We start from the raw sequence: 118,107 nt of genomic DNA, 5'->3' as shown, positions 1-118,107 counted from the left end.
ATGATTGATAACTCAATGTGTAAATATTTTTCTACTAGCCAGATTTGAGGTCATCAGATGTGTTACGTGATAATTAATCCGTATTTCATCAGTCACTGTTTTTGTATTCTGCTCTGGATTTCAGCTAATTAATGTGGAAAGGCATGAGAACAAATGCAAGCGGTACACTATTTAGCTTTATGCAAGAACTGTTGGCTTTATTGCATTTAATTTGCCTGACATTGGTATTGCTGTCGAATACATAGAAATCTATTTTGTATACTTTTAAGAAAGACAGCATGAACCTTGCTACGCAAATGCAAATGGTCTTTCGTCTGCAGTTGCATTGTGATTCTGTTTTCTCCCTTGCATCAACAGATACCTGCTGTACCTCCAGCTGAAGAGAGACGTCTACCATGGCCGTTTGCTGTGTCCCTTTGCCGAAGCTGCTTATCTAGGCGCGTGTATTGTGCAGGGTGAGCATATTTTATACATATATATATATATATATATATACATATATATATATATTAGTGTTGTACACATTCACACAGGTGTCACTGAAGCCCAAACTGGGTTAATGCCTCAGTGCACATTGCGCAGCCTTTTATCGACGTCAATGTGGAGTGCTCCTGTTTGATCTTTTGCCGCATATCAGCAGTGCCGTCTCCACATGTGGAATCTGTCTTGATATAATCGCTGTGCAGAGCATTGAGCATTGCACCTTGGATCAGGTCCTGTTAAAATAAGTGAAATACACTGAACCCTGTTTACTGCACAGATACCACTGCATACTGCAAAAAAACAAAGCAAAACAAAAACTGAAAAAGTGCTTTAAGAAGATTTCTACAACAAAGCAGGTATTTCTACAATACATATGTAGATACAGGTATATTCCAAACTAGTCCTAATATACTGAAGTGAAATTACAAATTAAAAACTAACCAAATAGGTAAAAACTTGACAAAAGCACCACAGATTAGTTATAAATCGTCAAACAAATTAACCACCAGCTTCATGACATTGGAGTGCGGTCCATTGTGTCACTATTTTTTATCTATAAAATCCTGATAAATTCTTAGTTAAACTCAGAGCTGAGAGGAATATGTGTGCGGATTAGGAATAGGATTAGCAATACTTGTTGTGCTGGAATTGAACACGTCTGGTCGGTTGCTTCGTGATTGGCTCGCGTGAAAGCACAGAAGCCCAAACAGTCCTCTCACTCCCAACTGTCACAATGTAATGAGGACAGGCCCCTCCAGGGTGAAGACTTCAGAGCTGTGGATTAGTTTTAATTAGGCAATGCTTTGATTTCATCATTACACTGATTTGTAATTAAGACTGGATTTCAAATACAGTTGGGACGTTTATGTTTGATCAGATAGGGGTCAGACAGTAGTCAGTGTACATGCTCTTGTTCTTGTCACAGTCTACCTGGGTTCAGACTGCAGGCATTTCTGATTCCACTTGGATTCCTCCTCATAATTGCGGTTTTCATACCTTAAATATAAAAACCATATAGTACTGTCAGATTGGTTGCACTCCTCAACATAATGTTTACAAGTTGCATCTCGAAGAGTGGACAGTCAAATCCAATCTGTGTCGGACTGAGACACATCCAGTCAAGATCAGATATGAAACTACCTCTGGAACGTGGTCTCAATCTGTCCCGCAAAAGTTTGATTTCGTGTGCTTTGTCGGCTGTTCAGATGACAAGATATCCATCACGTTTCAATCTACATGGGTGGAAAATTGGAATTTAGGCTGTTAGTCCGAACAAGGTTTCTATTTAGGGCTCAACATCTATGACTGATGCCAAAATGTGATATGAGGTGGTAGGCTGGATTTACACTGAATGCTGTGACACAATTCCAATGATTTCCTCTGAGTGGCACAGTTGGAATATGCATCACAGCTACATTAAAACACACACAGCAGTTTAAATAGTCTAGTGACGCGGCGGGGGAAAAGGTTCCTAATGACCATCTTCAGAAAATAGAAAAGAGTACTTTGGGACCCGTCACTATTGTGCTTACAAGAAGTGAAAGTCGAAGAAAATGCGGCGCTTCCATCTCTCGCTCAAATTTCTAAGTGTGGGTGTGGGGCATGTTTGACCATTCATCCAGAACATTCGCATTCTCCCTGATGGGCTTGTTACAAACCAAAAACATCAAGTGTGCCTTTATGGACTTTGCTTTGTGCACCGGGGCACATACAATTGGAAACAAAGGAACTGCCCAAAAGATGACAAATTAAAAACTCAGATAAATCAATCAGTGGTGTTCATGGTTCAGTGCATACTTTGGTTTTAAAAGTTCAGTTCGATTCACATTGAGTACAGTAAGGGAACAATATGCAAAATGTGTTTGCTAAACTCTAAAGAAATATAATGACTGTTCTGATGAAATATCAACAGCTTAAATTGTTCCATTTAGAAATTGGTCATTTGTCTACAAGTTGTAGGTTTGCTGCAGTAACCAATTCCATCACACTGCTTGTGGCATTAAAACCATTCTTGGTTACAATTAGCAGCAGGTGCACCACAGCTGGCTCTGCCCACAATCAATCGCCAACAAAATGGCAAACCAGGAAATAAACATGAACGGAAACCAGCTGGGTAAAGAATCTGAATTGTTGTGCTATAAAAACTTGGCAGTGGCAATTGATATTGATTTGACTCTATAAAAAAGTAATCCAGAGATGCTATTGAAATTAAGCAGAAAGCTTTTTTTTTTTGTGCCAAGCTTGTCTTTTTTTTTTTTGCATTGTTTTTCTTTACTCAGGAGACGTCTGGCTAGAGGGTGGAAAAATTACCCTTACGTAATATGTTCTCTGCTAATAAGAAAGCGTGGTCATCATACATATTTGCTTTCAAATTTGATTTTTAAAATGATTTTTTCAAGTGAAGTCAAACTTTTACGAGCTACGCCAAAGCCCGCGAGCCTTGAGTTTGACATTCACCCCAAGCTTTTTATATTCATTCAGCTGAACTGGGAGATTACGACCCAGAGGAACATCCGTCCGACTACATCAGAGACTTCAGGCTGTTCCCCAAACAGTCGCTAAAACTGGAGAGGAAAATTATGGAGATACACAAGACTGAACTCAGGTGAAAAAAAAGTCTGTGTCACATGTTACCAAACACATGTTTGATCTTTACATGCACTAAACACAAATGCAAGAGCACACTCGAAGGTGCAAAAAAAAAAAAGAACAGCTTAAGTGGCATGGATGAATGGAACTGGAGGGAAAAATCTATTTATAGATAGTGTGTAATTTGATTAAAGGCTTGTAAAAAATGTAGAGGGAATCAGACTTTTGCTTTTGCTGTGTTGGGGATAAATGCCACTGTTGTCTCAGAGTAAGCCAGTCTCCTGGTTGAATCCTGCCTTATGAGCTTTTGTTAAATCAAGTGCAACATAATTTGCTCCTAATGTCTCATTAAAGTTGTGAAACCTTTGCATAACATTTAAGACCTCATAACACCTCGAAAGATTCTATCTGGAAACGTTTTCACAACTGACTGTTATTTTTGCTTTGTTTGTCACTTTTACGGCTTTGTGGATAAAAAGACAACCTCAAACAGAAACTCGATGCTTTGCTACGTCGCGCTACCATAGCAATCACACTCATTCACAAATTCCTCTTTTCAGCACCTCGCAAACTCCATCAGATTGAATGGCGTGCCTGTACACAGCTATTTCACAATCACTCCAAATAAGTCGGATTCAAACACTGGCTTGGCAACTCAAGGACATTCTCAGAGTTGTCCTGAAGCCATAACATGGCTGTGTACTGTAGATGACGCGTCAGACCAATTTGAGATCAGGAGTGCTCTCAGGCGGGGTTTCAACCGGAATGAACATTAGTTTTTCTCACAATCTTGACTAGTTGTTGGACTGCTGTTCAAAAAAAAAAAAAAGCTGCCGCCATACTCCATTTGAAAGTAACTCACCAAGCCGTTCTGTACATCTGTAGCTGTGTCTGGTGTCCTTCAAGCAAGATGTCATTGACCCTGAAGGGCTTCGGTTTTGTCTCATTAGATTGTAGAATCTGAAGAGGCTCTCACCGGTCTTAAAAGTCATTGTTGTGTCATTGTCACCTGTCCCTCGAGCAATCAATGTAGATGGAAGCCAGCTGTGGTACATCTGGTGGTTCCAAACATGTTCCTTTTATGGCTCATGGATAGGGCCTTCAAAGCAGCGGACATGGTTCTGTGTCCTTCCTTGACTCTTTTGAAGGCCAAAGGCAATTTCTTTAACTTCATGCTTGGTTTGTCTTTTGACATGAACAACTAACTGTGTGACCTTACATAAACAAGCGTGTGCCTTTTCCACTTATGTCCAACTGAATTTACCAATATGTGGACTCCACTTCGGCTTTCGAAATATCTAAACGATGGGCCTGGGGAAGGATGTCATTTTGTGCTATTTTGGGCTTCATGGAATAGTCTGTGAATAAAATCATATACGTATATCAGTTGTTATGTATTGAATCTTGACCAAAAAATGCTAATGAGGGTGAGAAAGCAAATAGTGGGAAAGGCTAAGTTAACCATTATACCTCATTCTCCTTGTCTTCCCTGCGCAGACATGCTGAGTTGGGGAGATTGCTCTTATCCCTCCCCTGCAGGACGCGTTTGTGTTTGTTTGTGTTTGTTTATAGCTGAGCTGCAGCCTGCAAGGTTTGTCACACTCTGAGCGTTTAAGCATCAAAGACATATCCCTCATTTGTCAAAAGCGCGGGGGCACACGATGACAAGAATGCCCTCAGTCTGCCCAGTTTGGGTACAGATGACAGTAATCACGGCGCGTTGCTAAGAATGACGCTTTTAAGGTGCCGCATGTTTTTTCCATTAGCCTTTTTTTGCTCTCTGCACAGTAACAAACATTTGCAAATGGGTTGACTTTGAAACTGGCAGGTCAATCACTGGAAGGTGATTACTTTGATGTGACGCCGAAACAACTTGAGCACATTTATATAATTCATGGCGGACATGCTGCAGGCAAAGTTTGTTTTTAGTGTTGTTATCCGTCCAGTTCCAATAATGCATGTCCTCATTTGGGTCGTGGGTGAGGTAGAGCCTATCCAGACTATAGCACACATCTTGGAAACACAAACAACCATTGTCACTCACACCTAAGGACAATTTAATAGTTAATTTGTTTCGAATACACTTTTTTTTTTTGTGAATATGTATTTTTATTAATATCTCTCTTCTCTCACACACAGGGGTCAGTGTGCCGCCCTAGCGGAACTCAACATGCTCCAAAGGGCTCACAACCTTGAAACGTACGGAGTTGACCCTCACCCATGCAAGGTGATTTGTACGACACCGGTCCATCTGGTCATAATGATGCCGCGTGCTGCGTTCCTCGCTTGATGATCATGGGGACTTTTGTGTGTAAACGTGGGTAGGACTTCACTGGCTCCACAGCTTTCCTTGGGTTCACAGCGACGGGTTTTGTGGTCTTCCAAGGAAACAAGAGGATCCATCTTCTCAAATGGTAATGAAAAATATGCTCACATTATGCCTCTTTCACAAACATGGAGGCAAAGAAATTAAACAGCAAATTATACTGGACTCTATATTATTTGCATGTGCCCATTTTCCACTGCTTGCTATTAGCCCCTATTCAGCCAAAAGCCTACTGAGGATTAGAAATTGGTCGAATTGAAAGTCCAGCGTCTTAGATGGTGTCACCTCTGAGTTTTGATCCGTCATGGCTGTCATCTGTTCTTTGTTCAGGGCCGATGTCAGTAAGCTCAAATTTGAAGGGAAAACATTTTACGTCATCGGCATTCAAAAAGAGGTGAGTGCATTGACCTCCGCCCTCTCTTTCTTTAAGTCCAGATGAAGTTGGAAACTTCATCATCATGTTAACACCTCTCATGTTGACACAGCCGCTGTGTAGTGTGACCTTTCTGCTGTCCTTTATTCCTGCTCTTCCCCAACGATAACCTTATACACAAGTGTTTATGCCCCATCACACACAAACTGTCTATTTGTGTGTTACTGTTTCAGATCTCCTTAACAGGCAAGATACACTGTAACAGGATGGTGGGTGTGTTAACCTCCTCACTCCCATCATGTGGCCCAATGTTACACAAACACAAGACGCCTCCAAGAGCAGAATCCACTGGAACCATTCAAAGTGATTAAAATAAATGTGTTGCCCATTCTGATGCAAATTTACAGTTTGATAAGACGATACTTTAATCGGCTGAGTTAGTTTGGTCGACCCCACGGCATCACACCACACGTGGAGAAAAAAGGGCAGCTGAAAAAACGAACGTCAATCGAAAAACTTACGTTTTTACATTGGAAGCTGCTCACTCGGGGAGCGGAACTGCTGTCACGACCACGCTTCCGGGAGGAACTTCAAAATAAAAGTGTACCAAGGCCATTTGTGTCATACATTACTTGTCATGGTACAGTTTATTTTGAAGCGTTGCCTGGCCTTCCTCTAATGTTTGGATGGTTTACTTTAATGAAGCAGTTTGACAGGCAGCACACTCCATGTGTATTTTATTGCGCTTCTGGCCAGATAGATCTCATCGCATCCGTATTAGTTACTGCCCGGTGAATGTGTCCATCCTGCCTGGGCCATTTTACTCTTTGTTTACCAATATCACTGCAAAAGAGGAACTATGAATTTATTACATTGGTGCTGAGCTGGATGGCTGCCGCTTAGCCACCGAGATCTCGCCACATCGCTTTAGCGTTTACAAATAAGCAGTGACCAAACGTTCAGATTGCATTTCAATTTCCCTCGAACAGTTTACACAATTTTACTTTTCATCATTTTGATGATATTTTTTTTCCTTTTTGTTTTTTTTTAATCTTGTGATTTTAGCATATTTCTGTATTTTTTCTCTTTTTGCCTAACATGGACCCCAATATTTTAATAGATTACATTTTTTACCTCATGTGTTATTATTATTTTGTGATAACCATAGAGCTTTTCTCTTGAACCCTTAGATTGCCCATGTGTAGCTAATACTGGTAGTTTGAATTATGCCTCTCCTATTTGTCAGTTGCCGAGATATTTCACTGAACAATATCATACTACCGGTAATAATGATAACGTCACTATGTCAGTCACTATAATTGTAATTGTGAAAATGTTTATACAGTTTTTTTGAATCTCTTCCGGTGTAGTTGCCTTACTGAATTCCATTTGATTTCCAGTTTTCATTCGTGTGATTTTCAATAGCAGTCTTGTGTTTGGGTATACGTTCCATGAACATCTGGGTGCTGCAGTTTTGATGCCTCACTCGCATTCTTGCATAGCGCCTCTTCATTTTGCAGCTGATTGTGTTTGACATTGGAGACTGACTCGCATCACCGATTAGGTGTAAAAAGCTCCATTCCGGCTTTTATGGTTAAGTCAAAAGCTGGGTTTGGTCTCCAATGTGTTGGCTGGCTAGCCAACCGCTAGATCTGTGTTAATCCAATGTGATGACGGCTGCTTAGTTTTATCTTTGTGTTTCTGTCTCTTCTCTCCGTTTGTAAACATAGTCATCACTGGTGAGTACATGAGGAGGCGAGCAGCACCACAAATCACTGTTGTTCTCGAATCTTCCTGATGTGATATGCCTCAGAACACCACCACCACATCTCACACCTCTGCTGCACCATAGGCCTTTCATGTTCCATTTGAGATTTTTTTTGTTTTGTTTTTGTCTGCTTGTTGGGTGTCCTTCTTTGTGTAGACAGTAATCTCCTGCATATTATTGGGTTTTTTTTTCCCCTGTAAAATATACTACCCCTATTTTTTTGCTAAAAACGAACCTATTCCCACTTCTTGAATCGTCCCAAGATGCCACAAGATGCCATCAAAGCCCTGTCTAACTGGGAAAGAACAGGAAATATTGTCAAGGAAGCACGCTGAAGTGATAATCCTCTAAATTGGTATGGCAGGGAAGAGCTAAATTTAACCTGGGTTGGCAGTAAAAGTTACAGATAGTTCGGAGCAGTTTTGTGAAATTGAGATGGGTTTTAAGTTAAGTGAAAGTATTTTAGAAGCCAGCTTTGTGGTAGATTTACAGTTGAAAATTTAAATGGAAGAGATTATAATCATTTTTAAAGAGGCTTTCAAATATTCACAGGGGTTAATCTTAGCGGGGAATTACTGTACATCAGTGTCGCACTTTGTTGTCTCATGTCATTTATTTTTGGTGCTACTGAGAGATTAGCCCATCTCATTGTAAGCTTCATGTCAATATGTTCAGCAAACACGTTGAGCATTAGGCGCACATGATGCTAATCTAACAATGATCAGGTACAGTATGACTTGCATTGAGAAAGTGTGTTGATGTAGTTTGCAAAAAAACATGTCAAGAGCACACTTCCACTATATGGTGTACAATGAAGAAGCAGTAAAAAAGCAATAACTACCAGAAAATCCTGCAGATTTATTTAAAGTACGCATTTAGTTTAGAGGAAGCTGGCCGGTCAGCTAAACTAAGCGATGGCGGGAGAGAGGAAAGCCTTACAGAGGACAACAATCACAACAATCTTCGCAGCAATCCACCAAAAAGGAACATGGCACCCCATCTGGAATTTGCTAAAAGTCACCTGAATGATTCTCAGACAATGAGAAACAAAATTCTCTGGTCTGATTAGACAAAGATATAATTCTTTGGTGTGAAAGCCGGGTTTGGACAAAACCAGGCACCGCTCATCACCAGGCCAATACCATCCCTACTGTGAAGCATGGTGGTGGCAGCATCATGATATGAGGATGTTTTTGAGTAGCAGGAACTGGCAGACTCGTCAGGATAAAATGAAACATTAATGCAGCGATAAACAAAGAAAGTCTGGATGAAAACCTGCTCCCGAGTGCTCATGACCTCAGACTTGGCCAAAGGTTCATTTTTTCAGCAGGACGATGACCACAGCCAAGATCTCCCATCCATCCTGATGGAACTTGGAAATTATTGCAAAGAAGAGTATGCCAAACGATTGTCGTTTTAAGCATGGCATCATATTCAAAAAGATTTGTGGCTGTAATTGCTGCCAAAGGTCGATCAACAAAATATTAATGAAAGGCTGTCAATACTTATACAAATGTGATTTGTTAGTTTTCTGTTTTTAATAAATATGAAGAAAAAAATTAAACCTGTCACAATGGGGTATCGTATTGGGCTGTAATAAGACAAAATGTGGAAAAGGTGAAGGGTTGGAATACTTTCCGGACGTACTGTAGTATAGCTTGCATGCAAATATTATCTCCCCCTTCATCAGTTGAAAAACAGCCCTGGTCACTATTTCAGCTTTAGGTTCGAGAGGAGTGTCACATTTTCGTGTGTGTGTGTTTGTAAGTTTGTATCCTGATGTGTTTATGTTGTTTATGATTTCTCACTGCAATGACCTCATCATTGTTTGACCTCACTGTCATACATTTAATCTGTCCCACTTCGACACACTGCTTTTAATGTATTTCGCCAATCCATTTACACTTTTTATGGTTTTATTTTAGCACCATAGTGCATCGTACAGTTAAAGTAAAACATACCTCCATTAATTAGTTTTTATAAGAGGTGGGACTATGGACAACACGGTTTCCCCAACAAACACATGCACACACACATGGCCAATGCAGCACATGTGTGTAATTCTAAATGACCTAATGTAAAGTGATGTGTGACACAGAAGGGAGATGAGAGTTGAGTGGTTGCAATCCGGCTGACTAAGTCACTTTCGGAAACTCAGTATCCATGTTGTTCCTCTGTGGACCATCTCACCATTTATTATATTATTTTAAATCCTTTTTTTCGAATAAATAAAACATCAAGTTACATTTGCTTCACACTTTTTGAAAAAGGTACAAATCAGTCATTCAACCATTGAACAAATCAATTAATACAAAGATCTTAATATGCATCAGCAATATAGTGGTTTTTGCTCAGGTGATGTGGGTTTGATTCATGATTAGTGCCCCAACGCTTATCCACTGCTGGTACCGTTCGAAAAAAAAAAAAAATAAAAATAAAAAATCTAACCAGTAAGTAAAACATCTTGTTGGCGGAGCATACTTGTCACCGTGTGGCTGCAGCGCTCCCTTTATGATGTCATTCACTGACGCCGGCCACAAAACATCCATCTATATATCATCTAGACCGCTTATCCTCACGAGGGTTGTGAAATGAACGAAGGAGCCAAAAACAGGCACTTGACCGACATTAAAATGCAAAACAGTATCTGGAGATTGCATTCATTGACACACCTTCCTCCTCTAAAATCGGTCCTTGTGGGAAGCCAGTTTTCATAACATTCATAACATTAATTCCGCCGCACAATAAGCAGGGGATGCTTAGAAATGCAATGGAGGAAAATGACACAAATCAACATTGTAGCATGGTTAAAAGCTCCCAAAAGTTGACTTTATGTTATAGGGCCCCTTAAAGGTAAGGCCGCTTTACTTTTATCGCACAGTTCATGCGAAAGATAACTCCATATGCTTCACACAATATTTAAAAGCGTTTTCAAAAAACAGAACCAAAAAAAAAAAACAACCTACATACTCTTTTAGACAGAGTATAAATAAAAGTTAGCTTCCTCTAATTACAAAAAGTGTAGAGTGCAGGAGCAAGATTGTTTAGCATTTTACCACCTAGCACTCTAAACGATATTTTGTTTCTCTTTTCATTTCTGCACTTATCTTGAAAAAGACAGTGAGTTTGCGCTCCCTCATTGTCAATGGCACCAACGTGCAAATGTACGCAGTGACTCATGACGCCATTGGAGTCTGTGTATTTCACCGAGTCATTCACATGTAATCGATCTCTTTCCCCTGGCACCCACGGCACTAAGCAGAATCGATTGATTTTCTCATATTACCAGACGCAGTAGACCCGCACTTACAGCAATATGTCCATCTTCTAGGTCCATTAGGACCTGACTAGCGACTTCTTTGTGCTGAACACGGATACTTAAACGATGATGTTTCCAATTGTGGCTGTCAGCCGTTTTGTTTTTTGGCCAGCTCCCCTCTCTTTTTGCCTTTGCAGCGGACCCTTGCATATTTGCGGTTCAGCACCTGAGAACTCACATATTCTCAGGAATTTCTCTCTCTCAATAATTACATTTTTTCAGTTGGGTTGAGAGTGGAGACTAACTCCCATTTTCTGTGATTTGTTTTTTTTGAAAGGTAAAAAATTGTATTTAAAAAAAATACAACATTATGGGTCCTCAAATTGTAGGGTCCACTGTATTGAGCTCCCGCAATGATTTTCTGCCGTAATTCATCATCTCTCTTCTCCTGCTCTTGTTGCTTTTTGTGTGCAGAAGAAACTGGTGCTGACGTTTCACACCTCAACCCCGGCAGCGTGTAAGCACTTGTGGAAATGTGGGGTGGAGAATCAGGCCTTTTACAAGTGCGTCTCACACACACCTTCTTCTCTCTGTACGGTGGAGCCATCCAGCTTCAACACGTTTGCATGAAAAAACATTGTTCCGGGAGGAAAAAATAATCATTCTGAATTTGATTAATTTTCTTTGACAATGTCCCCTCCTCATAAGAGTCTTACAGAATGTCATACAAAAAAAGGATGTTGAATGGCAGTCAAGCCATGCCGTTTTTTTTTTCAACCTGTGCCTTCAGTAGGGACTCACCTGACATAATTAAAATGATGTTGTTTTACACTTTTGATCAATCAAAGTTGGCTGTATGAAGCTTTGCTGTATGAAACCAATCAAAGTATGATATTGTCAGCTTGCTGGCCTTCTGAGGATGATTTTTTTATGTAACTAGTTATTCTGAAGGCCCTGGACTTACTGGATTGATATTGTGTCAGAGAAATCTCTAAAAGAAGACTAGGACAAGCCTAGCTGCTAAGCAGCAAAAAGAGTAACTCAGTCCAGCCAAGATTGACTTTTCTAAAACATGGATAGGGAAAAAGCTTGGACAAATGAACTCGTGGGTTCTCCAACGCTAATTCAACGCCCAAGCGCCCCTGCCTGGTTTTTATTCATTCAGCAAAGCATTGCACAGTACAAGACATAACAAAAAGAGCCAGTCGGGCGCCACCAACAGCTGGGCCAAGGTCCCAGCTCCCACTTTCCTGCGTCAACAGCTTTATCTAAGGACTGGGGCGAGATGAACTAGGACTGCACGCATGGATAGCAATGCACACTATTCTAGACAAGAAATATAAGCACATAATAATAACAACCTAATATATGATTTCCTTCACATATCGCTACACAATTAAAAAAAGGGGTGAACAAAAAATTCAAGCAAATCTCAACTTTGTTTTTTGTTTTTTTTTTGTCCTCAAACGTTGCAGCTGTGCTTCAATCTATTTTCATGTCTCGCTGGCCCACACAAGCAGCCAAACATCACTTGGTGTTCAATGTTTCACTCTATTCCCATCTGGCTGAATGGCAGACACTGTCCTTGAGTGGGGAGCAGCTGATTGCTTGGAGGCCCAAGCAAAGTGCCGGGAATTGAAAATAAGGAAGCGTGTCTCGTGTCACTCTCCGCTAGTGGAAAGCGGGGTTGCTGAGTGTGTGCTTAGTGCTCTTATTGTATATGGTGTCCAACATGTAACATCACACACATAATAATAGTCACAGGTTTTGAAAATGTATTTTCATTGTAAATATTGAACAGGTTTAACATTTACAACTGTCCATTTTCTGAACAGATAAAGATAATCAAGATCACAATACGCACACTACGTAACAAAGGATCTTCTTTGAGAGACATCCAAGAATTGGCAAAATCTGTTTGTTTGCTTTCATTAATCAGACACTTTCTTTCCTTCCAGCCTTAGATACCAACCTTTAAACCTTCCTTCCCTCCTATCTTCGTTTTACCTTCCTTCTATCATTTGTTTCTTCCTTTCTACCACACTTGAATCTTTTCATGCCATTCTTTTTTCCATCCTTCCTGTCTCTCCGTTGCCCCCCCAGTCTTTATTCCTGGAACTTTATGCTACCCTTACTATTCGTTTGCTATATTTTGCAGGCTATTTTCTCATGCCGTTTGTGTCGACTTATAGGAGTACAAGGTTCGAGAGTTCGCTGTGTTTCCAGGAACTATCCGCAAGCATGATATTGATTTATTAATGAGAGCAGCTCAAATGTCTCGAAGGAAGCGAGGCAGACATCATCTCACTCAGACAAGCGGAACATCTGATTCAATTCAGTTTGAATGCAATCGCTCCGTACAGCATTGCGTTGATTTATACTGAGCAGATGACTAATTACATACAGGTCGCTAATGTTTTTGTTGAGCGCCTGTGCAACCGATGCTAAGTGATAATGAAGGTACTTTTGTGTCTTGTTTCCTTTTTTTTTTTTTTTTTACAGGTGTGCAAAGTCAAGTCAAATAAAGACCATGTCGAGTAGCAACATTTTCTTTAAGGGCAGCAGGTTCAGATACAGGTGATATCCATTTTCTTGGTTGTACTGTACAGTATGTATACAGCTTGAATTTTTGTGGATTTTGCTGTCCTCTATCTACAGGTTCATCTCACTAATTAAGAATACCGTATCGGAGATTTTTTTTTTTTCCTCCAGTGTATTTCTACTGTTGACTTTTTATCCTTGCTTAAAAATTTGAACTCTCGCTATAGTGCTTTAAGGTGCCACAAGATGACATTAAGAGTAGTACTTGTCTAGAAAATAAGTTAAACTAATGTACCTAAACTGTTCAAGCTGTTAGGATGTTACACGTTGTGGAGAAGCTAAGTTTGGGCTGGTTTGTTAGCATGAATTATGAAGAGTATTTACTGAATGTGTATGTTTTTGATTCAAAAATATACAAAATAATTAAAATAATTTAGTTTTTGGTACATTTCTTGTTAAAACTGTTACCCGTTTTTGATAAGTGGGAGGCTCGGGGCTCTCCATTCACTTCAAATCATTTTAATGGCAGTTTGCAATGTCGGGGCATGATGATGTTTTTGTTTTTAATTTGGTCACAGTGGAAGAGTAGCCAAGGAGGTGATAGAAGCCAGCTCTAAAATCCAGAGGGATCCACCAGAAGTGCGCAGGTAAGGTGGGCAACTCGCACAGCTTTCTCTTCTCTTCTCGGCTCAAACCAAACACATCTATAGAGATTTGCAGGAAGATATAACCAGAATTACCTTTTAAAACTAGATTTAAACTAACCCAGAACATACACAAACCCTATCAGTTAATACATTTGTTGTATTCATTTTATTCTGAATTCCAGCACATTTTTAATAAGTCATGAATGTTGATGTTTGTCTCTTTAGGGCACAGTTTGGTCAGAGTCGAAGCTTTAGCTCACTGAGTCATAAGAACCTCATCATGAACATGGAACCACTTGTACCAGCTCTGCCCTCCAACAACGAGTACGACGAGACGGCCGCGTTAAACGGTAGGCAATACCGCATTTCCTGTTGCACGCAAACGTTGGTCCCGCAGGAAGTTCATGCTCTCTCTACCTTCCTATACACGAATCCCTTACATACAACGGTAATTGAGCAGATGATGCTCGCATCCCTCCATCAGTCCGGTCACCTCGGAGACGGCAGTTGGCCCCTGCTAAAAATACTCTTCCCATGATCCTCCCTGAGGGTGCTGCCATGTCTGTCTATGTGGATGTCTGTGTGTGCATGTGGGCTTGTCAACATTTTTAATGTGCAGTGTGTGATGTGAGAGCCCTCTGACCAAGCATGAATTTTAATTACCGTATTTTTCAGATTAAAAGCCGCAACTCTTCTGATGATTTGAGCCCGTGGGTTATAGCCCAACGCGATTTATCTGCAAGTTTGTTTGTTTTTTAAAGCTAACCACCAGGAGACAATCCACCGGCAACAATAATGTGTGTATCTGTTCAAGGTGTCAATGTATGGAACAACAATTAAATAGACCTGAAAAAATCTGAAATAAAGGCTGTGCTGAAAATGAGTTTTGAAATACGGTACAAAAATATAAAAATAATGTATGAATTAAATAAGATCTTGCATAAAATTTTATGACACATAAAATATATATATATGTATATATATATATATATATATATATATATATATATATATATATATATATATATATATATATATATATATATGTGTAGTATGTATATGTGTATATGTGTATATATATATATGTATATATATATATATATATATATATATATATATATATATATATACACACACACACACACACACACACACACACACACAATATGCAATGCGTTTATATGTTCACTAAAATAATCAATCAATGAAACAGAAGGAGACAAAAGAAGATGCTATCAAAAATGTTTGAACTGCTAACCCTAACCCTATGTATTCTGTTAGTGTTTGTTGAAAAAGATCCCTCCATCCATCAAATTTCTATAAATATGTTGATGCTTAACATGCAGGCATTGTCTTGTTGAAAATAGGATGTTGCTGTAAGCAGGCAGTTAATTAACAAAAGTTTTAGATGCAAACCCCACACAGGAAGGCCGGAGCCAGCTGTATTTGAATGTCGGTCTCTTAACTGTGAGGCTTATGTGCTAACCATAACCAGCCTCACCAACACCATTTATCCATATAGACATTCAATTTCCATTTAAATAAATTGAAAAGTCATGAATTCATCCCGGCTTTAAAAAAATGCACGTTAAAATAAATAGGCTTGTTTTTTTTATCAGTAATTTTCTTACACAATGTGGTATTTGTGTTGGATGTGTGCCTTGAAAGGGGTGTGTTCTTGCAATTGTGTTTTGTTTGTGTTTGTGTGTATGATACCTTGTCTCCTTCAAAACATAGCAGAAAATGCTGAAAGAACTCTCATCCTGCCCACACGAGGGAATTACAGTACCTTTATTTTTTACTTTTGCTTTTTGCTGGTAAGTCAGAGTTTGGCTAACAAAAAGTTCCATTTCCAACAAGGCAATAAAGAGGTGTGTAATATTCACTGTCATTGTTAAATCATCCAGGATTTTGACAAAAAATGTCACAGTCATCATGAATATACTGTGTAATTGTTTGAAATTGTAGCAGAAACGTACAACATCTAAGCATGCACGCACGCAAACACACAACATGACCTCGGAGAAGCATCTTGATTGATACGCCTCATCAAACGTCTTCACAAGGTGTTTTCATGTAATGTTTTCCACATGATTTTTCATTTGCATGTCATCATCAATCCCCATCCTTATTCTCTTTTCTTTCTAATGCCGCCATCTATTATCTGATGAACACATAAATCTCAGGTATGATGAGCAGAGAGTAAGACGATAGCTAGCTAGAGTTGATGCCGCATGGATGTGATGGATCTTCAAAGGTAATTAATTCTTGTTGGTTTCCATCACAACGTCACCTTGGAAGCATCAACAAGCGAGTGCAAGGACACTGGGATAAAGTGTCCTCGCCGTCTAGAATCACCGTCTATATTCAGAGCTCTAATCTCCGACATTAGAAAAGAAACAGGAAGCTGACCCGGCCTCAGTGCCGACCTTGCTGTGTTTGCACTGCCTGGCCCAACACATTGTGACACTAGGCTTTCACATGGATGTTCTTATGGGGATTGGACTACACTACTGTCGTGCCCTGTTTTGTCAAGGAAACCACTGGACCTTATGACAGATAGAGTACATACAGTAATAGTCATTTTTTTGTCCTTATTGTTAAAATGTCCACTAATGTAGTACTAGTGCCCCCCGCCCCCCTCCAATTTATGCAAATCATACCTTTGTCCTGGCTTCAGTTTTTATGGTTGTGGTTCAGTATGTTCAAGTATGTTCCCTGCTTCCACACCTTTTGACTTTCAGCACTGGTTTTACGGTGTTAAATAGGCCAGCTCAAACAACCAGGCTCAGGTTGGCATCCACAGTGGGACTTGCGCTTGCAGCTTAAATCCTTAGAGACTGACTGACTGACTTCCGGGCGGTGATACGCCGTAAGGGCCTAGCAAATGTTGGGAAAGACCTTCATGTGGACCGACTTGAAGAGAGGAAAAGGAAAATGATCGCCACCCCATCCGGGGTCAGGCCTGCCTCTGTAATCACAGTTAGATTAGTTGCCCCTCTCCCACCAGGACCCCCTCGGTTATATTTAGAACATGAAGCTTTGCTTGATCTGCCTCTAATGCCCCTGCAGTCTTTGTTAAGATGGTTGACATTCATATGAGGGGCAGCCATGTCTGTGGATCACAGAGAGAGAGAGTCCGTATCTGGCCAGTGTCGCCCACTGTCTCTCAAGTGTGTACATAGAGGCATGCGAGTGTGTTCAGATGCCAGACGCTGTCCATTCAGTCAATGTAGGGCCGTCACGGTGGACAGTTGGGTCTGAACTTTGTCATCAGACTCAATAATGGAGGTTCTTGAGCACAGAAACGGTACAGATGTGGGTCAAGTCAGTTTGGAGTTAGAAGGTCCTGAGCAACCCAACCGTGATAGCTCTCTTCACATGGCCGCAGAGGAGGAAGAGACCAAGGAAATGCAGGAGGGAGCGGCCGGGCCCTTGGAAGTCTTTTATCCAACTGAGGCCTCTGAGGACCTGCCGTCATCATCCTCGGTGGTTGTAGCGCAGGCCTTGAGGTGCCAAGTGAAGATCACCACCCAGCGCAGCCTCCATCTACGCATCGCCAACCACACCGCGCGGGATGTGTTTGTGCGGCTGGTGGGTCACGGGGGACAGGTCGCTGGGATCACTGCTGGAATGCAGAGGAACACCCTGGAGCCAAGTAAGATAAGCCGATCGATGGAGCAACAAAATGTTGTAGACTGTCTATGTCAAGCTGGTCGACATCTTTTATTTAAGGACATTATTAACAGGTATACCAATGTACACACTGTTCATGTCTTTTTTGTTAATTTTGTTCATTAAACAGAAGACATGTGCCAAAAGAATGGATTCACTAAAGAATCAAGGTTCTCATTTGCTACAATTCAATATCAATTTAAAATGTTCCCAGCTCATCCATCCTTCCATCTGTCCAGCCGCTTACCCTCACAAGTGTCGCAGGCTTGCAGGTGCCTATGCCAGCTGACTTTGGGCAGTAGGCGGAGGATACTCTGAACAGGTTGCGAGCCAATTGCAGGACACACAGAGACAAACAAGCATTCACCCACCCAATCACACCTAAGGGAAATTTAGTATGTCCAATACACCTACAGTGCATGTCTTTGGAGTGTGGTAGGAAGCCGGAGTGCCCGGAGAGAACCCACACAGGCTCGGGGAGAACATGCAAACTCCACTCAGGAAGGCCGGAGCCAGGTGGATTTGAATTTGGGTCCTTGAACTGTGAAGCTGATGTGCTAACCACTGCTCCACGAGCCGCCTTCCCCAAATTTTAAATACATTTTATAAATTATAAAGATAAACAAACCAAATCTATCTATCTTTCGGCTTCTGTGTAACTACGTTTAACACATATTGCCAAATAAGGGGCAACATACATATCACATGCTAACGGTGTGTTGCCAAGACCAACTTCAAAACAAACACACCAAATAATTCATGGGTGCCACTGCTATGGCCGTCGTTGGCTTTTATCTTTAAGTTCATCTTCGTAATGGTGGTTGCCACCATGTAGCGTTACTCCTCACTACTCACGTCTCCATCGTCAACACTAAATAAATAAATAAATAAATAAATAAATAAACATCTCTGAGGATGCTAAGGAGCCATTGGTCATCTAGGCAGTCAATGTATGATACAAAACAACTCTCCAGCATTAGCGCTAGTTGCTACATAACTACATGTTGCCTTCAAATGCAGTTGGACATTTCAAACTCAGATAGAAAAGGTCCATCTATTAAACATTAAACATTAATGTGCAAATATATAAACATTGTGGGCTTTCTATCAATCTATAAAAGCTGAAATATATTGAAAAGAATGATAGGGGTGAAATTACTTTGAAATTTTACGTCATCACATTAAATGTCCCCTCAAGTCACTTATTATAGTTCATCGAATAACAGGCTTCCATCTTCCAGTCTGGTAGCTACAGTATGTCATTAAATCAAACTATAGAATAGAGTAGCAGTTGTGCTCCAAAAGTTTTTTTGTTTGTTTGTTACTTTGTTTTTTGTGCAAAAAGGTCATTTCCTTATGATTCAAACTTTAACAGATGATAAGAAAATCATGACACTTTGTCTCCAATTGTCATTCTCTCTTGCAAAGCAGATTGGAGTAGATCATGACGATTCTTTGCTCATCTATAGATTGGAGCAGAAATCATTGTCAAGCAAATTATTTTTAATCGAAAACTGTTTTGGATTGAAAATCGAATCGAAGATTCCCGCCCCTATTATTGAATACATACAACAATGCGATGTTGTACATTATGTTACATTAAAACATTAAAAAAGTCCAAAGAAGCCTGTCCACCCCCAGTACATAAAATAAATAAATAAATAAATAAATAAATAAATAATTTCCATGTAGTGGCTACAGAACTTACAAGTACTTTTTAATTTTTGGCACTCTTTTTTTTGTACCTGCAACTTGTGCTGCTTGTCAATGAATCTTGCATATGGCATCATTTGGAATTATGCTATGCTTATGTCAGAACAATGACAGACTATTGACTATTATGTTAATGTCAACTCTGCTTATCTCAGCAGGGCACTGAATTTATTTTTAAAAAATGATATTGTGTACATTCCCAGCATGTCAAAAGCCACAATAGTAAAACTATATATATATATATATATATATATATATATATATATATATATATATATATATATATATATATATATATATATATATATATATATATATATATATATATATATATATATTTAGGTTTAGGGTTAGGGTTATATGTTTTTTATATTTCAATAAAGGTTTGACTCTCAGATCTTTACCGTCCACAAACTATTTTTAGAGAATGTTAAATGACAGCAGTTGAAACCGGCTTCATGAGCAACTTCAGAAGCATTTCATTCTGCAGCCATGGAAGTGACATTAGTTATTTTGCATGTCATTTATTGTCCACGGTCCATTTATATGGTTGTATTTTACATTCCTCGTATTGAATTGCCTTATATTGTGCTGGCGTACCTAACTACTTACTGCACCGCACTGCACGCTTCCTGTGTAGCTGAAAGTGTCTGGTTTGCTATGACAACCAGTTGGTGGAAAGTGTAAACGCAGTCTATCATTCACACGCTTTCTGTTGGCATGCGCTTCGTACAGTATGTCATGGGTCTGTGAATGAGTGCAATTCAGAATGCGCAAGGTGTGTGTAAGTAGCTAACAATGCTATTTGATGCAATTTGCATGCATGAAAGTGACTCCTGTAGCTATTATTAATAATAGACTACTACAGGCTAAAATTTGAAGAAGACAATATTAGCTTGTCTCTAGAGTCATAACTCAAGTGGTGCCAATGAGTCATTCATGTGAGCGGAGGCCTCAAAACGTGCTGCTGTCTCTGAGTTTGTCAGTCATCAGTGGAGAGGAAAATGGACAAAGTTGCCTTCAAAAGTAATGTCTGTTTATAATTAGACAGCTCGATAACATTGCTAAGTTTCAGTTTACATATATCTTCCTCAACCTGAGAGCCATATATGTCGGCAATACATGAGGTTCACGGATTCCTTTCTGGAATGAAGGTGGATGGATTGTCTTTACAATTGCATTGCAATCACTCACTGGTGTCAATTGCATTCCTAAAATTAAATCTCTAAATCCTCCCAAGGAAACGTTTAGACTTTGCTTGTCTTCTTTCACTTCTTGTAGTCATTACACCTGAGTGTCCTTATTCCAAGCCTCAAGCCTTCCCCCACATCTTTTTAAGTCATGTCAATTATTTTTCCCAGGAGGAATGATAAATTGAAGCGATAATCAAGGCGATCTACTGTTTATTGAATCATAAATGTTGAGGCTAAAAGTTTAGACTTACATAAGACTTAAAACTTATATGACACGTAGAAATGTGTTCATCTGCGGATATAAGCTAACATGCAAACATTCCAGTTAGCAGTGGAAAAGTTATAATCTATTGCTGTTTTTGGGGGCCACAGTCATAGCAGGGACGGCCATACTTCCCTTCCTTCAGCTCGGAAACATTGAAATTGTCCCTCCAGTGAGTCCTAAGACCCAGAGGTCTCCTGGACATAGATGTGACAGAGGTGGGCACTTTGTGAGCCGGAAGTTGGGGGAGGTGACGGAAACTGGCAGGGTGGCGGAATTTGCAGAGGGACCTGCCGTCGTCTGATGGACCGCGGACCGACGATTACAATTTTTAGCGCGAAAAAAATGTCGGACTGACATTAGGAGGACGGGGCACTGACGCCTGACGAATGTCGGACCAGCAACCATCATCCCTATACCTGAAGGTCATGGTTTGGTAGAAAACATAGTAAAAAACAGCTTTATCTGTTGTGCAGAAACACATTTAATGGTATTTGAAATGAAATAACAGCTACAATCTGTTATTTTTAGAACAGTGTGATATCACTTAGTTGCTGCACAGTTGTGTGTATTGTGCATGTTCGTTCCAACTTTTTTTTTTTGTCTCAATTACTTTTAAACCTTGTAACAGGTCATTCAATTAGACCGCGCTTGTTTTAAATCCCACAAAAATGATCAGTAAACATTGCAGCTGATTGACGCTGCGGTTCGTAAATGAACATTAACATTTGAGTGAACTATGAAGCCCATTTGAACTCTGTTGCTTAACTAAAGCAGCAACCTACTAAAGCACATTTATTCAAGTGTGGAGATTTACTTCCACATTCCTTCTATGTACTGTACAGCATTGAAGAAGCTCTTATGTGAATGATGATTCACCCCCCAGACTGTATCATGTGGTCGCTCCACAATGCTGTATGCCACGTGACATATTTGGCTCAGTCGACCTCACTTGTTGCCTTTTGAATGCGCTGTTTCCTTTTTGTTGTTGGCATGTTCAAATAAAGGCACCCCTCTTTATTCTAAGTGAAAATGGGGCATTATTCCTTGTGTGTGCATGTATAAATATATCCAGCTGTCTTGGATACATCAAATTGGGGGGCGGATGTCAGCCCACTAATGTCCTGTGTCGTTTGACTCGGCTTGTCAACACCTTGCTAATCCATAGTTTATCTCTGGTTTCACAGACTCACGCACACATGCTGAAATACACATGCCCGCTTTTAGCTCAGAGGTCAAAATAAGATAGAAAGTACAGTCACCGTGACATTTTAGGGACTGTGTACTCAAGTGTGGACAGAGTGTGTATTTGCAAACTATGGTAACATTTTTGGTGCGATGCGATCAGACGTGGCGCACCCCCATTTTACAAGCGCGTGAGCGCCGTCATGTGGCTCAAATGCAGTATTTTTTAGTGACGTGGAAAAAAAGAAAAGATGCATTCAGATATTTGTTTTAAAATATGTATATTTGACTTATTCGGCACTAAAAGGTGTCACTAATGGTGTGGTGGAAGACTGGTCTGTCTTTCGTACAGGCATGGGCCCTGCCATTCAGTGACTGGCAATACAGGAGTTAGCAGGCTTACTGAATGAATACCCTAATAGCAGAATCATGGCAAACGCCCCCCCCCCCCCCCCCCCAAAAAAAAAAAAAAAATCATGGTGGGAAGCAAATGCGTCAATTTCCCATACTCATGTATTACGCTAAATACATTATGAAAACAGTATTATAAAATAAAACTTTTCTTCCATAATGCATCATCACCATCTTAAATTCCAGAAGTCAGTGTCATGTTGACTTCAACCCTTTTTAGTTCTCGGTTTAGTTCAGGTAGTTTGTTCTTTCATTGACAAAATCCCTAACATATACTGTATCCTCTGGATATTCCTGAGCCATTTAGATTCAAAATTTGGATTAAAAATTGATGGCTCCTTTAAAAAGTGATGATATCGGTCTTGAAAACAGAACATGACAAAAACTACCTGGTGAAAGCATTTGACACTGTTTTACTCTTCGGGAAAGATATTCCTTTTGCTGCTAATATATTTAGAAATGTGTTTTGAAGCATGCTTAATTTACAAAGCTTTCAATTTTACTTGAATGACAACTAACATGCAATCTGTCTACACACTTTTGGCAAATAGTTCAAATGTCCTGGGCAACTGTGATATGATTTTTCAGTGGACAGTCGGTTTTGTGGCCTAATTTGCTTTTCCTCAAACATTATATTGATCAGAATGCCATCTAAAAACTTCTGGTGGCATATTGAGTACACGTTAAGAAAAGTTTTGACTTGACTTCTGCTTAAAAAACAAAAAACCTAACAAACATTTACTTTTTGTAATTGTTACAAAGAAAAGAATAATCTGATTATTTTTAACTTTTTGGCCAATATTTTCATGCAGGTCATTTTTGAAAAAAAAAAAAAATCAAAATACACAACAGACTAATAAAAAACATGCAGGGGCCTGTAAGTGGCTCATGGGCCGCATTTGAGATACGCCTGTTGTATACAGTTGATAAAAATGGGTCACTAGACTAAAAGCAAATAAAAGATGATCATCTATGAAAGTATTCTCATGAATTGAACGTCAAAGCCACACTGTACTGCATTCATGTCACCCCATAGGCTCGGTCGCTGCAAAGGACTCGGCCGCATTGGCTCCAGATGTACCTTCAGCTGTTCCTGCAGACCATCAACAAAACTTGGATGGAGCAAATTGTGCATCAGACGTGCCCCCTCCTCGCCTTGTCATGGAAACTTCAAGTAGACGACCTCAGACGCCCAAAGTGGGAAGTGAAATAAATGAGGACGACCGGGCTGACGGAGAACGGACCATTTCAGAGCTTGCCTACAGGTTAGCCCGACCGTATAAGCGTTTGCGGATTATTTCTTTAGGACCAGCAGGTGGAGCTGATTACAGCTAACTTGGCGTGCTGGATGACTGACTCGGCGAGCGTACCTCCCGTCACCAAATTGTCTAGTGTGCAGGGGCTATGCAAGGAAAAATGCCCTCAGCTCACCATAATGTCCAGCGCAGCGGAACCCGATTTGACTTGCGTAGGCAAAAAAATTGAAGTGTGTCAGTTTTTATGCCAAGCTTGTGCACATGCACCTGACGACCAAAGGCCAGGAGTCACAGACAATATTTTCACCAAAACATCACAAGTGCTTTCAAGTAGCATAAACTCAAGCAATCTTTTACTGCACCACTTTGAAACAGGCCCGTGTGTGTCATTCCGTCAAAGCAGAGCAGAACTGAGTTTTCTTGAACCAGATTTTAGCCGTTTTTTTAACCACTGTAGTTTGAAAGTGTGATCTGTCAGCGGAAATCAAAGTGTTCATCCATTTTGTATAGCCGCTTATCCTACATGTGGTAAATTTCTTTAAAACCACACTCATTCCCGGATGTAATTTGCAGTACTTCTAAACATGTAATTTTATTTCTAAAAAATGGATATGGTGGAAACTGAGCCATGGTTAACCGAATCAATAAGGGGCTGGCTAATTCATAGTTTTGGTCACTTGGATCAATGGCCGAATGGACGGGCGGGCGGAAGGGTACACAGATGTGAAACGGACTGTACGCTCCTCTTTCCTGTAGAAGATGTCTAACGTCAGGCGCACTGAGAGTTTAGGTCTGCATCAAAGCACTTGGTTATGCGACATGGTCTATTCTTGTCCAGGACTGTTCATTTACTCAATGCGTTTCCGTGTGTCCCCGCTTAGCCCTTGCGCCAGCATGCTTCCCACCCCGGTGGACGATAGCCAAGGAGGCGTGGACCTGCTCTTTTCTTCTCCCATTCAGAGTCCCGCCAGGCTTCTAAGGGAGCTCCACGCCGACCCCGAGATCCAGCTCCAGCTGGAAGCAGAAAGGGAGCGCGACCGGGCCTTCGAGCGCACCCGGTCGGCAGCGAGAGGGGGCCACGTCAACGTCCTGAGCCTGTTGTCAAACAACGCCCGGCTAAACGCTTGCGTGCTGAGCGTGGCTCGACTGGTCGCCGCGTTCACCGGCGTCCTGCTGGTCACCGTGCCCACGCTGCTGATGTTGCTGGAGTCCGATCTGGACGTTTCTTTCCTGCATGAGATTCGCCAGACGCCAGAGTTTGAGCAGTTCCACTACGAGTACTACTGCCCTCTTCGCCGCTGGATTGTGTGCAAGTTCAGCATGGCCATGGAGAATCTGTGGTCCGACTGAACGTGGGATGAGAAAGCTCGGGGACTATGTGGCAAATAGAGCGAAGGCATCACTTCAGGGAAAAAAAACAGATGCCCAGAAGAATGTCTTTCTTAAAAGGATTCTCAGGCATGACGGGGAAAAAACAAAAAAAAGCAACAACACTCATTTGTGGTTACGAATTTGTAGGGCTGCACAATTAATTGAATTTCAATCGCGATCGCGATTAATTAAGACAAACCTCAGCGATATTAACATTTATAAAACCGGCTGCCTGTACATGTCAAATAAAGCACTTGGTTAAGACTTCATTAAGTAGCAAGCGAGCAAATCCCGCAGCAGCGGCGAGAAGGGCAGCAGCAAGGCCCGCTTTACAGTATGTTTGATGCGCCCGCTGTCCGAGCGGCTCCACATGTCAAATTATGACATTTTGGCAACAGCGCGGTGTTAGCGTGGCCAGATCTTCCGCAACGCATACCTTCTGGAATTTCTTTACCGCGCCGAAATCATGGCTAACGAGCTATTGCGTATGGAAGTTCGCCGGTACACACACCTGATTCGGCTAAAAAAAGACAACTGGGACCTAAATACCGTGAACAACTCCTGGTGAACACGCACACTGGGGAGAGACCCCCCCCCAAAAAAACAAAAAAACAAAAAAACAAAAAAAGCTTGGAAGACACTGAAATTGGCTTGCCAGTGCGTCGTGTGTTTTCATCTTTCAATTCCACCTTGAAAGCCTTTAGATTGCAATTTTTCCCACATGTTTGCATGACAGAAGCCTCCACTTTTTAATCACCCCAATATATTATTTGTCAGTGTGAAATGGCATTGAGTTTCTTACCCGATTCCTAATAAAGACCGTGCTCGCTGTCAATTGAGACCCATTTTGAAAAATAAAAAGAAATCCACAAAAATTTGAATATATTCGGTTTGAAATGACTGAAAATGACATTTTGACAATTTGCTTGGTTCTTGGTAGGCTTCATTTTTTTCATTGGTTTGCACTCAGCAAGTGCTAGCTGTGTTGCCCTCTGTGCCAAGATTTTGTCATGCCCTGAGTGAATTTATCTTAATTTTTTTCTACTGTATTATATATTTTAGTTTATTATTAATATTTGTAATTATCAAGCCTTGAAGCCTTGTTTATGTACTGCTTGTTTTAAAAAGAGGGGCAATAAATAAGTTTGACCAAACATGATGAATAATCATGATTAATAATTGTGATTTCAACATTGACCAAAATAATCATGATTATTATTTTGGACATAGTTGTGCAGCCCTACAAATTAGGTAAAGCGTGTGCACAAATGACTATTTTGTGGTCACAAATACGGTAAAATGTCCACATAAAATGTTAATATGTAACTATACGTATTATAACTTGGATATCTCTAAAAGAAAATTATCCCATAAGTCTATACTTTCTTGGGCCCACAACATAGTATGTGAAAAAATAATTGTGACCACAGATTAAGTGGAACATGCACAAAATGTTCATTAGTGCTCAAAAATTAGGTGTAAGGTGCACACCAAGTACTGACTTGGGATCATGCATTCAGCAAAACAGAAGTATGAAATACTGATGGGAATGTAATAGTCCTATGAAAATGTTTGTTGTCAGGTAAGCAAACGGAGCACAACTTGATTAGAAACTTCAACTGTACTTGGTTACATTACTTAACGTATTACAGTACTTGGATTCCATAATAAAGTGTTACTTTTTTACTGTATGCATACTGTATGTATACATTTGAAAGTTTCCCTCTTAAACCTACTGCTACCTTGCAGTCTCAATATAAGGTGCGCTCTAGTTGCTTGCCCAAAAGTCCAGGAATTACTTCATATTCAGATCAGGAATTTGTGAATTTGTGGATTCAAATTCTGGTCACACAAATTTAGATTTTGCTACCACAGATTAGCCGTTTGTACTTCTACATAGAAATGAGTCTTTTCCACGTTATACCTCATTTGTGGCCCCAAATCCCCATTTTGTGTGCACGTTCTACATGAGGTAAATTCTTCCCCTACCCCGTCATGTCCGGGTCTCCGTAGTCTTAATTTGTTATTCAATCTTGTACCCAGTCTTAATTACTGTTGCGTCTTGAGTCTTGACCAGAAGAACATCATAAGATGCGATCGCATGTTGAGACGTTTGTGGCCAAGGAAAGAGGACTAAAAGTGCCGGCAAAAGGCAGAGGAGAGGCACAAAAAGGAAAACAAATCAAGATGCTGACAAGCTGATGCAAAGACTTTTGTCTTGACGTTGGTTGTTGTTTTATAAATCTAGTTCAGAGTGCCCCAATTGGTCCCCTAGCATGTCAGTCATTAGAGAGTGGGCGGGATTTACGCCAAAACTTACCACACTCTCGGAAGACAGTAAAGTAAAACAAACAAAAAAGACATATTGGTACACAAGTTGTTTTTAAGCTTTTCTACCTTTCTACGTGATGCGGATATTTCAGGAATTTTTCAGTCAGAGGATCTGCTTTGATCTTATTTTGAAAAAAAAAAAAGTAAAAGTTTACAAAAGAAGAAAATAAAACAAGCAAATTTACCCAAGTTTATGGGAGCTGGAGACGTATTTTTTCACGACTCCTAGAGCACAAATCGACGTCAGAACGCATGATGTCATTTCGGTTACATAAGGGGATATTTTGTTTGTGCTGATACAACATGTCATGTCTTCACGTTACATGTATGGAGTGTTGGGATGCCGGAGAAAAGTGCAGAAGAGCAGAATGGTGTGTTTTTCCTGCCGGAACCGTTGGCAATAGAAGGGAAGAGATGGGCGGGGTTTAGTTTAAATGTGTGTCACGTTGGTGTCGTACGTTTCCTGTGCTGTGTATCGTATTGGGCGTTTATGGCTGTAGCTCTCTTCCGCAACACTGTGTCATAACCTACTGAGCGTCTCGTCATCCAAAGTGTTCGTTCTCAATCTTTCTCCGAGTAAAGTCGAAACCATAAACACGCGTGGCTCATGGTAGCTTTGATTTGGACTATCCAATCAGTTATTGTGATCAACTTCTCAGGAAATGGCATCAGCAGCTCCTGTCCTAATCAGTAACATGTGCTCTTCATGAAAAAGATCGCATCTGCAAGACACGCTTTATACCAAGCTGGAGCATAGTTCCCTCCTCCCTCCCTGTTCTCCGCTTATCTGTCTCGCCATGCTACAAAACATTTTTTTTAAGTGAGTGAGTTAAGCCGCTTTCATTGTCCAAGAAGTAGGCAGGCTGTGTTCACTCCCACAACGGTGCAAACGTCCCTTTCTGAAGGCGTGCTGCAAAATTGTACAAGTCGGGAAATTCCACCCATATGCACGGTTTGACTGCACTTTGCACGAGACTTGCACTGGGAAGGAAACTAGGGCCTATATTGTCATGGAAGAAACATTCTATTTTGTGCTACAAAATAGAAAACCAGCATAAAATAACTGTAGATATAGTTTAAATGAAAGAAATAGATCATGCTGAAAAAAAATAAAAAGTAAAAAAAAACCTTGCTAAACCATAGGAACCAAGAAAACCAAAAATAATGTTGTGGCATTTTGGGAGATGTAAGAAATGGATCATGTTAACAAACCTATTAAACCATATGCACAATTTTGGTTCGTACGGTTTAACAAGTTTTCCTGAATGATCACAACTTTCTTCGTAATTCTACAATGTTTTTATCTCCATTTCCTTTCACATTCAGAGCCACCTTTTCCAAACGATGTCAGTAAAGTATGTATTACTCTGCTTGAGCACAATACTTTAAGCTAGTCAAATAATCACTAGTGTAGGTGAGGTACAGATGACTTAGTGTGAGTGTGCTCAGGTATACACTCTTTCTCCATACATTGTGCAATACAGTACTGTGCAAAAAAGTCTATAATTAGCATTACGTGACAAGAATGCCAATCAGTCGATAGTAAACTTATTAAACTGCGAGTGGACAAGTTTGTGTCTTGTTTGGTTGTAGACTACTTTCTGGTTAACAAATGACAAAGAACAGACAGTCTGTGGAGGAGATGGACACTACGCTTGATGCCTAGATGTGTATTCTTATCCATGTACTCAACAGAAATGTTTTGCCCATGGAAATGCCCAACGAATCGTTCGAAGAAAAACAAATGTAAATGATAAGAAAAATTTTAGGAAGTCAACTTGGATTTTTGGATAAAAATGAACAATAAAATTACAAAAGACAAAATGTAATTCAATGATGCTTGTGGGTAAAATGTAGCAAAATGGAAGTTTCAAAACAAAGGGAAAATCCATTAGATGATAAAACAAAAATCTTGTTTTTAGGGGAAAAGTTATCCATAGGTCATGTTTTGCGAAAATACTATGGTGAAATTAAACTAATTAAACAAAATTCCTGATATCTAAATACAGTAGTTTAAACCTTGAATTCACCAAAAACATGTTACCATAACAATTTGTTTTCCTATGAAACAGAAACCATGAATTAATCAATTATCCATCCTGTATGGAATTCCTCGGGCCACAATCCAGATATTCGTCGTAATGCTAATGTACTTTTGCACAATGCTGTATATAATATGACGTGTATTCATTTTTAGCAAGACTGTAGCTGATCCACTCGAACTGTCATTCTTGTAAAGACATTCAGTTGATTTAAACAAGCACTCCTTTAACAGTCAGTACAAATGTTTCCTGCCTCCTACAAATATGCATAACTACGCGTGTGGGTCCAACCCTGCGTGCTTTATGCATACATAGAAAATATGCAGTGATAAAAGCATTTATTTTTCCTACTGAAGCAAGCAACAGAAGGGCCAAATTACTATGACATCATCATTATTGTCATGATATTTACCACTGACGTTACCATTTTCGAATTTCAAGATAATTCACTAATGGTGTCATCGATGTACAGCTCTTCATTTCTGTGCTAAACTGCGTATCACTTATTAGGAGCCTGAAAACCTGCATGTCCTCCTTTTGTAAATACGATGTTACTCAATGTGGAAAACTGAAAAGAAGATGAAATATGTCGCTTCTCTTTGTCTTGTTTTCTAGGCTTGGCTGTCTTGACCATCTTTAGAATGCAGGAGATTTGATCTGTTTTGACGAGAAAAGCAAAGAAAACAATTAGCATGAACTGAGACCCAAAATTAGCTCATTTAAGAATTATGTTTCAAATTTCACCTTAAACTATACAAAAACCTTCATAAAATTCTTACACTTTTGCCAGACTGAATGCCAAAGTTAACGGGCTAACGATGACGCATGCCAGCTTATTCCCTAAAATGACTTTCCCCACACGCTTGAAACAAACATGAAGAATTAGCCAAGTGAGATTAGCTTTGAGAATAATAGACAATTAAACATGGTGTAGCATTTCGCAAAGGCAAAGCTAACAATGCATGCGGGAAGGCACGATGTTTCTGCTCGTTATCATCAATCGCTTGTCTTTTTTAGATTAAGCTTTGAGAAATGTCTCAAAGAAGCATGGCGTAGCATTAACTTAGCTTGTAGCTTAGCATTTACGCTAACAAGGGGATTATCGCCTTTTTTGTTGCTCTTATTTTGAGTTGTATCAATTTAGAGTAGTAGGGCGACAGAGTTTTGATTTTTGTTGTGTTTTACGTGCAATCGACAAAATATGGCAAGTGAAATTCTTGATGTCATTATCCAAGGACAAGTATTTTAGATGATCATTATTAGGATCAAAATTTACAGCATTACGTTGAAGTACGATTATATATAATTAGGAGTGAAATATATTCTATTTGAACTCAGGTCTTTGTCATTATGGGCGGTGTTATGTTGGAAGGAAGCATTTAGGAATTGTGTGCGCATATACAGTAGCAGATTACTGAAGCGGGAGATTTTATTTTGAAAGGTAAATCCACCACTTCCCCCCCACAGCCCTCCTCTGGGACAACCAAGCCTTATGAACTTTGTGAAGTGAAACATTTGAATGTTTGTATGTCATTCTAAAAAAAAACTATGTTGATTTCTGTATATTGATACTGCCACAATAAAGCTCCCTAATGTAACATAGCCTATACAGTATGCTGTATCTTTATAGCACCAGAAGTTATTTTCAGACAGCACGTTTCTAAAATTGCACTAGCTTTCGTTGGAAAGTCACGAGACTTCAGCACAGCCAGGCTCAAACTCAATAAATCTGGTTGTTCTTTGCCTATGTTTTTTTTTTTTTGTTTGATTTTGCAAATCTTCATGTTGAACTGTGGCTAAATTGTTTAGTGGTCCATTTTTCACAAGCTCAAATGATGTATTTTTGATCAGGAATGCTTGCATTTCCAATTTGTTTAGGAGAAATTAGTAAATAACTAATGACTTCCAAAACGCCCCCTATAAATAGGAAATATGCTAATGCCCTCTCTATTTTCCTATTTGTGGGAGGGAACAGGACCAAATTGGTTCATTCAAAATCATTGTACATACATCGTTAATAATGAAAAAAAAACAGGGTTCAATCAGACACCGGTTCAACTCATTCATTTAAAATATCACAGGGGTTAGCCACTACATGGCATGTGTGAAATCCCACTCGTGAGAATAAATCATGGGTATAACCATTTTGAACTTATAGTGTGTGATGTGCAGACATACGGCAAAATCAACACAATCAAGACCGATTTCATTCATGCATAAGCTTGCATTGTCACAATTATTTAAATAATCCACATACACAATTCGAAAACATGCCATTTGTGTATATATATATATATATATATATATATATATATTTGCCCTGAAATCTGAATCTTAAAAAAAACTAGGAGACAATAAACGTATTTAAAAAATACTAAATAAGTCTGGAGTATCACCTAAAATGACATTTTCATTTGTCCCACATCCTATAAGGAACCAATAGAATCTCAAACAAAACAGTTCAAATGGAATATAATTTCATTTTTTTCAACCCTAACCCAAAACATTGGGAACAGTGGATACAAGGTGTGCCAAGCCAGAATGAATATGATGGCAGCTGAGATTTTGACAGTTGGGATTTTCAATCGATATTGTGAGACGGTAACTGTGTAGTAGAAATTTAAATTAAAAGTCAATTCCACTAGACCATATTGTTTGAAAAAATAATAAAATAAAAATGACACTACCCCGAGCTCCCCACTTTTAATATTGTTTGTTTTTTGTCAATAGCTTGTTCTACATTGGATCTATGTGCATTAAAGTCAATAATTTGAATTTTAGAAACGTTGCCTTCATATTCAATTACTTTGACAGGTGATTTTGACAGGAAATGTCAGGAAATAAGCTATTTGCTTCACCTTGTTTAATAAAGCAATGGAGAAAGGCCCAAATTCAAATTGACATTGCCCCCCAAAAATCCCAATGGAACAAAAATAGTTATGCTTCTGCTAAGTCATCATCATATCACATGGGCGTAGAAGCCTGAGACGGCTCGCTGCTTTTTGTGGTTGCTCTCAGCAACACAGCGCCTTGTGTTTGTCCTGCTAATTAATTTTGCACCCTGTACCACAGATCCATGGCATTGGAGTCACGAGTTTTTCGTCCTGGAGAAAAGGAAAGTTGCTCTAATCGACATGTACTGTATGTAGAAAAAAAATTGAATGGGTTTCGCCATTTCAAAAATCATGCAAAATAAGTATTTTATGACTTATAATAATTACAAGGTGCTGAAATTTTATTTTTGCGCGAATAACAAAACTCAAAAATGGATAGTAACAACAAAAATACACCACACAAGGGCATCTAAAGCCAGGGTGGTCCATTTTTCACCAACAAGCTCAAATTATGTTTTTTAATCAGGACTATATTAGCTTGCATTTTTCATTCTGTCCATTCCTTTGAAGAAATCAATAATGAACAACTTCCAAAATTCCCCCTGGAAATGAACAAAATGGCAGTGCTGTATTTGCTCATTCAAAACCATTGTGCATACATCACTAATAATGGCAAACACTGGGAATCAATCATCCCCAAAATTGATTATGGACCTCTCTGCAACAGCCCAAATGAATCTAACTCATTTAAAATAAAATATCACAACGATTAGCCACTCCACGGCAAATTAAGGAAAACATGTGAACAGGATGTACAATTCTATCTTTTTTTGGCCACCATTTCTTTGACAGGCATTTGCCCCTCTCAAGGCTACGACGGGACAAAACCAAGCGCCTTTATGCACGTAGCCAGTAATATGCTTGGGCCTTGCGAGAGGTCTGTTTAAAACTTTTGTGTAGGTGATTGTTGGATGTTATGTCACAGCCACATGGCATGTTCTCATGGCGTAAGCCTGCTGGCAAACAAGCGCACCGCCCTGTATAAACAACATGTCATCAGATAATCCTCAGACCACACATACTGTAAGAGACCAGCGGGAGTTGGCTCACGACCTTTCTGGGATCATCTTAATCAGAAGAAATAATCAGATGTCAAAAATACTATACGATAAAACAGTATTTTAAGCGTGGCAGGTAAAACTCTTCATTGCTGTGGTTCCTTGGGTCCACGCTGATGTCATTCGTCGCTAGCCAAATTTCATTAGGCTCAACCCTGAGTGACCAATGCCCAATTGGCATCCGGTGCCGTAGGTCCCGTAGGCTGTCACAAACGCAGCATCCCTTTAATAGGTTTAATCATGTACATTGAATCTCAAGCCTGTATTACATTTAAATCCCATCCGCTAGGGCATTGCCCCCACATCACATTTGAGCTGGAATACTTGTTGCTAATCAGAGTTCATAGGACTCTAACATAACCTCCTCATACACCAATAAACACCTCACAAGCAGTTATAGTTATTTGATTGACAAATTAGAAAGGTCATCGCGCTGTATATAGCATGCTACAGTACTTATTTTAACAGTTGGATGTGGTAGTGCACACTGCATCTCACATGAAGTGTTTGCTTGTCCACAATGCAGAGTTTGAAGTTGCAACAATTGTAAAACTTGGTTTGGAATCATGCATGATCAGCAAGTAAACAGCAAGAGGCAGGAGACAGACAGAAACATCATAGCTAAAAATAAGCAATTTCTCCTCTTTTACCACAAGCACATTAGTGGTGACTGTGTGTATTAAAAAAAGGAAGCCAATCGCAACAAAGGATGAAGAGGAGAAACCATGATGAACCGTGTCCCTCACATTAGTTTGTTGCAGCTTTTCTTCAAATTTCTTCTTCACTGAATTTTTTCCATTGGAAGACCTCCACATGTGATGAGTGGGAGGGCTCACATAAAAAGTCAGTGCATCATCAATATTTGCCATATCAGGGTATTTTCAAAGGACACGAATGGAGACTCCACGCACTGCAGAATTCATCTAGGTTTAAAAAAAACGGCATAAAGATGGCAACAGCGTCAGCGAGAGCCTTGTCGGAACGTCGGAGGAGCTCGCTTTTCCAAAGCCGCAGTGAAGAGGATTGCGAAAAAATGAGACGAGGCAACGAGTCTTCCGCTTTAACAGATCTCAGCGGTGACAGCAGAACATTCTCAGATCAAGAAGATGGAGACGTTTGCCTCCAGAAAACCGTCAAAACCAGGTCAAAAAATCTCATATATTAAACATAACATGGTTGATATGCGGCTTGGGTCCATAATGGTCACGCCACATGAATTGTGCTTGGCAACAAATAACCACACGCAAAGATTATGCAGGGCAAAAGCAAATATATTGTTAAAAAAATGTTCCTTTTCAGTTCACAGAATGCATTGCATGGTGCAATTAAGTCATAAGGAAATTAATTATTTTCACATTTTTATGTTACACATCGACACTACATGAAGCATCCTGACTGGATCAAAATAAAACATTTGCTTGTCCCATCGAAAACAATTGATCGCCTATTTGTCTTTCTCGGTGCTTTCAAATGACAATTTCTGTCGACAGCGATTGGCAGTAAAAGTCACACAGGACACGAATAAGAGGACTTACTTAGACTTTGGGGCACAAGAACATGTTGAAAAGTTTTTTTTTTTTTTTTTTTTTTTTTGGGGGGGGGGGGGGGGGGGGGTGAACGTATGATTTGTTTTCCCCCAAAAACTTGGCATTTACTTGGCGTCACAAACAAAAACAAAAAAAAGAGAAAAGAAACTTGACATAATTTATCAAGAGGGAGGGAATGAGCCCAGAGGCTTGTGAACACGCCTCATGCACACACACGCGCAGGTAACAGTGATAGTTGTCGGTGCCTTACCTGAGCAAAAGCGCACACAGTTTTGGGATGCTCTTTGCAAACACGGCGAAGGATTAACGAGGTGTTTGTTTGGTCGTGTGCGTGTTGTTGTTGTATTTTTTTTCTTTGGATTCAGCGTGCCGCGTCCGAAGGTGATGAGCGCGGAGGAACGCGAGCGTCTGCGCGCACTTTTCGACGCCTACGACACGGACCAGTCGGGCAGCATCGAGCGCGACGAGTTCTTCACCATCTGCACGGAGCTGCAAGTCAGCCCCAGCGAGGCCGAGCGCCTTTTCAACCGTCTGGACGTGGATAAGGACGGCACCATCACGCTGCCCGAGTTCATCAGCGGCTTCCACGAGCGACACCGCATGGACGTGGAGCAGGACTCGAGACAGGAGGACGATGACGACGAGCCTTGCGCCGTCGCCTGGGAGGACTTCGCGGCCCGTCTGGGAGACCAGTGCAAGTTCATACCCAAGTCAGTGCCGCTGCCTTTTCCAAACAAATACTCACGCATTGAAGTAAGCCTCCCGTAGACGTTCATCTAATTCGACCGAGGTTAACAACAAAAATTAGATTTCACAATTAAAGCGTTTTTTTTTATGGTAATTATACGATGCAATGGGAAAGTGGGGAGTTGAGTATAGCTAATTTGTTACTGATCTTAATTTTGATACATACAGTATGTTTCCTATTGTGTGATGATTTTTGAATGGCGCTGATCATTTATTTGTCAAAATGTTTTCGTCAAAGTACGTCAGTAGAGATCAAGACATCCGTGGTCGAAATTTGGATTGACGGAGACCTTGAAGGTGTAGGGTGGGGGGACCGCGGCAGGGGCAGCTACAATATGAAGGAACCATATCGTGTCAACACATTTGGAGAAAAAAAGAGTTTCCCCATCCATGGTCTTAAATTTAAGATAATTGAATGATGTTGGGAGTTATGGCAATCATTTGTGGGGAATGTGTTGTGTGACCCTGAAAATCTCATTTGAAAAGAGGTGAAAAGGTTTTTGCTCTGTTTTGTTTTTACCCGTCAACGCTTGAATTAGCGTTTTCAATGATCAGTTTACAACATCAGCAAAACCATGGGAGGATATAGTTTTGACCCTGATCTAACACTGTTTTTGGTTAAACACACACACACACACACACACACACACATTTGTTTAATCATTGAGTTACATTACAAAAACTAATAGTGAACATACTTGACAGTAAAAATTATTTGTACTTTATTTTTTACTTTACTGTTTTTTACTTTAACTTAGAAAGTTCAGTCAATGTGTTTACTCTCCAGTTTTATTACTCCGCTGCTTTCCACAGAAAAATAAGACACGGGTTGGTTTCAATTGATTAAATATGCTTTAAAAAAACAATCAATCTAGGAAGTAAGCAATTACAGTGAGCCCTCATTTTTTGTGGTTAATTGGGACCAGATCCCCCTTACGATAAGACAGTGAAGTAGCGTTCCCCTCACCTCTTTCCTCCCCTCCCTTGGGTCTATCCAACAGGTGTGGGGTTTAATTTTTTTGATTGCGATCGGCACTTCCCCCTTGGTCTGGCAAGCGGGAGTTGGGGCGGGAGTAGATTACAACCCCTGCACTCATGGTCATGACGGGAGTCAATCACGTGTCTTGCAGGAGTGCTCATCTCCCTCCTGCATGCATGTTTGAGCGTCATGCAAGAGGTAAAATACCATAATTCCCAAAATATAAGACAATATTTTTCCAAAAAAATGAAGGTCAAACATGTGGGTGCGCTTTATAAACTTTAATTAAAACAATTGATATAGCTGAGTTAGGCAGCAGCAAGCCTGCGACCCCTGTGGGGATAAGCTGCGCTAGAAAATGGATGGATATATATATATATATATATATATATATATATATATATATATATATATATATATATATATTGCAAAAACATACATTAATAAGTGAAAGGAAGTGAATGGCAATGGAAAAAACAATCTTTAACATATAAAGTTGGAATGGTGGGAATAGGCCAAATGATGAAGAAGATACAAGTGAAAAACTAAAAATTCTGTGGGTATTGAAATTGCAGAAACATGAACTAATAGGTAAAAGGAAGTATATGGCAGTGGAAAGAACAATCTTTAACAAATAAGGTTTGAACAGTTTGAATTGCTCAAAGAATATAGAAGATACAATGTAAAAACAGAAAAAAGTGGAAATTTGTGTGGGTATTCAAATAGCAAAAACGTCAATTAATAGGTGAAAGGGAGTGTATAGCAGAAGAAAGAACAATCTTTAATATATAAAGTTGGAACAATTTGACTAGTCTAAATGTAAAAGTTACAAGGGAAAAACTGTAAATAGTGGAAATTGTGTGGGTATAGTGGGAAGGATCCATGAGGCGATATGAATGAGTTAAATGTTGTGAATCTGAAGTGGGAAAGCCCAAAACGTGAAATGTTAAACCTCCCATTGGGAATGAATGGGGAGGCCCTCCCATTGGAAATGAATTGTGAATTATTAAAAGGGTGAAAGATATGTAATTATGGGAAAATATTGGAAATGATGAATTACTGGAATGATGGGAATAATCCCTAATGTGAGATGAATGAGGTAATATTGAAAACATGAAATGTGAACATGAAAATATGAATAATTTACAAAGATGAGACTTAATTGCTATAGTTTTTACATTGTAGCCAAAAGTGTTGATGTGTCCCATACACAGTAACATAGAAAATACCAGAGTGTTACCCATAAATTGATAGTGCATACTTTGCACAAGTGTTCCCTATATTTGGGGAATTACGGTAATACTTGAGAAGGAAGACAGCACAGGACGATGTCAGCAAAGCAGGGTCATAAGGAAAGAAAAGGAGCACTGCGAAATGCTCTCACCTTCATTGAGTGGCAAGCAGAAAACGTATCCCGTGTTTGTGCGCTTTCCCATTGACCCCTCCTCCCCCACCCACTTCTCCATTTCAAGTACAGTATTTATGTTCTCAAATTACCACTGTGATCTTGTAAGCATATTCAATTGAAATTTGATCAAATATGATTTGAATATATTTGGAGGGAATGCTAAGCTATTTTAGACTGCTACACCTCTAAGGGTATAATTGCAAATCTTTATTGAAATGTTATGCAGTAAAGTGGGCAGGTCTATGTTATGAAACTCCGGGGTTGAAAATGATTAACACTCATGTTTGAAGATGTCATGTTACTGGATGGCGTGTGTGTGTGTGTGTGTGTGTGTGTGTGTGTGTGTGCATGTCTGTGCGCGAGCCCCAGGAGGCCTGACATGGGACAGGGTGCTGCGCTTTTTGGAGACATTGATTGCCACAGCGGTGGCGTGTGTGATGCACAAACACTAAAGACGCTCTCTTTAGTCCTAGTCAGCTGACGGGGGACATTCTGACGGCGTGTTTTGAATGCATCAAAGCCGAGTTTGTTAGAAAATAAATTTAGCGATATAAGGGAGGCTTGAAACGAGTGTGAACATTTCCTCTGGGCGTTCCAGGGAAGGATCGGGTTGACGTATGTTTGTTTGCGTGTGTTTTTGGTCACGGTAGACAAGTGTGTGCCGCCAGCTGTTGACAGACAGCAGCCATGCCTGTGTACTCAGCTCGCCCTGTCAGTCAACACGCAAATGCTTCATCACACACTTTCATCACACTCTGTGGCGCACTACACATTTACTTCAAACGTAGCCATGAATAGGAGTGCATACGCCATATGCGTAGGTTTTGCTGGAAAAACAAACTCATCACTGACCTACTAACTCAGGTAATACAAACAAAGTCACTCACTAATGCTAGGTTCACATCGAATGTGACTACACTGTGGTAGCTTTGCGCAAATAGGAACAGGGCCCTCTGATGGACTGCTAAATGGCTGCTAAATATTGGTTCCTATTCTCCAAGCCTGCTCCTGTTTTAGGTTGTCCCAGCCGCCAAAAGAATATATCTTTAAATATATGGTCCGCGGGCCAGTTCTGGCCACACGCTTTGAGAAACACTGCACTACGTACACTCAACGCTCTGAGTGTCTGTTTTTTATTTATTGCTTTTCATTTATTTGGCTGTGTATCAACTTCGCCTGCATGCGATGTTTTAAGTGCCTTCTCATCATGCTAATGCCAAAAGTTACCTCCATCCCATCATGTTGGAATGGGTGAAGGAGCTAAATTTTTGCCTCAAAGGCATTTCCGGCACATAACCACCATATTGAGCATATACCCCTCACTCATAGAACCCGTTAAACAATCCGGATGGCAGATATTGAGAACTGTACCTTGAATTTTCACCATTCCATTCAGGGCAAGCGTTTGTTTTTTCCCGGTGCAGACATGAGCTAGTGGCGACATTGTACCAGAACATCAGCTTGAACGAGCCCAGGCTCGTTCCTCAGCTAGAGAAAGTTCTTCATGGGTTCATCAAGGAGATCAAACAGCAGAATTCTGAGATGGAGAACCTGGCGCTGGCCATCCGTCGGTAAGTGATGCACACATGCACACACTTGTGCGCTCTGTTTGAAGTAATACAATGCTGTGTAAAAGAGCACAGGATCAAGCGTCCATGCAGCTCAGCGAGATGGAGGAGGAGATGGACCAGCGCATTCACACCACAGAGAGGAAAGCGCGCGAGCAGGTGGGACACATCTTTCGCTACATCAGCACCATTGTGCAATGACATCAAAATCATATTTACTTTTCAGTCACACTGTCATGGAGATGTTCGTTTAACAATACAGTCCAACCGCAAAAGACCTCCAAAGGTTTTACGCTTGTATGGCTTGTACTATGTAAACGTTACTTTATATGTTGTCTGTACAGTTATGAAGGTCTTCTTAATAGTTTGGTCACCTCATTGATGGACAGTGTTTTTTCTTTCCTCAATCGAAACAAACAAAAAGAAATCATATGAAATCAGATTACTTTATTGTAGGAAGATCGCAACTACTCCTTTACTGTAAGCAGTGTGACATCATCATAAGTCGTTTAAATAGGCGAGAGTTAGATAAGCTATTTGTCATTGAAAAATTGTTGTTTTTTCGGGATTGATTGCATTCTTTTAGGTGCTTTAATTCTATTATGAATGAAATTTAACATTTTTTTTCAGACCATAAATTGCATCAGAGTATTAACCACACCAACAAATAACAACAGAAAATGTGTTTTTGTCAAGTGTCAAGGCCCCGGACTATAAGCCGCAGGTTGTAATATTAGATATTTACGCAAAAAGATGGTACAATGTGGTGGGTTTTATTTATTTATTTATTAATATTCAAACTGCCTGCTTACAGCAATATCATTCTTCACACAGACTGAACATGCTTGCAAGTTTTGAAATTAGAACACCAACACACCTTCAACACTGATTGAACACCTGCATGTGAAATAAGAGCAGCATCAAAATATTTTCAACATAACGCCGACACACTCGGATTGTTAAAAAACCGCCCCAACACAAAGGTAACGTGCCTGATAATGGACAATGCCCCCTGGTGGCAAGTAGAATAGCAGTTCAAATTCAAAATCAATTCTTTGCTTGATGCTTCTTCTGTCTCCCTTTGTTTGGGAGATTGCCCCCTGGTGGCTAGAGAAAACTGCAGATAAGATGCAGGGTTGGAAAAAAAGTAGTGGCTTATAGTGCGAAATTTATAGTAATTATGTATGTATTGCGCATGCAATAGATGTATTGCTTTAACGTAATATTTAAATGAGTGCATGCCTAAAATAAAAAAGGTAAAATTAGCCCTCACTCACTCACAAGTTTCTTTTATTGAAAAGCTGTGACTAAAGGTGTTATCGCTGTCAGCGTGTGCACATACAGTCTTATGTAAGCGTAAGGCATGGACTCAGCTGACTCGGGATCTGCTGTTTGCTTTGGGACTTGCCAAATTGGAGGCCACTTATTTTTGACGTGTCTTATCGGTCGTTCCGAAGCAGTAGCGGAAGAACGTGCCACAGGACCGTTCACGCAACCACTGTAAATGCTTTACATCCAGTCATTTGACAAAAGTATGAAAGATTGATGCGTGTGTTCTTGCTGTGTTGGTGAGTATAGGAGAAGAAGCGAGGGGAGGCGGAGCTTGAGGAGTTACGAAGAACTTATGAGACAGAAGTGTGTGAACTCCAGTGTAAGATCCAGAGGATGCAAATGGTAACCGTCCGTCAGGAAATCTTGCTGTCGTAGAATTACAATGAAGTTGTCATTTTATGAGAATAACCGTGAAGCACTGACAATACCTAAAAGTAATACAGAAGTTGGAATATTTTGCGAACAAGGCCAAAATAACCCAAAAAATAATATAAAACGAAGCCTACAGTGCTTCATTGAAACCGACGTTGGAGATGATGTTTTTTTTTTTTTTTTTTTTCATTTGCTATGCGCTACACACGGCACACAGATCGAGGAGAAGTACAAGAACATCACGGTGAAAGATGAGAGTCCGGCCCTGAAGAAGAAGATTAATGAGCTCACCCTGGTAAGACTGCTGCAAGCAACCTTATTATTTTATTGCTTTTTAATGACTGTTGCATTCAATGTTGTGTCTTACACGTTGCATATTTGTAGGAGAATCAGCGGTTCAAACAGGAGCTGCTCAAGTCCCAAACCAAAGTGGCATGTCTGCAGAGTGACATGGACTCACTGAAAAACGAACTCACCGACCAGAGCATCAACTCTGAAAGGTCATTACGCATTGTTTCTTGTTGTTGATTCATTTTAATTCAAGCAGTCAAGCGATGAAACGTCTTTAACCAATTAATTGGAAAATGTTCCCAAATGAATTGAGACTAATTTCATAAATAGATGATATAAGTAACTATTTTCTGTGAAGTTTTAACATATTTACTTGAGTAAAATCTTGGAAATCTATGGGCCGGCCTTTGAAACATCTTCCATCGAAGTATACAATTCATGCCCGATAAAACGCCACTGTCGAGCAAGGTGTTTTGCTCTGAGATGGAACGCCAAAGATGTGCAAGACAGTGTTTGAACTTGGCTTATTTTCCAATAAACCGTCAGCCAACTTTTTCAAGTAAAACTACATAAACATGTATCTTTGTACGTTTTGTGCCGCTGACACCTCTCTGTTTGATTGCATAGTTCACCTGCCACAGAAAGTAAACCATTATCAAATGTAAATTCATTTCCAAAGTTTGACTGGCCTAATTTTATTACCTTGTTTCAAAAAGGTGAAATTTGGATGCTATATTAGTTCACCACACACAAAGTAAACTATGTCAAGCCTTTGTTTGTCTTGATATTGATGACTGTGTCAGAAAGAGGACACAATAAGATACCGTTGCGCGCTAAACTAAAACGTAACCAAATAAAAAGGAACTTAAACATGGTCGTCTGAAAAGTGTATTAAAATGGCAAGGTTGCACTCATCATTGTCCCGTGCGCAACTTTTCCGCACACAATTTAGGAATCTTTTACCTCCACCCTCTAAATCAGCCTGAGCTGTCTAGGGTTAGAGACACCAAAAAACACTCGAAAAAAAAACCACCCCCCGTGATTGTCGTCTTCCTGGGAATGGGGGGGAGTTTTCTTTTTGTCGGTTGGTGAAACAGGATATCCTGGAGCGAGGACAAGCACGCAGAGTGTGGTTGCCTAGCGACACCACAGCACATGCAGGAGAGCGCTTTTCTCAGTCTTGTTTTTCTTATCATAAATGATATAAACAGCTGCTTAGTGGAGCCGCGGATGACCTCAGTATGATTAACATGTCAAATCTTGTGACTCGTGCTCATTTGACACTTCAATAGGTGTACAAAGTCGCAATCAGCACATCCAACGCAGAGCCAATCCCTTTTTGTTCAGAAGAACACTTAAATGACTCAGGAAGCGTGAAGTCAAATCAAATAAATAATAAATTAATAAATGTATGAATAAATTAATCAAATTTAGACCTTTTTATGACTTGAATAAAGTGCAAAAAATTAGCAGACAATTTTTTTTTTCACGTTGAATGTTTAGGAATTAAATAAGGGGAATTATGTAATAACTCATTAATAAATAAGCAACCATGAGTGTTGGCATATTTTTAATGTAGCTGAAGCCATCACATTACACTGATACTGATCAATACGAATATCAATATGACTGATTCTTAGATACATCTGGCCAATTTACACGCTTGCTCTTTTTGTCTTTAACCACCATAAGTTACCATGGTAAAATTCAGAATTTCTGACTATTTTATGTTGTATTTTTAAATATGAATGATGGTCAGGTTCTCAACACTATTACTGTTTTCTTTTAACGTTTTAACTGATATCATCCGCAGGGACGAAGAGTTAATGAAGCAGTTTTCTGAGGAGCGAGACATCCTGGAGACTCAGATTGAGATTCTACAGTAGGTCGAGCACATACGTTACCAACAACACTTGACTTTGATTTCAGAGAAGACATAACATTGTTAAAAATAAAAAAATTCTGTGTGTGAAAAGGGAAGCCAACAGGAAGCTCCATGACAGCAACGATGGCCTGAGATCAGCTTTGGAGAGGACCACCAAGGTAGGGAAGAGGGCTGGGGAAGGTCTCCGATTAAAAGATAAATTGTTATTGAATGTTGGTTTTCCCATTTCCCTGCTCTTTCTAATTGAAATCATGTATTGGAATGTATCTATTGCTGTAAATTTTAATTTTTAAGTATGCATTCATTTCCATGGATAGCAGGAGTTAACTTTACACATGACCTGATCGTTCTGTTTTGAAAATGAAAAGCGTCCCACATTTTACTTGATTTTGTTTAACCGTGCTGTGTATGTGTGAGTTGTAGTCAAGTACCAGCGGGTCCTCAAGCACCACGAAAGACCGATTTAGAAGTAAAAGCATCGCCTACCCATCGCCGTACGCTCTGGACAGGTGCGATTGAATTTCTTGCAATTTGCAAATGCTACTCTTCCGCTCAGAGAATTTGCAAGGATGTAAGTGTATTGATAGGGTTTCCAAGCGAAGCCAGCTTCAGTAGTGCTTTTTTGCCCTTGCAATCTTAATTTGGACAAAGCGTGGCGCCAAAGTCCGATGTCCGTTGGATGAATCGCCATGAAAAACAAAGCGCCTCCTGATCGTATGTTGCTCCTTGAATTTTCTTTGTTCTTGAGGCCATTTCCTTGCAGAGTGTCTGTGTACTTAAACGTTCAAAGCTGACAAACCGGCTCCCAAAAGCACCCTCCAGCCACCCGACATAAAATCATCCTTCCATCGTTCACGTTTCTTTTGCGTTCCCCTATTCCAGGTTGTGCCAACGCCCCGACGACTTCACCATGTACGGCCGGCCACCCAGCAGTGACTCGCTGGCCCTGGCGCTGTGCGACCCGGGCCTGAAACGGCAGAACAGCAGCGAGTGCGAGGAGGACAGCCTCCCCGAGATCTACATGGACAGCGGCCTATCCACGCTGCGGGGCTCGCACGGAGGCTACGACTCGGAGCAGGAGGTCAAAGGCCTTGAAGAGGAGGAGGAGGAAGTAGAGGAGAGGGTGACTGAGAAAAGGGAGGGGTTGGTCACCACGAGCTTGACGGAGGAGACTTCCGATGCTGAGGTGAGGAATAGACTGCGAACTCCAATTATATCCGTCCGTTTTCTCCTGTCTCGTCTTCATGCGACTTTGTGTCATGTAAGGACAAGTGACGCACGGCAGGATTGCGCTTGGTTTCATTTTGTTACCTGATGATGTTAAGCACTTGAATAATCAAAATGCAGCCATAAAATGTACGGCACTTATGTGGAGAACAATATGAGTAGAGCGTTTTAATAATACATTACTGCAGTGCTTGTCAAAGTGCACTTGCACTTTCACTGGTGTATGTGGTCAAATTCTTAAAAATGAACGCATGAAAGCATTGCCACAAATACCATCATACAACCTAACACATAGCACCTCGGACAAAAATGTTCATTTGTATTTAACTGTTAATTACAATGCATTTCAATGGAATCAGTCATTTGGTCGAGTATTTGCCTTTTTTCCTATTTTTGAGCACCATTTTAATGTTCAAACTGCTCAGTCGTATGTATCAATATGGATAATAGGGGTGTCAGAGTAACAGATTAATTGTGATCCATTATTTGCATTCATAGTTAAAGCATAATGTTTTTTAATTGCGTTAATCTCAACCTTATGCTTTCTGCATGCTGATCAGATGCGTTCTTATCTATGGGGTTTCTCGTTTTGGAAAGCAACGGTCAGCACCACCCTGAAGTTGATGTCATTTAATGTTATTTTGTTTAGCATGAGCCGATCGACTCCTTTTGTGGGTGGGAAGGCAATTTCGGGACCAGAAGAAAGATGTGAAGATAGAAGAGCATCTATTCATTTTCTAGAACCGCTTATCCTGACATGGTTCGCAGGCACGCTGCTACCTATCCCAGTACGCTGGGGACACTCTGAACTGGTTGCCAGCCAATTGCAGGGCACGCAAAGGCAAACAACCATCCGGGCACATAATCATACCTAAGGACAATTTAGAACACGGGTGTCAAACTCAAGGCCCGGGGGCCAGATCCGGCCCTCCATATCATTTTTTGTGGCCCGCGAAATGCTGATTTCACTTCAAGTTTCTGGCTAAAATAGCAAATTTGCAAGTTGTCTTTAACTTTTAAAAATCTGTGGAGAAAATTCAAGCATTTTTTAATTCACAATCAGTTTTTGCCAGCCTCTGATTTCAAAACTTGGTGCGTGTTTTACAAAAGTATTAAAAAAGGTTTGACTTCACAGTCATACCGGCCCTCTGACAGAAACTAGAACTACAATGTGGCCCATAGTAAAAATGAGTTTGACACCCCTGATTTAGAACGTCCAATACACCTGCCATGCATGTTTTCGGAGTGTGGAGGAAGCCGGTATGCCCGGAGAGAACCTACGCGGGCTTGGAGAGAACATTGCAAACTCTACAAAAGTTTGCCAGAAAGCTAGAGCAAGGTGGATTTGAACTCAATTTTCTCAACTGTGATGCAGACATGCTAACTTCTGCATCACTTATACACCGATAAACGAGTGTGAGACAGTTCATTTAATTTACCGTTAAAAAATAAAAACGCCCCAACGTCACATTTTATATAAGGTAGGATGATCTTGTAAGAAGGAGCTTGCTTACTAGTGAAGCACCTCAAGTTCAACCTATCACATAAATGCAAAGCACCCAGTTGAGACTGCAGCTGCAGCTAATAACAACAAAGACACTAATCTAGTGAGCCAAAGCGCAGTTGTTGGCCATATTACACTTGAGAAGACCCCACATTTGAGCAAGACTGTGACTGGTTGATGTTTTATTTGATGATTATTTTCAAAGTGTTTGTTTGTTTATTATTGACAAAATTCCTCCTGCTTGTCTACCAGCACTTGGTATTATGGTTACAATTGGCGATGCTTACAATTACAGATCTTAATTAACTAATCATATATTTTTTAATCTTTTGACAGCAATATGAATACTATATATGTATACCAAATTGGACCGTCCCCCTTCTACAGTCAATTTGACTCAAATTTTGGTTGTATTGTACAAAAAAGGGGTTAAGTTGGCCCAAATAGGGAGTAAGTCTTTTTTTTTTCTTTTAAATCAGAATTGGGTTGCTTCTGACCCAGCAGTGTTAAAGAGTGTATAATACTGTATTCGGTATCAAAGGGGAGTAGTAAAGGTGCAAAAACTAGTGGGAAGTGTCACATTGAGTGCATGATGGGTACAGATGTCATTATACAAATACACGTTTTACTTTATTTTTAATGCAAAAAAAGACCAAAATATATATATAGTTTTTTTAAAGGAGCAAGTGACCCCATTGTACCCGTTCAGGTCACAGGTGAACTCCCACCTATCAGGTGGGGTACATCACTGGGCACATTTTGATAAACAACTATTCACAGTCACACCAATGAGTAATTTGAAGTCTAGTTAGTGAACTCAAGTAATAGAGGAGCCACGTAAATACTTTTGCTGCCCTCCGGTGTTGAAAATTACAATCACCCATACATCCGACAACGTCAACATCCAATTTCTTTCTGTCTGCATATCGTGTTAGGTTAACACGTTGTTCTATTGATTTGATTGATATGCTTGTTCATATGTTCACAGACAAACTTGACAAAGATAACAAGAAACAGGGTCGGAAAAAGGACCACGTCATCTCCCCAAGCAGTAAAAATGTATGCGATGCAGCGTATGTCTGACATTTGCTCCTGTTTTCATGTGATGTGAAACAGCAGTCGGCAGAGGCTCAAGATGGCGAGTCTGCGTTTGGCTCTGACAGCAGCTCCGTTCTGGACTGGAAGCCGTCGGAGCCCGTTAAGGCGCCCGCCGCCACCAAAACGGCCACCCCCGCCCACACCAGAAAAGCTGTCAGCGCCATCAGTGTGCAAGTGAGACCCACAGCTCGCATTGGCCCCAAACAGCTTGGAAAGGTAAAAAGTACTTATAATGGACAGTATGATGTTTCCGCATCGTTGTCTTCAGAGTGAGGACAATCAGAGAGGCGACCTGGGCTACATGACGTCCGAGAAGGCCTACAGGATCGTGATGGCTGGAGATGCCGCCGTGGGCAAGTCCAGCTTCTTGCTGCGGCTCTGCAAAAACGAGTTCAAAGTCAACTCCAACGCAACGCTAGGTGAGATCAGCCACAATATCAAATGATCGGACCTCAAAAGTTTGAAGCTAAGCCATCTGCCAGTAATGATTTGAAGGATAATCTGCCTGCCAAGCGTTATTAGGAGGGAAATGGTCAAGAAAAATGGCCATCTACTGCATTGCTGTTTGTTTTAAGGTCAGTGAGACTAGGAAGTCGCTGATCAGGTTTCACCGCTAACATCGGGGTGTTCGAACATGCCCGGACGGACTTTGTCAGAGACTAAAATGATCAATATTGACATATAAAAGACAATTGTGATCACTTCGTTCAAGACATGATAATATAACATGCAAAAGAAGTTTTAAAGTAACAGTAGGCAATGACTGGTAGGGATAAGGTCGATGCTGATGTTTGGCAGAAAAAAAAAATGCTGATCATCAATTAACATAACATTTGTTTACTCTTAATGCATTTCAAAAGGTGAGAATTTTATGCAGACTTTCACTATTCTCGGGCTGGCCTGGTACCTATGTTTTGCAACTAGCAGAGTTTATCAGTAACTATATTCCTCATAAAAATCATTTTCAGTTCTCAGAATGCATTGCGTGGCACATTTAATGAAGTTACAAGGACACTGATTCTTGTCATACGTGTTTATGTTACTAGTAGTTGAACGAGTGTCATATTTATCATTGGATGCATGTATACATATTTTTACATATTTATACATATGCATGTTTTTGATTTGAAACAGGAAAATGCTGACCATTGTAGATTACAACCTACAATCCAACGTTGGTTAAAACTTTACTCAAAAACTGAAAGGACAGCTCTGAAGCAAGAGGCCCAATTTTTACTTAGACAAATTTAATCAAGTCAATTTAATCAAGTTGCTTGTAATTTTTTGTTTGTGATTTTTTTATTTGGCTTTTGTGTTTCATCTTTTATAATGTGCTTTTGCATCGTAGTTTGCAATTACCTTTTTGTGTTAAGTTGGTCTTCTGATTTGCACCCAGGGCCACTGCCGTTACCGCCTATGCTTACAGAGTATAACTGGTAGGAATTATAACGTCAATTTATTTGTCTTTTTTGTTGTATTTGGTTGGTGGTCTGGGGGCTACTTTCAGGTGTGGATTTTCAAATGAAGACATTCATAGTAGATGGGGAGACCACTCTGTTACAAATTTGGGACACTGCTGGACAGGAGAGGTATGTGCGTACTTGTTTGTGTCCATATGCGCGTGAATGTGGGTATCACTTATCGTCAATGTTCTGTTGATCCAGATTCCGCAGCATCGCCAAGTCTTACTTCAGACGAGCTGATGGTGTGCTGTTGCTGTATGACGTAACATGCGAGAAGAGCTTCCTAAACGTTAGGGAGTGGGTGGACATGATTGAGGTAAAGGGAAAACGTCTTACTTTCACTTTCCGTTTTTGGGCTTGCATTCTATATGATCTTCTTGTTTTTCTCCTTCTTCACAAGCAGCAGACATGTAAGTGAGTGTTATCGGGGGATTTTGTGCGTTGCGTCATCAAATGCCTTCATTTGTGGAGCTATTCTATGCGTGTGTTTGTGTGTGTGTATGTACTGTATATGCAGGACATGTCTCAAGAGGACATCCCCATCATGCTGGTTGGCAATAAGTGTGACCTCAGGCAAGGGGCAGCCAACTGCGTGCCCACCAGCTATGGCGAAAAGCTGGCAATGGTGATGACCACTATTATTAGCATATTTATGATACAAACATATGAAATATCCCTCACCATTTGTCAGGGGATAAAAACCAAGCACTGATGTGAGTTGCACAAATCAGAGTGCCACATGCAGAAAAAGATTTGTGATTGTCCTTAGATGCCACAAAAAGGTGACAGTGCAAAGCTCCGGTCCTCAGTTCAATACACGTGCTTGGCACCAAATGGCATTAAACCATGAATTTTATGTATGGCAAGTTTTTCTGCAATATATAGGCTACACATGGTTATTTACAGAGTAATTACTACTAAATACTGTAAATAGACATTTTGAATGCCGGATGTAATATTCTCCTTTGTTTCCTCAACCAGACTTACAACACCCTGTTTTGTGAAACCAGTGCCAAAGATGGCTCCAACATCCTGGAGGCTGTGCTCCATCTCGCCAGGTCAAAGCTTTGCTTCCTTTTCCCGAAATGAAAAATACTATACACTCATTCTTTCACATAGCAGTGCCCCCAATTGGCCGATTCTTGGAGTTATGAGCAATAATGCAGTGGAAATGTTAGCACATGCAGTGGTTGTAGGTTTGATTCCGGCCTCTCTGGGGTCTGCCTGAGTGGGTTTTTTCCCTGTACTCCAGTTTCCTCCCAAATTCCCCAAAACGTGCATGGTAGGTATATTGGACATTCCAAATTGCTTAGTTGTGCCCTAGTTGTGCACATGCAAACAAACCACAGGCACTCTATTTTCAGACAATCTAGAGCACACCCCTTCAAGGAACAATTTTTGCCATTCCTTTTTCTGATCTTTTCAAACAATACTGCACTATTAGCTAAAAATATAACAAGCTTTTGCTTGTGTTTTTTTCATAGCAAAAAGCCCTTTTTACATTGTTTTTGGAAAACAATTGATGTATTGCATTGGTTTATGACTTCTTTTGACGTCTGAAATGATGTTTATTGTCTTGGAATGCAGAGAGGTGGCCAAACACGGCAAGTTGGATGGGACCAGTCAATACCAGACGCTGCCCAATTTGGAGGCTCCCAGGAAGAAACCCAACTTCTCTTGCTGCAACTGATCTAGTCGTTTGATTTGGATTGCCCCTGATCAACTCCTTGGATCTGGATTTTTTTTTTTTTTTTTTAAATCAAGGAAATCAAAATTCAGCAAAAGGAACAAAAACTTTGTAGTTGTGAATGACCTTTGAAGTGACATTTGAAATATTGCAGTACAACACATTTTTTGGAGAATTCCTTGTATACTGAACATTTTGGGAGACCTTTTTGCCATACGGAACTCTTGTTTTTATCTCATGTTGCTATTTGCTTATTTGTCATTACTTGGCGCACTTTGTAGATCCTTGGGATGGTATGTGAATGCTTTAAGAAGGATGCGAAACAATCTTTTACCATCTGTGACATTTTTTGTATTATGGAAGGATTTGTCTTTATTTGCTTGTTTATAGCAAAAACCTGAACCTTCCCATTTGAACTGGTGTCTATTTCATTGCAAAGGAGTTAATCGTCTGCATTTTTACTAAAACATCGTAATTCCCCAAATACAGGACGCACTTTTTTTCCCCAGAAATGAAGGCCAAAGTATGCATGCTTCCTAAACGCATCATAAACGGTAACTTAGCTGAGGTAGCTGAGATTATGACAAACAGACTATATCGGATGTATTCTTACTTAATTAGGTAGTGGGACGAGCTAGACTAGAGGCAGTCAGTTGGCTGTAAGCAGCAGGGGCAAACAACCTCGGCTAACAGGAGCAGCTTGTTAGCTGCAACTACCGCAATATTTTCAATGAAAGGAGCGAGCACACTGTATCAGCGTCCGAATTCATCTTTGCTCACAAAGAGGAATATACAGTAGCTTTCAAGAAAAAAGTTTCCGCATTGTCGCGGAGCAGGTTAGAGACCATGAGTGTAATGTGCTAACGGCCATCTTGGGTGGTGTCGTAGCCAATCAAACAGGTTAATGAGGAGGTAGGGTTTTCTTTTGTTTCAACTGCATCCTGTGAAAATCCCTCCAACGTTCATCTGTGCACTAAAATGCTCCTCCCGCCGCACAAAATTACAGACCTAGCTCACTCGCTCGACCACTCACTCACCCAAAAGCCACACAGGTCAAGGTGAGAGGAACAAGGTGAGACTTTTTTTTTTTTTTTTTTAGCTAAACTTTTTACATTGTCGCCAAACTCTTGGTGCATCCTACCCACAATAACAGAGAAAATACCAGAATTTGACCCTCAAATTAAGGGAGCGTACTAAAAAAAGGTGTGTCCTATATTTGGGGAGATGAGGTAATTACTTAATCAACTACTACTGTTATTCAGATTGTTGCCCTACAGTGTTACATTTGTAATTGTGATGATTTTATTGAAGAAAAAGATAGATGCTCTTCATTTGATGACAAATTCATGTCTATTGTTGCTGCTGTTTTGCTAAAATGTAAAAAAAAAAAAAAATCTAAAAATATCATATGGATATACTATTTTTATGAGACGTGACACGGCCAGCTCCACGTTTAGTTTGAGCTGGGCAGCTTGTCATGACAATGTCGTACTTTACAATTGAATTTTATTGTCATCCTATTAAAGTTTCTTAAAATTCCATAAATCTAGCCAGTTCTCTTGTGGAAGCTAAGCATTTGGTAGCAAAGTAATGGTCAAAAGAAGGGGTTCAGCCTGTGAGCTGCAGACGTCCAGATGGTTGTGTTGTGAGCATATGTGTTGTCATAGGGCATACGCCATCATCAAGCCAGTCGGGCAGAAAATTTTGAGGGGTTCATTAACTGCGGCCTGTAACCGAAAGGTCACTGGCTGAACCCCAGTGGCCCCTTGTACTGGGGCGCGTGCTCCAGTATAAGTGAGCTGTGCCCCATTTTCAGACGTGGACCGGCCAGTATGGCTGAAGTGTTAATAATATGGCGTCGCCAGCCGCACTAATTCCCTCCTTTCCTTTGCTTCCTGTAGCCCTTCCCCTCACCCTCATCTCCTAATACACCCCACTCCCCCTTCCCCACTTGCGTGTGAGTGGCAATAGCAAGTGTGTTTCACCTCTGAATGGTCCATTCGGGACAAAAGAAGCAAGTGGCACATTTCCATAGAGGATTACCCAGAATCCATGGATCCCTACTTTTGCTTTAGGGCCTGTTATGTGTTTGCCGCAGACTCGGCTCTCAAAATTTACAGAACATCTCCAAGTGTCTGTCGGGTGTTCCTGGAGGATCCTGGTAATAAGTTAGCTTCTCATTTTTGTATAATTTGGGAACACCTAAACAGCACAAGGTAATTCCAAGTGTTACATTTTTTTATATATATTTTTGATATAGGTGTTCCCTTTATTTGTTGAGCACTAGTATATAGAACTTGAGCAGCCAAATTATGCAAAAATGAGAAGCTTACTTATTAGAAAGTATTTGTAAATAAACACTGAGGTTCTACTCTGTGTTTATTTTCAAACCAACCAAGAAGTGCCAGGATAGTCAGACACAAAGACAGACCAAGATAAACGTTTATGTAGTTTTACTTTAATATTTGAACGACAGCTCGTTAGGAAAATAGAAATACATATACTTTTCATGATTTTACACCAATTCATTTAAACATTAAACAGTTTATGCAATATCAGTTGCAAGCGTCGCATAAAATAATTGATGTAAAATATGATTCATCATGATTAATTATGGAAGATCTTGGCAATTAGTTAAGACGTTTCAATCAAACAACAACTGTTTTTATGTATTTAATGACATTTAAAAAAAATCCAACTAGTCTTTAAGTTTGTAATTATTCAGTGTTCATTTTTCAAGAAATAGTCACTGTGATGCAATAAATGCATCAGAACGAAAAAGTCAACAAATAAAAGTTGTACGCAATATCCGACTGAGCACTTTCTCCTATATGCTATAACTATAGCATGATGTCACATATTGAAAATGTCTGTTCCAATGGTCACTGATTTCAGAGTCATTCTATGGTAAGACCTCATGGGAATTTATGTTGAAACCCCATTTCTACGTACACTACATTTACAAACAAGCATTATTGGCCGGCACTGTTATAAGTGACCATAAATGAAGGCGCCAGTTAGCTCTAATTTTCAACTGAAGCACTACATGCAATACTGCTTCTCAAAGCTAGAGAGCAGCATACGCCACTTTCCTCGCATGAAAGTCTTGATCTGGTATTAAACAAGTGATTCTCGTTCTATTCATTTTCGCAGGAACCCTTGTGTGCAAATTCTGTAGTAGACTCTCGGCCTTATTTTATTATTATTATTATTATTATTATTATTATTATTATTATTATTATTATTATTATTATTATTATTATTATTATTATTATTATTATTTTGCAAATAAACACACCCAATATTTATTTTTTAATCTTACACTTACCAAGCATCTCGTTTTAGTTTATCTTGAGTTTTATTCCATTAACAGATGGCCTAGTTTCTTTTATTGTCAAGATATAAGCCTTTTTTTTAAACTTCCCTTTGAAAGTATCAATTCCCATTATGAATTAGTCCCATTCTGGTTTATCTTCTAAAAATAATGAACTTCATACAAACGTACTCACTGTACATACATACATATATAGATCAGTCTAATCGTGTTTGTGCTTGGCTGGAAGTAACCCTTAATAATAATAATAATAATAATAATAATAATAATAATAATAATAATAATAATAATAATAATAATAATAATAATATGTTTATTCGTGTTTATTTGTTGGTTTTTGTTTTTTGTGGAGAGTAACCAATCATTCTAACAGATATACACACACTGTCAAGTGATTAACCGTCAAACGGCACTGCCCAAGAGGTCAGCAAAGGTTGCTATTGATTTACATAGACAGCTGGAGAGTCCTATTAGGAGTGTGTGTGTGTGTGTGTGTGCGTGTGTGGGTGTGTGTCTGTGTGCAAGCCTTTGGTGTTACCATGGTGATGATCAGTCTTCATGATGAGGCCATGGCCCAGTGAAAGTTCACAAGTTTTGGTGTGTGTATGCACATATGCTTGGGAGTGTTTGTCTGTGCAGTTGTGTGTGTAGTCAGGCAGGCAGGATCGTTATGGCTGTAATTGTGGTTGCTGTTGGTTGTGCATGTGTATTGTAGAAAAAAAAAATCCTAAATCCTTTGTTATAAAAAAAAAAAATGGTGGGGAAAAAAAGTACAGAGTACAGAGCAGCGATCATCGAATGTCCATTGAATTGGAACAAAAATGACGGCTAAAAACCCTGGGCCTTCAGTCACATCATACTTATTCCTAGTTAAATTAATATGCTTAATAAATATAATTGATAATAAATGTCAAACATTTTTAGAGTCCACACATAAAAATTACATCACCCTCCAGAAGAAAATACAAGTTGTATGCAAATTGCAATTTTACAAAGAACGCATTATACCATAATAAATTAGTAATATTACATCATGAAAATAACCCTTTAATATGAAAACATTTAAAAAAATGTATGGAACACAGTAGGTAATATTTGGTTAAGAGGAAAAAAAGACTATAACTTGAAAAATATGCAGGTATGTCTTGGTTAAGCTGTGTTTAGTCAACATGTTTTGATGTTAATAGATCATTCCTTTGCACCTAATTGTTTGCTGAGAAACCCTGACATGGCCACGTATGCTAATGAGCAACTTAATTAGGCCAATCAGGTGAGTCGGAGTGGCGGTCATTAGTGCTAATTGCCCTGCTTACACCATTGTGTGCATGTGTGTACAGGAAATGTGTGACCTACTTGTTCAGGTCCCCCTACGCCCATTTGTGTGTGTGCGTGCATGCGTGCGTTGTGCGTGTGTGTGTGTCATTTGTTGTCCATCATATCCATTAGCATCCTCCCTGAGCGGGAGCCATGCCAGCCAATCAGGCGGAGGCGTGCTTGTCAGCAGGTGTCGTCAAATGGTGGGCCAGATTTATCAAAGTGACAGAGCGCACAGCGCAGCTTGACAGCGGCATTTATCTCTCTCCATCTCACACACACACGCACGCACACACACACATACACCTATCGTGAAAGTCACATCAGTTTGACTTTATTTAGTGAAGGATGCAAGGATGCTCTGGCCTCTAGGGAAGGAAGTAGGAGGGAAAAAAGAAAGAGATAGAATACTGGGATGTATTTTGAATGATAAAAAATGATTTTAAACATGAGGGGAAAGTACATTGTTCCACATTCCAACATTATACAAGCGTGTAAAGAAATCCATTTCATGAAACTATTTTCTAAATGCAATTTTCACAGAAAAAAACGTTTTTACAAAGGCACCTCGAGTCTTAAATGTATCCCTTGACCATGCTTGTATCTCAAACATACTTTCTTGAAATGAATGAAAACAAAAAGAGTAATTAGTTCCCCCAAAATTTAGATTCAAGGGTTTTAACCTGCAGTGCACTTCCTTTTTTAACCTCGAGTCCAACTGGATGCTATTAGAAAAGGGCTTGACAAAAAGAATGGCTGTATAGTGTACCAAAATAGCAAGCGTGAGAAACATGTGTAAAAACATGCGCCATTAAAAGCCATTCATATGAATAGGTAAACAAATAGGACACTCACCTTATGCACTCGCAAATGCGGTGGATATGTCAAGGCTTTACATTGCTTGCTTTTAATGCTCCTGTTGCCCCTGCCAACATGGCCGCCATATAACAACGTCCGGGAGAGTGCTCTGGTTTGTGAAGTATAGCTGTGACAACCTGACGTGATGCGAAAATGTAATATATGGCAGAAAAAAATTCTGATAACCACTGAATCGGGCGATTAATTTCACACTGACAGCGATGCTGAGTTTAATGTTGCTAAGTGGTAAATTCTTGTTTAGTGGTGGGCCCACACACAAGAATTATGTTGACCTGTCCGTCTGTTTACTGCATGTGTATCTTGCCCTTTTTTTCTGCGTGTGTTTTTGTGCGTTCTGAGGAGACAGTGATATACAATTCGCTGCGACTCCTGCCGTCAGACAACATCACATCACACACTTGTGTCGCTCTGTACACGCACGCACACATACACGCACGCACACAAATCCGTGAGTCTGAGGCGATAAGCCAGTCTTTGAAGGTGGAAATGAGTTTTGGCGCCTGGCTGCTCCTGTCTTGCGGGTCATGTGACTAAATCCACCGACATAACGTGATAAGACAGCCACTCCATGCATCTGTGTGTGTGTGTGTGTGTGTGTATACTTAAGTGGATAGTCCATTATCATGTGCGAGTCAAAGCAACATATTAGCATATTACACAAGTTCTTTTTATATTTTAAATTAAATTTGAAAAACTCATGGCATCGGACTGGATGACGCCTGTCTCATTGTGCAGAAGTTGTGGGTTTATTTTCCGCTATGCCCTTTTCTGTGGGGAGTTTGCAAACTAAGGGCAAATTAATTGGAACGAAATACAAAGTATTCCTGAAGTGACTAGTTTGCAAAGCGTTTCATGCCTTTATTTTGTTAATTCCAAAAAAAAAAAAAAAAATGATGTTAGAAGAGCTGGGAGGCACGGTGGCAGACTGGATAGCACGTCCGCCTCTCATGCAGAGGTCGTGGGATCACTTTTGGCTTCGGCCTAACTCCTGTTTGGAATTTGTATGCTCTCCCCATGCCTTTGAAGGTTTTCTCAGAGAACACCGGTTTCCTCCCATGTTCTAAAAACATGCATGGTACATAAATTGGACACTATAAATTGTCCTTAAGTGTGATTGTGTATGTGTGTGCTTGTTTGTAGTATGCCCTTAAAACTGGAATGGATGGATGGATGGATGGATGGATGGATGGATGGATGGATGGAAGGATAATAACTTCACTGTAGTTCATAACTATATATACAAAAGATCCATTTTAAATGGACAGCTGCACAGCTGCAAGTTCCTTTGTTTTACCTAACTTTTTCACATGGATGGTTTAAGGAAACACAATCAGAAGGTCTTTTTCAGAAGGTCTGAAAAAGATTTGCACTGAATTGGGTAATAACGCTTAAAGAAGAAAGTAATAATGTTAGATAAAATGAACATCTATGAGAATTAAGTGTCAGTAGGCAATTAAAAAAATAGAAATTTATCAGCAGTTCTATTTTTCTATTCGAGTATTACAGTGTTATTACAGTAAGTATCAGTGTTTTAGTAATGTACAACATGTGTGCACACACATTCTATTGTGTGTATTTCATCAGGGTGAGTGAGAGCTTTTCAGTAACATATGTGAGAGCAAAAAACAAATTTGTGAGCGTTCATCAGTAAACGTAAATAAGAAAAAGGTTTAGGTGAACGATAGCCAAACAGCAGTGTGTGTATGTGTCTGAACAAAGCATAATTCAGTGGTGCATGCGAGAGCATTTCACTACTGAGTATGAGAGTGTCTCAGTTGTGTGCGTGAGTGAAAAACAATCAGTAGCCAACGTCAATGTTTCAACGGTGAGTTTGAGAATATTTTAGTCATGTCTGTGAGGGCAATTCACTATTGTGTGTTTGTGAGTGTGTGCTTGCGTGTTTCATAAGTGTGTATAAGAGCCTTTCAGTTGTGTATGAGAGCTAATCCTGAATTATGCCCCTGACAGCCTCTCATAGATATGAGTGTTTTTTGGATTGAATTTACACAGTATGTCGCTCTTGTGGCACGGTAATGTGTGTCAAATAAACAGTCTTTATATACATGCACACACATACACACACTTGTATACACACAGACGCACAGTAATCAGGGGATTTACAATGTGTAGTTTGGAACCTAATTGCTCTTCAGGTCCCTCTGAGAATGCTGCCAAAGCCATTAGCTACCTCTATTCTCAGTACATGTGTGTATGTGTGTCTCATAAATGCTAATGTGCGTGCACGACAGTGTGTATCTCGGTTAGCTTAGCACAACTTGGCTCCCCTCCAAGCCTGAAGAGCTAATTGGAATTAGAATAACATTCCTCAAAGGCCTTGCTGGTTTTAGTGCTAACTAGAGAGAAGTGGCTCGGGGTGAGGCTGAGGGAGATTGAGGGAGCGAGGGAGAGCGCCCTAACGATGTTTGATTGGGATTTTTAATGAGGGGTAATCACTCAGCTAGAGAGAGAGAAGAGCGAAAAAAAAAAGAAAAACGGGACGGTGGTGAGAAGGAAGGTAACGAAACAGTAATTATCTCCTTTCTGAGTTGTGAGTCACACAGCGCCTTTATTTGTGCACGCATGTGTGTGTTTGTGTGTGCACGTATATAACGTCGATCTGTTTCTACAATCACCGTTTTTGGTTTAGGGATCAAGAAGCAGAGACCCTGGATTAAATCGAGTGTTGATTCAAAAGTCCCTATGGTATTTCAAAGGCCATGACGCTAATAGGCAGAAGCACATCATATCTGAAAAACGAATTCCTATTTTTGTGATTTATTGCCCAGTTCAATGGGTTAGAAATAAATGAACTGCTGTACCTTCAGTGGACAGTTGAAATATTTGAGTAGTGTTGTAAAAGTCCATTCTTTCCTCACTATGCAAACTGAACAGCATTATATTATGTCAAGATTGAGCTATGAATTTGAAAAACTCTCATAACCAGTCCAGAATGTAGCCGGCCTCTGTCCAAAGTTAGGTGGGATAGACTCCAGCTCACCTACTAAGCAAGCAAGCACAGAAAATGTATGGATGTCAAGTAAAGTTCAGCGTGCTTTATTTTTTTGAGGCAAATATGAACTGGTTGATAGCAAATCACAGGGCACACAAAGACAAACAACACTTTACACTCACAAGCTCACTCAATTACAATTTAGAGTACCCATTATATCCACCGCTATATTTTAGGAATGCGGGAGAAACCCAGACTGCCTGGACAAAACCCACGTGGGCACAGGGAGAACATGCAAACTCGAGAAGAAAGAATTTTCATGAGATACGACGAGTACAAGTCACTATTTTTTTGTTTTGTTTTATGATTCACTATTTGTATGTGTTGAATTACTTAACAAATGGCATACTAAGCTAAATTCAACATTGTTTGGGAAAATGTGCACATTCTTGATTAATATGTATTTTTGTATTTGCAATACTATAGTTTTAACAATTAATTGCCCATCATTAATTCCCCCTTTTTAGGGAGGGAGTGTAAATTATGTGCAACAAATTAAAAATACCTTTAATTATGCATATGCGGTAACTCAGTGGTGCCTCGGTTAGCATGTCCACACAAATAAGAGACCAGAGTTCAAATCCAGCTGGCTCCGGCCTTCCTAAGTTGAGTTTGCATGTTCTCCCCGAGCCTGCGTGGGTTCTCTTCGCCTTCCTCCCACACTCCAAAGACATGTATGCTAAATTGCCCTGAGGTGTGAGTGGGTGATTGTGTTTGCGTGCCCTGCAATTGAATGGCAACCAGTTCAGGGTTTCCCCCGCCTACCGTCCAAAGTCAGCTGGGATAGGCACCAGCAAGCCTCCGACCCTTGTGACGATAAGTGGCTATAGATGATGGATGGATATGCCCAGTAGACCAAATTTAAAGAGTTATATGCCCACCCTCGCTGTAGTAAAAGATGATATGAGTGTTTCAGTTTGGTTTAAAAAGACATTATTGTAAGTTGGTTGTGTGCTTCTTTCTCCTTTTCCCCATGTGTGGACAAGATTAGCTCGTGTGACCTGTGCTCATCACAGCCAACAATCAATACAGTCCACTTTTTTTTTCTATCGGGTCAAACTGAGCAGCGATCAATAACAAGACTACAGCCAAGCAGAAGAGTCGGCGTGGGATGAATAAGGCCAATGGTGCTTGGAGAATGCTTATACTGGGATGTCTGTGCGTCTATATGTGTATGTGTGTGTGTGTGTGTGTGTGTGTGTGTGTGTGTGTGTGTGTGTGTGTGTGTGTGTGCGCGCGTGTGTGTGAGGAGTGAAAAACGATGGAGGAGGTTAGTGATGGTGTCAGGGGAGAGATAGCATTGGAGACGGATCAGCAGAGAGATGGAGACTGATTAAAGCCCACCACTGACACAGGAGGTGTGGAACAACCCCCCCACACACACACCACACCCCACGGTGGAGTAGTAGCAGCTGCCACAATATAACACATTGAAAGCCGAGACCTATAAATGTGAACTGTCCCAGTGGTACAATACTGAGCTTCACCAAAAAGTTCAGTCTTTGAGCCCCCTGCAGGTATTTTACTGGCCCACAAGAGGTTAGGAAAACATTCTAATGTTTTGTTATGTTTTATTGATTGAAAAAAAAAGAACTAACCAAGCTAACCAATGCCACTGGATGTTGTTTGTAAAAATACAGTAAATATAACAATTTCAAATTCAAAACTAGTTGCAACAAGTAAAATGTTAAATGTTAGGACAGCGGCTATCAAAGTGTTTGAACCCGGACTGTACCTAGCTTTTGACCACCATTAAAATACTGTTACACAGTAGGACCAAGTGTTCATTCAAAACAAGGCAGGTTTCTCTGTAATCTGGAAAGCACTTAAAATATTATTTTAAGACAATTTCCCATGAATGCATTACAAAAGTATATAACACCTTAAAGTGTAAAACTGTAACAAATGTAAACCAACAAACAATTTGTTAAGAAAAATGGCAAATGTTTTGAATTTAAAAGTTAAATACAACCGAGCAGTAGGGACGGGACAAGATCTTGTGAGGATGAGAGAATGTTGTTCTTAATTCCAGGGGATTTCAACTTCCTGTAAGTCGTCAATATCTGAGCTACTGTTTTGTATTGTGTATTATTTAAAAAGGAATTAAGTGTAGAATTAGAATACATCGCATCTCAATTTTCATTTTTGTCAACCTAAGCCAGCTTTTGTGGCAATGTTTTCCCATACGACAAAGACGTTTTGTAAAACGCGAATGTAAAACATTTTGTAAAACATATTACTCACCGTCGTGCTTTGTGCGCATGCGTGTCACATCCATTCACACAAATAGTCGCATGTTTTTGTAAATACATAAAAAGATCAGAAAAAAAAAGGAATTTGGCATCACTCCTTGCAAAGTGAAAAGCCATAAATAACTCTGTTCCTAATTAAATATATTTAAGTGCATAGCACTCTAAATTGATTTTAGAACATTTCCTAACCCTTACCCTAACCCTAACCCTAACCCACATGGTAAAAGAGCCACTCTTCTACTTCCATTCTTTTTTAAGTGACCCTCATTGGAAAATGGCTGGACACCAAGCATAAAGCATTACCCTGTGTAATGTCAGCAAATGACGTTAGGCTTCAAATCGGTGTGCATACAAAAATGTAAGAAAAAATAAATAACAATTAAGGACCTATACTAGTTTATGTTTGTTTCATTGTAACACTGAGAAGAATGAACATAGGAACTCATCCAGACTGGACACAAGTGTATGGCCAAAAGAAAACGTCCAATTTCTTGAGAAAGTGAAATTTCTTCTGAAAGTGCAATCAAGACGTGGTACAAAAACACAAAAATGTCAAAGCAACAACCTTCGTAAAGTAACAACTCAAAGAAAGATTGAAAAAGCTAACGTGCAAACTAAAAACCACCAACGGGAGTAACACTCAACTACCGCTCAACACGAGGTAACATGAACACTGGACAGCAAGCCTGGCGTCAAACAGCGCGGCGTTCTTCTCCGCCTGCACCGCCCGCACTTAAGTACTGTAGTCAGGTAAGGTTGATGCACTGCAGGTGTGTAGCCAGTGACTCCACCCCCACCATCAAGGAAACCACAAGCATCTGCAATACTCAAAGCAGCCTTAGGGAGGAGGACAGGGTGGAAACGTGACTGGTGAACTTTGGAAGCTCTGCTACGCCAGTCTTCCTTCAACTTTTTTCCATCCTGCCTCCTTCCTTTGAAAAAAATGCTAATTCGCCCTCTGCTGCGCTTTATCACGGCTTCCCCTCCATGAGAGGATTCTCCAGACCCTTGGAGCAGAAAATAGAGGCTAGGAGGACAGGTGGAGGGAGCGGGCACACGCAGGTCAGATTAATAAATACTACTCCCCAATCTAATGACAGTATTTTGGTTCAACACAACACACAGATAACTATTGTAATAAAAAATGTCAGAGTGAAACAAAGTTGTGACTGTAACACAAGCAATGGAATCAAATATGGGGGACAAACAGAGGATTATGGATTATGGAAATCAGGTTGTGATCTGTGAGGCGCTAATCCTTGCCTCAGTGAACAAACCCATGAGAAAAAAAAAAAATTAAAAGTGTTAGCCAGATTAACCAGCAGATTAGCCACATAGCCACGCTCATATAGTTATATTTATAAAACCTTTGAAAAATTCAAATACACACTTTAAGAGAAAAGACGGCCGGCGTTAAGGGTGCGTAAATGTGTGTGTTTGCATGTAGATGTGTGTGTGTGTGTGTGTGTGTGTGTGTGTGTGTGTGTGTGTGTGTGCGTGCGTGCGTGCGTGTGCGCGTGTACTCGAGTGTGTGCATGTGGAAGACAGGCGATGATGACCCGTAGGGTTCAAAATGTATTTTTCTAATGCGTAGTTTTCTTCTTTCAGCCTATTTAAAAGCAAGGGGAATCCAAATAGATCATGAGCTAAAATATTTTTTGTAGCACAGACAACAAATCTAAATATGTTATTAATCATGTGCCTCAGTAGGTCCTGCTGTTTTGATTAGCAAGAGTTCAATTAGCCTCAACAGTGAAATCTGCATGAACAAACACAATAAATACAATTCTCAAATTGAATGTTTTTTTTTTCCTGATGGTACAGGTAAGGCACATGAGGGACTCATGTACATCTTACATGGTGTGGTAGTTGCTGCTGATTTTGTTAGCAACAAGGTTCAAATGTGTTCAGCGATTAAATCATTGAAATGTGCATGTAAATGAAAGAGTCTATGAACTAAAATAACTGCACACAAAACTTTCTTTTTGTTTTCAACCCCTCTGCTATCGGTCAGCTTGAGAGATTCCAAGTCTGCTCAACAGGCATTACCTGTTAAATCAATAAAGTGAAATATCTGTGCTGAAACCAATGGGCATGCGTTTACATGCTTTAGTACGCTATAAAATCGGTTGGTCAAATCGACCAAAAATTGTTTAAATTCGACCAATGAAATCGGTGGTTACGTGTCCGTCCGATCCTATGGGTAAAACAACAATCTAGAACAACAGTGTTTTCTCAATCAATCAATCAAATTTTATTTATATAGCCCTAAATCACCGAAGTCTCAAAGGGCTTCACAGAAGAGACATCTTTTCAGTATAGGGTACACAACAGCATCCCCTGTCAAAGCTCCCAGAAGGGGAAGGAAAAACTCAAAAACCCCAAATTAGGGGAAAATCAGAAACCTCCAGAAGGGACCACAGGTGGGAGGAGCCCCCTTCCAGGCCCACAGGTTGAAGTGGATGCTGCATGTACCAGACACAGAAACGACATAAATTACAGAAAACATAATGTGCTATATAGTGCAGTGATGTCTTGACAGCAGGCAAGGCCATTGGGCAGGAACCATCCCACATTCCAGCCAGGTGGACCGCAGACGGCCGAACTCCTAACCCATGATGGTCGACCAACGCAGGACCCAATGGAGGCGGTCAAGTCAACCCTCACCATCTAGCTAGCCCCCTCCCCCAGCCGGAAGAGGGGGGCAGGAAAAAAGAAAAAGGAAGAAGGCTACAGACAGGCTCAATTAACTAAATGCTTTTGAATATAAATGTGTTTTTAGTTGGGATTTAAAGATTTCTACTGAGGTGGCTGCGCGAACTTCCATAGGTAGGGCATTCCATAGTACTGGCGCGCGAATGGAAAATGCCCTTGATCCCGCAGACTTCTTTTTAGCCCGTGGGGTCGATAGCAAACCGGCATTTTGCGATCGAAGTTGTCGGGGCGGAACATAAGGTGATACTAAGTCGACGAGATAGGAAGGAGCTAAACCGTGTAGAATTTTATAAGTAATTAACAGCACCTTAAAATCACATCTCACGTGTATTGGAAGCCAATGCAGGTCAGCCAGAATCGGAGTAATATGATCAAACTTTCTCGTCCTTGTCAATAGTCTCGCTGCTGCATTCTGTACACACTGCAGGCTTTTAATGTAGGACATGGGAAGTCCAGAAAACAAAATGTTGCAATAGTCTAGGCGCGACGTAACAAATGCATGAATTAATGTTTCTGCATCGCTAAGAGAAAGAATAGGGCGAATTTTAGCTATATTGCGGAGGTGAAAAAACGCCGTTCTTGTCATGTTATTAATATGTGTTCGAAAGGAGAGAGTGGAGTCGAATATCACGCCGAGATTTTTTGCAGAACTACTTTGGGAAATAATACAGTTTTCTAGGTTCAGCGTGGTATTCTTAAGCACGTGCTGATGATGAGCAGGGCCAATAACTAACATCTCAGTTTTATTAGGGTTGAGAAGCAGAAAATTGGAAGACATCCATTGTTTAATCTCGGCAAGGCAAGCCTCCAGTTTACTGCACTTGCACGGATCCGTTATTTCTAGGGGCATATAGAGTTGGGTATCATCAGCATAGCAATGAAAACTAATAGCATGTTTGCGTATAATATCGCCGAGAGGAATCATGTAGATGTTGAACAGTAAGGGACCAAGTACTGACCCCTGCGGGACACCACATGAGACGGAGAAAGACTCAGAGATCGCATCACCATAAGAAACACTATGCGTCCTTCCCAGGATGTAAGATCTGAACCAAGAAAGTGCTGATCCCGAGATACCAACACATGAACAAGGCAAGCCTCCAGTTTACTGCACTTGCACGGATCCGTTATTTCTAGGGGCATATAGAGTTGGGTATCATCAGCATAGCAATGAAAACTAATAGCATGTTTGCGTATAATATCGCCGAGAGGAATCATGTAGATGTTGAACAGTAAGGGACCAAGTACTGACCCCTGCGGGACACCACATGAGACGGAGAAAGACTCAGAGATCGCATCACCATAAGAAACACTATGCGTCCTTCCCAGGATGTAAGATCTGAACCAAGAAAGTGCTGATCCCGAGATACCAACACATGATCGAAGACGTTCTATAAGAATATGATGATCAATAGTGTCAAATGCGGCACTAAGATCAAGGAGTAATAGTACTGATGAGACGTTGGAATCCAAGGCTAATAGAAGATCATTCGTCACTTTTACTAGGGCTGTCTCAGTTGAGTGGTTGGCCCTAAAACCTGACTGAAGGAGTTCAAATCTATTGTTGTCTATCATAAAATCGCTAAGCTGTCGTGCTACAACTTTCTCAAGAATTTTGGCGATAAACGGAAGGTGTGACACTGGCCTATAGTTAGCGAGATCTTCAGGATCTAGGTGAGGTTTCTTAAGTAATGGTTGAATGACAGCCATCTTAAAAGTCTCAGGTACAATGCCAGAGGAGAGTGACAGGTTGATAATATTCAAGACAGATGACCCTAAGACCGGGAATAAATCTTTGACGAGTTTGCCTGGAAGCGGGTCGAGCATGCAGGACGTCGGCTTTGCTGCATTAACTAGTTGTGTAAGACACTCCAGGGATACTAAATCAAACTGGGACAGGGTAGCCAGACTTTCATGAACCTGATTGTCCGAACTAGCATCAACACTCATAGTCGAGGTGGTGAGCGGCGCTGCCTTTTTTATTTCTTCCCTTATTAGCTGAATCCGCTGAGTAAAGAATTGCATGAAATGGTTTTCTACCATCTATATTGATAATAGGGCCAACCGATACGAATTGGTCATTTTGACCAAGATGGTGGTTGATTTGCCCTCACCCCCAAAAAACTTTACACAGACTATCTGTAGAGTACATGTAGATGAACTGCAATTCACAACTGGAACAACAGTCAACAGTCATTTTAATGGCTCCTTTTGTCATTTTGTCTTGAAAAGCAGACTGTAGTCGATTAAGATGATTCTTTGCACGTCTACCGTATACAGTCGATTGAAGTAGAAATGATTGTCAATCAAATAATTTTGAATTCAAATTGATCGGGAGTCAAATTGTAGAATCAAGTATTAGAACGGAATCGAAGTCAACGATACCCACCGCTATTAAATGTTACACGCTCTGTAAGCAAATCCATTGGTAGTCTTTTATAACCAATAAAATATGTAGAACCGTACTGGGTCAAATTCTGACCAAATATTGGGTAATGTAACCAAACCCGCTCAACCAGCTAGTTTGGTAGGTTTTTTTTTTAACCATTCAGTTTTAATTTAGTCTCTGCTGTTGGCGGTGGTATTCAAGTAGGTTGAGCGGTTAACAATATCTTTTTTTCTAACTATAGTGTCTATGGCCTAAGACGATTACACAAAAAATTGCTCTTTACCTTTGCTTAAAATGCCTTCATATAACATCAACGTTTTTTCCAGCGGGGGTATAATTTGAGGAAATACGGGAGGCGGCACGTTATTATTAAATCGAATTAAACAGTTGACTACCTTATCGCTGTTCTCACTTAACGAGGCATTAAGTGTTAACGAAGCGGAAGGTGTCTGTGTGAGCAGCGGCATGTCTTCACTAAGTGACAGGCAGCCTCAGGTGAAGATGTTAAAGATGGAAAATCCTCTGTGACGCTCATGCCCGCACGCACACACGTGCGCGCAGACACACACACACACACACACATTTATCTCCATCCTATTGAATAACTCTGTGATGCTTTCCATATTCCATGTGAGGGATTATTACAGCTTTACCCACAATCCCCAGCAGCTGATTATCCTCCGTGTTGACAGGACAGAGCTGCGCTATCGGCGTCGAGCAGCAGCCTGTGTGCGCGCGTGTGTGCGTTGTATGTTAATGCAGTACCAAGCAGGTGTTTGCAGTTGATACCTGCAGCTCCAGCGGGGCTTGATCACCTCAGCATGGTAGCTCACCTTGGGGAGGGGGAGACGCAGTACACAAAGCTCATTAGTTAGGGCGGGCGCGCACATACTGGAGGCCTACATGCCTAGCAGAGTACTGATACACTGATACCATGCAGGGTAACCCCCCCCAGGGTACCCCCCCCCCCCCGGAAAAAGGAAACAAGGAAACATTACGATAGCGTCTGCAGACGAAATTTTAAACTTAAATGAAACACCTGTGTCACGGTGGAAAGTGTCTCTCTTTGTTACTCGGTTCAACATGAATAGGTTGACTTCATCCGTCGCGGAGAAAAAATGGATATGCAAGTGGTTGCCGTTAATTTGAGTAGATTTGCCTCCCAGGTCTTCACGAAGTTCACGCCATTTGAATCAGTCAGCATAATATATGTGTTTTGTTTATTTGATGAGTTTTGTGTGATTAAGAGATTGTTTCCATAGAAGTGTTTCGCTTTTGTTTGGCTTTCTTTCTTTAAACCTTGTTTGAAATCAAACCTAGTTTTTTCATTGTCTCCACATTTTGTCTATAATGTTTTGTGTAGTGAAAGCTTGTGGTTTACGTTTTTTGTTGTTGTTGTTCTATTTTTTAATGAATGTACGTGAATGACATGTTCTGACATGTTTTTTGTTTTTTTTTTTAACATTTTTTTGTGTGTAGTGGAGATCACCACCAAATGTGTTGGTGGATAAAAATACGTTTTCTGTGGCTTCTGTTGTTACTTTGTCTCAATCAAAATGCATTTTGTGGGAATTATTTAAGACTTTGCTATATGATTAACTAAAAAAGTGATCAAAAACATATATAAAAGTTAGTCATCCATAATTAAGTGGAAATTTCTTATTAGGTCTTCTGTGTTTGTCTGTTTATTATTTCTATACAACTGGAATAATACAAGATTCTGTGACAACTTTCAAATCACCTGTGGAGATATTGGTTTTCCATTTGAGGAAAATGTTGGTAAAATATTGGCAGATTTGACAAACACCGTTTGTAAACACTACAAAAAAAGCAATGCCAAACACCACAGAACTGAAACTGTACGCGTTTTATTAAAAGTATTCGGAAAAATCTCAGTTGTGTAGGTTTGTACACAAGAATTGTTATTTTTACGATCTGCTCAATAAAAAAACAAAAACTGGAAAGTTTATGTTCGGCTATTTTCTATTATAAATTTAGCAAATATCTCCTTCTTGTGGACTCAAGCTTGTGAAATAGTTCATCTCATAGGGTTTATGTCTCGTCACATCCCTAATATATATTTATATATGAATGCCTATACTTATATGACAATACATTTACAGTTGACCACCCCTCAGTAGCTTATCACTACCAGTGTGGGGTGCGTGACTACTCACAGAGATTTAGAAAACATACAGGACTGCAAATTCCTATGCATAGGCTTCATAGGTCCTACCTGCAAGATGCTGGAACATTACCACCACACCACAGCTGTACCAACTTAAACGTGCTAGAATTGTATGCTTGAGGCTTTCGCATTCAAGTGAGACACTTTGGCCCCTCTTAATTTATTTGAAGATTCACACGAGAGGAGGAATGGAAATGACATGTCCATTTAGAGCTTGTAATTGCAGATTCACACACACATTCGCATATTTCCAGCAGACATACATAGGTAATGCAGAGGATTTAGTTTTAGACGCCTCGCCTCTAGACACACCTATTTGCGACAGAATACACACACAGTCAGTCATACTCAGAGGTTGCTTGTGAACACGATGAACCAGAAATGCCATTATCTTAAGCCAGTGCTACTGACTCTGCGGCATCAACTTTAACCCTCCTTTCACATTTCCATGTTTGCCAGCCTGGCCTAACACCATGTCTCGGCCATGACTTATTCGAGGGAGTTATATCTCATGACCTTCCTTTATTTACCCAGTTCAGGTGAGAAGTTGATGGAAAAGACAAACCAGCAGAACTCTCTACTGGCAGTGGCAAACTAGGTGGGCATGCAGTTCAAAACCGTCTTAGACTTCTCCCATTCGTGTTGGGTGACGAGATTAAAGATCGCTGCGAAAAGCAGTGTGGCAAATAATTTTGCAAATTACTTAGGTGAGTTCATCTTTGAACCAGTGGTTATCAGAAGGCCAGGTTGCCTAAAGTCCTCATTACATAGACAACAGGACACAGCCTTTCCCCAATGCAGCTTTGAGACCAAAGCACCGCTATCTGTGCCACTATCCATCTCTCGTCATTCACTTTGATCCACTTATTGGACTGTGGACACTGCGCAAACATGCATTTTTTTGGGGGGGGGATGTGCCAACTTCTTAACATTGCCCAATTTTAAGAATTTGTGCAAAACTCTGACAGGGAGGCACCAGGTTCTTCAAGCCTATTTGAATGCAGGGAACTTGTTTCATCCTCCATCCTTGTACGGAAAAGGGGGCTGATTTTCATGTTGAAGATTACAATGACAGGATCAAGACATCTGTAGCCACTTACCCATCTGTGTCACAGTTGGCAATAGCTTGTTGTGACTGTCAAAGCCACAGTGTACAGAAGAGGGATGTACGTTTTACTGGAGAACAGTGATGAAGGACTTCTTATGGGTAAAGGCCGTGCTAGTTGTTGTTCATGATTTGGCCTATTCTATCTTGGAGAAACATAGGTTGATCGCGTTAATGACATAGGTGTGTGTATGTACACACCTATGTCACTTAACTTAGTAAAGTAGGAGTGCCTCAGGACAATTATGTGTGTACAAAGCAGAAAGATTGACTGGATTACTATCCTCTTTCAGCATACAATGTGTATGACCACTCCCTTATTGCTCTTTACCATTCTTTTCAAAAGGCGGTATGAGCGGCGAGGACGGTGAGCAGATAGAAAACGTTCGGAGGTATGTGAGAAGTAGGACAGGCTATGCAGTCAAATGATAATAGAAAATATGAAGACGAATTAATGTAGGGAGCAGAGATCGAACATTTTGTTTATCGACTAACTGACAGCATCAAGGTTAGTTTTACGTCAACTGACAATCCTGACTTGCTTAATGAACTTGGTGTCGAGTCTAGTGAAGACTTAACCCCGCTCAAACTGATACAAAGTCGGAAGTTCATGAAGGGAATCGAAGATGGCAAATTAAACTTTTCACTGATTACACATTTGTTTGTATCTGAACTCCGGCCTTAATACATTAGCTCAACAATACACTTTGTACAGTGGACCCCCGATTTACGACGTCCCTGCCTCACGTTTTTTTTCAGCTTACAACGAAGACCGCGCCGTTCTTTCTCCCCTCTTTACGGCATTTTTTTCACCTTACGATACCTCAAACATGGCAGTCAGTGTGCGTGCGTGGCTCTGCGGGTCACTCCGGACTCATAAGCCGATACACACGTCACTGATTACGTCACTACAATGCTGGTCTGCTATTGGTCGGCGTCACTCGTTCCAAAATGGCAGAACGTTAAAGCTTTGTTCTCCTGTGAGTGCTTACAAAAATGTATTTATAGTGCATTTTAGTGCTTAATTCAAACTTGAATTGATCAGCCATGGGTCCCAAGATTGCTACTGATGTTAAAGAGAGAAGTAAGAAGATGATTTATGTGGAAATGAAGATGGAGGTAATCAAGAAATACAAAGAAGGCTTAACTTGCCTAGCCTAGGCTACCCTCACTAGGGAATATGGTCATAACAAGCTTTCACGTCGCTCAAAGTAAACAAAGTAAATAAATCCTTTTAGTATTTTTTTATTTATATTTAATTGTATGCATGTACATTATATATAAGTAGCACTCACGATACTATTTTGATACCAAGTTTTAATACGTATATACAATTTTGATGTTTTTACCTGGGTTTACACGCATTAGCTAATTAACAGGTTTGGATTGCCCGCCATACAGCCAAATTGCGTTACGATCCCAACCACGGAACGGAATAATCCCGTAAAATTTTCTTTTTCATTATATTCTATAGCCTATAATCATTTCACACCACTTTAAGTACTATGTTTCCAACCCGTCAGTATTAACAAAAGAGCAATGGGGGTAGAATGAGAAGTGCTCCCACGTCTACATTGTACACAGCAGTGGGAGGAGAGCTTTTTTGTTTTGTTTTGTATATTTATTTATTTTTCTTTTTTTTTTTTTACGTGTGGTGCTGAGATAAATAGGATTAGGGATTTGGGGAGCTTTAGGGAGGAATAATCCGTCAATGTATCAGGGAGAGAGAGACGGACAAAAAGAGAGCGGAGATGATGATGAAAAGAGAACGCTGCTGTTCACTGCGCCTCATTCTGAGCGTGCATTGACATTGTCTCCCATTTTTCCTCCCAGGATCAGCTTTCATTTTGTCACTACCGCTGCTGTAATTGCCTCCTAATCGCCTCATACTGCCTGTGGGCGCGGGGGGGTGTGCGCGCGCGTGTGTAAAACCGGGGACGGAGAATTAAACATTCACAGTAATTGATCAGATTTACAGTTGACGAGAGAGCGAGATCTCAGAGTTTGTTTGTTGTGGGTGTTAGTATGGAAGGGCGGATTGGCGGCCTGGTGTGCTATTTAACACGCGGTTGATTTGAACAGCTGCTGCTTTGAGTTATTATAGACACGCTCCGTATCCATGCCACGTGTTCATGCGCCAATAGAATAACAACCAGCAGACAAATCACAGAGTAACACTTAACAGGTTTGGGGGGGGGGGCATTACAGTGGATTCACACTAAGGTGACGTGCTGGGCAACAGGAGACCAGAAAAGTGGCACATTTTTTCTACCATGCAAGATGTAAACAACATACGAGACTTCAAATCAACATTCAAGTGTGATTGGCTTTTTGGTGTGTTCAAGTGATCATTTGGCACCTGTTTTACCATTATCACCACCATCGTAAAATAGAAATACACAATATGACAGCACAATACAAACACGCCCTCTAGACCAGCTCAACAATCCATATTCACCTAAGTCACAGGTGTCGGACTCCAGTCCTCGAGGGCCGGTATCCTACATGTTTTCAAACCTTTTCCATCAAAAACACCTGATTCAAATGTTTGGGATCATTTTGAAGCTCCTGCAGGGCTTGCTAATTAGCTAATCATTTGAATCAGGTGTGTTTGGGAAAGAAAACCAGAAAACATGCTGGATGCCAGCCCTCGAGGACTGGAGTTCGACACCTATGAGTCCTACACTTTACCATATAGGTCACAAATGACATATGGCAACAAATGAGCAGATGGCGGTTTCACTGACTCACCTTAGTTTATGTCATTGAACGGTGAAAAGGGGTCATGAAGTCTAGATGAAGGATCAACTGATGACAGTGGTGGACAGTAAGGACGCAGTGATCACAGACGTGACGGATAACTCACAATGACTCAATAACTTACATGATGCTATCACTCAGCAGGACACGAGTTGCCAAGCACATCATGGAAACAATGCAAAGTATTATGCAGCTTTTTCAAATTTTCAACAGCAAAGCCTCCACAAGTCTACATGGACCTCAATCTACTTAAAAAAATAATTGCTTCAAATTTTCAATAAATTTGACCAAATTGTATTTTTGTGATGCCCTAAATAATGTTTGTTCAAATTACCTAAGTGTGATGCTATTATTTGCAATATTTTTAATAAATAGATTAACTCAAAATCTATTTCAGAATATTAGAACACCTTTCAAGTCAGATTCCCATTCGGATTGTTTTTTTAACTTTGAATTTTAAAGTAGAAAAACACAATTGTAATATTTTGTAAGATTGCGTACAGCATTTTTAATATGTAATAAAATAATGGCATAATTTAAAAAATACTTGATTAAAATATATGTTTGAAAAATGCAAATAACCGTTGGCTAGTTACAACATACTGACAAAATTAATGCAAGGGGATCCCTCGTTGCGTTGTACAATTTCTTGTGAATTAACAATCTACTACTGCGCAAATATATTGATCGTATGTGCCTTATATGCAGGGGTGCACATAAATTACTTTACTCACATGAGTATCAGGCCATAGTTTTTGGTACGCACTCTGTTTCATTAAAATAGTCTTTTTTTCCATTCGTACTTTCGTCTGTTCCGCCAGAAAGCTTGCCGGACAGGCAAGTCGGGAAGCGAGCGTGCATTTTCCTCTTAAAATAGCCCTCACAAAATGTTAATAAAATATTCGCTGAGAAAATACATTAAATGTAAATACTAAACCAGTCATCATAACTCAAAAACATTTTAAACAGTAAAAAAATGCAAATCAATTTGGTATTTGTTTGCATTCATTCAAAATGATTAAAGTATATAAATCTGAACTTTTGTTTTGAAAGGCTTTAGCGAGCTAACGCCATGGCCACAGATGTGCAATTGACTCATGATGACCAAAGCAAAAATTGTCTCTCGACGATAATCCGTTAAACCGTGGAGAAAAATCGCTCGTAACTTGTATGTCTTTGCATTTTTGCAATCTTTTCTTACCGTGCTATTAAGTTTGGTAATAAAACAACGATCACTGTCAAGTTGATTCCGTTTTGGAATGAGAAGAGTAATAAATGGTTAACGTTCTGCTAAAGTATTTGATAAATAACTATCAGTTTCACAGATCGGATGTTGTTTGCAATAAGTGGGCAAAGTCATCTATCTGGAAAACATTTTGGAATGAAAAGAAGAAAGACTGATATCATCATTGTGGATATATTTGCTGTGTGTTTTAATTGAGAACGTACGTATATATTTCAAGCGGACCGATTTGACAATGCACATGCGACGTTACGATTTTACCATCCAGCCACAACAAGCAGGTCCCGAAACGGGGTCCAACAAGGCTGACCATAATATGGGAAGTACCACTGGCAGCAGCCAACCATCCATAACGGACTTGTTTAAATAATAATAATAATAATAATAATAATAATGAAGACATATGCTGGCAAGTCAGCAAAAACAAGAAGCTGCCCAAAAAGCTAAACAAAATTCTCCATACCATAATTTGACATATTTATTATCTCTTTTCCCGCAGTCAAGGACATGCTAGAAAAAAATGTGGAAATGCTATTTTTTTTTTAAGTGTTTAAAAACAAGCCAATGGTGTGCTGCTAGAATTTCTCTATTCTTTTGAATTTTTTTGTTTTTTAAATCGTTAAATATGCCATGGAAGATGTTTTTTTCCTTATCAATTTATTCACAAAAATGGTCTAATTTATGGCAATACGTATCACAATGCCTTTCCTGTATCAGAATATATTGTAATGCTCGTTCAAGCCGCAAGACCACGCGCTACTCAAAACGGGGGAAAAAGATAATTGGTGCCAAGAAAACCTCACAAAGACTACGTCAATTTAAAAAAACAACACCATTTATTTTCTAAACTTTTCAGATTAGCTGTTAAGACAATTTAAGTTTTCTTCAACATTTCTTTTCCATGTAAAACATGTACAAAAACACTTTATTTCTAAACAACTTCCCATAAGAAACCAAACAGAAAAGACTTATATACATTTTTACAAACATTCACTGGGCAAAAATAGATTAGAAAATAAAAACATAAGCACATAGTCATAAAGTATTGTCATTTTAAATGATGCTGTAATAAAAGTAGCATTGACGTTGGTCGTTCTTTGTGTGGGGCAGCTGTTGAATGAGCGAAATAATCAATTACTATATGACAATTAAGTATTGTTGATGAATGGCATTTTGACGCAACTGAGTTGTACAGTTCAAAAATGGAAGTTTAGAACGTTCAGATTCTAATATTTATGTGAATAACTAAATGAATTTGGATGCCCAAAAAGTTTTAAAATCACTGTTTAGGTTCTGTATAAATAAATGAACTCTTATTTGGTCTGCCTTGTTTGAATTCTTTAATAGCATAAAATCAGTGAAGGGGGACCTTTTGAAAAGGACTCAAAACCCATGCATCAGAAGACTTCGTCCATTTTCTGTCGTGCTTGTCCTCATGCTGTATGTGTTGCGGGAGCCCTGCCTATCCCAAATGACTTTGGGTGACAGGTGGCGTACACACAAAAAGTGGTCAAATTAGGGCTCTTCAATTTACCTAAAATGTATATTTTAGGAATGTGGGAAGAAACCTGAAGACACCAGGAGTACCTGAGCCAAGATGTGAACAGAGGTGGACGTGCTTAGCGCCAACTTGAAAAGTTTCCCTCACAAATGCTCATCATATACGTATGTATATTAGTTCCATAATACTTTTTTTCATGAATTTAGTATGGCCTTTGGAGGACTTTACAGAAAATAGAATAATGTCCCGCCACCCTGGTGTTAGATGCTAAAATGTTACATGAGCCTTAGGACAACTGATGGCAGGAACGATCTGTTTATGTGAAAGTGTGCGTTTGTGTGTGCGCGCCCATGTGTAGGTGGAATCGCTAAGGACAGCAGAGGCCACGATGAGATGGCGTGGGCGTCTCCAAGCAGGGAGCTAAGGTTCAGAGGGCAAAGAGGCAACAGGCTCTGAGCAGAACATTCGCGCCGCCTCCGAGATTCTTCTTGGCTTATGTCCACCCTTTTGTCTACTCTGTCATGGGGTGGCATTTTCCCGCAATGCTTTTGTTGGCTTCAGTGTTTACTCCGCTTTAATAAAATGCATGGTCCTGTGTCGCCCTTTAAGTGATCCACAGAATAGAGGCAGCGTTCCAACCTTCCAGTAACATCCGCCTTGGTCCGTCTTTTTTCTCTTTTTCCAAGTTGCGACAAAAAAGGGGATGTGCACGATTTGAAGCTGTAAAAATGGACGATACAGACAAGCCTTTCATAGCCGTGTTAGTAGATGACCTCATAGACAGTGGCCTTCTTGTCTCCGGAACCGGTGACTATGTACTTGTCGTCCGCAGATATGTCGCAGCTGAGCACTGAGGACGACTCCTTTGACTGCAGGGGGAGGGAAAAGACATGCATGAAAATTGGACTGAACTAACTAAAGGGCGCAAGATCCAAACCGATATGTATTATTTTTTTAATTGCGGCACTCCCGTATGATTTGAACACATTGTAGACATATTTGAAATAAGCGCAAAATGTATGAAAATACTGCATTTTAGTATCTGAGCCATTATGAGGTGGAGCCTGGTGGGACGGCATGTGACATGATGACCTGGAGGGGTATTTTGCCTGGTTAAAACTATGGAGAGCCTGAGCACTCCTGTGAGTGGGTTCATCATATTCATCCACGATGTACGGGGGCCAAGATACAAAGCAGGCAAACGGTAATATTGTGAGGGTGACGTAATGATTGATGTCATCCGAGGTCACGCTGAATACATTCATTATCTCAGGAACGTGAAGTACCGACAGTGCATACCTGGAATATGCTGGCGCCGTAAGGAGTTCTCCATGCGTTTAGCAAGTTGTCCTTTCCGGTGCTCACGAACCATTTACCTGCATAATAACAGAAGCCCTTCAATGCAATCTGTATTGAGGCAAACAACAGGTCACACTCATTGTTTACGTGATTGTGTCCACAAACTTAGGTTGTTTGGTTGCAATGTTTAAGTCGAATACAGCCTAATGCACACAGTCTTATACGCTTCAAAGTATTTTATTAGCCTTACGCATAGTTATTGAGCAAGTCTTCTCTCAATATCAATTAAAGCAGCACTGGGCGTGGTTCTTTTTTTAATGTCGATTTTCAGTCATGGTACTCCGCAGAGATTGAATCGAAACAACCATTTTTTTTTCGTATTTGTTAAAAAAATTGCTATTGGGCAAGATTTTCTCAGTTGCGGACTGACTGCATGGGGGAGGCGAACTTTTTTTCAAGCGTTCCATAGAAAGACTTTGAGTGACTTTCAGAGCTTTTGTTGGGGACCGCTAAAAACATCTAAACCAGGATACACAAGCTTCTAAAAAATGGTGAATTTGTGTTTTGAGGAGGGATTTTCTGCAACCAAAACAAAATAAGAACGGGGCTCCTACTAATTCAAACTAGATTCAGCATGATGTGTGTTTTCATTTTTGATCATTTGTTGTCATTTCACTTGTGTCAATGCAAGTCTGTGTCGATTTTGCTTCCCGTGAAACCGTGGTTAGAAAACACCTCTCGTGTCTCACCGCAATAGGCGAACTGCAGGGAGAGCACGCAGCTCTCATGGAGATGCAGCTGGTATTTGTCCGGCTTGGTCACGTGCAGGACCTCCACGTTGCTGCTCTCCATGCCCACGGCCAGCCACTCACCAGTCGGACAGTAGCCAAGAGAGAAGATCTGGTCGGGGAAGGAAGAGGTGGCGTTACCGGTGAGTATGTCAGCGGCCGCGTTGGCGGGGTCCTGGGTCCGCTGTGAATGCGGATTGCGCATGGCTGTTTCCAGCCGAGCGCACACCTGCGACGTGAAGTCGTGCTGCTGCAGTTGACGTCCCTCCCGCAGATCCCACGAACGAACAGTATTGTCCAGGCCTCCGGTCCACAGCTTGGTGCCATCGTTGGAAATGTCAATACAGCTGGCTCCGTCTGTGTGGCCCTGGAACTGCCTGCGGGGTGGGTATGCAGCGATTTAACAGGCTGAAACTAACAGGTTGCTTGAAAGGTGCTTTTAAGGTTCATGTAAAATGACTGTATATGGTTATCATCACGTTTTGGCCCATTTCCAGATTTGGACAACAATTATTAGGCCAAACAAATGTACAGAAAATACCTTAACCACTTAAAATACATAGCATGAAGGTTATCCTATTAATAGCTCAAATAGGCCATCTTATGCACTTCTGAATTCCTAAAAAGTAACAGCTTTGGAGACGGAATCCTCCCATCTGACTACAGTGATCATACTTTGTCCTTGCCACAATTGGTATATTTGCCCTTAACACAAAAGGGAAGGAGAAGTGTGTGTCAGGTATTAAACACCACAACCGGTTCTGACATTCCACTATCTCTTAACAGGTAAACACCAATCCCCAATATGTGACACAAAAACAGCAAAGCAGAAAAGAAAGTCGGCTTTGGAAAGGTCCACCTTTTTCCGGCTTTCCACTATTACCTTCAAACTGGTGGCCGTCACGCCTCGACACTGTACTTTTTAAGTTGTCAGCCTGACTTTGTTGTCCCTATTCCACCTTAGTGCTCTTTACACAAAAAAAACAGGGAAATAAATACGAGTTTTAACAATCTGCAAAAATGTTGCTACATATAATCTTTTATGGCCATCATCAGTTGTTTTTTTTTTTTTGTCGGGCAGCAAAAAATAATGCAATAGAAAGGTCAAAAGACTAGTTTTGCCAACGACATTTGTCCATATTTATATATGGATTTATATATGTTCCATATTGGAACATAACCTAAATCTTGTACAGAATATGTTGTAAATCCAATGTTGCGGTGTGCATGAGGTCTTACCTAACCAGCGTCTGATTGTGCAAGTCCCACACTGCAATATTGCCATCGCTGCAGCACGAGAAGCACACTTTGGAGTCCGGGCTGATGGCCAGAGCGTAACACGCCGGCGCAGATGACGTGAGCTCGGCTTTGATCCTGGGGGTGGGCGTGGCCAGGTCCCAGATGGACAGCGTGCTGGCCTCGCCGCCCACGATCAGCGTGCGCCCGTCGGGAAGGAGGCGGCAGGAACGGATGTAGTTGTCCCGGTTCTGTGGAGTAAATGAATAATTTCATTTCAACCCGCTGATAATGTTCCGAATCCCGATTTGGAAGCCGGACTTTTATTGAGGAGCGCGCTGAATCGTTGCCAGACATAAAAAGAGGACCAACTACTAGAGTGAACGTGTCTCACAAGTCAGTCATCATGATAAATTGACAAGTAGTAGAGTTTACAACCACATTGTAATGATCAGATATGCTAACAGTCAGCCTAGCTTCTTCTTCTACTATTTCATATTACACTGCATCTCACGTGTCAGAGTCTAGAGCAGACATTGCTACATTATGTGTATTGGATTGCTCATCTCGAGTACACCACACAATATAAGCGTGAGTTGCTCATCGCACATTTTAAAAAAAGATATGTAAACAAAGTATGATCAAATTAGTGTGCGCAGACTGTATGTGTGTGCGTACCAGCCGAGCAGTGCACTCTTTACTGTCTCAATGGCCTATATATGCCATTCAAACCACTCTTTACTCACCAAACAGTCAAGTTGCGACACAGGGCTCTTGTTGCCAGGGTGACTAATGTCCCACACCTTTACGCAGCCCTTCCCGCCCGTGTAGACGTGCCGCGTGGGGTTACTGATCGTGACGGCACAGACGACCTCGCCGTGGTTGAGCGTGTTGATCTGGCGGGCGTGGCGAGGGATACCTGGGCCCACCAGGGCATCCGGGGGGAATGGGACAGGCTGCATCTGACCATCGGCCGCAACATGAAAGGAATACGCACTGGGGCACAAATTACAGGAAAAAGAGCACAATGTTGATAATTGCTTAATAACAGGGAAGCCTTCAATGACCTTGTATGTTCCCGCGCTAATCAAACAAGTTGCTGCAAAGTCACTTACGGCTTGCCACCAGGGATTCCTGTCAGACTGGGAGGCATTCCAGGAACCCGCATGTGAGGGTGCGGATCAAAGCCGACCTTGATGAGAGACGGCGCAGACGATTTATGAGCACAGTGCAAACACACACACATGCACTGGCAACATTTGTGTACACAACAGTGCATTAAGTCTAGCGAGCACAGAACAACCAACCACACACAATCTGAAATTGAATGACAAGTTTAAGAGTCTTTGACTGGTAAACACGCAGACTAAAAGCTGTCGGTACCTTCCCAATACTCAAACACGCACACCTCCCAACCTGACACACAAACAGTTGCTAAGTAAACACAAGCAGAGTTACGGCAAAGTGCTGCTCAGACACAGGCCCCACTTGACTGAACCTATTCAAACAATGTAATGAAGGCTATGCAAATACGGGAATGAGTGATGAGCTTGTTGAAAAATAAACTCTGCCTCATGCTGACTGAACAAATACGCGTTTAACAACTGAATTTGTGCGGGAGTCAAAACATGCTGTCACTAACCCACGCTAATGCAGAATTAAAGACGATTTGCTTTACTCTGTCAGCCGCTGCCAGGTTGGCATTGCAGATGAGATCTCATTCTCAAGTGCCTTAAATGGCTAAATTAAGAATCTATATATATTTAAAATTGGTATGGGCGATATGGCCACAAAATAAATTCTTGATTTTATTTCAGTCATTCACTAGATTACAATTTTAATCTGTTTTATTTGATGTCATAAACCCAACAACCATTTATTTAACGATGTGATTAACTAAAAAAATAAATCCTAAGAATAATGTTTGGATTGATGACTTCATGGTAAACTAAACTAGACTCCCAATATATCTCAGATGGTCAGAACTATGACAACTCTCACCATTGGCGAACGGCCATATGCCGCCACGGCAGCGGCGGCGGCGGCCGCGGCGCTCATCTGAGGCGAAATGTTGTGTAGTCCGGCAGCGTAGGCAGCGGCGCTGGCTGCCCCGGCCAGCTCACCGTTCATCCCCGCGGCGTGAGGCAACATGCTGAACGCCCCCGGATACGGGCCGGGAACTGCCAGAGGAGTCCTGAGACCCGCAGCTGCGAGGAGACAAAGTTTGATACAAGAGCCATGAAATAAAAGCTGTGGCTATTCCAGGTCAAATGCCCTTGTGCAGTAATGTGACGCGATTCAAAGGTTGGCTCCAGGCAGGTTCCTTCTACATTGGATTAGCAGGGAGGTACAAGCTCAATAAATATTCATTATATACACATTGATTGGGTTTCTTAGCCTTCAACCTGAAGCAATTAGTGAGCTTTTTCCTCACTGATATTAATGAGCGTCCATTGTATCGGGTTCCTTTTAAACACATGATCTACTAGCGTGTGTGCGTGCGTACTGAAGCAACACATCCTCCTACTAATGACATGAAAACATGTGCAGCACAATGAGGACGCAGTAGATGCAGAGAGTACCATACATCTGTTAGATAGCTATTTATTGTGTGGGAGGCCTTCTAACCATCCATTTCCTTTTGCGTACAACGGGAAGGCTACACTATGGAGTGGTCACCGGTCCAACACAAGGTACGCAACAGAATATCATTCACAACTATGGACTTTCTAAAGTCTATCAATGCTATCTGCCCAAGATGTGGAAGCATTGGTGTATTACACTCCTCTGAGGTCATTGATTGTTTTACTCTTGTCAAAATATTGTGTTTGGTACTTTTTTTATTATCATTTTGTATGCATTGTCTTGTTTTGAATTCTGACGCGGTTTTAAGATCAACTCTTGCAATCGTTTCAGACCTCATTCACTAAACGTGACTCAGAGCGGAAGAGGAAGGTAAAATATACCATAATTTTCAAAGGGGAAATTTTGACAGATCGCTAAATAAATGTTTTGAATACAAATACGTAACCTCTCTATTGTACATTAGTCGTACTCAATCGTCTATTGTACAATAGTCATACGATTTTAAGCCATTTCAAAAGCAATTTAAAGTTTTTTGTGCTATCTTTTAATGGGTGTCTTCATTTCACATTATGGCGTTCATCTTGGCTTCTAATTTAGAAAAAAAATTACCCTTTATCTATTGTCCAAAACCAAACAAATTTTAAAACAATATCTTTGTTTAGTACAGTTAAAATTCAGCCAATTTTAGAAGTAGCAGGCAGAACTTTGTTTTAAGAAGAGACATACTGGGAGGATGTGGAATGTCCATTGAAGGGGCTTTAGACAGGCTGGGTCGGACGCCAGGTGTGGCGCTCGGCCCTGGAGTGGAATCCCCTCTTGGAGTGGGTGTGCTTGACTTGAGCCCGGGGGTGCCTGCTTTGTCTCGCTGCCACATAGACAAAACATCAAAGTTATGTTAACCTTCACAGGTTGTGATAACTGACGGAAAAAAAAAAGAACCCAAACAATATTCGAACCATTGCCATCTCTTTGGATTTGAGGGAGGAGGAGCTAGCCGACGATGCGGTCGAAGCAGGACTGCAGGGGTCCTTCTTGAGAAGGCGTGCTTTATCCAAGCCGTTCTCTCTCGGGGAAGGGAGGGGCGTGCCGCGAGGCGAGGGTTGCTCCTACCCGAGAGATAACCATCCATACAATTAATTACAGGCAAACAGAATTCCTGTAATGAACCCGTCAGTATTCAAGGAAGATTCCCACGGGGACCATAATGAATGCCAATCAAGCAAGAGCCATGTCTCCAAAGTCTTGAAATGAAGTTTTGCATGAATCTTTTTAAAAGCATTGATAAAAGGCACAGGTAAAGACAAACTGACCTCATTTGAGACATCCACCACTAAATTGTCATCGCTTTTCTCCCCGTCGCTATCCTACAAGGATAAAATCGTCCATGAGAGCTTCATCAAATAACCCAAAGGGAAATTGCTGAATAGTAAAGTGCAAAAAAACATTTGTGCTTCATTACGCTGTCTAGTTAAGTGAATAGTACTAAGGCGTCAAAGTGTTCCAATGAAAGACAAGTGTGTCGTACATAGTGGCTTGAGTCCTTGTCTTCCACTTTGCGCTTCTTATTGTCGTTTGAGAAGTCGGGTCCGTTCCGTCGCTTGTCTGAGCTGCGCAGGCTTTCGGGCAGCAGCGCGTTACTCTGCACAGCGTAGGAGACAAAACGGGGGTTAAGCCAGAAGGTTCGGAACGATATGTTTTGTTGACTTACATAACTACTCCACATCAATGTTAAACAAGTAAAGTTGAGAAAGCTCTTATCATGTGTTTAAATTCTCCGGCCTGCTCCTCTCGCCAGACTAATGCTCTGTGGCGGCCCAAAATAGAATGCTAACAATGAGACACTGTCTTCTCATGCATTGTTTTGTAGTTACGGCAGTCACACGTTTTTCACACAACCGTAACTTTACACAATGTCAGAGTAGGACATTGTTGATAGACTAAGCAACGTAATAAACCAAGGACACCCTGTACGAGAATGCAAGAAGTTGTGACTTTTTTTCCCCAGCTTCAAACCTGTCACTTTAAACGATGACACATCTTATTTGCAGATTTTCCCGATCCCAGAAGCAAACTGTTCTCATCTCAAGGATTCATAAAATTTTATGAGCTCCATTTTGAAGTGTTTAATCAAATTCACACACATTAAAAGATTTGAATCGGTAATTATGCTCATCTCTTCTAACGAGCACACCCCCATTATGCAGAAAGCGTGACATAAATAAATCCGATGACGCAACTGGATACGGATACGGATCTGGAGCTTAGGTGTCTTGCAGCAGGGGAGACATGAAAGAGATCCAGGACACTGGCCCCCAAGGACCAGGATTGAAGAACCCTGATTTATAATAGGCCCCTTCACACCGCAGGAACTTTATCAGGAACTATCTACAGTACCGTACGGTAGTTCCCCTTTCCGTTCACACAAAACGTTCTGGGTCTGGATGGTTCCCCCAGCATCTAGCAGGGCTGATCTAAGTACCTAGCCATAACTAGGCTCTTTGGAGTGTTGTGCTAACACCGATCGGTTGGGTATCCGTAGCCGGCGTTACACGACCCAGCAGTTGTTTTCACTGAGGCCAGTTTAATATTTTAATATAATAGGAGAAAAAAAATGGTAGGTGGATGGATGCTCTAGAACAGACTACTGAGTATTTAAAGGGAAGAGGACATCCAACACCGATTTGCCTTAACTCGTTGACGGAGGGCCCAAATTAAGCGAGTCCTTTTGTGATGTGAAGCTTTATAAAAATGTTTTTAAAAATACGCAGCCTGATCTCCGACTGTAGCAGATTTACGTCCGGCGATCTAGATCTGAAACCTGCTACACTTTGTACTCAGTCCGTGTATTCTTTTCGTAGCTTTTTGTCGTAAACAACATGCCGGGGGACACTGAAGCACCAGCCGAAGATGCAAACGCATCTGTTGGCGACTTCGCCTTCTGTCTACTGCTCGTTGTTGAAGCAAACTGGTGTTGGATGTCCTAGTCCCCCCAAATACTCACAAGCGCAGAAACAAAGCTGAGTCGCCGATGGAAGCGCACACCAACGCCTGACTTTACGACACTTGACACTGATGACTTGCGCATTATATGGCATTATAGGAACTTTTTATTAAAAGTGGAAATGTTGGAGAAAAAAAAAGCTTGTTTTGGCATTCAGCCTACAAGCTTGTTTGAACATATTTACATATGTATAAGCAAGTAAGTACAATAATATATTTGCAAAAAACGAGTTTACTCATCAAAAACGTTTACTTCAGATTGGCAGCGCCTTGCTTACGGAATAGAGTGCAGCTCAAAAAAAGTTTTTGTTTTTTTACGTGGGTGCGCCTTATTGAACATGCTTTCCCTAATGAAAGTGCCAACAAAGATAAGTTGTGTTAAGCAGAATTAGAATTGTGCAGCGGAAGCAACTGTTGAGAGTCCCCCTAACCCCAAATCCCACTTGAAAACTGACAAAGTATTTACGTTTTCAATGGTAAATTAAACATGCATTTGCTATATTTGTGGTATTTTTCATCAGGACCCGCAGTTTGATAGCCACCCTGAGATGTCTTGTTTTGTAGGGAACCAATAAAACCTATCCAGTTGTGCGCAACTTTTTGTATGATTTAATTTAATCAGCTGGGAACACGTCGCACTAGACCGCACTTTCCTACTAATGACAGCCACTCTGCTCATGTGTGGAACAGGTTAAAAAAACAGAGTGGACCTATTAGCAAATAGGTTAAGAACTCACAAGAGCGCAACTGAAGCGGCCACACACACACCTCTGAAGTTGATGATTGTATTAAGTGGCTCTTAAAATCTAACCACACTGCCTCTCTTGGTTGTGTGTGTGTGTGGAGATGAGTGTGTGCTATGTGTAATTGACTGTGAAAGCCTATGTGTGTACTGCTTGCATAACGCTTGTGTGTCTCACACACAAAGGCACACACTACCCGCCCCCCCCCCCCAACACACACACACGCGTACACACACACATACTGCCTCCTGACCAACGGCTCCTATTGTTAATGGATTAAAGCTTCATGTCGAGTCCATTATAGTCTCAGCTTGTCAATGAAATGTGCATCCAGCATATACAAACACACATGCGTGCGCACACATCAAGCGGCAGGGTGGGAGTGCTGACAGAAAGGGGAGGAGAGGTGTGGGGGTGGGGGATAAATGAAAGAGGAAGAGGAAAGGAGGGGGTGAGAAAAAATGGGGGAAGTGGATGAGGAGATTAGAGGACAGAGAAGATGGAGGAAGGGTGTGAGTGTGTGGAGGAGAAAAAAGGGTTGACAAGAGACGAGGGGTGTGGAATGACGGGCAGAAAATTGGCATTCTACCAATACCCCCAATCTCCCCCCTCCCTTGTCTTTATATTAGGGTTCTAGTGGGCTGAGCACAGAAGCTCTGACCCGCAAAACATAAGCAAACCCCCTACAGTTTCCTGATTTTCTTTGAGCGTGACGCCCCCCCTCCCCCACATACACATATACATGCACGCACTCACATACGCACACAAGTGTCATATGACTGCTGCACCTTCACCCCTCCCGTACCCGAGTCCACTCCTCTGAGTGGTGGCGATATTAAATACAATGAGAGTCTTTAAGCGCGGGATCAGGGGCAGGGGAGGGGGAAAGGGGGGTTATGAGGCGGGGGTAATCTGCTCACTGAGGTGTTAAATAGGGACAACAATGCAGGCTGGGCTGGAAGAGGAGTGTGTGCGAGCGCGTGCATGTGTGTGTATGTGCTAGTGTGTGTGTTTGTAAGAGCTAAAGAGAGAGAGAGAGAGAGAGAGAGAGAGAGAGCAATAGCGGGGGAGAGCGTGCTAAAAGGCTCATTTGGCAGAGAAAGGAGTTCAGCGTGGCTCCGGGGCAGAACTAAGCAAGCAACCAAAGCTCCCCCCTATTCCCCAAGAGAACACATAAACGCTCACACGTGTGTACACACGTATACACACACACTTTGGCTGTCAAGCATAACTACAGATGCCGTTGAGGTGCAAACACACGGATAAAACAATTACAAGGCATTGACATCCCTAATGTCGTGGTAAACCTCACACAGCAACAGGCGCACTTCAGTGCCCAAAAGTTTGCATTTTTACTCATCATAAGGAATGATGGAAGATGGAATTTTGTTTTCTTTTTAGCCCTTGCCCACCCATCATATGTAAAATTCAACAACCAGGTTTTTTTTTTTTTTGTTTAAATGAGCTGCCTTTAATGGGCTGAAAATGTGTGAGAGCAGGTACATGACTAGAGTCGTGAGTGTGCTGGAGCCTATTCCAGCTGTTTCAGGCACTAAGCGAGGTATACCCTGAACTGGTTGAAAGCCAATTGCAAAGTACACAAAAACAAACAGTAATATGCACTCACAATTGCACCCAACAACATATTAGCGTGCCTAATATACCAAGCATGCCACCATGTCGTCAATACATATACTGTAAAAATCCCCCAAAACGGAATTTCTGCACTTATGGCCTGATATTTATTTGTGCCCATTGGATTTTAGAGGAACAGTATTACAGTAGGTCGAAGACATAAGGTAAGCAAAGCTGCAGATGTCAACACAAGTGGCGGGAGGTTATGGTGCATTTGTGTTTAGCATCTTGTTCCCTGCATGAATCACATGCATGATTATTATGGGGTGTAATTCTTTATCACTTTATACAATTTGACAGAAGAACCTAACATCAAGAAACATGAGAATTGATTTTCTCGGAATAACAAAGAGTGCAGATTTTTTTTTTTAAAGTACTGTGAGTAAAGGTACTTACTGTGCCAGGTTCCCGATCTCCTGTGGCCAAAATTGTGATAGCATGAGGAAAAAGGAAAAAGAAGATAATGATCTGTATACACATATATTTCTAACTAATACACAGTATGTTACAAATGAAATTGAGGAAAAATGAAGCCAGACCTCTCAAATGTTCAGGTCCTCCAGAATGTGAATCAGGCCCTGAAAGGTGTGGCTTTTTATCAGCACTGTCTTTTCCAGCAAGATGCGGAGGCCCTGCACCAAGTGCTCCCGAGAGCGCCAACAGGCTGGCCGAACCGCCCAGCTGAGATGGGTGCAGGCCAGCAGGGTGAGGTGTTAGGGGCACATGGGCACCGCCGTGGTTATGTGAGAGATGCTGCTGTTGGCAGAAACAGTTTGTTTCATGTGCTGTACTGTAATATTAAGTTGTGCCGGCTTGATTCTTCATATTTTTTGCCAAGTGAGGATGACAAGCACAACACTTTACTTGAGTTCTGACGTTTTGTTCATTTTTTTTTTGCAATTAAATACATCAAAATGATGTTTTGCACACTCCTTAAACAAATCAAGATTAAGCTATTAACATACAAGCAGCATTTGTTAAGTGCAGTTCATGATTTTCCGTATTATTTCACAAACCATGAAAAGTTGAAGTGATAAAGCCCCAGATTTGTTTGCAATATAGAAAGAGGACCTTGAAAAAAATAACTGCATATTACTTACAATCACAAAATTGAGGACATAAAATCATAATTTGATTATTTTTCTAAATATTTCAGCCCTAGCAGGTCTGCCGGACCAGAAGCTGGTGATGACGAAAGAATGTCAGCCTATAGACAACAACCACAGAGGTCGTTTTTACTTGTCCTAGATCACAACCGGTCAATACAATTTAGATGGAAATGACCCCTGTGCACCATCTAAATAACGCTAGCATAGACTGTCCTCCCCTAAACCTTAACCCTAACCCCAATTATACACTAACCTAGACTCAATGAAACGTTGTTACCCTAAAGCACAGGTGTCGAACTCCAGTCCTCGAGGGCCGATATCCTACATGTTTTCAAACCTTTTCCCTCAAAAACACCTGATTCAAATGATTGGGATCATTTTGAAGCTCCTGCAGAGCTTGCTAATGAGCTAATCATTTCAATCAGGTGTGTTGGGGAAAGAAAACCGGAAAACATGCAGGATGCCGGCCCTCGAGGCCTGGAGTTCGACACCTATGCCCTAAAGCCTAACCCTAATCGTACCAGCAACTCTGAAATGTGATTTAACATGTGATATTGGGGGAACTGACACATAATACGCTCCAAGAGGTCATCTTTTCCGGAATACGGCCTATGTGCTCATTTTAATTGGAAGACATGCTGGAAAAACAACGTATTTTCAGGAATACAGTCTATGTGGTCATTTTAATTGGAGGACATGTTGGATAGAGACTCGAGCTTGAAAGCGTTGCAATTTTACTGTACAAAAAAAAAAAAATCTATGTAATTCATATTGCCAAAAGGCAACAGCATACAATTAAACAGCTCTGGTTGAGTGAAATTAAAACTTTACTTATTGTTAGTCATCGGCTAAAATCATTACATCATAGAAACTTGACAGTGAAATAAACCATTGTTAACTGTGACTGATTACCCTTTGTTTCAACAGTCTTTGCTTGGATTAAAACAAGTCTCTTTTACACAGGATGCACTAAAAAATAATGACAACCAAGAAAAATGTGATACAAGTTAACATCCGTTTGCCTCATATATAATAACCGCTTCATTTTGGTATTGCCGCATCTGTGGACACTTTCACACTTCCATAGCATCCCACAGTCAGATAATTATCCAGTGTGATATATTAAATACTTGTTGCTTTTAACTCAAAAGATAAGCGGTGCAAGTGTTAGGGTGTTAAACTTCACACAGGCTCTGACATGATCTCCAAAGGAGGGCAGGTGCCAAGTTGACTTAATCACCCCATTCTGCACTAATGGCTTCTACACAGTAAAGGATAAAGGTGCAAACTCCACACAGGAAAGATAGAACCAAAATCCAAGGCACCTAGAAGTGTAAGGCAGATGTGTTAACCACTATCACACAGTGCTGCCGTATTTGTTATATACATGATGTAATGAAAAGGAGAATCATGTCCATGGTTTTCATTGGCTGGGCCAGCAATAAAATCTCGGGTAGGTAAGACCAGTAGGTAAAAATCAATGGGACTGTGTAACCTAAACAGCCCTTTGTAGCCCTGAACAGATGGCACTGTTTCTTGTAAGTCTGGACTCACAGCATCTCAACAAGCTGCTGCAGTCAACAAGGAGGGGAACACATCTTCTACCCCCTCCTTCCTCCTCTATCAACCCCCTTCCTCCTCCTCGTCCCTCTGGGGTCAAACACTAAACAATACTGACAGCTGGGATCAGAGTCTCGGAGATGGAGGATGTGGTGGGGGCAAGGAAGGAATGATGGAGGAGGGAAAAGGTGGTGGTGGTGGCGGTGGTGGTGGTGGTGGGGGGGGGGGGGGGGGGTGGTCGCAGCTGCTGCTTACACTGTCAGGTCTTGTGAGGGACTGACGGTGAAAGGGAGGAGTGGAGGAAAGGAGTTTGGCTGGCAGCGCCGCTCTCTCTTTCACACCAAATCAGGCGCTCGTCTGAGCATGAAATTCCTTTGTGTTACAAAACATCATTATTGCCTCCTCAGACAGTAGCCGCGAGAATCCAAGCTCACTGATTCGCCGCGGGGGAGGAGGAGGGGGAGGGAGGGAAGGGTATAAAGGGTTTGGGGTTGGGGGAATTTAGGGACGACACAGGAGGTGGCTCGGCAGGGGTGGAAGTAAAGCTGAAGGTCAAACCGACTTTTATCTCACCTAATTGACTCAGATACACTCCCTCCCAGTATCACCGCTACCTTGGCTGTAGTCTCCTCCATTCTGTGTCCAAAACAACTAAAGGGTCTTTTAGCCTCCACCGTTATCCGCACACACAAGCACACACACATACACGCACAGACTGACAACTCAACACAAGCGTGCACACACACGTCACACTTGATCAGCCAAACGTCCACACACAGCGAAGTCTTGATAAACAAGGCAGGCACACATCTAACACCCCCTCCTCCTCGTTCCCCCGCGCCTGTTGTTTTCACATTTTCACACACACACTCACACACACAAATGCAAAAACACAATGATGCAGAAAAACAAATGGGACCCCTGATGGGAGTAAATGAAGAGGAAGCATTGGCAGAGTGCGGTTTGTCATGGGATGTTAGCGTGAGCATATGCACGTATGTGTCTCTTTATGTGCATGCATGCAAGGGGGAGGGGTTATTGGGGAGGGAGGGCCAACACGCTTCATTACACACATTTAACTCACAAACGGGGTGAATGACAGGCTGGCGTGGGAGACGAGAAAAGGGGAAAAAGGGAGCGCAGGGGGCAAAGCTGCGACGTCCCCCGCAAACCCCCCACGTTACACATTAAAGTCCCGCAATTAGACTCAAAAAGCAACTACCCAATCTACCACTACACCCCCCCTTATCACCTTCAACCTACATCTATCAGTCCACACACGAATCCAAGTGTCAGAAGACGACCTTTGTTTAGCTAGAGCTTGGACGAGCTGTTGCGCTACCACAATTCCCTAAATGCCTACACCCCCAAACCCTTCCTATAGTAGCCCTCCTATTGAGAAGAGAGTCCTCAACCACTCAAGGTCTCTATTACACTGCAAGTAAAAGCTGGAATTTCTTCGCCACTGCTCAAGTCCACAAGACGCCTTGTGTGTAAGGGTATCCCAAATACTGTGATAGGAAGTGCGAAGTTTAACACCCGACGCTCAGTTCTCCCACCCTGTTGTGTTAAAAGCAAACATTACCAAGCATTCACATTGGCACCCCACATCTAATTATCTCACTGCAGGAAGCTGCAAAACTGTGGGACTTGTGTTAAGACTGAAACTGCAATTGAGATGAGTATTTTTGTAGAAGCATGTGTTGAAAAATGTTGGCTAACAATGTGTCAAGAATTGTCGATTGAGAGTCTCAAAGATTGTTGATTGTCTAAAAATATTGATTAAAAACATCTTGAAGATTGTTCATCAGAAATGTTTTGAACACTGTTGATGAGAATGTAGACCAACAATAGGTTGATGAGGATGTAGGCTAACAATATGTCAAACACTGTGAATGTTTATTTTTGATTGATATCATAATAGTTTTTGATTAATATCATAATAGTTTCTTGATCATTGAGTGGTGCCTCTAAGATTAATTAATAACATTAAAGGCTGTCAATATGTATGAAACTGTTGATTTTCAATGCCTTGACTTTGGATTAACACTGTCTTAAAGAATGTGGCTTTCACATTTCAAGATGTTTATGCAGTTAAAGAAAAAGAATGGCTGGAAGTTCTTACCTACATGCTTCCATTCAAAAAATCTTTTTAAAAAAAAATAATGAAACCTAAAAAGGGATATCTGAATAAGAACAAGAAAATTATAAAAGTAGATTTTTAGATATTTAATACTTGTATTCTGTCTTCAAGCGTTGGCTTGGTTCAAGCCCCAAGGGGCCGCACATGTCAAAATGATGTGAATTTGGCAACCACGCCCCTCCACATGGAGTCCACGCGGAACAGATTTTACACTTTGGGTATCTTCCGGAATTTCTTTACGAATGGACAACATGGCGGACAAACTATCGCTTATGGAAGTTCGCCGGTACAAACACCTTTATGACTGGTCTGAAAAGGAATACCGTGATCTAAATACTGATTAAAAATAAAACTTAAGTGGGACTGTCTACCACACATATGTCAAAGTCACTGCCTGCAGGCCGGATTTGGCCTGCAAGAAGGTTTTCTATGGCCCTTGGCATGATATTGATTTATTATTATTAGAACCTGCCTGCAGGCTTACTGTGGCTTGCGAGCCACATGTGTTTAACACACACCAATACTACATTACCCACCATGCAACGGTGGCACACTTGAGCGGAAGGCAGCTTCATTTCATTATTCAGCAGTAGCTATCAGCTAGCATAACAGCAAAAATCAACTTTCAGATACCCATCAAAAATGGCAAATTGGAAGGTGGACACTTAGAACCAGCCTGTGACTGGTAATAGCAGCCATACCTGCCTATCAACGACTGTACAGGAGCCAAGAAAGAGCAACTATGGCAGCCGCCATAGCATCTCCGGGAGAAGGTTTCAAAAGGCTTGCTCTAATAAAGCCACTATAACCAAAATATGATTGAATGCCATTTTTCCTGATTTCAATTTTCCTTTCGAGCCGAACACATCTGGATAAGGGATGACATTTGACTGGGGTATAAGGGCACGTGTTTGATGTACACAGTATAAATAAGTAAGTAGATAGAGACACACACCGTAGGTGGAAGGCCAGGTAGTCCCCGAACGCCGACGACAGCATTGAGCTCAGCCATGGTCACCTGTTTGGCCCGCTCCACTGCTTGGACCACCTGCTGCTGATGCTGCAAAACAGATGCACGCACACAACGTGTACCTCCAAAGACCATTGCAGCAGATGTGTTGATATCGATGGAGAGACAAGAGGGGTGTGCTTACCTCCTGCGAGAGGAAGGGGATGACTTGTGCACAGATGGTGTTGAGTCTCTTGGCGATTTCTGTCTGCGAGAAAGGAAGTGGCACGACAAGAATTTAATAACATAATCAGGAGACGTTGCTAACAATTATGGAGCAAACAAACATGATCAATGATTGCATTCGTGTCGATCAAACACAGATAGTTCCCGCTCCACAACTTCACATTGAAATTTACTGGAAAAAAAAACATTTGTACTAGAATTAGTCAATAAGTCAAATGTAATAAATTAATGTCATTTTAAAAATCTGAAAATGAACTAAATTTTGAAATCGAAGTATTGCATAAGTGTCATAAGTGTGCTGGATGGGTGGTTTATAAAGTGTCACAATAGCTACAACCTACTTCATTGTGGCATTTAAGCAAGTTGCGCACAAGGAATGAGTGTTTATGTTAAAACTGACTTAAAAATACATACAAAATATTTTTGCCTAAGGTTTTGCATAGAATTGATTTTGTAATAGAGCGGCACTGTGGAAGGCCCGTTAGTAGGTCTGCCTCACAGTTCAGAGGTCATGGGCTCAATTCCAGCTCACTCCAGCCTTCCTGGGTGGAGTTTGCATGTTCTCCCTGTGCTCGGGTGGGGCTTTTCCGGGCACTTGAGTCCTTCCCCCCACATTCCATAAACATGGATGATAGGTATATTGGACACACCAAATTGCCCTTATGTGTATTGTGAGTGTGACTGGTTGTTAGTCTCTGTGTGTAATTGGCAAATGGCTGGCAACCAGTCCAGGGTGTCTCCCACCTACTGTCTCAAGACGGCTAGGATAGGATAGGCACCAGCAAGCCAGTGTCCTTAGTGAAGATAAGCGGCCAGAGAAAATGGATGAATGGATGGATGATTTCGTGATGAATCAAACCTTATTCATTTAAATTTGGCTAGGTCTTTTACTTTGAAACAAACTAACTAAAGAAAAGCGAAAGAAAAACAGGATTGAATTTTGGCCATATCCCTTAGCCAGATTTATGCAGAAACAAACAGTACTGTGAATATAAGTTAGTTCGCCGTGGGTTTGGATTCATTTAGTTACTCAACTGCAGAGAGTACCGGGGATACATTAGAAAGAAATCTAACCTCCGTGAATTAGAATATTATGCTAAATGTCAATAAATAAATAAAAATATATAGATCTTTTCAAATGCACCCTTTTGACATGCAAGAAACTCTTGCTTTGTGATATGTGTTTTAAACAGTATCCATGTTGCAAATTCAAGGTGGCGAAAGCACACAAAGCAGAGAGCTTTTCTCTCCAAATATCAGGAGACGGCTTGGGTTTCACAGTCTTTCTCTTGCTTCCCTCCATCCGTTTTTCTCTTGTCCCCCCGTTCACTAACAGCACTTAAACATAATCCCATCAGGTCCTAACTTTATTTGCTAGACCCCTAGTATCCATGCCAACATATCCGCCTTCTCTGCCCTGATCCTCTCCCCCCACTCCTTTACCCGGAGGTGGCTACAATCGTCTGAAAGCAGATATCCCCTTAGCTGCGTCAAATCAGATAAGAGGGCTCGTATTACGCGTCATCCAATCAAAGCGATATGAAGGAGGTCGGGGTGAAGAGGAAATCATTGGGGTTATGACACGCTGCCATGGCTCATCGCGACACACAAGTAGTCGCATACATACAGTTAAACGATGCACGTTACACTAAGCGCCTTTGGAAGCTCCTGGCACCTTTTCAGAGTATGGTACAGCACCACTACTATATATTTGCAGGAAACTTGAAAATCACAATGCATTGAATGAATCATTTGAAACGTGTCAAAAAAGAGCAATCGATGACAAGACCCACTTCTAGATTCTCTTCTCTACATGTGGCTATAAGAAAAGAGAGAGCCAGATAATCAGAGAGGAGACTGTAGAGTACAATATTGTAGCGTCCAGAGCTAACAGCAACAATGCAAACTATTGGTTCTCGTTTCTAGGCTGTTGCCATGTTTAGGTGGACTCCAACAAAAGTGCCTCATTTTCAGTGGATTTTCACAACATAGTCTTACTGCGTTGCAAAAACTGGTTCGTTACAGATAACCTCAAAGTGTCATTCGTATATCAGTCCCGTTGGGAAAACGAAAAACCTCGGTACTAGTTTGCGCTCCCCTAAAATTTGACCTGGGAATTTTTGGTTGGCCTTAAGGAGCCGTTGAGGTGGGCCACCTCACGCAGAGGCCACCACACCCCTACATATGTGTTACATGTGTATCAAAATTGTACTATCACGATATAACCAAAACAAATTGATACTTTGTGCCACCCATGCAATAAAACCGCGAGTTAACTATTTTGATGCTTCAACAAAAATGGATTCATTTTCTACAGAGCGTGCCTTCATTAATATCACAGCAGAGATGGAGCCAACCCAGCAAACTCGAGTCAAGAGGCAGGGTAAACCCTGGAGTAGCTGTAAATCAATCACAGCTGGCACATTTTGATGAATAATTTACACTAACATTCATGTTCTATGAACAATTTAGAATTTTTGTGATGCCGTTTCAGCAAACAAACAAGCTACAAAAAGAGTAAACCCAACAATGTACAACATTAAGTCCATCTCGTTCCAGCTCTTTTGGGTGTGATAAAGCCACTAAGCTTGCACATATCAACTTGCCAAAGCCTTAGGCATAGTCTACATAAAGTCGAGGTTCTTGCAAATGGGCAGTAAATGTCTCTCATGAACTCTATCTACTATAAGCACCTGTTTTATTTTTTGTTTTGTTTTGGGTTTTTTTTTTATTAAAACTGAAGGTCAAAACAACTCAGACCAAAATGAAAATCTGCAAAATTCTCTGGATCCACGTTTGAGTGTAGCAATCATAAACTGGAGTTTTACATCATCACTCTATTTCCCGCCAAAGACACGGCACCAGTGAAGTTAAGAGACAGAAGTTATTTCCGATTGGACAGAATTTGGATGGCATGCTTGTAATTGGATAAAACCGCACTATGCGAATTCATGTAGCAGCATTTTTTTTTTTAAATAAACCAAGCCATGTGGAAGGCTTTTTTTTTTTTTTTTTGCACACAAAGGCCGGAGAATATGAAGGTTTAAATAGCCCTGGTTACGTGAAGACAAGGCCTTAAACCCTCCGTCGTTCAGAAAATATGCACTTGGGCACACTAAATAAAGTGCAAGCCTCGTTGAGACAGCCTTTGAACAACACTCAATGAGTCTGCTAGTCTGTTTGAATCTGCTATTCAAACAGACCTGGAGCAAAAAAAAAAAATAATAATCCAGACAAGGAATGGTAAATAAAAGAGAAAGAACGCAGCACCTGCTGAGTCACTCTGAACAATGCTGAGCTGTGGTTAGCAGCAGGAGCAATCATCATCGATGAACACAATGCAAATCTTTCTGGGTGGTTCATATACTTGCCGGTTATGCATTTACACTCACTACACAACCAATTCCAACCACACTACCTTTTCAATTAGCAAGTTCCAAAGGCAGCTCGAGTGCCTGTATGGGTTTTGATATAGCACTTTTGAAGGTGAGAAAGCCCATAAACAACAACAACCCTCCCACCCCCAAAACAACAACAGCTTGCAAGCTGCTGACCTCGACATACTGTAAATCAGTCTTAAGGCTAATTGGCGGCGTGTCTTGAAAGCTTAGAAAGCCCTAATATTAGGCTGACTATACCTGCACGGCCTTTCTCTGAAACCTGTGTTGCTTGCCTATAATTAGACTTGTATCATGGCCCCCCTGATTAGGCGGTCTGAGAATAGTCTCACCAAAGTCTATCAGGGCATCTTACCTTAATGAGGATCAAACAAACCGGGTTACCTGCATTGACTCGTGTTGGGAGGTATACAGTATGTGCACTGTGATCCTTACTGTATAGTCACGAGAAGTTTGGCTAGAGCTGTTGCTGACAAGATTTTTCCAAACTAAGGTCTTTTATTTGGATTTTCTGAGACTGGTGCCACCCTTTTGGGATTGTTCTGCTTGTCAACAGGGACCACTCAGGCCTTGTCTACATGTAACCAGGCTTGTTTAAACCCGCAGTCTGCCCCCTTAGTGTATAAACAAACTTGTGCACATGGCTTTGTTTATTTAAAGAAACCACTGCTACACAAATCAGCCTATTGCCTATTACATTCGTTTACAAGCATGCCAGGCCAATAGGCGGCAGTAGTGCTGCCAAATTCTGTCCAATCAGAAAAAAATTCTCTCTCTGACATGTGCAATCATGAAGCACTTCGACCTCCTCTGACGTCACCGGCCTCTGCATCTTTGGCGGGAAAGAGAGTAGTGCGATGACCCTCTGAAGTTTGACCAGTAAAGGACCATAATGCACTAACTACCAACAGATATTCTGCTACACACATACATGCACACACACAGACGCACACACACATATATAATTGGAGCGACACAGCGTCATCAAAACACACACACACATTTATACACAGCAGGGGGTTGAGTTTGTTAGTCTGTATCCCCCACACCAACCGCCCACAGAAGCCTGTTGCTCCGACAACTAAAGCCCCAAGCTAATGACCTCCTCTGGAGCTCTGTGTGTATGTGCGTGCGTGTGTGCGCGTGTGTGTGTGTGTGTGAGATGGGAAGAAACGCATGTCATAGAAAGGCACGTCACATGAACAAATCAAAGTGGACAGGAGGTGTGTGCTAGTGTGTGTGTGTGTGTGGGGGGGGGGGGGGGGGGGCACATAAGAGTGCAGAGAATCTGGGGTATAACATAGGAAAATAGCCCTCGTGGAAGTTGAGGAAGAGAAGGGATGATATAGCGGTGATGGAAGAGGAGGACAAGGAGGAGGAGGCAAGGAAGGAGGAAGGTGAGACTCTTTAGTGAAACAGCCTTGGCCATTCCGCCTCCAATTTCTTCAGGTGTGACTGATCGATAGCCGGGGTAATTACAGCTAAACGCCGCGAGCTTCGCAACCCTCCACCGGGGGGGGAACTGATGTGTGCACAAATTTCCTCTCCTCGTAATTGTGTCTGCGTACTTAACCATTAAGCCTTTAGTCCATGCGTTCATTTGCCTCGTTGCTTTTTTGTCCTCACAATTGCCCACAAGGGGCCTATTTGGCATGTCTGCTTTCCAAGGTTTGTGTCAAAGCGCACTCCTTTGCCTGCAAAAAAGTGGCCCTGGCTGTCTCCAAGTCGGCTGATGATCGATTCCTCCGCCCCCCCTCGCCTTCCCGCAGCCCCTCCCCTCTAATGTAATAAAGCAGGTCGCTCCCCTAGACAGCACCAATCAATCTACACAGCCATTCATCCTGCCTCCGGGCTCAGCCGGCCGACCCTAACCGGGGAATTGGAGACAGAGCTCCATCGATCATGGATAAACACACACGTGAGCGTGCACGCACACACGCACACCCACGCACCCACGCACACACACACATGTAGGTAACAGCAAGCCACACAAAATACAATATACACAACTATACCTGTTTGTGCATTTCGATGTTGAGGCCATAAGACATCTCGTAGTACTGCAAAGGACAAAAAGCATAGTTTACACATTATCCATTTAAATAACAAAGAACCTATGATTTGAATACTTAAACAAATAACCCATAATTCCATTACTGTACTTATCATGCAATTGCCATTAATGTTGGTGAAATTTTAGCAAAATATAAGGTTCAAAGTGTAGAAAACAGAAATGTTTGTCGGGGGCAATGCGATGACAGGAGGGCGCATATGGAAACGGGCTTTGCATATGGAGATGGGCTTTTCTTTTGTACAGTGTAGTGTAATTCCACATCCATGATTGACTTTTTTTTTAATTTCAGGCACTTTGATACACTTTAAGCTTTTATTTACAGATTCAGAAATAGCTGTAACTTGTTAAAGTAAACTTTACATTTACCGAAAGTTGGTTTAAATGGCTTATCTTATGTTAATGATAAAAAAGGATACAATTTTGGGTATACTTGCAATTTTCATAGATTATAATCTTATTTATTGTTACTGTGTGTAGGGGGGGGGGGGGGGGATTTTTTCTCATTCTTTGGGGGGATTGAGGGCTTTGCAAAAAATAATTGAGAAGCACTGCTTTCAACAAAGTGCCGGATGCCCTTTATTATTTTGTTTATTATGTCACATTGCTAGATGCTTTCGGGAAAAACAACCCACATGAAAACAAAACCTTGATCAGTGTTTGCCATTCTAAATCGGAAACAAAAGGGAAACCTGAGTGGAAACAGCGACAATAGAGCCGATCCAATTGATACTTTCTATTTAGAAAAGAAACAGACGTAAATACCCATCCAAACAGTTAAGTAAAAAGATGCATGCAATCAGCTGCTCATTAAAACATAAGCTTTTGAATCCGAGCTGCAAAATGGATCAAGTCTCTGTTGATTTCTTCATCACGTACACAGACAATGCCTCCATGTTTCTAAACGTTCCTCTACATGCCACCTGCTTTCACTGAAATCACAAACTCATCTGCAAACATCATCCTCCATGGGAGTTGCAGTCTAAACTATCCATCACCCTTGCAGAGAGGCGGCTGATCCCTGATGCAGACCCATCTCCGCCTTCCATTTTTGTCACACCTACAAACGCACTTTAACGTTGTTCTGCTGCCCCTCATACACGCAGCCACTCCAGACTTCATCATGCTATATCACAGTTCCTCTCTGTGTACTCGTCATAGGCTTTCTTTAGTTCTAAAAAATAAATCCAATGCTGCTCCTTTTGACCTTCATTGTACTTCTCCACCAGCAATCTCAAAGCAAATAATCTGTGGAATTCTGCCTTGGCGTCGCTCACAAATACTAGTCGCTGCCCAATCGTGTGTTGGATAGATGCAAAGAATACTTGAAGCAGATAATGACTGAGGAAAATGAGAAGGATCAGTAGAAGACACAATTGTGGTCGACTAGGAAGTAACAATCATTTGTAAGTGAGAACTTAGAAAGGCATCAAAGAGGATAAAAAACAAAAAAAGGTAAGGCACTTGATCCTATTAACATAAAGTACCTGTGAAAGTATGAGAGCATTAAGCAGGCTGATTGTGGAGTTTTTGACCAGGTCGTTTCACTCAATCACTGCTAGCCCATTTAAATGGATCTTTGACATCTAAAGTGTACAGCCATCGGTGGCGGCGAATGAGTAAATAGAATTCTTATTATTAAAATTCAGGCCTCACAATATAGGAAGGCCGGGTGAGCAGTGGCAACTCATTTCACTAAATCATAAAAGTCCAAAGTTTCACCGTTGCTTCTTGAGATATTTTGACAAAAGCATTAGGACACACTGCTTTCCACTGTATAAAAAAGGAAAATCATGCTATGTCTACTTTGATAATTAGTAGTTGGCTTTGTCTTAACCTGGCGTTAACACGCACACATAAAAGGAATTGTCGCTCGAGGCGAAATGAACGTTCCATCAGATCAGAACACACAGAGGGCTGATGAGGACACGCCACATTTTGCAAGGGCACCTAAGCGGGAGAACAAAAAAGCAACAGTGTAAATGGATCTCACCATGACATAGTGTCTCTGCATCTCCGTCTTTTCACCAGCCAACTTCTCGCACTCCAACTTGAGACTGAAACACACAAAAGTCACAGGTTGTCAAAAGGAAAGGCGCCTTGAAATTATTACAACAGGATTGATGTGCAAATGCAGCACTGGTTTTAGCATGGTGTGAACCACCAGTTTTCGGGAAGTATGCTGACCAACTTTAGTGTTGAGCTTCATCATATGACTTATGAGGCTTCCACTCAGTCAGCACCTAACTGATTGTGCCAGCATATGTTATACTTTCTCTTTGGCTTTTTGTGATGCCGCGACAGAATCGTACCGGGTAAGGTAAAGAAAAAAAATGACCGTCACCATAGAACCTGACATGAAATTTGGCAATGTAACCCATATTTTTGAAAGAGCCATTATCTTTGACAAATCTACGGTATTGCAATAGATCGGTCATAATTACAAAAAACAGGTTTTTGTCTGTTTTTGACAGATTTTTGTAAAATGTTCTCAGTTTTTGAAGGAGTTCTTGTGAGGTTTTTGCCGGAATTTAGACATTTTCTTCCTGCACATTTCTTCCTGTAAATTCTGTAAATCCAATTTCGACTCATACTTTTACAACAGTTTTTATAACAATTTTGAGTGCAAATCTGACATTATCTATTGCTAACATATGCGAATGCAACAGTAGCCACCTTTACAGTAAAAAAAAAATATATATAATATATATAAACTCTGATTTTTAAGCGTGCTTATCAGTTTTTGTGCTGTAATATGGTAATTTATCATCCCAGGTTTTACTATAATTTTCTTAGTTTTTAAAAAAATTCAAACTTTTTTGCATTTTCCTTCCTAGCATATTTTTGTTTAAAATATATTAGTCTACTTTTGATTATTTTTTTTTATTTTTTTTTAAGGTTGAAATGTCACGTCAGTCCCAAGGAGCCACAGGACAGGTAATAAAAAACATTGTGCATAGGAAGACTTCCTCTCTCAAATTTTGCTTTAAGAGTTGGAATTCAACAGCTGTATATGCAGCCTCACAATTCTTTTGTCGGATTGAAAAAAAAGAGTCCACGCCAAACAAACTAGCAATCTGTGGCTCCTTAGGCGGTTTTCCCCAACAATAGATAACAAGACGAGCAAAGAGTACAGATGTCTAATCTCGCTCATTTTGTTTACTTCATGATTTAAGCGGGAGAAGCCCTGCGTCTTGCACAGACGGATAAGATGACTCTTCTTGTTGAGTCGTGACAACCGTGATGTGTTCTCACATCAACGCATCTCACCTATTGAAACCACCCTAACATAAATACATAAACGCTAAAGGCAGACACGTGTTACAGGTGAAAATAAGGGATGATTTACAAAAGGCCGCACGCCTGCCATCACTTCAGCTCGGACCTACCACAGCGTCATGGAGGAAAAAAAAAAAAAAAACAGCCCGGATGCCTGAGTGTGCTGCATGCTCTTGTGAACCCGATCCGTGTTTATGGGTGAGTCTGAGGCCAGTTTGTTATACTAACAGGGGTGACTGCGGCCGGCTGGGATTAGCATTGAGACCAAGGATGGGCAAAGTATGACCCGTGGGCCAAATGGAGCCCGCTGCATAGTTTTGTCCCATCTACTGAACACTGATGTTATCAGCAACTGTTAATTTTCTCTAAAATTTGCTTAAAACAATTAATTAATCAATTAATTACCTAATAAATAACATACAACTCATTGTAAATAAAAGATTAAGTCAATCATTGTAATTGTACTTTTCAATCAAGTGTAACTTTTCAATCAAAACATTGGTTGAAGAATTATAACTAAATTGAATTATGAATACATACTCAAACAAGCATGACTTGTCAAATAACTGGTGAATGAATTATAATTAAAAGACACTTGTAGAGACCATTTCAAAATGTAGCATGAATTGTTATTTTATGTTAAAACAAACTATTATGTGACTAAAATACAAGTTGAACAATTCTCATCTGCATAGCCCAGGTCAGGTTGTAGGGATACTACTATTGTTGTGAAAGTGACATTATTATTGCTCTCAAATACCTCTTCACGTACACATAATAACATTTTCTTTCATAACGCATCTTTAAATGATTCGGGTCATTTGTCCAATTTTCAACATTAAAATTTAAGCCTTGCTTTGATGCAACAGATGACAGTGAGCTCTTTTTCCATCTACCTGTGGTACTGCGCCTGCAGGAACTGGAATTCCTCCTTAATGCGGTCCAGGGATTCTGGAATGGTGAACTTAAAGGGCTGACCTGGACCCTGGTGGGGCGTCTAATACAAACACACACAAACATTATTATTAACGTCATGCTGTGAACCTCAATATGCATAGCATCCAGTCCAGACCCGCACTAATAAAAACCATTTTGTTTTGAATGCTAAAGGCAAGGTGAACAAACGTGAGAACGGAACCACAGAGAAGCAGTCACAAAACATTTCACCACAAACTTGTTTTTTCAATGTTTTCAATAGACTGTAAACCCCATGAGTAGTGCATATATCTAGTATTTGCAGAGTTACCATTGTTAGATAAAATATGATTGATACTGTGAAATAGGATTTTTGCTCTCTATTTCTGTAATTATCTTTATCTATTTGTAGAGGCAATTTGGCCTTACCGCCAAATGAAACATGCGTGCTGCTAATATCATTAGTAGGGTGGGGAGCACCGATTACAAGTATTTGGATCAAGGCAAGACCCGACATTAATTCAAACTGTTGGAAATTTCAATGGAAGTCAATACTAGTGTTGAACGCTCTCTTAGTTTTACAAACAAGAAATTACAAGTTAGAGGAAAGGAAATGTGTCATTAACTTCGTGAAGGTTTAACATGTATTTTGGAATACAGAAGTCTTTCTTAAAAACATTCCGTCATTGTTTTTTGGTAGGGTGTCAAAAGTGTAGTGATAACAGTTACTGGTGACTACTAAAGAGTAGAGTCCTTGACATAGTATCAGTCTAAAAACGTGGAATAGAACATCATGAGCGGTTAGCATTGAAGTCAATTGAATGTGCTTTTAGTCTTATGTATTAGCAATTAAGCAATAGCAGCTAGTAATAGGAATATGGCTTTTGCACAGCTTTATTGACGAGTTAGCTTGAGCATTAACAAAATTTTGTTGTTGCTAATTGTACTAGCAATTTAGCATTAGCAGGCAGTGAAATGGTTGTTGCAATATATTGTAATTGTATAAGTAATTCTGCATTAGTAGTCAATGGAATATGATGTGTGTGCATAAAGTAGTATTATTTGTCAATTGAAGGTGGTTGCATTACTCTGTATGCAATTAGCATTAATGATAAAAATAATATTGCAAGTTTTATATAGCACTTTTCTCAACCCACGAACGTACGTAAATGAAATCTGTCTGTTACCATTTGCATTAGTCAATTAGCATAGAAGTCAGTGAAATGGCTTTCTATTGAACTATCAATCTAACAATGTAGAATCGGCATGTAATTAGATACTTGTAGCTGCAATATTTGCTTTAGCAATTGAGCGCCAGCAGTTCGTTATATGTGGTTGCTTCTACTTCTATTAAAAACGTAACGACAAATTGTCGCAATAAGTCAGGATGGTACAGGCAGGTGATGAAGAGCAAACGTCGCAAAAAGGGGTGAGGGAGGAAGGGGGGTGGCGGCGGGGGTGATAGGGGTCTTACCGGGTGTCGCCCCTGGGGGAACATTGTTATGTCCGGACCAGGAGAAGGGGTGGTCCTCCCGCTTCCGTCACGATGCCCCTCTTGAGAGGCACCAAACTCGTAGGGGGGGGGGGGTAAGATCGGTGGTGCCGATGCGGTGCTCCGGTTTAGCAAGCCATCAGACGGCCAGCAAGCCCTTTCACGCGCTCTTCTTCCGGGCGCTTGTTGCCCCCTACACTCCCGCGGGCTGAGGGGCAGTAAATCAGGCAGAAAAGCAACGGCGACGGCTCATTTAGCTCGAGGCGGTAAAGCAACCGGTAGTCAGCCCACTTTTTGCTTGTTGTTTTTCCCGAGCTTTGGTCCAGTGGATTCCGATTTAAACGGGGAAATAAAGTATCCGTCAATAAAATCCTTGCAGTCAATTTTGCACTGACTTGACTCACTCGCGCCGTCCGTCAAATTGTTCATTTTGAGCCATTTTACCTCCCCGCCGACTTATGGTAGATGCATAGCAGTCGATTGAAGGCAAAAAAAACAGTTTTTTGTTGTTATTTTTTTAAAATTACTTTGGATAACAGCAACTTCCAAGGAGGCGGTGGCGGCGGCGGCGGCTAGTGCAGTAGTCAGTCGTCCGGCAGTAGTTCTCCCTTCAATGGCAACTTTCTCACGCGGTTTCACGCTCAGAGCTAACCGAAATTAAAGGACGGCCCACCGAGCGTCCACGCCAGCCAATCTGAAGCGTCGCTCCACGTGGGTCTCGCTTAGTGTGGACGTCGCCTTAGACCAATCGCCGCGCCGCACATCGCTCCCCCCCTATTTGTGGCCGTTGACCTGGTTGAGCTTCGCCGGTGGTGGCCAATCGGAACGCAGCCATCGCGTGAGGCGAGAGAGGCGGGCTGGAAGGGTGGGTGGAAGTTGCGACTGTCAATCAAAGTAACGTGGTCAACCAAGTAATCGGGCCAAAGACTCACGCGCGCGCGTGCGCGCACGAGTACGGATTTTCTCGAAACCTTACTAACAAGTGTCAAGACAAATCAACTCTCCCCTATCCGTTTCTATATCTATGTAGTGTACTGTTTTGCACTTTGACTGCATTTATTCCTTGTTCAAACCGCTAAGCTGCAATTGGTTCAAACCCCCAAGCCTATTCATGAAATGTCAGGGTCCCTTGGGAGGAGACCACCGTCTTCACCTATGAGGTCAAAGAAAACCCATTTCCTTCCCTTTCCTATAAGAAAAATATGGAGCATTAATTTGTTCCAGGGTCAAAGGGTCACCATCCGAAAAGCTTTAGGGACTTTGCAGGCAACTGTAGAGTGTTCATCTTGCCACAAAATGCAGCTTCTTTCTCATAAGTACATTATAAGCACATTATTCTTTTTAAAGTACCATTTTTTCTCTTAAAAAAATCATGTCTTGTAATGCACACTTTTATTTATAAAACATATTTTTTTAATTTCCAAATCCTGTACAATTTTATTTACCCCAAAGTAGGAAATAATACATTTGTAAAATTTATGTTACTGTTAGTGTAGCTTTAAAAAAATTACAGGTTAAAATTCCTTTCTCAAGAAAATTCAAATCTGTTTGCGTAAACCAACTGTTTCACATATTTCTAATTAAAAATATGTTGCTTTTGGAACATGACTTGTTTATTATTCTCTTTTATTTTGAAAATATATAAATACATGTATTTTGTTGACCACAGTACTGTTTTTTTCCTGAAAATGTTAGTGTTGGGAAAGAAAAATTCTGATTAAACGACTTTTTTTTCTTAAAAATTTTATTTTATTATTGTAATAACTGGTCTATAAATATTATTTTTAGTAACTTTAACCATCATTATGAACTGTGATAATTTTTGCAAAAGGATGATTTCATATTTCATATTGTTTTAGTTATTTTTTCCTGTAAAATCAATTGCTTTTACCTGTCAAGTTATGACTTTTGTTCTTTTAATATGATCCCTTTCTCCTTGAAAGTGACAAATATACTCTGGGAAGGTGTTGCTCTTGTAGCGAAACCTTCACATATTTTCAAATGATTGTTTCATTATGCCAGTGGCCTACTTTTTCCTTGAAAAAAAATCATTCATGCCTTGTAAAGTTGTATTGGTTTATATATCTCAGAGAACTGTAGCTGCATTCAATTAAATCCACTAAATATTCTGGACTTAAGAGTCCACTTAACACTGAAAATGGATACAGTACATGCAAATAGTATACAAATAATAATAACAGTGATAATAATAATGAGCAGTTTCATGTTAAAAAGACACCCAAATCAGGGTTTCCTCTGACTATATATATATTTTTGTAGCTCTGTCTTAAAAGCCTCACACTGGTAGGTAAGTGATAAACAGCAGACGTGGTAAAAGTGAACAGGTCACCAACGGCGCATATGTGTGTCATAAAAAAGGCGTGCCATGTTCCACTTATCCCTTCTAAGCATTTTGGTGTGTATAAAAAAGCCCTTTGGCCCAATGCCGACTTGTGATTGGCTCAAAGGGGCTCGACCCCTTGACCCCTGACCTTTGCCGCAGCTGATCCAGTGCATATGAGAGACTCCTGACTGCGACCAGACGTGACCTTTTTTCTCAGTTCACATGACACGCACACACGCACACACACACATGTGCTGTATAGTGGGTGGTAGCATTGGACACAGCAATGACCTGCATGTGAAGCTAATGTTAGCGTGCATGCTTGTGCATCCTCCATCCCATTTTGTCTTTCTGGGTGTTTGCTAAGCAGTACTTGCCAATTTTCTTGTAATGTTAGACACTTTACAAGTAAGTAAGTAAGTAAGTAAGTAAGTAAGTAAGTAAGTAACTATTTGCTGAATTTCAAGGCTAAAGAAACACTTTTGTTTTGTTTTGTTTTTTTTTTTACATATAGATATATGAACATATAGTGATGCCTTGATTTACACGTACAGGGTCAGATTGGTCATTCAAAGCAGATGTACTTCAAGTAAACCTCCATCCATCCTTTCATCCATGATCCAAACAGCTTGTCCTCACAAGGGTCGCAAGTTTGTTGGTGCCTCTCTCAACCGTCCTAGAGAAGTAGGTGGGGGACATCCTGAATTGGATGTCAGCCAATCACAGGGCACACAGAGAAGAATGGCTATACTCACATACGCACGTAAGAGCAATTTGAAGATATCAGAATACTTGTATGGACAGCGACCAGTAAATATATTTCCATCAGCTTGTAGATGCCTTTTGCCTCACAGTTCAGAGATCGCGAGTTTGCTTCCAGCTTCCTGTGTGTAGTTTGCATGTTCTCCCCATGCCTGCGTGGGTTTTCACCGGGTACTCCGTTTTCCCCCCGCATTCCACAACCACGCATGGTAGGTGAAATGGACACTCTAAAATGTCTTTAGGTGTGTTGGTGAGAACGAATGTTTTTTCACCTTTGTGTGCCTTGTGATTGACTGGAAAGCAGTTCGGGGTGTACCCCGGCGAATGTCCGAAGACACACTCCATCACGTCTGCAATCTTTGTGAGGATAAGCAGTCAAGATGATGGATAGATTTATTTGTACAGTTGAAGACACTGAAAAACTGTTTCTCTGCTTCGTTTGGCGCTACTGTCTTGATTAGCAAAGGAATTCAAATGGGTTCAGAATTGGATTGGGATTACTTCACTTACTGCTTGTTGTTTTCTTGACAGAAAAAGAAAGGTGTCCATCTATGGGTGATACCCTTAAGCGCACAAAGCTCACGGGCCACAGGTTGGCCACCCGTCACGTATGCTATTCACGGTTAGTTTGAAGTTCTAATCCTGTAAACCTAATCGTATTGTACTTACCTCTCAGACCATTAACGATTTAACTAAATGTGTTACTGAGCTGACCTTAAAGAGACGTCGTAAAAAGGTCTTGAGACACACCACGCCCACTAACACAGAAACCTTATGATTCATTCTTGACTGCCTCCTTTTTTTAATGAATTCACAAGGTCTGGTTACACGGCTTTGACTCCGCTAGGTGCCAGTAAGAGACATCATATAAGATAATGTCTTGTAATAATATTATGAGCACGGAACGCTTATTCTTAAGTTACAGTCCAGACCACCACTTGCAAAGTTCAATTGGAGTTTCTGCGCTACACTATACCGCAAGTGAACTTTTGCTTTAAGGTATGGCTCGTTACGGATAAATCGCACCATCTGCCTCTGGTTTAAGTCAAATATACAGAATGTCACTCCTCAAAAATGTTGTATGCAACAATTTAACAGCTGGAAACTCAACCGGTGTTTTACGTTGAGGTCATCGAGATACCCGTCTGTTTTCTATAGGCCGTTGGGTGAGAGAAGTAGGGTATACCATGGGCGTGTCATCTGTCAATAGGCATAAAGGCAGACGTGCTAACCACCAGGCCTCTGCGTTGTCCTCTCCAGTCATTTTTATTTTGTTTTCCCACACATCTCCAGCCGCATTAGTAACTGTGGTACAAGCAGAGATACATTAGAGGACAGAAAAAACAAATAGAACGGTTTGTTTGGCCATTTCTAGCTCGTGTTTGTCGATGATCAGTCACCCCTAAATTGAATCCCAGCCCCCAACCCCCTCTAAAATGTAAGCGATGATTCATATTTAGTGTTCAACGACATAGTTGTTGTAATGTTTTACCGACAAAGTAGCAGTGCCCCAATTGACCAAAAATCTTGCGGTGCACCCTATCCCTCGATCGCGTGGCGCGTTGGTGCTTAGCATGTCCGCCTCGCAGTTCAGAGGTCCTGGATTAAATTCCATCTTGCCCGAGCTTTACTGTGTGGAGTTTGCATGTTCTCCCTGTTTCTAAAGCTGCTTACGTTGAGATGTCACAAAATATGAGAAGTTCTTTAGAGAATAAACAGGGATTACTTCTAAAGGGACCGCTCTAAGGCAGGGGTGTCAAACTCATTTTTGTCGCTGGCCATTTTGTGAACTTCCTTCATTGGGCCGGTAGGTTGAGGAAACCAAGTCGATTTTAAATTGTCTCATAGTATTATTACTGTACACGACAAAATGATGGCTTAGTTGTTTTGAAATCAGAAGTAAAGCATTCTAGTTTGTTCATTTATTGTTTGCATTACTGTAACAGAACAAACCAAAAAAATCTCAACTTGATTTTTCATTATACACGACAAGCTAAAGTTTTGGAACTGAGTTTAGCAAGGGTCATGGAAACTTCCATGATTTGTCTTCCATGATTTTCATTATACACGACAAGCTAAAGTTTTGGAACTGAGTTTAGCAAGGGTCATGGAAACTTCCATGATTTGCTTTCGCAGGCCACATAAAATGACGTGGCGGGCCGGATTTGGCCCCCGGGCCTTGAGTTTGACACCCGTGCTCTAACCGGATCATTGCTGCAGAAAGAGTATTGCTATAGTGAAATAGTCACTTCACTGTAGTGAAATGTGAACAAGCTTGCACAATTTCCTTAACAAATAGCTCATCCTCTTTATTCATTCCAGGAGAGTCTTGCTCTCCATGCTTTTGAGTCATTTGTTTTGGAGTGGGAGAAGCGCACAATTAGCCCCTGCTTTGGATGAGCGACAAGAAGCCATACGAGCTTCATTTGGTTTGCAAATGATGCCCCCCATTTCGTTGCGATTTAGTGGGCTGAAAAACAAACGACGGGGACCTTTGTTTTCACAGAGGAGGAGGAGGAGGAGGAGGAGGAAGAGAAGTGCCTGTTTTAGCGCTGACCCACTCTTCGGGCCTGGAGTGGACATAAGAGGCTCTAACAGATAATGACTGAATGAGCTGCTTTGCGAAATGATCCCAGTGTGTGAACTTCTATGCAAACCTCTGCGTGTGTATGTGTGATAGTGTGTTTGTGTGTGCCTATGTGTGTGTGCATGTCAACAGAAGCTGAGCCGTCTTTTTGTCTTGTTGTGACAATTTTTTTTTTTTTTTATGGGTGCCATTTGAATAGCTCAAGCTCCACCTACATCTGCACCGCTTACTGTATGTGTGTCAAGTTGGTCGAGGAGGGTTCTCTTTTCTCTCCGCATAACGAGGAACTTGAGTGGCTTTAGAAGTTAACATGAAAACTTAATCACCGTGCCATACAGGCAGGCCCAGAGTGGCCCATCTGGAGCACCAGGGAAATTCCCACCACTATTAAATCAAAAAGGTACAATATCTTTAGATCCCTAAAGATTTTTCCATAATTCCACAATATGCAAAATAGTGTTGGTCTGACTGACTGTTTGCTAGCAAATGCAAATTAGTGCATGAGAGGGGATTACACTATGAGATAGTAGTACACAAACACAAAACAAAGGCAAATAAGTGAGGGCCACCTTATTTGTGATCTAAAGTAGGCCGGTCTGACCCATTCAACTCCAGGGCTGAAAATCAATCTCACTCCGGCCATGCTTACAAAAAGTGTAAAGATAATTGACCCAAAAGATGTCATTAAATTATTGGTATTTATGCTGGATTTTTTCATTCACAACCTCCAGAGATGTAAAATGGCCTAATCAGCTTTGCCGCGCTATTCAGTGTCTATGATGTTTATACATAACAGTAACCATGGAAGTAAGGCAGAAAAAATGGTTTTTGCACACGCTATTAAAATGATTTCTGACATTATCCTAAAAAACAGAACAAGTCTGAAATAAAGCCAGCTTTTACAAGGAATCTAAAAGGAACTTGTGATGCTAACCCACGCAGCGGAAAATTGCTGTTTTACAGCCCAATTCTGTGTCAGTACCAGCGCCTCCTCAAAAAAAAGTCGTGTCAAAGGGACTCCAGATACAGTATTACTTTTGAATGTGGAAAATTTAAAGACATTGTCTTTTGGTTCTAGGTCAGTATTTTGGAAAAGTGCAGAAATCACTTTATCGAACAATTTTGCTACCTGATACAGAAAAACCAGGCCGTGTAAAAGGGAATTTGAATACTAATCAAAGACCAAAAAAATAACAGTTTGACATTTGATGTTTACTGCTTGAGTGGGTTTGAAATTACTGTTTCCACTTAGCGGTAAAATTTAGCTTACTCGGAGAGTACGTACCAAAGTCCAAGGTGGGGCTTTGCCTGTGTGTCAGGTTTTAACCATGACGATTCACATCAAACACAGATCAGAGACAGACAGTTTTAGGAGCATGAAAACCTATTTTGTAATTGAAATCATTCCGATTCCAGATCTCTGGTCACCTGTTTGCATGTGACGCGATGTTATCTACTCCAGTTGACATTGCCATGCAGCTCTACACTGATCAGAACATCCGTTTTGCTTCAGGAAGAATGTTTATTGCTTGACTTTGTTTTGCTATTGCATCTTTGTTGTGTCCCTCTGCGATGTCACATTATGTAACAATTCTCATCAGAGCCAGATGAGGGTTATTTCACACACTACATACAATATATCTTTGAAGCCGCTATCGTGTGAGCCACTACATCACACTGCATACTTATATCTTATCAGTGAACAGCCATGTCACATGGCCATGTCTGATTCCATTGTGCAGTGTTGATCTAGAGGACATCAGTTTCACGCTCTCCAGTATCGCATATGACATGCATTAATAGGTTTTGTATTACATGCGCATGGCATGTCACATGTTTTTCACTTTTTTTTTTTTTTTTTATTTAAATGAGCCTTGAGCATAACAATGTCAATGCTGGGAGTCACTGAAAGTGTTTTCTCACAGCTTGCATGACACACACACACAAACAAATTCTAAAAATGATTATCATTGTTTTTCTCACATGTTTTTTTTTTAAGATACTGTGATATGTCACAGTATCACTGCATATTACAAGGCATAAAAATCCTGACTTCTCACACTATCTCTTGCCCCGGAGGAATGTCGACCAATTGACATATAACAATGTGTATGCGTGAACTGAATGTTAATGTTATGCTAATTCTAATTGTGATTGTTGACCGGTTGGCATTGGTCAATTTTGTGCAAAGTGAAAAAAAATCATACTGTATGTATAAAAGATAATAAATGATCAGTAGTATATCTACTCGTCATGTTCAACGCAATTCGATTTAAAAAAAAAATTACATGGCAGGGATTGGTGATTACTTGATTTTTTCAATATAATCGAAAGGGTAATGGATCTGAAAAAGATTCAACTGTGACAGCCCAAACTGCCAAAGTCAGAAATTTCACCCCAGATTGGTGCCATTTATACAGAACAGTATGACAAAAATAAAGCTGGGGGAAAGAAAAAAAAATCACCTTTTTACAACCAAGGGCATCTAATACGCCTGAAGAAGGCAGAAAATTGCAACATCTATTTCATGTTTTGGCCTCTTTAACTAGGATCTTGTGCTATTACCTCCAATGTGGCAAGTTCCTGGGTCAATTTCTTACTCCATTCTGTGTCGGTGCCATTTCTATAGAATGACTGCAGGAGAACAGTTGGAAAATGTGAATTTTCACAGGAAGTGTATATGGGGCATGTGATACTACAGTAAATCTATAGGCAGAACATTGCAGATTGACTGTATCCCATCAATCTATGTTGGTGCCATTCATACAGAAGTGCTTCAGGGGGAAGAATTGTTTAAATGTTCACTTTAACAAGATGGAAACATCTGTGGGTTGACTTAGTCTCCCATTTTGTGTCGGTGTAGTTAAAAGAGCAATAAGGAAAATCGATGGAAAAAAAACCCCACTGATCTACAGGCACTATAAAAGGGGTTTCTGATACAAGCTCCACAGGTGGAATATTCACCAGCTTAATTTTAGAACATAGTGGTGTTATTTTCCTAACCCCTACTTGCATGGCAAATTTCGCCAGATCTTATCTCACCTCACAATTTGGAAAGCGTAACCTTAAACAACAAGTTAAATGCTTTATTTGATGTTGCTTATCTAATGCTATGACGAATGTAATTATACTTTTATCTCCACTGAGAGGTGCATTTAAAATTCAAGGAATGTGCCGGTTGGTTGTTTTCATTACACTTGATTTCCATGTGAGAGAAGTGAAACCTAACAGTTTAACTTTGAAAAACGTATTCCAGAGAAAGCTGCACAATAGCAGACATTTAAAGAACATTTTATGTAGTGCAAACTCCCTAAAGGCTTCAAAGAAGGGAAAAAAAAAACACAACACGTGGTTTATATCACATGAAAACAGTCCACAACACATAGTATGGACAATTTAGCAGCTAACATGGACAGAGTAAAATATCTGTATATATATTTTTATTGCTTTTTTGGTACTTAAAATGTGCTTTGTATAATTAAAACCCTTAAGTTATTGTGTTTTTTATTATTATTTGAAAGATTTAATTTTTAATACATACATATTAATTTTTGAATGCATGATCATGTACTCACTACTGCTGCTACTACTACTCCCTACTACTGCTTATTTTTAATATATAAACAATCAACCTTAATACTTTTAACCACTACTTTATATATGAGGATTTTTTTAAAAGTATGATATATATATATATATATATATATATATATATATATATATATATATATATATATATATATATATATATATATATATATATACACACACACACACACACACACACACACACACACACACACACACACACACACGGGGCTCATATCAGGTTGCATAGCTAAATACGAAACAAGTTCGGGGCTCATATCAGATCGCATAGCTATATCCGAAACAAGTTCTGGTGTGGGTCGGAGGCTCGGTGTGGTGCTCATTCAAACCCAGCATGCTGAGAGTTCTTGTATAATTTATGAGAGAGCATTAAACAGCCTCGCACCGGGCAGCCTATCATGTAAACAGATCAGGGCTTTTACAGGCAGCTCGCCGGCTGTTTAAACAGCCGAGAGGAAGAGGGGAGAAGGAGGGAAATTAAAAATCTAAATGGGAAACACGTGTGTATGTGTGTGCATGCGTGTGTGTGTGAGTGTGTGTGTTCATTTTGCAAGAAGTCGACTAGGAAGTGACACAGTGTGGAGCTCAAGTACACACATAAAAAGAGGCCTAACACATCTAACCACTCAGACACGCATACATACACAAACACCCGCACACAAACGCACACTCACACAAACCGCAAAACCTGACTTTGATCGGGTCCAGCTGCGAGCGTATCAAAGGCAACATGTGGAGCAGAACCGCTGCACACACCATCGAATCCAGATGGAGCCTGCTGGCCACTTTTCTTACTTGATATATTTCTCCTGATATGACATATCCACCCCAAAACATATTATCTGTTTTACTTGGAATAAGCCCAAGTGTACTGTGCGCGCTGGCCCAATTACTGTGGAAAACCATGTTGCATTTAACACATCACTCAAAACGGAAACAACAACAGGAGAAACTAATGAGGATCTGCTGCATTTACTCATCAGCCTTTTTGGTGACGCTGTGGAGATCCACTTCATTCCAGGCAAGACTAAGCCATAGTTCTTGCAAATAGGTGGTAAATGTCTCCGGTTTGCCCTATCTACTCTACGTGCCCTATCTACTATACGTGCCTGACTTTTTTTTTTTTTTCATCAAAGCGGAAGGTCTCAAAAACTCAGGCCAATATGTCAAGATTTGCCAAATTCTCCGGATCCGCATTTGCGTGTCGCAAGCTTAAACCGGTGAATTATGTCACCACTCTCCTCTTTTATACCACCGGTGATGTTGAGACAAAGAAGTTCCTTCTAATTGGACAGAATTTGGTGACACTACTCCCGCTGAGCGAAAACTGTTAAAGAAAGGCAACCCAGAAAATGCCTTTACAATATGTTCTATGTGCCCCCCACTAGTCTAAAAATGGCATTTTCATAAATATTGCGTTTGTGACACACTAATTAGGAAGCAAAATCCACCACTTTGGTGCCCCACGGTAATTTCTGTTAGGCTCTATTAGATTCATTTTATGATAATATGTTTTATGGAACCCCATTCATCAAAATACAGTATTGTAATTATTGTGTTTGTGGAAGAATCTATTAATTAGGATATAAAATTCACATATTTGAAACCATCTCAGTTGGTGGCCTTGTTGCAACGTACTATCAATTGACAATAACATCACAGTAACTCAAGGCACGAGCAACGACATGACTCACGCGTTTTCTGAGTTTGGTCATGTGACATTTGTAAGCTGAGCCATTAATGGTGATTACCCGACATGAACCCTGGGCCAAGATGATGTCATTTTCAGTTGGCAGCATGTCGCAAAATGGCTGCCCCCTGAAATGGGTTAAAATTGGTGAATCTTACAGCTTAATTCATAGAGTATTCCACAAACACAATAATTATGATACTGCATTTTGACGAATGGGGTTACATCAAATATATTATTATAAAATAAATGTAATAGAGTCTAACAGAAATTACTATGGAGTCCATGCTAATATAAATGAAATTGTCAAACAACTGCTACCTAAATGAATGCAACACTAACACTTACAGTGTCATGGAAAAGTATTTGCCCTATTCACATTTTTTCATAGTTTAATGATCATTAAACAAATTTAAATGACAATTGAAGGAAACATTTTATGTTTACATGTATTTTATTTATTTAGATGGACTATACTTTAATGACCTTTACATTTGTTTGATCATAAAGAGAAAGTCAAATAAAAAATATTTCTGGACTATAAATAGGTTAAATGACAAACAAACCAGGAAGACCAAAGTGAGTTTGATAACTATTGAGTCTGTGGATAAAGAATCAATGTAGAAACCTTTTCTGTTTTTATCAATTTCAGGCGATCCCCACTTTGCCAATCGCTGTTGAATGAAAATGACATCACAATGCTAAAAACTTCAGATCACAGCTCAACTTTTTTCTGGTCTTGGTCACGTGACATTCACAAGTTAAACCCTTGGGCAGTGTGATGTCATTTTGTGTTGATAGCAAGTGAGCAAGTGGCAAAAAAGAATAAATGAGATTCTTGTATTATGATCAGTCTCTTAATGTTGTGTTCAGGGGCCAGGGTGATTCAACATCTCAGTCAAGGGTAGCCATGCATGAATAGAATAGAATAGAATAGAATAGAATAGAATAGAATAGAATAGAATAGAATCCCTTTGCAATTTGGAAAACTGCTCTGATTGGTGCATATTAAATAAATATGAAAAATAACTAGAATTAATAGATTCAGTAATATTTTCAATATGTTCTTGTTTTGTTGTTTTTCAGAGCATGAATGTAATTCACAGTGAGGTTTCACCATATACATTTGATATAAATAATTTGTGGTGGAGGAATTAAGTATACTGCGTGCATATTAAAGAAAGGAGAAAAATCATTGATCTTAACTTACCCTCGGTCTAGTTTGTGTAAATTGGCCAAGCGATTATTTGTAAGTTGAGTCACTCGTAAGCCAAGGTACATCTGTTCAACAGAGGGCGGACATTTGTAGGGTCAACTCCCTGTAAAAAAAATAAATAAAACCTGGTTGTGAACTACGTTTTCATACATGCATTTACCATTGGAGGCAATCAAATGTGCGCTGAAAAAAAAACAACTTCAACACTGTGTGACGACATTGAGTTGTGTGCGTGCGGAAAAGTACAAGGGCTGGATCAAATCACAAACACACCAAACCAAATATATCCCTTTAATTGCACGCTAAGCCGCCGTGATGAAGACATCATGTCAACAGATGGAGCTCAGACACCATGTGGACAAATAGCATTGTTTTGTACTAGACCACAATGCTCATCTTTTTACAGCACAAATGGGCCACAATAAGAATTCTGCTTTTACAAACTGCCTTTGCATTTGGAGCTAAAGCATCAAAACAGCTTTAGTGTGGAGAAGCGTGCAAAGTAGAGGCTAAAACAATATATGAATGGAGACAAAAACTGTGATGCATTTTTTTAGAGATATCAACGCACTCATTTTTTCTCTTCTGTTGTGATCTTTTGTTTTAAGTAAAAAATAATCCAAAACATACTTTCAGAGGCAAGCTTTTAGTTTGTTTCGAGTTTTATGGTCGATGGTTTGTGGGCCAAAAAAAGCAAAATATGCTAACCATTTAGTTCCATTTCCAGTTTTGCGATTTCCGTGAGAGTCCACGACAAAAAAAAAAACAAATGAAACCAAAGTGGTTTTAGCTTTAATATCATTCCCGGTTTGTGTGAAATGAAACTGAGAAGTCATGATGTTTGAAACCAGATAGCATTTGTCTTGAGGTTTGCAACGGATAATGTTAACACACACTGTTGAGTTTCTCACTAGATTTCCTAATATATACCTTGCTATCTGTCAAATGAGACCCATTTTGGAAAATCCAATCGGCAACATTTGGAATAAATCATGTTTGAAATGACCAAAAATGACATTTTGAATGCAAAGTCCATACTCACTTCGAGTGATTCTGTTACTTTAGTACTGTTATTTTCTTGAAAAAAAACCTTTGCTGTTATTACAAGCCTGTTGTTGTAGTATGTGCTTGGTTTTAGGTACGCTTCATTTTTTTCATTGGTTTGCACTCTCAGAAAGCTGTGTTGCCCTGTGTGCCAAGTTTTTGCCATAATTTACTTTATTTATTTTAGTTTATTATGATTATTATTGGAACCTATCAAGCCTTGAAGCCTTGTTTATATACTGCTTGTTTAAAAGTGTTTAGAAGTGCAATAAATAGACATGTTTAACCCAACATGATGAATAATCGTGATTAATATTCGTGATTTCAATATTGACCAAAATGATCGATTATTATATTGGATTATTATTATTTTGGATACGAAAAGCAGAATGGATAGCCTGAACTCTTCTTTCTGCAAAATGCCAAATATTGTATGCGAGAACCAAACTTAAGAGCATCCACCTTGTTTCCCCCTATTGTCATTCCTTCTACCACTCCATTCCCTTTGAAGCGGCCTCTCGTCTTCGTTTTATGCGTGGATGAAACAGAAAGTAAAATGGGGCGGCTCTCAAGCCCACACAATATGTCTTTTATGTTTGCAAAATCGGGAGAAAAGTCACAGCTGATTTGTAACTTGCAGTTTCCAGTACAACGACGCCCCTTGAACACATTCTCTTTGTTCTTGATGCCTTTCATTATCTTGATTGTAGTCCAGTTGACGCACAACTGTGCGCTTTTTACAGCCATCAGATGTGTGGGACATTCAGTGTAAGTATGTTGTGTGTTTGTGTATAAAAACAACAAAGACATCTGTGCTCTTGAACCGGGCGCACCGAGCATTTGCATTATCAGTTCTAAATGGTAAACGGATGGTATTACACATACATCACACTTTCTACCTTAGCTATTCAAAATATTGTCAGCTCGTTTACCTACCAATGCTGCATCAGGAGCAACTTTGCAACAATTTGTTTCAGAAGAAGTAACCGCTGCAATAAATCACCAACATCGACTCAAAAAACAGTTGGGTTAAAATGAAACCAACGTTTGGGTCAATTTGACCCAAAATAACAACAAAACTGGGTCATTTTGTGCAAGACAAACTGAAAGTTAGGTTGTTCTGTATCAAACTGAAAGCGAAGTGAGAACTGAAAGATTCTGCAGTAAAGACCTGAAAAGCATTTGGAATGAAGAAAGTGACAGCCTGGAGACGTCACAAGCTTGCAGGCTT

The 118,107-nt window shown here is 40.6% G+C and overlaps 3 protein-coding genes across 7 annotated transcripts in view; 2 read left to right on the top strand and 1 right to left on the bottom strand.

Moving 5' to 3' along the window:
• The window catches only part of frmd3 (FERM domain containing 3), a 66,044-nt gene extending 35,017 nt beyond the window's left edge, over window positions 1-31,027 (top strand). The window contains exons 6-16 of the mRNA XM_088433656.1: window positions 358-455; window positions 2,965-3,088; window positions 5,212-5,299; window positions 5,398-5,486; window positions 5,729-5,792; window positions 11,273-11,361; window positions 13,301-13,375; window positions 13,918-13,986; window positions 14,212-14,336; window positions 23,462-23,690; window positions 24,563-31,027. Coding sequence (XP_088289782.1) covers window positions 358-455; window positions 2,965-3,088; window positions 5,212-5,299; window positions 5,398-5,486; window positions 5,729-5,792; window positions 11,273-11,361; window positions 13,301-13,375; window positions 13,918-13,986; window positions 14,212-14,336; window positions 23,462-23,690; window positions 24,563-25,031 — 1,519 coding nt within the window. The 3' untranslated portion in view covers window positions 25,032-31,027. The remainder of the gene's footprint in view (window positions 1-357; window positions 456-2,964; window positions 3,089-5,211; window positions 5,300-5,397; window positions 5,487-5,728; window positions 5,793-11,272; window positions 11,362-13,300; window positions 13,376-13,917; window positions 13,987-14,211; window positions 14,337-23,461; window positions 23,691-24,562) is intronic.
• A 4,099-nt stretch (window positions 31,028-35,126) lies between these two features.
• Window positions 35,127-51,993, top strand: rasef (RAS and EF-hand domain containing). 3 transcript variants are annotated; one of them, XM_088434157.1, is made up of 18 exons: window positions 35,127-35,146; window positions 35,290-35,634; window positions 39,483-39,629; window positions 39,695-39,785; window positions 41,205-41,300; window positions 41,548-41,625; window positions 41,715-41,830; window positions 43,435-43,503; window positions 43,598-43,664; window positions 43,930-44,015; window positions 44,389-44,692; window positions 47,354-47,509; window positions 47,604-47,754; window positions 48,843-48,924; window positions 49,000-49,114; window positions 49,316-49,423; window positions 49,780-49,856; window positions 50,386-51,993. In XM_088434157.1, exons 2-18 carry the CDS (start codon window positions 35,309-35,311, stop codon window positions 50,486-50,488), a joined length of 2,172 nt encoding a protein of 723 aa, XP_088290283.1. In that variant the 5' UTR covers window positions 35,127-35,146; window positions 35,290-35,308; the 3' UTR covers window positions 50,489-51,993. The 3 variants fall into 3 exon arrangements, 2 of the variants coding, with proteins under 2 accessions (XP_088290283.1, XP_088290290.1); XM_088434164.1 differs by lacking the exon at window positions 35,127-35,146 and having other exon boundaries at window positions 35,168-35,634; window positions 47,357-47,509; XR_015867877.1 differs by lacking the exons at window positions 35,127-35,146; window positions 50,386-51,993 and having other exon boundaries at window positions 35,168-35,634; window positions 49,000-49,208; window positions 49,780-49,821.
• Window positions 51,994-74,487: 22,494 nt separating this feature from the next.
• Window positions 74,488-115,903, bottom strand: LOC148429711 (transducin-like enhancer protein 1). 3 transcript variants are annotated; one of them, XM_088417011.1, is made up of 21 exons: window positions 115,827-115,903; window positions 103,607-103,832; window positions 102,114-102,214; window positions 99,932-99,995; window positions 97,883-97,927; window positions 92,429-92,491; window positions 92,230-92,334; window positions 87,002-87,218; window positions 86,859-86,878; window positions 82,610-82,723; window positions 82,395-82,448; window positions 82,041-82,190; window positions 81,811-81,949; window positions 80,500-80,705; window positions 79,614-79,690; window positions 79,245-79,494; window positions 78,502-78,749; window positions 77,492-77,639; window positions 77,224-77,374; window positions 76,475-76,551; window positions 74,488-76,044 (listed from the first exon to the last, which is right to left on the bottom strand). In XM_088417011.1, exons 1-21 carry the CDS (start codon window positions 115,895-115,897, stop codon window positions 75,937-75,939), a joined length of 2,634 nt encoding a protein of 877 aa, XP_088273137.1. In that variant the 5' UTR covers window positions 115,898-115,903; the 3' UTR covers window positions 74,488-75,936. The 3 variants fall into 3 exon arrangements, with proteins under 3 accessions (XP_088273137.1, XP_088273146.1, XP_088273156.1); XM_088417020.1 differs by having other exon boundaries at window positions 87,002-87,215; XM_088417030.1 differs by lacking the exon at window positions 115,827-115,903 and having other exon boundaries at window positions 103,607-104,231.
• Between the last annotated feature and the right edge of the window lie 2,204 nt (window positions 115,904-118,107).

The sequence above is a fragment of the Hippichthys cyanospilos genome, chromosome 1, assembly GCF_059441005.1.
Source record: "Hippichthys cyanospilos isolate Australia breed blue-spotted pipefish chromosome 1, RoL_Hcya_1.0, whole genome shotgun sequence".
Classification (NCBI taxonomy): Eukaryota; Metazoa; Chordata; class Actinopteri; order Syngnathiformes; family Syngnathidae; genus Hippichthys; species Hippichthys cyanospilos.
Note: the sequence above shows the minus strand (reverse complement) of the source record. Positions and strands in the feature narration are given on the sequence as shown.

Excerpts from the sequence above, each read along its gene's own strand:
- rasef (XM_088434157.1), top strand. The coding sequence starts at position 35,309 with ATGAGCGCGGAGGAACGCGAGCGTCTGCGCGCACTTTTCGACGCCTAC. Across the intron at positions 39,786-41,204 it reads AGAGGAAAGCGCGCGAGCAG|GAGAAGAAGCGAGGGGAGGC; the intron begins GTGGGACACATC and ends TGGTGAGTATAG. Across the intron at positions 43,665-43,929 it reads CTTTGGAGAGGACCACCAAG|TCAAGTACCAGCGGGTCCTC; the intron begins GTAGGGAAGAGG and ends TGTGAGTTGTAG.
- LOC148429711 (XM_088417011.1), bottom strand. The coding sequence starts at position 115,897 with ATGTACCTTGGCTTACGAGTGACTCAACTTACAAATAATCGCTTGGCC. Across the intron at positions 97,928-99,931 it reads TGCAGAGACACTATGTCATG|TACTACGAGATGTCTTATGG; the intron begins GTGAGATCCATT and ends TGTCCTTTGCAG. Across the intron at positions 77,640-78,501 it reads CACAATCAGACGCTGGTTAG|GCAGTTCCAGGGCCACACAG; the intron begins GTAAGACCTCAT and ends CCCACCCCGCAG.